The sequence below is a fragment of the Tamandua tetradactyla genome, chromosome 18 (genome assembly GCF_023851605.1).
Source record: "Tamandua tetradactyla isolate mTamTet1 chromosome 18, mTamTet1.pri, whole genome shotgun sequence".
In the NCBI taxonomy this organism is placed as follows: Eukaryota; Metazoa; Chordata; class Mammalia; order Pilosa; family Myrmecophagidae; genus Tamandua; species Tamandua tetradactyla.
The window spans coordinates 27,639,129-27,783,307 of record NC_135344.1 but is presented as its reverse complement, the minus strand read 5'-3'; the positions used below and the strand labels follow the sequence as shown (position 1 = coordinate 27,783,307).

The 144,179-nt window shown below is 37.2% G+C and overlaps 2 long non-coding RNA genes and 1 pseudogene across 5 annotated transcripts; 1 reads left to right on the top strand and 2 right to left on the bottom strand.

Moving 5' to 3' along the window:
- Positions 1 to 45,166: 45,166 nt before the first annotated feature.
- Positions 45,167 to 47,468, top strand: LOC143662576 (putative E3 ubiquitin-protein ligase TRIML2 pseudogene; annotated as a pseudogene).
- Positions 47,469 to 72,175: 24,707 nt separating this feature from the next.
- On the bottom strand, positions 72,176 to 77,533 carry LOC143662575 (uncharacterized). 2 transcript variants are annotated; one of them, XR_013165435.1, is made up of 3 exons: positions 77,442 to 77,533; positions 76,747 to 76,920; positions 72,176 to 72,357 (listed from the first exon to the last, which is right to left on the bottom strand). It is a non-coding gene; the product is annotated as an uncharacterized LOC143662575 (long non-coding RNA). The 2 variants fall into 2 exon arrangements; XR_013165436.1 differs by having other exon boundaries at positions 77,480 to 77,524.
- Positions 77,534 to 83,383: 5,850 nt separating this feature from the next.
- On the bottom strand, positions 83,384 to 138,597 carry LOC143662573 (uncharacterized). 3 transcript variants are annotated; one of them, XR_013165434.1, is made up of 5 exons: positions 138,532 to 138,597; positions 137,878 to 137,952; positions 99,702 to 99,863; positions 85,322 to 85,440; positions 83,384 to 83,543 (listed from the first exon to the last, which is right to left on the bottom strand). It is a non-coding gene; the product is annotated as an uncharacterized LOC143662573 (long non-coding RNA). The 3 variants fall into 3 exon arrangements; XR_013165432.1 differs by having other exon boundaries at positions 138,042 to 138,589; XR_013165433.1 differs by lacking the exons at positions 83,384 to 83,543; positions 85,322 to 85,440; positions 99,702 to 99,863 and adding an exon at positions 137,186 to 137,338 and having other exon boundaries at positions 138,042 to 138,589.
- Positions 138,598 to 144,179: the final 5,582 nt, after the last annotated feature.

Sequence of the window (144,179 nt, the reverse complement as noted above, 5' to 3'; positions counted from 1 at the left end):
TCTTTTTTGCAAATCAGCATCAAAATAATTCTGTTACATAACAATGGAGATGTATACTGTATGAAATCTGCTGGACAGCTAGTGTTTCTTGTCTTTGGTTCTAGCATAAACTTATGCTTGTTCTCATGTGGGAAAGAGAGAGAAAGGAAAGTCACAGGGAGAAATCATGACTCTTTGTGTCAAACATCTGGGTCTGTGATGACTTAAGATTCATGAATCACTTCTGATGTTCCAAGTACATTCTATATTTGAATCAAAAAGTCGATCAAATATACATCTTGGCTTGTGCTATTATTCTCCACAAATTTATTTGAGGTAAAATATTCTCTAGGGAAACCTAAAACATCCAGCCCCCCAAACTTATCCATAAAGTTGAAAATTACCCAACAGCAGTTGAAAAATACCAGAAAAGTAAATATAGCTTTACCTAAACTTAACTTACATGAGGCAGAAAGCCTAGGAGAGCCATCCCTTCCCATCCATTCAGCCCCTCCAGGGCGGAGCCCAAAAGCCTCCAAGACTCACTAATTGGTTTTTCCTCTTAGAAGTGAACCTTAGGTTCTCAGCTCCAATGTGATTCTAAGAAAATGTCTACACATATCTCCAACCCTTAACTACATTCATAATTATTTCACATATACTGATTGATAGGAAAGGATCTATGAAAAGGCTAGAATGATATTACAGATTTTTCTCAGTGGGTCACATTTGTGGACTGTCCTGCCTGTGCCCGCACTCTCCCTGACCTGAGTCTCTCTGCCATCTTGGCTGTCAGATGCTCAATAAAGCATCAGCAGAATGCATGAGCAGGGCATTCCCTCCGGACTGCCAATTAATTGTCCCAGTTATCAGGCAATATATTGATCTGCATAGCTGCATTATACCACGCGTATATGCCGTGCTCGTATGCGATGCTGAATAGTGCCGTTTAGTTATAATTCCTTGTGACATAGAAACTAATCTCTTAAAAGCCTTGCAGACCAGAAGGAAAGGAAAACAACCAGTAGATGTCTCTGTGGTGCTTCAGTTTGGCCAAGTTCTTGCATGATTAGCCACAGATGTCTATGGATTCAGAAATGCAATGATATGAAGATTTGCATCTTTGTTTGGGGAGGGAGGGGCAAAGTGCCTAGAATGTATATGATAGCTCTTCAAAAATAAGTTTTCTATTGTATCTGAAAAATCTAGGCATGAACATCTGCACATCTGATCTCATCTTTAAAAAAAAGTATAATTTACTAATACAAATGTATTAATAAATTTGTATTAATAAAATAAAATATTAATATTTAATGTATACAAAGACGAGTGGCTTGAAAATTTGGAATAAAATTTGTAAAACAGATCACATTAATAATTTCATATTTCCAAGTGAATATTCCACATAAATTTCCTGGTGAAAGAAATTTACCTTGAGTAAAAAAAAAGATACTGCTTCCTAGTAAACAGTTCCAATCCCTGAAAGCAGAGGAAGTGGCACTCTGGCAGGAAATAGGACATCAAGGCAACAGTGCCAGCAATGGTGCAGAATGACAACTCAGAGAAGTTCCAGGGACAGCTCAGCAGGGAAAAGCTCAGGCTCCCTGCTCTATTTTACATCCCCCCTGGGTTGGAGCAAGAGGCATTTCTGCATTTCTGGGTGATTGTCCCTGGGGAAATCACTCGCTGCAGGTTACCACCACTCCAACTCTTTTTAGTACTTCAGGGTTAAGAATTTAGGGATTTCATCAACTAAAGCAAGCCCCTGGAATCCATTTTATAAATAGAGTATTTGAAGAGCAAGCATGACAGAGAGGGACTTGCTTGATCTCTAATAATGAAAGTAAAATGAAAAGTTGAACAGCTCATTTTAAACAATGGGTGTGTTTCTGAAAAATATACAGTCCATATTTTACGCCCTGTAAATTTACCATTGAAGTGTGTGTGTGTGTGTGTGTGTGTGTGTATTTAAAGAATATTTCCAAGTGAATATTCCACATAAATTTCTTGGTGAAAGAAATTTACCTGGAGTAAAAAAAAATATTGCTTCCTAGTAAACAGTTCCAATCCCTGAAAGCAGAGGAAGTGGCACTCTGGCAGGAAACAGGACATCAAGACAAGTGTGCCACCAATGGTGCAGAATGACACCTGCAACTTTTTATTTTACTTTCATTATTAGAGATGTGGCAATCCTCTTGTGAAGTAAAAACTTTTTATTTAGTCAAGCAAATAGTGATTGTGGTGACTTGTTCTATATACCCCAAATTTAGACATATTCTAGGTCTTAATTGGCATTTCTGTGCATGTGTACCCATGGTAAATAAGGTCTCCTCAGGATCTTATTTTTAGTTAAGGTGTGGCCCAAATGAATGAGGTTGGGTCTTAATCCAGATCACTGGAGTCCTATAAAAACAGAATGGAATTCAGACCGAGCTAAAGACATGGGGAAGAGCTGGAAGACACAAGTCAGTGGGAACTTGGAAGAAAAAGACATATCACTGCGTGACATGAAAGCCAAGGAACACAAGGATTGCTGGCCAGCAAGAACACTGCTGTATTAGGGTTCTCCAGAAAATAGAACTGAAAGAATATATATATATATGTAAATATTGAGAGATTTACTATAGAAATTGGTTCACATGTCCATGGGGATTGGCATGTCTGAATTCCATAGGGCTGGCCATGAGTTGGGGACTCCGATGAAGGTTTCAATTAATTCCCTAGGAGAAGCTGGCTGGCTGAAGTAGAGATAGAAGTTCTTCTTTCTTACTTCTGAAGTCATCAGTTTTCCCTTTAAAGCCTTCAACTGATTGGATGAGATTTCTCTCCTTTGCTGAAGGCAATTTCCTTTCTTGATTGTAGATGTAATCAGCCACAGATACAATCAACTGACTAATGATTTAAACCCACAAAATACCCTCACATAAGCGATCAGGCCAGTGTTTGCTTGACCAAACAACTGGACACCATGACATAGCCAAGTTGCCATACAAACTTAATCATCACAGCTACTGATCCCTGAAAGGAAGTAAGCCTTCTAGACTTTGAAACCAAGAGCCATTAAATTCCTATTGCTAAGCCAACCCATTATGTGGTATTTGTCATAGTAGCTGGGAAACTAAGCCAGGGACCTCTAAAATGTCTCACCTGTAAGTGTGAAAATTTTAATTAATTTCTAGTTGAAATATTTATTGAGATCATTGTAGATTCACATGCAGTTGTAAAAAAGAAATAATAGAGAACTCTTGTATATTTTCTCAGTTTCCCTCAATGACATTTTATAGAACTATAGTATAATATCACAGCTAGAACATTAACATTGATTCCAATCAGATTTCTCCAGTTTTATTTGTACTCACTGTGTGTATGTGGGGGCATGCACACATATTAAACTCTATTAAATTTAATCAGGGAAGCAAAATTATCTGCTTTATAGATGCATCCTCATTCCTTTGTCACACCAGAGGTTGCTCACTGGAATCACTAAGGAAGTGGCAATGACAGCAAGGATGGAGGTTATATGCCCCACCCATTCCCACTCCATTGAGAAACACTGACTTATGATATAATCTGAATTTTATAACCAAAAGAAATCCATGTTTGCCAAATTCTGGCCTGGACTACAACTGTCAGACTAGAGGTTCCTAGATTCTCACCCAATTCCAAAGGCTTAGTCAGTTCATAGACGCAGATACCCTTGAACACAGCGGAGGCTCTGTCCTCTTAGGAAAGAAACTTATTTAGTCAGACATTCTGTTTCCATGCCCACGTATTTACTCCAGCACTTTAATTTAGTATTAACAAGTAAGTTAATTTTTAATACTTTTTAGTATGAAAAAAATTCAAATACATTGAAAAGTCAACAAACAGATAATGAATCTCCTTGCACCCATCACCCCAGCTTAATAGCTGTCAACTCATTTCCCCAGATTTTTACAATGAACAATGACATTAGCAAATTCCTGCAATGCCTTTGGAGGGGTACACTTTCGCCTAGATGACACTGCGTTTCCCCATTCATACCATATTCAGTGTGAGCCCTGGGCATGGAAGGAGCAGCAGTGAAAGGTAGGCATGAGGTAGACTGGAGGTTTTCCCTTGCTCTGGAAGTCTGGTAACTTCAGGCAAAGCAAGCGTACCAAGCAACATTTCAGAGGAGTCTGAAGACTCAGCATCTCCAAGTCCTTTAGAAACTTCCAGAATTCTTCATTCCAGCTTCTGGAATTCCAACCTTTCAGCATCATTCACCTAACTTTCATGCAAAGGATCTGTCAAATTTGTTCTTGCAAGTGATACAAGCCTCTGATGAAAGATAAATCTCTAAAACAAAATCTAAATCTGTGTTTTGATGTTTTTGGCCAAATAGCAATAAGCAATAAAGACTTCTTCTTGTCCCAGGGCACGCAACATTCCCGGGTTTTGTTGTAAGCCTTAAAGTAAGAACTTTCATCTTAAAATGTCTTTTCTTGTTTCTCTTCTGCGGTCTTGAGCTTTACAATAAGTTTGAAATTCACTGACCTTCCCAGACCTCCCTCCTCAGCTGATACACGGTCCCAAGTATCTATAGATGATAACTTGATTTATTATTTCTCCACTGTGCTCCTAAGGCTGGTGTTTTCCTTTCTTAAAATATAGCCAGACTCTCTGCCTTTAGCCCCATTTAACCTATCCCAAATATTCCACAATCCCTTGAGCAAGTTTGCTTGAAATGGAACTTATGGTCCCAATTTTTGCATCAATTAAGTGGGTTTTTTTAAGTGAAAGAAGTTGATTTGATTTAATTTACAAAAAATAAAAGGAATATTACCAGTTAGCTTACCAGGAAAATTTTAAAAAGGACTAAGGGCTCAAGTCTTGGGAAAGATAGAAACCAGGGCCCTGGTAGGAATCACAGTAGAAATTCCATGGAACTTCTCTCGAGAACATCACCATCACAAGGCCCGTATGCAGTCATCATTAGTCATCCCTGTGTGCTAGATCTCTTTTCAAATTCAACTATCGGGTGGTGCAAGGGTAGTTCAGTGGTAGAATTCTTGCCTGCCATGTGGGAGACCTGGGTTCAATCCTGGGTCAGGCGTTTCCACCTGCCCCGCGCCCCCATGCCAAAAAAAAAAAAAAAAAATTCAAATATCTATGAGAGAAACTCTAAGAAGTTAGCTTGGAAAATGGCACCCTGTAGGAAGTAGAAGGAGGCGCTAGAAGAATACAATAATTGCCGCCCTCACTGTAGCTCTGTGATGACCAATTTGAATTTAATAATTTGGCTGAATATTATTTGTTATTGCCTTCAAATGGATTTCTGAAAGTGAAGTAGCTGGGTCAAAAGGTGGAAAATAAAATGAAAACATAATTTCAAACTCTTGACATTATACTAGTTGTCTCCAGAAAGGCTGTACAGTTCACCTAATTTCAAACAGCACAAAATAGCCAGTACCCCATGTTCCTGTTAATGGTAGATATTATCTTTGCAAACAAGATTTGGCAATTTGATGGGTTAGAAGTGAAGTTTCTTTGTTGTTTGCCTTAACATTGGCATAGAATAGCCAAAATGTAATTCAATACTTTTTTCTTTAAAATATTTTAGATTTTCATTTATTCAGAAAATTACTTACATTTTTCAATATACTTTTTTTTTTTTTTTTTTTTGCATGGGCAGGCACTGGGAATTGAACTCGGGTCTCTGGCATGGCAGGCAAGAACTCTGCCTGCTAAGCCGCTGTGGCCCACCCTCAATATACTTTTAATACATTTTACTAGGTTTTAATGTTAATTCATTTAGGAGAATAGACATAATTGTTAGCTTTTAATATATATTCATTGTTTAGTGTAGTCTCTCAAGTAGCCATTCTTTTTTTTTACTTTAAATATTTTTTATTGACAAATCTTCCCACACATACAGTATATACATGGTATGCAATCAATGGCTCACAATATCATCACAGTTGTGTATTCCTCACCATGACCCTTTTTAGAACATTTGCATCACTAAAGAAAAGAAATAAAAAGAAAAAAAAAATGCATCCCATACCACTTACCCCTCTCTCTCATTGACCACTAGTATTTCGATCTACCCAATTTATTTTACCTCTTATTCCCCCTATTATTTATTTTTTAATCCATATTTTTTTACTCATCTGTCCATATCCTGGATAAATGGAGCATTAGACACAAGATTTTCACAATCACATGGTCACATTGTAAATGCTATACAGTTATACAATCGTCTTCAAGAATCAAGGCTACTGGTTTCATAAGTCAACAGTTTCGGGTACCTCCCTCTAGCCACTCTGATACACCTAAACTAAAAAGAGATCTCAATATAACGCATAAGAGTAATCTCCAGGATAGCCTCTCAACTCTGTTTGAAATCACTCAGCCACTGAAACTTTATTTTGCCTCATTTCTCTTCCCTCTTTTGGCCAAGAAGGCTTTCTCAATCCCGTGATGCCAGGTCCTGGCTTTTTGCAGGAGTTCTGTCCTATATTGCCAGGGAGATTTATACCCCTGGGAGTCATATTCATGTAGTGAGGAGGGCAGTGAGTTCAACTGCTGAGTTGGCTTGGAAAGGCCACATCTGAGCAACAAAAGAGGTTCTCTGAGGGTGACTCTTGGGCATATTATAAGGATATATAAGCAGGAATGTTTCATAGGGGCAAACCCCAAGAACGAGGGCTCAGCTTATTTATTTGGTTATCCCCACTGCTTATGAGAATATTATGAATTCTCCAAATAGGGAAGAATATTTCCTCCTTTCTCCCCAGCCCCACAAGGGAACTTTGCAAATACTTTCTAATCCATTGCCCAAATTACTCTGGGATATATTGGGGCATCACACTTTTAACCTGGACAAACTGATGAGATCTCACACCTTTTTCAAGATTCCATGTACTTATGGTGTTCAACCAAACCGATCATACAAGTTAAATTAGGTAATGCATTACCCAAAGTATAAATTTTGCACCAAATAAACATCTCTCCCTTTGGTCTCACACAGAAGTTGAAGGTTTAAAATATGGATGATATCATCCTTTACCCTGTGTTCTGATTTATCATGGTCCTATCCAGATTAGCTTCATTCATATCTCCAGTCAAAGTCTGATAATTTTTTCAACTTCTTAAATAATTCCCATATGGGATACTGCTGACTTTCATAGCTTGAGAGCTCTAAATCTGAGTCTTATTTAATCTGGTAATGACCAGGTTAAATAAGTATCTCAGAATTTAGATATAGCAGTCAATGTTATATCTGAATATATCTATTCAATCCTGAATATGTGCGACTCCTAGGAGAGTTTACAATCTAGGACCCTTTACAACAGGTCCCAACCTGATAAGTCATGCTCTCGACTTCAATTCACTGTGTTTTTATGTTATAGTTAGTCCATATGAGTGAGACATGATAATATTTGTCTTTCTGTTTCCGATATTTCCTTCAAAATACTGTCCTTAAGTTTCATTTATCTAGTTATATACCTCACAACTTCACTCCCTCTTGCAGTCACTCAGTAGTCTGTTGTATGTATATACCTCAGTTCTCCCTTACTTCCCTTAGTCATTGTACCCTTAGTCTACCTTCATCCCCTTGTGAATCATGAATACTGCCTCCATAAACACCAGTGTGCAAATGTCCATTCATGTCCCCATACACAGTTCCTCCAGGTATATACTGAACAACAGGGTTGTGGGATCATATGGCACCCGACCCCTAGCCTCCAGTGGAACCACCACACTGCCCTCCAAGGGGCTTTACCTCTCAGTTTCCCTACCACTGTGAATAGGTACATCTTTCTCTGCATTTTATCTAGCACTTGTACTCTGTTCATTTTTAAACGGATTTATTCGCCCATCATACAGTCCAGTTGAAGTAGACATGCCTTTGCCACCATAATCTAATATGAAGACATTTCCTTTTCTTCTACAAAGAATCCATACCACTGTGGACATATCAGTGTCCACCATACATATTACTAAGTTATACTGTCTCAATTTTTATCCTTTATCTTTCCTTCTGGTTTCATATTTGCCCCCAGCCCTTCTCCCTCAATCATACACACATCAGTGTACTAATATTATTATGCTACAATCAGAGAGTATTCTGCTATCCATTTCTGAATGTTTACAATCAGTCCTGTTGCACAAGTTGTATTCCTTCAGCATGAAATGCCCGATCTCTACCCTATTTCTATCTCCTGATACCCTGTGTTCTTAACTTCAACTCTCAAAGTTCATTCATCAATGTTAGTTCATATTAGTGATACCATATAGTATTTGTCCTTTTGTTTCAGGCTAATTTCAGTCAACATAATATCCTCAAAGTTCATCCACATTGTTACATGCTTCATGACTTTATTGTGTCTTACAGCTGCCTAATAGTCCATCGTATGTATATATCACAGCTTCTTTAGCTACTCATCTGTTGATAGACATTTGGGCTGTTTCCATCTCTTGGTAATCATAAATAATGCTGCTATAAACATCGGTGTGTAAATGTCCATTTGTGTCCCTGCCTTCAGTTCCTCTGAATATTTATCTAAAATGAGATTCATGCATCATTTGACAATTCTATACTTAGCTTCCTGAGGAACAGCCAAACTGCCTTCCAGAGTAGTTGTACCATTTTACATTTCCCGCAAGAGTGGATAAGTGTGCCTCTTTTCCCACATCCTCTCCAGCATTTGTTGTATTCTGTTTTGTTTTCTATGTTTTGATAATGCCATTCTAGTGAGTGTCAAATGATACCTCATTGTGATTTTGATTTGCATTTCCCTAATAGCCAGTGAAGTTGAATATCTTTTCACGTGCCTTTTAGCCATTTGTATTTGCTTTTCTGAGAAGTGTCTGTTCATGTCTTTTGCCCATTTTTTTAATTGGATTGTTTGTCTTTTTGTTGTTGAGTAGAAGAATCTCTTTATATATTCTGGATACTAAACCTTTATCTGATAAGTGGTTTCCAAATATTGTCTCCTATTGCATAGTCTGGCTTTTTACTTTCCTGACAAGTTCTTTGATGCACAGAAGTGTTTAATTTTGAGGAGTTCCCATTTATCTATTTCTTTTTTCAGTACTCATGCTTTGGGTATAAGGTGTAGGAAACCACCTCCTATTACAAGATTATAAGATATCTGCATTTTCTTCTAAAATGCTCTTAGCTGTAATGTTTAGGTCTTTGATCCATTTTAAGTAAATTTTTGTATAGGGTGTGAGATATGGCTCTTCTTTCATTCTTTTGCATTTGGATATCCAGTTCTCCAAACACCATTTATTGAAGAGGCTGCTCTGTACCAGGTAGGTTGACTTGACCACCTTATCAAAGATAAATTGTCCATAGATGAGAGGGTCTATTTCTGAACATTCTATTCAATTCCATTCATCAGTATATCTGTCTTTATGCCAGCACAGTGCTATTTTGACCACTGAAGCTTTGTAATATGCAGCTTCATAATATGCCTTAAAGTCAGGTAGTGTGAGACCTCCCACCTCATTTCTCTTTCTCAAGATATCTTTAGCTATTCAGGGCACTCTGCCCTTCCAAATAAAGTTGGTTACTGGTTTTTCTATTTCTGCAAAGTAAGTTGTTGGGATTTTAATTGGTATTGCATTGAACCTATAAATCAATTTGTGTAGAGTTGACATCTTAACTATATTTAGTCTTCTAGTCCATGAATATGGTATGCTCTTCCATTTATTTAGGTCTCCATGATTTCTTTTAGCAATTTCTTTTAGTTTTCTTCTTTTTTATCCTTAGTTACATTTATTCCAAAATATTTTATCCTTTTTCTTGCTATTATAAATGGAATTTTTTTTCTTGATTTCCTCCTCAGATTGCTCACCACTAGTGTATAGAAAGACTATTAACTTTAGGGCATCGACCTTGTACCCTGCCACTTTGCTGTGCTCATTCATTAGCTCTAGTAGCTTTGCTGCAGATTTTTTTTGGATTTTCTATATGTTGTATCATATCCTCTGCAAACAGTGAGAGTTTTACTTTTTCCTTTCCAATTTGGATGTCTTTTATTTCTTTTTCTTACCTAATTGCTCTGGCTAGAACTTTCAGCACAATGCTGAATAACAATGGTGACAGTGGGGATCTTGTCTTGTTTCTGACTTTGAGGATGTTGTTAGCTGTGGGGTTTTCAAATATTCCCTTTATCATGTTGAGGAAGTTCTCTTCTATTCCTATCCTATGAAATGTTTTCATCAAGAAGCGATGTTAAATTTTGTCAGATCCCTTTTCTGCATCAATTGAGATGATCATGTGGTCTTTCTGCTTTGATTTATTTATATAGTATAGTTCCTTAATTGATTTTCTTATCTTGAACCAGCCTTGCATACATGGAATAAATCCCACTTGATCATGGTGTATAATTCTTTTAATGTGTTGCTAGATTCAATTTGCAAGTATTTTGTTGAGGATTTTTACATCTAATTTCATTAAAGAGATTGGTGTGTAATTTTCTTTTCTTGTAATATCTTTGTCTGGCTTTGGTATTAGGATGATGTTGACTTCATAGAATGAGTTAGGTAGCTTTCCCTCCTCTTCAAGGTTTCTGAAGAGTTTGAGCAGGATTGGTAGTACTTCCTTCTTGAATTCTTGGTAGAATTTGTATGTGAAGCCATCTGATGCTGGACTTCTCTTTTTTTAGGAGCTTCTTAATGACTGGTTCAATCTCTTTACTTGTAATTGGTTTGTTGGGGTTGTCTATTTCTTCTACAGTTAATGTTGGTTGTTCATGCCTTTCTAGGAAGTTGTCCATTTCACCTACATTGTCTAGTACATTAGCATATAGTTGCTCATAATATCTGCCCATTACTTCCTTTATTTCTGTGGGGTCAGCAGTTTTGTCTCCTCTTCCATTTTTGATTTTATTTATTTGCATCCTCTCTCTCTTTTTATCAGCCTAGCTAAGGGTTCATCAGTTTTATTGATTTTATCAAAGAACTAACTTCTGGTTTTGCTGATTTGCTTGATTGTTTTCATATTCTCAATTTCATTTATTTCTTCTCTAAGCTTCATTACTTCTTTCCTTTTGTTTGCTTTGGGGCTAGTTTGCTGTTCTTTCTCTAGTTCTTCCAAATAAACAGTTAATTTCTTAATTTTTGCTCTTTCTTCTTCTTTAATATAAGCTTTTAAGGCAATATATTTCTCTTTCAACACTGCCTTTGCTGCATCCCATAAATTTTGATATACTGTGTTTTCATTTGCATTTACCTCAAGATATTTACTGATTTCTTTTGTAATTTCTTGCTTGACCCACTGGTTGTATAAGAGTGTGTTGTTTAGCTTCCATATATTTGTGAATTTTCAGACCCTCTGCCTGTTATTGATTTCAAACTTCATTGTATTATGTCCCAAGAAAGTGTTTTGGATGATTTTAATCTTTTTAAATTTATTGTGACTTTCTTTGTGACCCAACATATTGTCTATCCTTGAGAATGATCCATGAACACTTGAGAAAAATGTCTATCCTGAGGTTTTGGGGTGTAATGGTCTGTAAATGTCTATTAAGTCTAGTTCATTTATCACATTATACAAAATCTCTCTATTTTTTTTATTAAGCCTCTGTCAAGATGTTCTATCCATTGATGAGAGTGGGGAATTGAAGTTTGCAACTATTATGGTAGACGTGTCTACTTCTCCCTTCAGTGTTGTCAGTGTTTGCCTCATGTATTTTAGAACACTCTGGCTTTGTACATAAATATTGATGATCATTATGTCTTCCTGTTGAATTGTTCATTTTATTAATACATAGTGCCCTTCTTTGACTCTTTTAATTGTTTTATATTTAAGTCTGATTTTTTGGATATTAGTATAGCTACTCCTGCTCTTTTCTGATTGTGGCTTGCATGAAATATCTTTTCACTTTTAACCTATTTTTATCAATGGGTCTAAAGTGAGTCTCCTGTAGATAGCATATAGATGTAGCCTCACTTTTAGTCCATTCAGCAGTCAATGTCTTTTGATTGGGGAGTTTAATCCAGTAACAGTTTTATTACTGTAAAAGAAATATTTTCTCTACCATTTTGTCTTTTGAATTTTACATGTCATAAGTAATTTTTTTCTCTTTTTACTTTTACTGATAGTAGTTGTTCTTCAAACCTCTCTTTCTTGCCTCTTCCTACCTGCCCATAGTGCTCCCTTTAGTGTTTCTTTCAGGGCCTGTCACAAATTCTCTCAGTGGTTGTTTGTCTAAAAATATCTCAATCACCCCCTCATTTCTGATGGACAGTTTTGCTGGGTATTGAATTCTTGGATCAGTTTTTTTCTTTTAGAATCTTAAATATATCATACCATTGCCTTCTCACCTCCATGGTCTCTGCTGAGAAATCCACATATAGTCTTATTGAGCTTCCCTTGTATGTAATGGATTACATTTCTCCTGCTGCTTTCAAAATTCTCTCATTGTGTTTGATATTTGACAATCTGATTAGTAAGTGTCTTGAAATATGTCTGTTTGAATCTACTCTGATTAGGGCATGCTGCACTTCTTGGATTTATAATTTTATATCTTTCATAAGAGATGGGAAATTTTCAGTCATTATTTCCTTCATTAGTCTTTATCCTCTCTTTCCCTTCTCTTCTCCTTCTGTGACACCTACAACATGTTCATTTTGTCATTCCATTCCTTGAGACCCTGCTCATATTTTTCCATTCTTTTCCTTATGTTTTCTTTTGTGTGTTGGATTTCAGGTGTCCAATCCTCTAGTTCACTAATCTTTTCTTCTGCCTCTTCAAATCTACCGTTGTAAATTTCCTTTTTTTTCCCTATCTCTTCTATTGTGCCTTTCATTCCCTTTAGCTTTGCAATTTATTTTTTCAAATAAATTTGAAAGAACTTTTGAGTTCCTCTTTATGTTCACCCAATATCTTCTTTATAGCCTTCCTCAACTTGTACAGTTGATTTTTGATGAGATTTTGCATGTCTATTTGAATATTCCAAATAGTTGTCTCAACTCCTGTTTCTCATTTGAAGAGTTGAATTGTTCCTTTGACTGGGCCATATCTTAGATTTTCCTTTGTATGACTCTTCATTTTTTGCTGGTATCTAGGCCTTTGATTTCCTTAATTAGTTTATTGTGGAGGTTGTTTTTACTCATTTGCCTAGAGTTTTCTTGATGGATGACTTTGTTCTCTATCTGTTCTTTTTTTTTTTTTTTTACAAGGGCAGGTACCAGAAAGTGAACCTGGGTCTCTGTCTGCTGAGCCACTGTGGCCCTCTATCTGTTCTTTGACATTGAGTTCAACTTATTCTAGACCTCTAGCATAGGTGGTGTTTAACTGTTCTTGTTTCTGTTTCTTTCCCTGCCTATATGGAGCCTTTTAGTTGTTGTTGAATAGGATCTCCTTAAATATTATAGCTACCATTCACATTTTCAGACCAAACATGTCCACATCTCAGGAAGAAAGAGTAGCCAACAACAGTTTTCCCTGAGGTTGAGACCCAGCAGGCTGTCAGATTTCCTATGAAGCCTCTAGACTCTGTGATTTTCTTAACCTGGACAGTACATGGTGCTTGTCTACCCACAGCTTCTCACCAGCTTAAAGTGATGAGGTGCCTTTAATTTCAGCAGACTCCCTGCCAGGGATGTGGTTGAGACAGAGGTGAGGTAGTAGGATGGCTTTGATTGTGTCTATTTTCTAGCCCCTGAGGCCTGAATTCCTTGAAGGAAGGATTCCACTTCAGTTGGGCCCTGCCTCCCTTTTCTTCGGGAAGATATACCCTTTAGGGAATTAACCCCTTTCACCTGACTAGTTACTTTATCTCTCAGACAAGCTTTAGTTCTGCCTTTGCCTGGGATAGTGCTGGAGCCTGAAAGTACTTCCAAATCTATCTAATGAGCTATTGAGAAGTAAAAAAAAAAAAAAAAAAAGAGGGAAAAAATCCTTTTCAGAGTTGGAACACCACTCCTTGGGTTTCTCAATCAAGAGCTGAGTTGGTATGTGGCTCCATGTATTTCCAGGCTCTATATGCCCCCTTTCCCTGTATTTTGTGCTGTCTAACTCAAAAAGCCTCTTTTTTCTCTGTCAGCTCTTCCCCCTCTCTACTAGGGCAAAACTCCTAACTCCTTTAGTGCTTATTCCAAGTTTATCTGTGCTGGGGCCTGTTTCCAGTAGTCAGAATTTGTGAATTAATTCTGCAATTAGAGCTTAGTTGAGCTAAGCCTTTGCTACTAGTAAAATGTATTCCCTTTCCTCTCAAGGAACTGGCCTGCTGTGCCCATGGGGGAGGGGTACCAGTCTTCATGGCTTGGGGGACTTACAGTTCTTGTGGTATCTCAACTATTCTACCTGGACCAGATTGGTATATTTTATGTGTCTGGTCACTGATATTCCCCCAGCCCTTATTCTGTACCATTCCTGGCTCTTAATTAGCTGCTCTAGCAGACAAACTAAATTCCATATTTCACTATGCTACCATCTTGCTCCCACCTCCTTTCCATTCATGTTTTGTAGCTAATTTTATAAATCTTGAAAGAATGTAATTAACTCATGAATGAAATATTATCATTGACATTTGATCATTAGTCTACAAAAATTCCTGAATATGATCTAAAACCTAAAGGAAAGGTCAATAACTTATGTGTACTCTTTTTTTTTATTATTAATTTTAAAAAAATTAACAAACAAAACATTTAGAAATCATCCATTCTACATATATAATCAGTAATTCTTAATATCATCACATAGTTGCATATTCATCATTTCTTAGTACATTTGCATTGATTTAGAAAAAGAAATAAAATGATAACAGAGAAAAAAAAACTATAAGTACCATACCCCTTACCCCTCACTTTCATTTACCACTATTTCAAACTGAATTTATTTTAACATTTGTTCCCCCTATTATTTATTTTTATTCCATATGTTCTACTCTTCTGTTGATACAGTAGCTAAAAGGAGCATCAGACACAAGGTTTTCACATTCACGGAGTCTCATTGTGAAAGCTATATCATTGTTCAATCATCATCAAGAAACATGGCTACTGGAACACAGCTCTACATTTTCAGGCAATTCCCTCCAGCCTCTCCACTACATCTTGAACAACAAGGTGATATCTACTTAATACATAAGAATAACCTCCAGGATAACCTCTCGACTCTGTTTGGAATCTCTCAGCCATTGACAGTTTGCCTCATTTTACTCTTCCCCCTTTTGGTCGAGAAGGTTCTCTCAGTCTCTTGATGTTAATTCTCAGCTCGTTCTATGGGTTTTCTCAGTCCTTTGATGCTGAGTCTCAGCTCATTCCAGGATCTTTGTCTCACATTGCCAGGAAGGTCCATACCCCTGGGAGTCATGTCCCACGCAGAGAGAGGGAGGGTGGTGAGACTGCTCATCATATTGGCTAGAGAGAGGCCACATCTGAGCAACAAAAGAGGCTCTCTTGCGGGTGACTCTTTGGCCTAAATTTTAAGTAGACTTGACCTATCTTTTGTGGGGTTACGTTTCATGTGAACACACCCCAAGACTGGGGGCTCAGCCTATAGCTTTGGTTGTCCACACTGCTTGTGAGAATATCAAGAATTCAACTTGGGGAAGTTGAATTTCTCCCCACTCTCACCATTCCCCGAAGGGGGCTTGCAAATACTTTTCCAGTCACTGATCAAATCATTCTGGGATTCATCGGGGGATCACTCTGGACAAACCAACAAAATCTCATGTGCTACCTGAGATTCCAAGTACTTATGACATTCAATCAAACTATCTACATGAGTTATATTAGGAACTGCTCTAGTCAAAATCTAAATTTTGTAACAAATAAACATTTTTTGCTTTAGTCTTACACATAATGTGACATTTTGAAGTATTAGTTATCATCTATTTTCAGCACCCTGCAATAATGACAATCCTTTGTTCTTCTTCATGCAAAAACATTTTTAAAATTTGTACATTGTACATTTCACTATTATTATACACTCTAGGCATTCCTAGATTATACCATCTCGATCTTTAACATCTATCTTTCTTTCTGATTTCCTTTATGTCCCCAGCCCTCCTCCCTCTATCATTCTCACATGCAGCTTCATTTAGTGTTTTAACATAATTACATTACAGTTAGGTAGTATTGTGCTGTCCATTTCTGAGTTTTTATATTCAGTCCTGTTGCACAGTCCGTATCCCTTCAGCTCCAATTACCCACTATCTTACCCTATTTCTATCTCCTGATGGTCTCTGTTACAAATGACATATTCCAAGGTTATTCACTAATGTCGGTTCATATCAGTGAGACCATACAGTATTTGTCCTTTAGTTTTTGGCTAGTCTCACTCAGCATAATGTTCTCTAGGTCCATCCATGTTGTTACATACTTCATAAGTTTATTCTGTCTTAGAGCTGCATAATATTCCATCGTATGTATATACCACAGTTTGTTTAGCCACTCGTCTGTTGATGGACATTTTGGCTGTTTCCATCTCCTTGCAATTGTAAATAATGCTGCTATAAATATTGGTGTGCAAATGTCCGTTTGTGTCTTTGCCCTTAAGTCCTTTGAGTAGATACCTAGCAATGCTATTGCTGGGTCATATGAAAATTCTATATTCAGTTTTTTGAGGAACTGCCAAACTGCCTTCCACAGTGGTTGCACTATTTGACATTCCCACCAACAGTGGATAAGTGTGCCTCTTTCTCCACATCCTCTCCAGCACTTGTCATTTTCTGTTTTGTTGATAATGGCCATTCTGGTGGGTGTGAGATGATATCTCATTGTGGTTTTGATTTGCATTTCTCTAATGGCCAGGGACATTCAGCATCTCTTCATGTGCCTTTTGGCCATTTGTATTTCCTCTTCTGAGAGGTGTCTGTTCAAGTCTTTTTCCCATTTTGTAATTGGGTTGACTGTCTTTTTGTTGTTGAGTTGAACAATCTCTTTATAAATTCTGGATACTAGACCTTTATCTGATATGTCGTTTCCAAATATTGCCTCCCATTGTGTAGGCTGTCTTTCTACTTTCTTGATGAAGATCTTTGATGCACAAAAGTGTTTAATTTTGAGGAGCTCCCATTTATTTCTTTCTTCAGTGCTCTTGCTTTAAGTGTAAGGTCCATAAGCCCACCTCCAATTGTAAGATTCATAAGATATCTCCCTACATTTTCCTCTAACTGTTTTATGGTCTTAGACCTAATGTTTAGATCTTTGATCCATTTTGAGTTAACTTCTGTATAGGGTGTGAGATATGGGTCCTCTTTCATTCTTTTGCATATGGATATCTAGTTCTCTAGGCACCATTTATTGAAGAGACTGTTCTGTCCCAGGTGAGTTGGCTTGACTGCTTTATCAAAGATCAAATGTCCATAGATGAGAGGGTCTATATCTGAGCACTCTATTCAATTCCATTGCTCAATATATCTATCTTTATGCCAGTACCATGCTGTTTTGACCACTGTGGCTTCATAATGTGCCTTAAAGTCAGGCAGCGTGAGACCTCCAGCTTTGTTTTTTTCCTCACCATACTTTTAGCAATTCGGGGCACCCTACCCTTCCAGATAAATTTACTTATTGGTTTTTCTATTTCTGAAAAATAAGTTGTTGGGATTTTGATTGGTATTGCGTTGAATCTGTAAATCGATTTAGGTAGAATTGACATCTTAACTATATTTCGTCTTCCAATCCATGAACATGGTATGGTCTTCCATGTTCCATCTATTTAGGTCTTCTGTGATTTCTTTTAACAGTTTCTTGTAGTTTTCTTTGTATAGGTCTTTTGTCTCTTTAGTTAAATTTATTCCTAAGTATTTTATCTTTTAGTTGCAATTGTAAATGGAATTTGTTTCTTGATTTCCCCCTCAGATTGTTCATTGCTAGTGTATAGAAACACTACAGATTTTTGAATTTTGATCTTGTAACCTGCTACTTTGGTTACTCATTTACTAGCTCTAGTAGTTTTGGTGTGGATTTTTCAGAGTTTTCGACGTATAGTATCATATCATCTACAAACAGTGATAGTATTACTTCTTCCTTTCCAATTTTGATGCCTTGTATTTCTTTTTCTTGTCTAATTGCTCTGGCTAGAACTTCCAACACGATGTTGAATAACAGTGGTGATAGTGGACATCCTTGTCTTGTTCCTGATCTTAGGGGGAAAGTTTTCAATTTTTCCCCATTGAGGATGATATTAGCTATGGGTTTTTCATATATTCCCTCTATCATTTTAAGGAAGTTCCCTTGTATTGCTATCCTTTGAAGTGTTTTCAACAGGAAAGGATGTTGAATCTTGTCAAATGCCTTCTCTGCATCAATTGAGATGATCATGTGATTTTTCTGCTTTGATTTGTTGATATGGTGTATTATATTAATTTATTTTCTTATGTTGAACCATCCTTGCATACCTGGGATGAATCCCACTTGGTCATGATGTATAATTCTTTTAATGTGTTGCTGGATTAGATTTGCTAGAATTTTGTTGAGGATTTTTGCATCTATATTCATTAGAGAGATTGGTCTGTAGTTTTCTTTTTTTGTAATATCTTTGCCTGGTTTTGGTATGAGGGTGATGTTGGCTTCATAGAATGAATTAGGTAGTTTCCCTCCACTTCAATGTTTTTGAAGAGTTTGAGCAGGGTTGGTACTAATTCTTTCTGGAATGTTTGGTAGAATTCACATGTGAAGCTGTCTGGTCCTGGACTTTTCTTTTTGGGAAGCTTTTGAATGACTAATTCAATTTCTTTACTTGTGATTGGTTTGTTGAGGTCATCTATTTCTTCTCGAATCAAAGTTGGTTGTTCATGCCTTTCTAGGAACTTGTCCATTTCATCTGCATTGTTGTATTTATTAGCATAAAGTTGTTCATAGTATTCTGTTATTACCTCCTTTATTTCTGTGAGGTCAGTGATTATGTCTCCTCTTCCATTTCTGATCTTATTTATTCGCATCCTCTCTCTTCTTCTTTTTGTCAATCTTGCTAAGGGCCCATCAATCTTATTGATTTTCTCATAGAACCAACTTCTGGTCTTATTGATTTTCTCTATTGTTTTCATGTTCTCAAATTCATTTATTTCTGCTCTAATCTTTGTTATTTCTTTCCTTTTGCTTGCTTTGGGGTTAGTTTGCTGTTCTTTCTCCAGTTCTTCCAAGTTGACAGTTAATTCCCGAATTTTTGCCCTTTCTTCTTTTTTGATATAGGCATTTAGGGCAATAAATTTCTCTCTTTGCACTGCCTTTGCTGCGTCCCATAGGTTTTGATATGTTGTGTTTTCATTTTCATTCGCCTTGAGATATTTACTAATTTCTCTTGCAATTTCTTCCTTGACCCACTGGTTGTTTAAGAGTGTGTTGTTGAGCCTCCACGTATTTGTGAATTTTCTGGCACTCTGCCTATTATTGATTTCCAACTTCATTCCTTTATGATCCGAGAAAGTGTTGTGTATGATTTCAATCTTTTTAAATTTGTTGAGACTTGAACTTATGTGTACTCTTAAATGTCACCTTTTCAGTATTTATAATGCAATCTATGGTTAAATAACAAGGTTGAAAATGGACATACCACAATGAAAAGAAATGAAAAGAGAAGGCTTGACTGGTTGATAGTGAGACTCATGCGAACATTAAGTGAGAAAGGAGGAAAATCAGAAATAAGCATGGGAGATATCCCACCAGATATAAATCAAGAGTAAAAACCTTAGGTCTAGTAAATTATCATAAGTTTATGAAACCCAGAATTCAGATTCACGTTCCAGAATGTGGGACAACTTAGATTAAAATTGTAGTAAATAAAAACACATAAAACAAATCATCTATCTGAGGGAAAGCACATGCACAATAAAACTGCCTCCAGGACTGGTTGCATAGCAACCAAATAGGGATGCAGTAGCAGGAAAAGTCTAAGCCTGGAAGAAAATGGGTCAGTGACAGTGAAGTGGCAAAGGGATTTTCACAGCAACAGAGCAAAACAGCATTTCGGAAGAAAATAACTCAACAGGGAGACTTCTGGAGTTTGACATGATAGATATTGAATAATCAAAAAAGAACTAGCTGCTGACACTTTTCTACCCACTTTTCCAGGGCAGCTTTATAGTTTGCAGTAAAAGTAGGTTATGGAATTATTTGGGCAAACCTAGTCTTGTCATTCCCAGAATACAAATCCTTTTGAGCTGATATAAGGACAAATTGAAACTGGATGATCCAACAGGGGATTTTTGCTTCCAATCCTAAAAGAATGTTTTATTTCTTGTCTAAAGAGCTAAAAGAAAACAAAATGAAATCAAGTAAAGGAAGTATCCAATAACAAAAACAATCCTACGCACACATGCACACAAACACACATGCAGGCTCACTTTTGTATGTTCTACTCAATAAATACTCAATGATTTCCCAGTATACTTAAGTAAGATGGAAATCATCTTAGGAAATATCAGATACTTTCTTCTCTCAAGAAAATTGTAACAAAATGGGGTGAATAGAGTGCAAAAAGGAAGAAAGTTGTGAATAAATAAGAAAGGGGAAAGAGAAGTGAACAGTTATTATGTGCTAATAATTTTTCATTTTCTCATTTGGTCTTGATAACAATTCCTTCAGTAAATACTTCTTAACCTTGTTTTGAGTCATGGGCCCTTTTGAGAATCCAATCAAGGCTATAGACCCTCATCAGAAAAAATAAAAATGTGTGCACATTAAATTTTTGTGCACAATATTCAGAAGACATTAAGTCTTACTGTATTTCATCTATGGACTTGAAGTCAAGAAATCCTGCTATTAGATTTAGGGAGCATTTTTCTCTATTTAATTAAAGATGCAGCAGAGCCTTAGAAGTATGCATGCTTAAGTAATTCTCAAAACCATAGAGCAAATAAGGAAGGAATCTGGGGCTCAAACTCCTTCTTCATTACATGTAGATAATCTCTCTAATTAATATGTCAAACCATAAAAGAAAATATGAGCTACAAAACTTATAAAAATTCCCTTAAACTTTACAAAAGCATACTAGAAATTTTGCAAAAGGACTCCAGAATATCTCTAGGATGCTGTATTAGTCAGGCTTCCCCAGAGAAACAGAACTGATATATATATATATATATATATATATATATATATATATATATATATATAAGATTTTTTTCTAGGAATTGACTCACATGGCCATGAGAATAGCAAGTTCAAATTCAATAGGGCAGGCTGAAAGCTGGAAGTTCTAATTGGTGAAATTGTGCTCCCCAGGAGAAGTTGGCTTGCTGAAGAAAAGTCAGAAATTCCTCTTTCTGACTGCTGAAATCTTCAGTTCTCATTTTAAGGTCTTCATTGTTGGTGGCAATCTCCTTTGTTGATTGTAGATGTAATCAGCAGTAGTTGCATTCAACTAACCAATGATATAAATCCATCTATGAAATGCGCTCACAATCACAATCAGATGACCAAACGACTGGAAACCATAACCTAGCCAAACTGACACATGAAATGAAAAATCCCAGATGCTGTTGCCATCTCTACAACAGATTGTCTTAGTCTTACTAAAGCTTTCCTCTAGTAAGTGTTGACCGTATCATTCTGGAATTTGTTATTAAATATTCCATGGGGCCAGTGTCTGTGGGTGATTTTTTCATTCTAAGAAAAATAAATTCACACTAGAACAAACAAATTACCTTGTCAACGATATTTGAAAATAAAGGAGTATTTCATTGGATGTAAGGGAAGCAAGGTTGAAATACCTGGAACCAAGAATGGGAGAAGTTCTGGGACCATTGGTGCTGGCTCTCACTCTCCTTCTTCTTGTGTTGCCCTGGCTTTCATCTCTGCTTTTAGCTCCAAATGATCTTTTTTCTCATTTTCTATAATAAGCAACAATGCCATGTATCTTTCCTGATCTCTTGAATTTCCAGATTTTACTCCAATTTCCAAGCAGAGAGAAGTTTATTTGTTCAATTTGGGTCATTTTTCAAACCTTCTCTTATCAGCTATCATTGGAGAAGAGCAGTGAACAGCAAGTGAAAATGTGAGGCATCTCATATTGTATCTAAGGGATTGGGACACTAACTCCAAAGGTTTATATAAAGATGCAGAGTAGATATCCTGCCACAACTACCAAACTTTTGTTGTATGAAAGAAATCATACACAACATGCAAACAAATGAGAGTGGCTGTGTTCCAATACAACGTTGGAACATTACAAATTTAAACATATTTCGATGTTCACATTTGCTTAATTTTTCATTGTAAAGTTAAATGAATAGGCCTCAAAAAAAAACTTTCCACCAAATAACATTACTTTGCAAACTAAAGAATAGAGGCATAGTATAGTAATTTAATTAAGGTGTAAGACAATTCAAGTCATTCTCATTTCTTAAATTATTTGGTAATGTGTTCAGTGTTTATTTTTACTGCTTTATAGAAATGTCATCTTATCATGGAAAACCTCCAAATCTGTAACTCATTAAGATGAGTAGAAAGCATCTCCTGTCACTTGTTACTAGATGCCATTTAAAATGCCCATATAAAAATAATATCCACTTTTGCAAGGTCATAACTCATACGGTTTCTATTAGTATAATCTGAACTTTGTCTTCTCATTTGATCAAATGTGAATTCTTTAATCTGCCAGGTAGCTAAACTTCTTCATCAATTGACTTTGTCTCACGTATCCTTCCTGTAGCCTTCAGTTCACATAGCTCGTGTCTTTACCATCTCTGTTCATTCCTGATTTATTTCTGTATTGTTCCACAATGTGAAAATGCTACTTTCTATCACTGCCATCACTTTCTGCCATTTCTTATCTTATTTTTCATTCAAATAAAATTTCATACTTCCCTTCTTTCTTAAGCCTGACTTCATGGAAGCTAATTTTAATCTTGATTCCTCATATCTTTGAGGATCTGAACCACTTACTAATATAGTGACATACATCTTATATAATTTAATTAAATATTTTTTGCTTACTTAGATTTTAATCTTCTCAACGACAGCACTTGTCTGTTGTTTATTCAATACAAAACTTATTATAGAAAATTCTCTTATTTTTTTGATATTAATCAATCAGAATATAAGGGGAAACTAAAAGGCCATAAAACGCTTCAGTACTTAGGATTTTTAAAAATAAAAATATTACCATATGTTATTTACACATATTGCTGAACTTGAGAGGAATTGGTTATTATGAGTCAGCTTCTGGAAAATGCAATCTAGAAGACAGATGGTCAATGTATTGTGGTATATTCTAAAAACATTTATAATGATTTAGTAAAAGCCTTACTCACGAGAATAAATCTGAACATCTCTGCAAAAGGTAACCTGTGCATGCATCTTTCTGTGGAGAACATTTTGTTGCCCTGTGTAGGTATTAAGGAGGTAGCAGTGGTGCAGTTTTGAAAATAAAAAGTTGTAAAAATAATTCAACACTTTTCTCTATCAATTATTTTCATCTTCTTAGCAAGTGAAGTTGTGTTCACAAGCATTTATCTTCATACATGGAAAAGAAAAGCTTCAATGAGGTGTGTAAGGATGATATCTTTTTTGAGAAGAGAAATAAAGGGGAAGTATAGATCACAGTACAAGGAGGATGATTTAGTAGCTAAGCAACGTGCTGCAGAATAAGAGGCTGTAAATTGTAATTATAATCTCTTACATCACTTAGTGCTTTTCCAGATGAGAGCTCAAAGTATACCCAGGCTAACAAGTTGGTCCCAAAACGAGTTATTCAATCTCAGTTTAGTCATATGAAAGATGAAGGTGGAATAATGACGTACTCACAATTATACAGATAACTTCACAATAAAAGAGATATGAAAATAAATTAATTCAGGATGTGAGTAAGCCTGGTGACTCAGTATCAAAATGAAAGAAACAAGAATAAATATAAGGGATGCAAAAAAGTTGCCTCTAATCCTCAGATTTCTAAAAACTTTCTCAAATAGCCTCAGAATCTCATTTCAATGGCCTCTAATGATGTGGGGTTTTTTTTTTTCACTCAGAAACTGTTAGTTTTTAAACATTCTGGTCCACTAGAAACTAGTCTCAAATTCCATACAGTATCATATGGAGAATTCCATTTGATAATTAAATTTTTTTAGATTTATTTGTAATATAACTTGCTAATAGAGAAACATTATATACTGGAAAATACATGAATAATTTTGAATAGAAAAATAAATCCTTCCCATTTTATCACAATTATTATAGCCAAATGAAAAGTACAGAACTAGGCAAATACAAACCAAGAAACTAAATTAAAACTCTAGCATTGATTGGCTTCACACCTTAGTTTCCTTGTTTATTTCCTTAATTAGGAATTGATTTGAACATCTTTGCTGAAGCTAACTCCTTTCTGATATTAAACCGCTTTGAAGCTGGTGGAATACTTCACTCATTCACTCATTATTCATTTATTAATTTATTGGTGTTTTAGTATCTGCAAAAATTGGGGATTTTCTACTCTTTGGAACAAAGAGTAACTTGCTTTTTTTTCATTGCAATGAGAAGGAAATTTCAGAGAATAGATGGAAAATAATCTTCAAAAGGTATCACACTGTTCTGGTTCTCTTTTTGGAGTAACGCCCCAAAACACTTGGGTATTTCCCTCATTCTTATCTGGCCTTTTTCTGAAGGTGGGAAATTTCATGCAATTTGATCATCTGGGCTCCAGGACTGGCATTGATTCCTCTTGAATGGAACATCAGAGGAAGATGAAGAGTTGGCCCATTTGCCCACGACTAAATCCGTACAGGTTCAGATTACCTTTACAGCAATCCCAGAGGATCACTTGATCTATTTTTGCAGTTTATCCCAGGGCCTTGATCTAAGTGAAATTCCACTAGACTTATCTATCACTTCATTTACAGGAAAAGAGACAAGTTTTCACCATACAGATTTTGTAGATACTATATATCAAAGGAGTAATCTTATAGGATTCCTAGTCAATATCATATTCTACTAGAGATTTGTATATGATATAATTCTTCCTCATGGAGATGTGCAGATACCTTTCAGGGCACATCAGAACTACTTTGTTATAGAGATCCTCATTGGAGAAGTCTTCCCTAATCATCATTTATAAAAGAGTACTCATACCTTTACTTATGCCCTGTTTTTGGCTTTATACTTCATACCACTTATTATCATCCAAAAGTTATTTATGTGTGTTATGGTTTGGGTTCATGTGTCAATTAGGCCAGGTGATGGTGCCCAGTCGTCTGGTCAAGCAAGCACTTACCTAATCATTATTGCAAGGACATTTTGTGGCTTGTTAATGAGCCAGAAGGCTGATTTATTAACTCATCAGCATATTGATTGCATCCATGGCTAACTACATCTACAGTTGCCAAGGGGAGTTTCTTCCACAATTAGTGACATTTAATCTAATCAGCTGGGGCTTTTAAAGGAGAAGTCAAAAGAGAGATACACACACTCTTTCTCTCTCTGCTTTAACCAGCCAGTCTCTCCTGTGGGATTCATTAAGGCCTTCATCGGAGCTGTCAGCTTATGGCCTGACCTACAGAATTTGGATTGAGACACCCTTATAAAATCTCATATTCATTGATATCTCCTACTGGTTCTATTTCCCTAGAGAACCCTGACTAATATAATACACATATTTCTTTACTTTCTGTCTCTTCAGAATAGAGAGCAAGAAATTTATTTGTTTACTGCTTTGTTTCAAGTATAGTAGTAGTAGGAGGCTCTTGACATGTATTAATTAAATGAATGAATGGGATGGATGCATGGACCAACAGATGGAGGACAGGTCTCAAATACATGACAAAAGCATTACTTTCTATGAGAATTCTTATCCATGGATAACAACAATTTATAAAATCTCACAGAAGGCAGAGAACTTGAGATTAGCTTTGGAAGATGTTGATTAGCAAGAATATGGGAGAGGAAAGCATCAGAAAGAGATGGAGAGAGAGAATGAGAAAGGGAAGGAATTATTTTAATATAGTTGCAAATTACATGTGATGCTTGAAGATGAACAGTAGTCATCAGGGTTTGTGTAAGAAGAAGATGTGGGTATTTATTGGTAATATATGTTGGGGCCAACTTTTTAAAAACCTCAGATAGTAAACTGAGACATTTTGAATTTTATCACCCCAATAATGGAGAGCCACTGAAGCTTAATGAGCAAATGGAAACAACAGGAAAAAATAATGGGCCAATGAGGAAGATGACATTGAAAATGTAGAGTAGATTGGAGCTGTAGGAGACTAAAGAGATGAAGAGCAGTTAGGAGCCATTTGAATAATAAGCACTCAAGTGGTAAGTTTCTGACATAAGTGATGGCACATTGGAATAAAAAAAGAAGTATGAATGCAAGAAATATATATGGAAAATGAAGTCAATCAATATCATTTCATTCCAAACTCTTAAGAGAATAATGGAAGCCATTTTCCTCATCAAAACACTCAACATATTTAATCTGGTAATCATCATTTAATAACCTGGAGTAGTAAAAGGAATTATAATAATAAACTGATCTGGTCAGAATTAAATTATTTTTCTAGTTGATTTCAGTGATTTTTAAGTACTATTTATAGTCTTCATATTTTATTTAGTCATACTAAAAATAGAACCAAATGATCATGTTCCTCTTAGCTTTGAAAACTTCACAAACTCACAGTTGGGATTCTTGTATTGTTTAGATTTTTTGGAGGATGGGTAGGATAAAATTTTAAAATCTCTGAGCACTATAAATCAGAGAATCTCTAGCAAAACTATTACTAAGAATTAGAAAGAAAAGGAAGAGAGCAAGAAAAGAACTTGATTTCTTTCATTCAAGTTCAACTTTAGTCAGAATCTTTTTGCTAGTCTGAGAAAATGAGAAAGAAGAAAAAAACATTTTTTTTGGTTTCCCTCACTCTTTTTTTTTAATTAATTTATTTTTTTATTTATGATACATAACCACGTACAAGCACCAACATTCTTATCATATGATCATTCTGTTCTTGTTATATAATCAATAACTCACACTATCATCTCATAATTGTATATTCATCATCATGATCATTTCTTAGAACATCTGCATCAATTCAGAAAAAGCAATAAAAAGAAAACAGAAAAAAATTCATGCATGCCATACCCCTTACCCCTCCCCTTCACCGATCACCAGCATTTCAATCTACTAAATTATTTTAACATTTGTTCCCCCTGTTATTTATTTATTTTTAATCCATATGTTTTACTTGTCCATTGATAAGGTAGACAAAAGGAGCATCAGACACAAGGCTCTCACAACCACACAGTCACACTGCGACAGCCACATCATCATACAATTATCTTCAAGAAACATGGCCACTGGAGCACAGCTCCACATTTTCAGGCAGTTCCCTCCAGTCTCTCCATTACACCTTAACTAAACAGGTGATATCTATTTAATGCATAAGAATAACCTCCAGGATAACCTCTCGACTCTGTTTGAAATCTCTCCACCATTGACACTTTATTTTGTCTCATTTCTCTCTTCCCCTTTTGGTTGAGAAGATTTTCTCAATCCCTTGATGCTGAGTCCCAGCTCATCCTAGGATTTCTGTCCCATGTTGCCAGGAAGGTCCACACCCCTGGGAGTCATGTCCCATGTAGAGAGGGGGTGGGCAGTGAGTTTGCTTGTTGTGTTGACTGAGAAAGAGAGGCCACATCTGAGCAACAGAAGAGGTTCTCTTGGGGGTGACTGTTAGGCCTAATTTTAAGTAGGCTTAGCTTATCCTTTGTGGGATTAAGTTTCATATGAACAAACCCCAAGATTGGGGGCTCAGCCTATTGCTTGGCTGTCCCCACTGCCTGTGAGAATATCAAGAATTATCCACTTGGGGAAGTTGAATTTTCCTCCTTTCTCATCATTCCCCCTAGGGGACTCTGCAAAAATACTTCCCTATTCACTGTTCAAATCGCTCTGGGATTTATCTGGGCATCACTCTGGACAAACCTACAAAATCTCATGCCCTATGCAAGGTTCCAAGTAGTATGGTGTTCGATTAAGCTGTCCATATAAGTTATATTAGGAAATACACTAGTCAAAATATGAATTTTGTACCAAAAAACATTTTTTGCTTGTCTCACACATACATTAAAGTTTTAAAATATTAACTACCATCTATTTTCAACACCCTGCTTTATTGACATTTGAAGGAAGAAAATTTTAAGAATATATGAAAACAGAGTGTTTATGAGGGGATAGGAAATGAGTTTTCCAACTAGTGCTGGTTAAATCCAACAGCCATCTTCAAGCTAACCCTGAAGGCATGTTTTATATTTCAAATCTTTTTTTGTACTCTACACAGACATCAGTCTTCAGGTTAAGGAATGTTAATCTGCAGATACTCTAAAGAGTTACTTTTTCATTGAATTCATTTATGTTTTTTACATATGACTATCTTAGTAGTCATTGGTTATAGTCATGTGACAGTGCATTTCATTTACAAATATTGAAGTGGAATAAAACTTTAAGGCACTAATAAGAGTGCTATAATTAGCATGATCATGTCCTAAGAAAGCATTGACTTTCATTATGAAATTCTACTGATGGCTAGTCCTCTAATTTTTTCATGCTTTTACATCTTAGTACATCTGCCAGTTTACTATTCTACTATTCACTATTTTTTTACATTTTTATTGCTTATGAAAAATCAGATAGGTAATATAAAACCATCATAAAGTATCTTTGTTACCTTGGAGTAGGCAAAGATTTTTTAAACTAGGGCACACAAAAACTGTAATTGCAAAAGGAAAAATGATAAATTGGATTATATTAGCATAAAAATTGTTATACTTCAAGTATTATTAAAAATTGAAAAAGCAACACACAATGTGACAGAAGATACTTGTAGTATATATGAATAAATATAAATAAGAAAAAATATACCACCCAATAGAAAATTGGTCAAAAGACTTGAACAGACATTTCATAAACAAGGTGCTTAACCAGACTAGCCAGTAGAAAAATGCAAATTAGACCACAATGAGATTACCCACCAAAATGGGCAAATGAAAATACCCAATGTTGACAAGGATATGGAGTAAACTGAACTCTCATGCACCAAGGAGGTAGTGATAAAACTGCCTTAAAAACTGTTTGGCAGCATCTTCTCAAGATGAACAAATGCAAATCCTTGGAGCAGTTCCTCTCCTCTCAGTGTACCCAGCAGAAATATGTACCTATGTTCACCAAAGGACATGTAGAAGAATATTAAGTGTAACACCATTTGTAATATGCCTAAAACAGAGACTACCCAAATCTCCATCAACAGAAGATTGGACAAATACACTTTGATATGTTCACTCAGAGCACAGCAATGAAAATGAAAAATCTGAAACTTCAATAAGGACAACTCAAGATCACAGTGTTGGAGGACTGTAGGGAGATGGCAGATTAGTAAACTCCAGGAATCAATGCCTCCACCAAAACAGCTATTGAACTGGCAGAAACCATCTGAATCAACTACCTTGAAGCTCTGGAGTATATTGCAACACTGTGCAGCATCCAGGGAGGAGCAGGAGGAAGAGGCTAGTAGATTGTGATAAATACAGGTGATATTCACCTTCCCTGCAGTGGTTTTCATTCCCGTTCCCCCAGCCTCATGATGGACAGCGGAGGGCATGGGAGTTTAGGCTCCTATTGAAGCTTGTTGGTGCCAGGGTGGGTCATAAAGACCTAGTCCTCCAAACTCTGGGTGTATGTGGTCTGATCATGGATTTCTAACATTGATCAGTTATTTCTGATTGCTGGGGGTTGGCTCTGAGGATAACCATTTTTCCAAACCTCCTTCGGCAAAGGTGGCTGAGAAATGTTAAAGACAGTATCCTTCCTCAAAAAGCAAACAGTTAGAGATGAGTGCTAAATTAAGAAAATGTAGCTTCAAAAGCCATAGAAAAGCTCCTTTCTGGCCTTTCCTCCACCCCCTTGGCAAGGCAGCACAGGGCCAATTTGCCCTTCCATTATATTTCCCTGGCTCTGTTCCAGAGAGAGTAGAGTGGCCCTTGTGCTCAAATTAGGGTACATGTATGTCCATGCCAATCTATTGGATGGAAGGCTGAGAGACTGGGCCAGGGAACATGACTCAGATTTGCCCTCACAGAGTTTTTCCTAAGGGTAGAGGAAAAATTTGCAAACAGTTGGGAGTGTTGAAAATAATTACATTGAAGCAGATTGAGGCAAAGGACTACCTGCATTAAGCCTCTCAAGAGAGCACTAGAATGGGGAGGAAGTCTATTTCAAAGGATGTAGAAGGTCATTTGGACTCCTGTAAACTGTAAACATGGGATTCCTAAGGTCTCTGGCAAGCATAAGTCCAGGAAAAGAAGCAGGCTCAGATAAGACAGAGAGAACATTGGACTTTCCATTTACCTCAAGCTGATCTTCTTGATAGGGGGCTAAGCTTGAAGAAGACCATCAGCCAAACAGAGTTATTTTGCAAAGACAGAGAAAGGTGCCCTTTTCTTTGTTTGTTTTGATTAGTTCCTCAAGAAAATAGTCATGTCACTAGCTGGATGCAAACTTAAGGAACAGACAGCTGAGGGTGTAAATCCCAGAGTTAATACTTTAAATTATTAAATATTAAAATATTAAAATGTAAAGTATAGAACAAACAGAGAATGATGACCTTTCCAAAGGAACAAGGTAAAAATCCAGAAACAGTGAACAAAAAGGAACAGACTTTGGACTTACTGGACAGAGACTTTAAAAAACTGATCCCAATATGCTCAAAGAGATAAAGGAAAACATGGAGGAAGAACTAAAGCATATGAGGAAAACAATGAATGAAGAATATGAGAATCTCTGCAGAGAAATACTGGAGTTGAAGAGCACAATAATGGAAATGAAAATTCTCTAGACAGTTTCAACAGCAGATTGGAGATGGCACATATAAAAGCAGTGATCCCAGAGGAAAGACAACTGAAATTATTCAGGCTGAGGAACAGAAAGGAAAAAGAATTTAAAAAAAAAAAAAAAAAAAAAAGAACTGGGCCTAAGAGAACTGTGGAACACCATCAAGTTTACCAATATTTGCAATATGGGAGTCCCAGAAAGAGAAGGAAGAGAGAAAGAGGCAGATGGAATATTCAAAGAAATAATGGCAGAATTTTTTCCAAATGCAATGAAAGACATGAATATGCATATTCAAAAGGACCAACAAATCCCAAACAGGGTAAATTCAAAGAGAACTATGCCGAGATACAAAGAAATTAAATTGTCCAAAGCCAAGGATAAGGAAAGAGTTCTGAAAACTGCAAAAGAAAAGCAGTGAATTATTCACAAGGTAATCCCAGTAAGATCTAGTGCTGATAACTCATCAGAAAAAGACAAAAAAGGTAGTGGTGTGAAATATTTAAAGTGCTGAAAGAAAGCAATTGCTAACCAAGAGTTTTACATTTGGCAAGACATTCCTTCAGAAATGAGGGTGAGATTAAGACATTTCCAATTATTTCAATTTTCCAATACTGCAAGAATGCAATATACCAGAAATGGATTGGCTTTTACAAAGAGGATTTATTAGGTTACAAATTTACAGTTCTACGGTTATGAAAATGTCCAAATTAAGGCATCCAGATAAAGAAACCTTGACTTTGAAGAAAGGCTGCCAGCATCTGAGACACCTCTGTCAGCTGGGGAGGCATGTGGCTATCATCTACTGGTCATTGCTCCCGGTTTTTGCTTTCAGCTTCTGATTCCAGTGGCTTTATCTCTAAGTATCTGCAGGTCCTCATTTAGCTTCTCCAGGTCAAACTCTGGGTTTCATCTCTTAGCTTAGCACTGCCAAACATCTGTGGCTCTTGTTTTCATCTCTCTGCCCTCTATGTTGGCTCTGAGCTCTCCCCATGTTTTCTTTTGTCATTCTCTTCATAGAGGACTTCAGTAAAAGGATTAAGACCCATCATGGAAACAAGCTAATCAAAAGATCCCACCCAATTGTGTCACATCTCCATGGAAACAAAATAATCAGAAGGTCTGCCCCCTCAAGGATTGAATTTGAACAATTCGGCTGTTCTGTGGTACATAGCAGCATATCAGATAAATAAAAGCTAAGGGAAACAATTGCCACTAGGCCTACCCTAAAAGCAGTGCTAAAGGGAGTTCATAGTGAAAGGAAAGGACACTAGACAAGGGATCAATGCAACACAAAGGTACAAAGACCTCCAGAAAAGGATAACCTTATAGGTAATGATAAATGCCAGTACTATTGCATTGTATTTTTTGTTATCTATCTTTACTTCTTACTTCTGTCAAGTGTAAAAATACAAACTCAAAAAAGTAATGATAAATTGATGGTTATGGACATACAAGGAACAAAGATATAATTTGCAACAAGTACGAAAAAAGGTGGTGAATAGTGGGTGTTCTAGTTTGCTAGCTGCTGGAATGCAATACATCAAAAATGGAATGGCCTTTTAAAAGGGGAATTTAATAAGTTACAAGTTACAGTTCTAAGGCTGTGAAATTGTCCAAATTAAAACAAGTCTATAGAAATGTCCAATCTAAGGCATCCAGGAAAAGATACCTTGATTCAAGAGGGCCAATGAAGTCCAGGATTTGTCTCTCAAGTGGGAAGGCACATGAAAAACATGGTCAAGGTTTCTCTCTCATCTGGAAAGGCATGTGGCAGACATGGTGTCATCTGCTAGCTTTCTCTCCTGGCTTCTTGTTTCATGAAGCTTCATGGGAGGCATTTTCCTTCTTCATCTCCAAAGGTTGCTGGCTGGTAGACTCTCTGCTTCTCATGTCATTCTGTCATTCTTCTCCATTTTCTCAGAATCCTGTGGCTTTCTCTTGCTCTCAAGCCTTTTTTCAAAGTGCTTCTTCTTTAAAGGATTCCAGTCAAACCAATCAAGACCCACCTGGAATGGATGGAGATCAAATTTAGTATCCACACTTGATTGAGTCATATCTCAACCTACAGTACAAAATAGGGATTGGAAGAAACCATTGCTCCCACAAGATTGGTTAGGATTAAACATGGCTTTTCTAGGGTACATAAATCCTTTCAAACCAGCACAGAGAGGTATAGGAATAGTGAATGTGTATGTTATCGAAGATAAATTGGTATCAAATAAAATGATTGTCAAAGATTAGGATGTTAAATTTTAACTCCATGGTAACCACAAAGAAAATACATGAAAAATATATTCAGAAAAGAAACAAGAAGGGACACAAAATCATACAAATAAATAAAAAATATGGAAGTAGGCATTAACAGAAGAATTGAAGTCAAAAAAGGTTTAAGACTTCCAAAGACAAAATAGCAAAATGGCAGTAGAAAGCCCTGTATTATCAAGAGAGAATTTAAGTACAAATGGATTAAACAAAAAGCAGCGATTGGCAGAATGAATAAAAAAAGCATAACCCAAATTTATGCTGTTTACAAGAAATCTACTTTAAATTCAAAGACATAAGAAGGTTGAAAGTGAAAGGATGGAAAAATATATACCATGCAAGTAACCAAAAGAGAGCTGGGGTACTGACATAATATCAGATAAAATAGACTTTAAGTCAAAAACTGTTTTGAGAGGTCAGTTCAACAAGAAGATATAACAATTCTAAATACATATCTACTTAATAGCAAAGCCTTAAAATACATTAAACCAATATTGACAGATTTGAAAGGAGAAATAGATGGTTCTACCTTAATAGTAGGAGATTTCAATATACCAAATTCAATAATGGACATATCATCTAAACAGAAGATCATTAAGGAAATAGAAGACTTTAATGGTACTGTAAACTAGCTGGAGCTAAGAGACATATGTGGAACACTTCACTCAACAGCAGCAGAATATATATTCTTCTCAATTGCACATGGATCATTCTCCAGGATAGTTCATATGTTAGGTCACAAAACAAATCTCAATAAGTTAAAAGACTGAAATCATACAATACATTTTCTCTGACCGCATGAAATAAAGCTAGAAATCAATTACAGAGAAATAAAAAACAAATATGTGGAAATTAACGTACTCTTAACCAATGTGTCAAAGAATCAATAACAAGGGAAATTAGGAAATATCTTGAGGTGAATGAAAATGAAAAACACAACATACCAAAATTTATGGGATGCAGCAAAGGCAGTGCTAAGGGGAAAATTCATAGCTCGAAGTGCTTACATTAAAAAAGAAAGATCTCAAATCAGAGACCTAACTTCGAAACTGGAGGATTTAGAACAAGAACAAACAAAATGAAAAGTGAGCAAAAGGAAGGAAATAACAAAGATTAGAGTGGAGATAAATGAAACAATTTTAAAATGATAGAATCGATAAAACCAAAAGTTGATTCTTCAAAAACATCAGTGATGTCAACTACCATTTAGCTAGACTGACAATGAAAAAAAGAGAGTGGAAATAACTGAAATCAAAATGAAAAGGGGATACACTACTACTCCACAGAAATAAAAATAAATATAGGAAAATACTATGTGCAATGTACATCAACAGATTAGATAGCCCAGATGAATGGACAAATTCCTAGAAACATGCAAACTACTTACACTGAGTCAAGAAGAGAACACTTGGGCAGGCCATGGTGACTCAGCAGGCAGAGTTCTCATCTGCCATGCTGGAGACCCAGGTTCTATTCCCAGTGCCTGCCCATATAAAAAAAATAGAGAAGAAGAAGAAGAGAACACTTCAACAAACAAGTAAAGAGATTGAATCAGTAAACAAAAACCTCCCATCAAAGAAAAACCCAGGACAAGATGGCTTTACAGGTGAATTTTACCAAACATTCCAAGAAGAATTAACACCAATCCTGCTCAAACTCATCCAGAAAAGTGAATGGAACATTCCCCAACTCATTCTATGAGCCCAACATCACCCCCATACCAAAGCCAGATAAAGACTGCACAAGAAAACTATGGATCAATTTCCCCTTATGAATATATATGCTAAATCCTCAACAAAATACTAGCAAACAAAATCCAACATCATATCAAAAAATTATATGCCATGGTTAGGTGGGATTTATCCCAAGTATGGAAGTGTGTTTCAACATAAGAAAATAAATATAATAACCACATAAACAGAAGAAAGAAAAAAACACATATAATATCTCAATGTAGAAAAGGCATTTAACAAAATCCAGCACCCCTTCTTGCTAAAAATTCCTAGAAAATCAGGAATAGAAGGAAACTCCCTCAACATGATAAAAAACACACAGCTAACATCCTAATTAATGGTGGAAGACTGAAAGCTTTCTTTCTAAGATCAGGAACAAGAGAAGAATGCCCACTGTCATCACTGCTATTCAGCATTGCACTGCAAGTTCTAGCTAGAGCAATTAGGCAAGAGAAGGCAATAAAAAGCACAAATTTGAAAGCAAGAAATAAAACTTTCCCAATTTGCAGTTGACATGATCCTATATACAGAAAGTCTTGAAAAATCTACAACAGTGCTACTGGAGCTAATACATGAATTCAGGAAAGTGGTAGGGAACAAAGTCAACATGCAAAAATCAGTAGTGTTTCTATACACTAGTAACAAACAAAAAAAAATCAAGAAACAAATTCTATCAATAATAGCATTTAAAAGAATCAAATATCTAGGAATAAATTTAACAAGGACGTTAAGTACTTGTACACAGAAAACCATAAAACACCGAAAAAAATTAAAGGAGACCTAAATAAATAAATGGAAGGCCATTCTGTGTTCATGAATTGGAAGACTCGATATTGTCATGATGTCAATTTTACCCAAAGCAGTTTAGAGATCCAACAATTCCAATAAAAATTCCAACAAATTTTCTTACTCCCAAAACTATTATAGAGTTTATGGGGTGTTTGTGCTTATCAAAGATATAAATCCCAGCCACCAAGCTGTATATACAACCAGGTCCCATCACAAGGTCTGGTTCCCCAGGCCAATCTCCATCTGATATTATGGTATGGTATCTCTCAGCAGCCCTACTTTTCCTCCCTTGACCTGAAATCTTTGCCACAGATCACCCATCTATGTATTTCTGAGGTCCAGCTGTGGACATAATGCATTATTCTCTAGAAGATTCTCCAAGATTCATAAAAATCAGTGGCACACAAAAATGAGACCAAAAGGAGAGATGTTCCTATATGGGACATGATTCCCAGGGGTGTAAATCTCCCTGGCAACATGGGACATAACATAAATCTCCCTGGCAACATGGGGATAAGCCAGGATCTGACATCAAGGGGTTGAGAAAATCTTCTTGATCAAAAGGGGGAAGAGGGAAATGAGACAGAATAAAGTGTCAGTGGCTGAGAGATCTCAAACAGAGTCAAGAGGTTAACCTGGGGGTCATTCTTATGCATTATATAGATGTCCCCTTTTTAGTTTATGGTGTATTAGAGTGGCTGGAGGGAAGTACCTGAAACTGCAGAGCTGTGTTCCAGTAGCCTTGTTTCTTGAAGATGATTGTGTAATGATATTGCTTTTACAATGTGACTGTGTGATTGTGAAAACCTAGTGTCTGATACTTCTTTTATCTAGAATATAGACAGATGAATAAAACACAGATAAAAAATAAACAAGTAATAGGGGGAACAAAGGTTAAAATAAATTGAGTAGATTGAAACGCTAGTGGTCAGTGAGAGGTAGGAGTAAGGGGTAGGTATACATGAGTTTTTTCCCTTTTTCTTTTTTTATTTCTTTTTCTGGAGTGAAGCAAATGTTCAAAAAAATGATCATGGTGATGAATACACAACTATGTATGAAATTGTGAGCCACTGATTGCATACCATGTATGGAATGTTTCTATGTTAAGAATGTTTATGTTTGTATGTTGTTTTATCAATAAAAATATTTAAAAAAATCAGTGATACAAAAAGATGCTTGATGAAGGGGGTATAGCCTCCCTCACATGCCAGTCACAGCCAATCCTGTGTTACGGCCCAGTCTACACACCATGCACTTATCAGCGTCTTTTCGGTGTAATTAACACCAGTCACTAGTCAGCTTTTTTTTGTTTTAAGTGGATTCTTATTTCAGAAGACATGTTGAGAAGTAGAGAGAAATGTAATAGAAATGTAAATCACACTCTGTGGGCTCATAAAAACAATCTTTCATTGAAACATAATTACTCTGGATTCACCTGACTCTCTAATGGCCAGTATGAGTCCCTATCCTTGCAGTTCTTCTGTAACCACAGTTATAGCTACTTGATCTACCCTTGACTCTGAGATCAATCCATCTGATTGATTTCCAGATCCTCCCATCGTACAATAGCATCAGTGACCCTCATTACTGGCTCATTCTGACCCTGTACCTCTTGCATATGTATTTTACCCATGAGAAAACTCTACTTTGAGTTATCCATGATGAGAATCTTACCTGGATCTTGAGACTCCTGAGTCTCAGCCTTATCAGCATTGCTACTAGTATTGCTGTACCTCGCAATGCCATCTGACTTCCTGGTCGCTAGATTGAGAGCGTCTGCCTCTCCCAAAGGCAGTCGCCTGTTGGTGGACATGAGACACCCTCCTGCTGATGACCTGCCAGTGTGAGGCTTTGATCCAGGGCCTGTACCACCTTCCTACCTGTACTCCCTCCATTCACCTGTGCTGTTAGCTGTATTTAATCTGCTAAAAAATCTCACTGAAGTTAACTTTCCAGTTTCTTGTCCATTCTGAACCAGTCTGCCTACTGCCAGCCAAACGTCACTGTACTCTGAAAAAGGAAAAAAGTAAGTGCAGTAGTCCCAAACCCAGTCCCCCTAGCTCAACACCGTACCCTTAGTATCAACAGCAATACATAGAGGTCCCTAGCAAATTAATGCACGCTGACTTATGTTTTTCATTATCTTTTCATAACTATCATATCATACTTACATAACTGACTATACACACATATGAATATCTTTTCTTTCCATTTAAATGTAAGCTCATTAGAGGAAAATGTTTGCTGAGCACATTCCCTTAAATATAGCTGCTCTGAGAGGCACGCTATATCGAATTTAATTTGTTAGGAGATTAAAGTCTGTACTTGTTTTCTATAGTGTCATTTCTCAGTTTACTGTCCAATACATTCTTTCCACTATTTACTGAAGGCCTACCATATAGGGGCTACTATATCAAAGCCAATAGAGTACATTCCCTTAGAGATGTTATATTTCAGTAGGGGGAGTTGGACAATAACTAAATGGGAAATATGAATGTCATGTCACAAAGGTGCTATGAAGAAAAATAAAATGGAGTAAATGGAAAGAGAAAGATGGAGGGTGGTAATTATTTGGTGTGGCAGTGTGCATTTTGCCTTCTTAGAGAACAAACTTCTCAAAGTCTCCGTTTTGTTTGTTTTTGAGGTTATCTTGCTTTAATTTTGTGCTCAGAATATGGTAAATATGGAGCTTTTAGACCTTTAACAAACAATTTTTTGCAAATGGTAAGAAAAGGTATATTAGTTTTTTTAAAAATCCCTTCTTCATTCCTTTGACTTTTGATTTATAATGTGGGAATAAATAAAACAAAATAGATGGATTGCAGTAAATATATGTGTAAATTAGCTTCTAACAGCCCTTTAGCTTTAACTTTTTCATGGGTATCATCTATTTAATAGACAAGATCATCTATCTACCTTTTTTGTTTCACCTGCAGGGTCTGGACCACCTATTTGCCTATCACATTTACCAAACCACAGCCCCACTATCCAGAGGTTTAACAAACTGAGTTCTCTGAAAACCCGGGTTTCAATCACTAGAAGAATCCAAAGGAACAGGAAGGCTCTCAGGAGTTACCTTTTGTGCTAACCTGGTCAGGCACTAGGACCGCCCGGACGCCCAGCGGCAGCCACGCTTCACAGCCCGTCAGTGGGACTGAGCCGCCTTTGCTGTTACACAAGAAGGGAGCCGTCAAGCAGCGGCAGCAGCCACTCAGCATCCTCTCCCCTTCTTGTCATTTGGAAGGTATTTACTTGCTTTTTAACATTCAGGTTTTTGACACGGTCAATGTGCCTTTCTTTGGTGTTTGCTTAATCTGATGCTCTGGGATGCTGTCCAACACTTACTGGGTTACTATAATGTTTTGTGTTCATTTCCACAGCTGATGGAAGCAACAGTGCCCTAAAGAAATGGGCTAGGCATTTCCAGAGGCGGAAATCTGGAGGCATTGGGAGGTGTAAGTATTATCAGTCACAGAGCTCTAATGTGCTCGCTGTGTTAGTTGTGTCTCCTGACCCTCTTCCTCCTCATTGAAAGAGCCAGTGGCATATGCCGTCTGCGTCTTTCATTCATGAAAGCAAAGCAACGAGACGGTGACAGTAACCTCTAAAGACGGGCCTGAAACTCCACTTTGGAGTGCCTGTGGCTCGTCTTCCAGCCTGGGAGTAAGAGGAGAAGCTGGATTCTCAACAGACTTTTGATGGGAAAGAGCTTATGCTAGGTCTCTGCTTTCTTTTTCCTGAGCTCAGAGATTGTTCTTTCTAAGCATTGCTGTGGTGCCGTGTAGGCACCTATGTATGCTGTCTTTATTTCTGCATCCTAAATACTCTTATAATAAATGTAGTTAGTTGGCTGCTAGAAAGCTGTTAAGCCATTCTGTACTTGCCAGTAGAAAGCCAGTGAAGAGAAATCTAGTTTGCTCTCTCTTGTCCGTGCTACAGTCAGTGCCACAATAAGTAGATTTATACAGCAACATTAAGAAAATCAGTAGTCTAACGTTCTCTTTCCGGTGCAATAAGAAAATTGGTTATGTGTGATAAGGAGTAGTTTACTATTAGAAAACTCAAATGTATATTACCTCACAGAAGAAAATTGGAACCTCTCCTTAAGCATTTGTGAATGCAAGTCAATTGATGATTTCTCAGGACCTCAGTGCCAATTTATCTATGAGAAAGTCTTTGAAAACTTTAATGTCTTGTCACCTTGGTAGGTGTGATTATGTCTCAGCAGTTAACAGTTTAAAAATATATACCTGACACCAAAATATAATTTTAACATATTTATAAATGAATAAAATGTTGGGTTATATTAATTGTCAAGTTATGGGAAACTTTTGTGGGCTTTGAGTGTATTTGTGACTTTTAAAATAACAGTGACATTATCATTTATGTCAGGAAAGAAAATACCAAAATCAGACACAAAGCAAGGCATCGTTAATATGATTTTAATGAAAATTATCTGTTCAGTAATTTTAAAAAGATTTTTAGTCTTTCAAAATTTATATTGTTAAAATACTCTTTGACGTGTTGAAATATTCTAAATGAGATTTTTAAGTGTTTAAATATCAAACTTTTGAAAATGTATTAAAAACTCTTCTAAAATTTTATTTGGTTGGAGAAAGATTGACAGAAGGCCATAAGGAAAGGAGAGTTAAGCCTTGTTCTATACTTGTTATATTTCAAGTTTTCTCAACTAATATTTACTATATAATAAGTTAACTATATTTGGAATATGTATGTAATGTTGCAAATGGTTGTAATCATTTATTTGAAGTATCCTTAAAGTGCAGATGAATATAAATATGGAAAAAGGGACGTGACATTATTGCTATATATAATATTTCTTAAGCAGGAAAATCTTTTGTGAAAATAATACCTTGCTTCTAGAGGCAGCTAGGGAAATATGTTGGTGTAGTAATAGAATTTCAGTGTTTTCTAAAAGCAACAGTAATTTCTAAAATTTATTTTTGAGTTGGTATAGCACTATCCTACACCACAAATTTTATATTCCATAAACTTTGTGTTAATGGAGTTTCCCCAGCCTATTCCGTAAGGAAAAAAGTTTTCTTCTTCCAAGGCTGGAAAGTTGACACAGTTCTTCAAATTAAAACTTAGTTTTTGGGCAGTGCAACAGTGGCTCAGTGGCAGAATTCTCGCCTGCCGTGCTGGAGGCCTGGGTTTGATTCCCAGTGCCTGCCCACGCCAAAACAAACTTGGTTTTAAAAAATTCTTGCCCAACATATAATTGTTTGCAGACTTAAATTTCAGTTAAATGTCATAGTCATACATATATTATCACAAATAATTTTTAAATAACCTCATTACATGTTGAGTCTAAAGAGTCATTGGCTTCAAGGATGATGGGAAAATGAGAACATAGATTTTATTCATAATTTGATACTCTTCAGGAACATGAACTTTCTTCCTAAATTAAAAACCTTGTGAAACATTGGCTAAGCTCCATTGACAGAGGAAAATGAAAACAATAAACAGCAGTATACCAGCACCGGGGTCAAACAAGTAGGGCTTAAGCCAAAGGATAAAATGCAGAGGCTAAGACTAATTTGCTAAAGTGTTAAAAGTAGTAATTATCTGGTGATTTTGAGCCCTGGGGATAATCCACTGAGGCCGTGGGAAGTCTCCCTGCCCAAGAGATCTAGGAAAATTTCAATATTATCTGAGATCACTGAATAACGGTAAACAAGCCATTTCTACCTTAATTTTTACCTATGTATTTTTAATTAAAAGAGGTTCAGCAAGTAGCAAATCTGGTTACACTAATTTCATTCTCAGCAGTGCTTTTCTTCTAGAAGGCATAACATACTCCATAGTAAAGATTCTCATATGAATAGAATACTTAACCATGATATTTAAGAAAGAGAAGGTAAAAGATAACATTGACATTATTATTGCTGCTACTGGATAAAATGAGGTTGATGTTAAGTGTGAATTTCCGAGCCACGTTGAAGGAGTTAATATAAAGGGAGATGAGAGGCATCAGCAAAACTTGTTCTAGCATTGCAGTCTAGTTTTGTTTTCTGAACATCTATGCTTTGTCTAAGAAAAATGCCTCCTAATAGAAGCTGCCGTGACTTCCCTTGCAAGCTCTAAGGAGGTACTTCATGTTTGTAGATTGGATAAATCTCAATAAATAAGAATTATTTGTAATTTGAAGTTTTCTTTTTAAACCTAATTATGATTCTCCCTTACTGAATAAAAGACTTATAGAAAAGGATTGAGAGCATGCTATTGGTGATTCATATCTAGGAAGGATAAGTATTTTGTTGTTTGGTATAAGGGAAAAGTTATTTTCCATATACTTACAGAAAAAAAACTTTTCTTGAAAGCAAAGGTCTTCTTTTCAGATTGGATATTACTTATAAAGAAATAAGTTTGTGGGTACAGAAGAAAGCTTTGTAATATATGAGGTTTAATGTTTGAGTACAAAAGGCAAATTAACAATATGAAATGTAATACATTTGTTGACAAGCACGTTTATCCAGGCTTTTTTTAAAACTTATTCCTCCTGATTCACACAACTGATACTGCTGTGAACATGAAATTTTCTTCTCTTTAAATCTTTTATTTAGTGAAGATGAAGAAAAAATCTTGAGGAAACTTAGTTATACATATTAATCATGATCCCATAGATGTTTAAGTTGCATATGAGCATTGTTATTCCAAAAATTGTAATGAAATTGTAGTTTTCACTTTGAAATAAGTATAAAACTTCTTTGGACACAACCGTTAATATATTGTAATTATCTTTCTTTAATAGATATTTATTGATCCCCTATTTAATGCCAGGTATGGGAATTAGAGCAGTAAATAAGATCTGTCATATTTCATAGTCTTCATCCTTTGTGGTAGGAAATGAATAATGAAGAACGAATGTTACCAACCAAATGCATGATTATTAGAATTACTTTATTGTTATAATTTATTAAGTTAAATAAGCCACAACAGGCCTAATAATTATTAACTTGAAATTTAAAAGAGAATGCTATGATTAAGAATGACTTGGTGGCTTTTCTATATTAGGTTATCTGGAAGACTCCTTGAAAAAGTGATTTGTCAAAACTTTGGCCAGCCAGCTAATGAGAGTCAGAGTGTCACAGTAGAAAGAGTGAATACTTAGAAACCCAACAGGCTGCAATTTAAATCTATTCCATGTCATCTGTAAACCTGGAATTCTTGAGCAGCTTACCCTTTAGGCCCTAGTAGTAAAACTTTACAGAGTTTTGAGAAGAGGAAAGTGAGATTATGTTGGGTTTTCATGACAATATCTGGAGCAAATTTAATTTCCATCATGACTTACAGAGTGCTGTAATGTATAGATTCACTTATTTGCACACCTGTTCAAATAAATAAGTATCTTACTATTTTATGCCCTTTTTCTTTATGCTCTTTTGGTGATTTCATATACCACAGTTGAGGGGAAAAAGACAGGTACTCCATGGGCTCCATGAAAAGTGAGGGTATTCTTTCCAAATCTGGGAGCTTTGTTAGACATAATTGATTTTTCTTGTCTCCTCAGAAACCACCAACACAGTGGTTGAGGAGGAAAAACTATGGTGCTGTTCCTCTCGAGAAATTCTGGATTGAGAGGACTACATCCAAGGAGGTTGGACATATGTCCTGGCAGGACTACGCTGACTGGGCTCAGTCCTGTTTAAAAAAAAAAAAAAAAAGGAACATCCTGACAAGTTCATCCAGGTGAACATACACCACCTAGAGCACCCCACAGGTGCAGGGTCAGGTTGAAAAAGCAACCTAGAGAGCAGTTTGTTGGTATCTGGATCAACTCACATCCAAACACGTGTATTCCCGCAGTTAATTGCCGTATTTTATTTTTGTTAAACTGAGAATTTGCCATGGTGTAAATTTTAAGTCCTTTCCCCCTGTGGTTCTTGACAAGACAATTAGGTGTAGCAGCAAAAATGTCTAATTTGTTTTCTCTCTTTTTTTTTTTTTTTAAGCAAGCTTATGTAGTAGGCATGTGGGCTCTCTTGCAAGAAGAGACAGGTGAGAGGTGGGAGGCCCCAACACTGTGGAGTGATCTGCTTTTATAGATTTTTGTTCTTTTGTAATTTTTATGGACTATTTTACTGCCCCTCTTTTTTCCTCCTTTGTTGATGCTGGGGATCGTAGATGGCTCATTCAGGCGGGTGTGTTGGCCCCAGGTGCCGTTTATTGCCGTTCTTCTCAGAGATGTCTTTCTCCTTGCAGACTGACCACTTCTTGGAATTTGCCCTTTGCTCATCAGCTGGCTGCCACCCTAATTCTAACCCTGCTTCAATTTCACCCTCAGAGAATTCTGGCTCCCTTTAATTTTAAGGGAATTTGGGCTGATGGTCTATTTTCTGTAGCTGCTTCAAGCTGTCAGTGGGTTGCAGAACCTACTTGTGGGTGTGTAGTAGTCTCTGGCTATGCTGTTGAGGGTGGCCGGTTGAGCATGGGGACAGGAGCAAAGTTTCTGGTGAAGAGGAGTCTGTTGTGAAGGTTTCTGACCTGGAAGAAACAAACTGGGTAAAAAAATTGCAGTATATGTGGTATGAGCAGAAACAGGAACGAGATGGAGCTCAGGGTATTTCTTAGAATTTTCAGGAATAGTATTGGTTGGGGCTTGGCATATGGTAGCAATTTGCAAAATCTGACTGAAATTTACGTAAGAGTAACTTTTAAAATGACTTCTCAACTTATTTGAAATTTCTTAATCACTGGAATTTATTTCCCTTTTTTGGTCAACTAATCCTATAATGCAATGGCCAGGCTCATCTTTGAGAGTCATGTCTCATGTTGCCAGAGAGACCTATACCCCAGGAAATCATGTCCCATGTAGGGAGAAGGTAGTGAGTTTATTTGTACAGTTTGACTTAGAGAGAGACTATATCTGAGCAACAAAAGAGCTTAAATCAGAAGAAGTAGGCTTAGATTTTCTTTTACAGAAATAAGTTTCTTAAGGGTAAGCCTCAAGATGGAGGACTTAGCTTATTAAATCAGGAGTTCCTATTGCTTAACAGAATAGTAGAAATTCTCCAGGTGGTGAAGTTTAATAGTTTCACATTTTTTCTCTAGTCCTTTAAAGGACTTTGCAAATCTTAAAATACTCTGGCTCTTTTTCGATCTCACACAGATGTCAAAGTTTAGAATACAGACAATATTATCCTTTATCCTGTATTCTGATTTACCTTAGCCCTAACTAGATCAGCACCATTCACATGTTGCTGTATGGACTAATGCTGACTTTCAGAGTTGGAGAACTTTAATTCTGAGTCTTAGGTGTCACAAAGATACTTAAAGTTCTAGGGAGCCACTAGGTTATACAAAAAGGAAAGCATCTCAGGATTTAGAAATAACAGTTAAAGCTCAGGAATATATGTTACTGCTGTAAGAGCTTACAAATTGAGTTTTAATTTTCTTATATGCATTTTTAAATGAAGCTACTTTCACAAATAAAAACATTTGACAGTTGTTTTGTATTGGGGTCATTAACTACAAACCATAGCAGAAGTTTTATCCTGTTTTATCTTCATACATTTAGTAGAGTTACATTAATTAAGCAGTGGAACATAATTTATATACTTGCCTTCTCTTTTAACTAAAACCATGACTAACAACATTAAACTGTTGTCTAACATCATACAGATTGGTATTAGGAAAAACATGGACAGTGAGGACATTGTCAAGTTTTAGGAATTATGTACAATCTCTAAATATATGAATAACATTTTACTTATAAAATTTAGCTTCCCAGAGGATGTAAAATCTCTTTAAATTATTGTTAATACTTCCCAAGCACTACCTATGTAATGTTAAGCTAATTAAGCACTTCACTTTTGTGAAGGTGAGAGAAAAGTTTTATAACAGTTTTCCTTTAAGAGTGAGAAGACTTGTCTTTTGAAGTAAAGGATGGTAAGGTTAATTTAGCATAAACATTTAGACAGAGTATTCAGATAGTTAAGAAAAACCTTTTGTAACCTTTCATTAAGAACAGACCAACAGACTGTCCAAGACTAACTATATGGATAGGATTTAAAATGCTTCACAGTTGCCTACCAGATGAGGGAAGAGAGAGAGAGAGAGGCTGAGGAAGCAACTGAACACATAAAAGCCCTCCAGTCTCTTTGTTCCAGCTGTTTTCCCTAAAGGAAATACTCAGGATTACGAAGAAAGAAGGGCTCTCAAAGGTTTGTTTGATTTGGGGAGTCTAGAATGAGCCAAACCATTGTGCTTGTATGATAAACCATTTGCTTGGGCATTGCAGCTTGACTGTCGATCTAGCAGTTGTCAAGTGTATCTGTTCACAGAAGAAAACTGCCAATCTTTTTCCTGTCCACATCAGAAACAAACAGTCCTATCTTTAACAAGCAACACATGCCAGGATATCCAAAAAGCTCAGCCCCCATTTACAGCAAAAAAATTTCCCAGAAGATTACTACTGTGTGAAACACCTGGAACCGCCACAGCTATTCTGTGATGAGGACCAAATCCCACATTGTGTCAAGTGTTTCCTGTCCCAAGAACACAAGAATCACATGGTGCACAGAGTAGAAGAGGCTGTGATGGCAAAATATAGGAAGTTAGTCCAGGAGATATTGAACACAATTGAAAGAGAAACTAGAACTAGCTAATTGGATTTTGGATAATGAGCAAGAACGAATGGTGATTATTCAGGGAAAGGAGCAGAATTTCAAAGAGGTGATTGAGACTGAATATAGTTTAAGGTTCTGGTTGCTGAATGCAAATAATGAGATGAACCTCTTGAGACTGCAATAATGTTTATTCAACCTGAGTATGAGAGAAGCCAGTTTGAATCACCTGATTGGGTTTGTCAGAGAGCTAGAGAAGTTCCAGAAGATGCTTAGGAGACTAAACAGTGTGGGAAAAGAGAACACGAACAAACTGAAGGAGAGTAGAGTCAGGGTCTCTGAACAGATCAAAGGATCACCACAGAACTAGAGAAGAAGTGTGGGAAACCTGCCTTAGCATTGCTCCAGAGTGTAAGATATTCTTTGTAAAGGAGTAAATCCCTGCTGCTTCAGTGTCTAGAACCTGCCCATATCACACACCTGAGTTGTGGCTAAATAACTGGAATGAGTGAAATGCTGAGAGTATTCCAAAGACATATAGCTTTGGATCCTGAAGCAACTCATCCCTCTCTAGTTTTATCTGAGGATCTAAGAAGTGTGAGTTTCAGAAATGCCCCCAGGATGTACCTGATAGCCCAAAGAGATGTGACTTCAGTACCACTGTGCTGGATGTGGAGAGCTTCCCCTCAGGGAGGCATTACTGGGAGGTAGAAGTAGAAAAGGCTACAAAGTGGCAATAGCACATTTACAAGGACTCTGCAAGCTAAAAGGGTGACAGACCCAAAGTTTCTGAAGATAAATTCTTATTCACAGGATCTGTTATAGGGAGTGATTTTACCTTCTAGGTCTTTCCTCCTTTAAAAGGGGTTTCCCTGAGAAGCAAGTGCATGAAGTTGGAGTTTTCCTGGTCTATGAATATGGAAAATTGTCTTTCTATAATGTGACAGCGAGATCTCTCATTTACAATTTCTCTCATCCTACCTTTCAAGGAAGCCTCAGGCCTATGTTTTCTCTTTGTATCCCAAATGAAAGCATGAATTCAGATTGTCTCACCATCTGTACCACTCATGCTCTTTCTTGTGGTCTTATTGTTAAACCCACAATTTTCCTTAGTGTGAACTACAAAGCAGAGAGACCCAGAAAGCATGACTTTGTGAAGGCATTTCTGTAAAAGACATTTTGCCTTTGAGTTGGAACCTGGTTCATTATCCCAGAGACTTTGCATTCCTGTGGCTTTCGATCCTCATTTAGTGGAAGAGGTTTCAATTAAACTGAGTTGTGAATAACAAATGCATATGCAACACAGGATTGTGAATTTAGAATGGAAATGTAATCTATGTCCAGATTAACTGGAGTCCTTAGGTCTAGATTCAGTATTGTAGACATAGTCCTTAAAACATTGGCAGATTCATTTATTAGCTCAAGGAGCTTTATTATGGATTTTCCATGACTTTCCTTTTTATAGAAATATGTCATCTACAAATAGGGAAAGTTTTTTTAAATCTTCCTTTCCAACCTGGATGCCTTTTATTTATCTTGTCTAATTGTTCTGGCAACAACTTCCAGTACAATATCGAATAACAGTGGTAATGGTAGACATCCTTGTCTTGTCCCATATCTTAGAAATTTTCAGTCTTTCGCCATTAAGTAGGATGTTAACTGTGGATTTTTCATATATGCCCTTTATCATGCTGAGGAAGTTTCCTTCTAATACTAGTGTTCTAAGTGTTTTTATCAAGAAGGAGGGCTGGATTTTGTCAAATGCCTTTTGTCCATCAATTAAGAATATCATGTGGTTTTTGTCTTTCATTCTGTTAATGTGGTATAGTACATTAACTGATTTCTTATATTGAACCATCCTTGCCTACCAGGGATAATCCCACTTGATCGTGGTGTATAATTCTTTTAATATGCTGTTGGATTCTGTTTGCTAGTATTTTGTTGAGGATTTTTGCACCTATATTCATAAGAGATGATGGTCTGTAGTTTTCTTTTCTTGTGGTGTCTCTATATGGCCTTGATATGAGGGTGATGGCAGCACAACATTGTGAGTATAATTAATAGCACTGAAATATGAATTTAAATATGATTAAAAGGGGAAATGTTCAATTCTGTATATGGTAACATAATGAAAATAAATTTTTTTAAAAAATTCATGGAGCTACAGAACACAAACAGTGAACCCTAAGTTAAACCCTGGACTATAGTTGATAGCATATTTTATAGTTATAGTACTACCTGTTGTGACAAATGTTCCACACCTATGCAAGGCAGCAGTGGTGGTGATATATGGGAATCCTGTATTTTATGAATGATTTCTTTAATCTCACAACTTCTCTGATAAAGAAAACAAAATTTTAAATCAAATTAGAGAGAAAAATAACAGTGGCAGAAATGGGTATAATCAGGAATGAAAGCAGGACTTTAGATTTGAGGGTTTCATCCTACTGCCCTGTGGAATACAGAATTCTATTGCTAATCCTGTTACTGATGCTGAGTATAAAGGCTTATGAACATTTATCATCCCAAATTGAAAATAATTTAATTTCCCTGGTGTTTTGTCTGAGTGGAGAGGAGGTACTGGGGGGGAAAGTGAATATTTTTAAAATACATGTTTTGAGTATCCTTTTCTACTTCTCTGTGAGACAAAGTAAATTAGATTTTTTAAAATAAACCTGATTGTCCAATATTTCAAAACATAAAAAAAAGAACAGACCAACGGTCTATATTATTTTAACAGAGAGAAAACATGTTCATTCAAGTCTTGTCATACATATTTAAGCTAGCCATTTTATTTTAGGACAAAACTATATATTCTTAGACAAGCTTATTTAATTTTAGTCCACATTTATTATTATAAACAAAATTCACTTTCAAAAACTCCTTATAACTTTCGAATACTATTCAAGGCTGGTAGTCAGTAATGACTACAACAAATAAAATTCATACTAGCAATATGTAGTTCAAAGAATTAAGATATTGCAAGACTGTACTCTGAGGCAGTTGGAGGACAGTAAGGCCTGCTGCTAAGGCATTCTTAAAGATATGGGGACTATTTCAAAACCCTTGGGGCAGGACTGTCTAAGTGAGCTGGGTGAGACTCCTATCCTTAAGTCCCTGCCATTCAAAAGCAAATAAGGAGATGCTGCCATGTGTCTTGTCTTGTAACAGAGGAGTCAGTATCATTGGATTCCCTGTCAATACCTTGATTTGGACATTTTCAGAGCCTCAGAACTATACGCTTGTAAACTAAAAAATCCTCATTGTTAAAAGCCTACAGTTGAAAGCAAGGTCCTTGAGGCTTGGAGCCATGATTTGGGTGACCTCAAAGGACAGGGCACTTTTAATAGCAATTGCAATAAACTGAGGGGGTTCTCTGGTATTTTTCTTACCTCTCATTGCCTTCTTCTCCTCAGCCTTGTCCGAGCTGTTAAAACCACAAAAGGCAGTGTCATTAATGGGAGTTTGCAAGTCCATGGAGAGCTTTTGTAGCTTTTTCCAAATGTCATGGTCAGACTGGCTGATGAAATGGGTGCTCAGAAAAATCTGATCTTCCTGGAAATCTGGGCTTACTTTAGTATAATTTCTTAGGGTTTCTAATAACCTCCCCTGGAATAGGGCCAGGTTTTCCTCTTTCTCTTGAGTGATCTCCTTCAGCTTATTACAATTAACTGGCTTGGTGGTACATTTTCTCATGCCTTTTAGAAAACAAGTTTTAAAAGGGGATCATTAAGAAGATCTTCTCCTCTAATAGAAATTAAGACCTGGGTAAAACACAAGCAATAAATCCTTCTCATGTACTTGTCTTGAGAGAGAGCTATAAACATTGGGGCATAGGAACTTTCTGACTAATTTCCCTATCTTTTACTGACTGGAGGATGGTTTTGTTATTGAGAGTCCCATTGAGGACTATGCTTTCCCATATTTTAGCTTATATTGACTGTAGGCATTTTCCATTTTCTCTGTAAAAGGTAAGAGAGAAGCCTCACCAGCACCAGTGTGACCACATGGCATCCCAACACATGTCAGAGCTCTCCACTGGCCCAATGTCTTGAGAACATAGGAAGTAAAGTTGCCAGGTGTCTCTGGACACTTTCCTGAGAGATATCTGGACCTACACTTCTGGGGTTTTCCCAGGCCTTGCCCTGGAGAATTCCTGGACAACACTCTTAAAAAGTCCTTCCTCTCCACCAGCTCAATGCTTTGGGAACACAGGGAGTAAGGTCACTGGGCAGCCTCAGGACGTTTTTCCCCAGGAGATGTCTATACCTACACTCCTGAGGTGGGTGGGCCCATCCCACCTGATAGAAGTCCAGGAAAAATACTCCTTGGGATCTCTTTGTTCTCTAGTTTCCTGAGGGCTAAAAACAGAATAATAGAGAAAAAAAGGAAGCTTTATATTTGGCCACAGTAGGTCTCAATAGAGACTAAAAATTCAAGGTCTAGAGAGGAGACATTCCCTTTGGAAAATACCCAGTTCTCATGGGCATAAACCAGAGGTGACTCCCTAGAATGTCAAAGACAACACCTTGTTTGGTTCAAGAATCCTTTGCCCAGGATCCTATGTTGCAGAAGTTGGAATGTCTCAGAAGGTGTGCCAGTTTGAAATTGTCGTGTACCCCAGAAAATCCATGTCCTTTAATTCTCATTCAATATTGCTGGGTGGGATCTTTTTTTTATTGTTCCATGGAGATGTGACCCACCCAACTGTGGGTAGAAACTTTTGATTAGATGGTTTCCATGGTGATAGGTCTCTACCCAGTCAAGGTGGGGTTGCTTACTGGAGTCCTTTAAGAGGGAACGATTTTGGAAAAAGCTTCAGTGCTGACAGAGCCCACACGGCCAGAGATTTTTGGAGATGCAGAAGGAAAACACCCCTGGGGAAGGGTTATTAAATGAGGAGGAAAAGCTAGCAGATGTTACCATGTGCTTTCTCAGCTGAGAGAGGCAACCAGAAACTGGTAACCCCAGCAGAAGCTACCCATGGGCCTTCCCAGCTGACAGAAGTGTTCCAGATGGTATCAGCCTTTCTTGAATGAAGGTAACCTCTTGTTTGTGCCTTAATGTGGACATTTTTGTGGCCTTAGAACTGTAAACTTGCAACTTAATTCTGTTTTAAAAGCTGTCCCATTACTGGCATTTTGCATTCTGGCAGCTTTAACAAGCTAAAACAGATTTTGGTACCAGAGAAGTGGGGTGCTGCTGCAATCTGCAAATACCAAACATGTTGGAATGACTTTTTAAATGGATGAAGGGAAGATTCTGGAGGAGTTGTGAGGAGCTTGCTAGAGAAGACCTAGAATGGTTTGAAGAGACTGTTGGTAGAAATGTGGACTCTAAGGATACTTCTAATAAGGCCTTAAGCAGAAATGATGCACATGTTATTGTAAACTGGAAGGAATGTGATCCTTGTTTTAAGGTGGCAGAACATTTGTCAAAATTGACTACTGGTTTTGGCTGGAAGGCAGATTTTAAAGGCCATGAACTTGGATATTTTAGCAGAGGAGATTTCCAAATTAAATGTGGAAAGTGAAGCCTGGTTTCTCCTTGCAGCTTATAGTGAAATGCAACAGGAAAGAGATAAGTTGAGAACTGAACTCTTGGGAACAAAGAAGCCAGAAACTGATGGTTTGGAAAATTCTGGTCTTCCAGTAAGGGAGACCCCAGAGAATAGTGCCTGATGTGAGGATTTAACCAAAGCTGGAGCCAGTCAGCCATTTCAGAAAAAGCCAGGATTGGAGATGGAGTTATCCAGGAAGGATTTGTGGAAGGTCCTATTGTCTGATGATTATGATCCCTGCATACTATGTAGAAAACCAACAAGAGTGTTATAGGATCTGTATAAACAGAACCACTGCCAGTCTGAACTAAAAGGGACAGAAAAGAGACAAATGGAAGGAAAAATAAGTTTAGAGGCAGAATGATGGAAGCTAAGATCTGAAGCCAAGAAACCTCAGGCCAGAAGCATGGACCCACCCAAGCACTTGGAGAGGATGAGTTTTCCCTGAAAGCAGAGAGTAGGCCTTCCACCTGGATGTTCTGGAAGAATGGTGCCTCAAGCCTTGGAGAGGATGGAGCACATTCCTTGGGGACTGGGGAGAGCCTGGCTGCCACCCATTCTTATGGAGGGGTTGAGCATGTACCCTAGAGAGGGCAGAAAACCTAGATTCAGCCCTGTTATTTGGAGAGGGCATAGCTGAGATAAAGGCTATCTCCCCAATCTCTGCCAAGGTTGCATTTGGAGACAGCCGGGCCACTGCATAGGCCCTTGGAAAGGGTAGAACTGCTGCTTTCTAAAATCCCAAAGATAAATGGCTCTGAGACTTTGAAATTAATGGAATTTTCCCTGCAAAGTTTTCAGAACTGCTTGAGTCTGGTAACCCCTGTGTTCCTTCCAATTCCTCCCAGTGGAAATGGGAATATGTAATATTCCTATGCCATTATCCTATGACTATCCCTCCTTTGTATACTAACAGCTTAACAAGTTAAAACAGAAGGCAACTAAAGCCAGACAGAGGAGAAAGAAGGAAATTCTCATGGATGGGAGAGGATCTCTGTTGAAGAGGTTGAAAGAATAATAGATCTAGCAAGAGGAAGGGTCTATAAAGGGAAGGAAATGCAATTAGATGAGCAGGGATAAGAACTGGTCCTAGAGGGGTGGAAAGGAGAGGATGTGGGGAAGTCTCAGAGACCCAAGAAAGAAATTATGTCCTGGGGGAGCTGGATCAGAGTCCCCAGATTCTTAGGGACACAGAGTTGCATGAGGACATAGGGAAGGATAACAATGAGTCAAGTGAGAAGAAAAAAGTGAAAACACACAGCAAGCCTCCAGTCAATAGCCATAACTTACCAATCGAGATGGTAAGTTTCTCCTGGCTAGCTCGCCAACATATGTTGCCAGCATTGAGTTTCTAGGGTCATGGCTCTGCCATTAGAAAGAATTCAAGGGCACAGTACAGATTAAGCAAGCAGGTAGAAAGTTTATTTAGTATGCAGATGAAAAGATATATGGGCACTCTGTCAAGAAAAGAGAGGTAAGAGGTGAGAGGTGAGAGACCTAACTATGTTTTTCCCAACTCATTTTAAAGCAGAAATTAATCTTAAGTTGTATCAATTTGGTTTAGTTGAGGCTACTTTATCAGACAAAATCCAAAATAGAAAACTAAACTAAACTAAAAGCATAAAAGAGGCTGGCCATAGAAAAGAAGTATGGTTGGGGGAAAGAAACCCTTAATGGGTCTGGGGTTTAATTTTCCCATTTTATAGAAGAGGATAGAATCCTCCAGAATGACAGCCATAGGAAAATTGGCAAATTCAGGATAAAATCTTTGCCATAACAAGAAAGGACCAATGGTCCTTCACAAGGGTGGAAAGGGTGTGGAAAATGTTCAGACAGGACATAAAATTCAAACTTGTTTAACCTTGGACTGCCACCATTGAAGTCTGCCTGCCTGCAGCTCTGTCATTCTCCATCTGTGTCCTTGGAAATATAATTTAATTTATTTGGGTCTTAGTTCTTCATTTGGATGTTAATATTAGGAAATTATTTTGTCATTTTCTAAAGCAATTGTTCTATTATTTAATTATGATTTGAAAAACTCTGGTTTGTATACTTGCTTTAAATACAACACAAAACAGCTAAAAGAAATACTAAGTTAAAGAAGTCTGCTGCTTTGAAAGATAATACAATCATGAAAATAATACTAATGTTGAATGCAAAAAAGTTTTTTTAAAAGTTAAAAGTTAAATAAAAATTAAAAGTTAAAAATCATAATATTATATTAAGAGAGTACAGTTCCCAGAAAAGTAAAAAAATGTATATAATCCCTAACTGCGCCTCAATTTTTGGGACAATCTTCAAGGAAATATACATCCAGCAGCTTGTATAATTGTTTTCTTTTTTCTTTTACAATTTAATTCTTAGTGAACTAGGTGTCCATTTGAAATACCAAGTAATGTACAACTTTGCTTTAATTATATTAAGTTTATGACAACTATGTTTCTTTTCAGTTATATCTGCACTTTTATTTTTTTCATTTACCATTAAATGTTATGAGGTAAAAATATAATAACATATTTATATAATTGTTCATACAAACATTTCTGTACCAAATGATTAGGATGCATAATGTGTAAAAATTTGGGCAGTTTTTTAAAAGTCAAAAGTCAGATGCCAGAATCAGAATCAAAGTAATAATAATTGGCTGATCCTCACAATATATTACTGATCAAAGAGAAAATTAAAATGTTTTCCATAAGCATGCAAAAATTCAACTAACTCAAGGAAACCATGACCTAATAACAACATATGTGGAAGCAGAAGTTTGAATCCTCGGTAAACTCAATGAGTGACAAGGTGATGGAAAACTAATGCATGCCTAGGATACATTAAAAGGACAAAATTTCTAGAATATGTATGGTGCTAATATTCTACCATTCTGTGGGGGTTGCCCTATGATTCTCTGTGCTGCTATGGGCTCTGGCCATTATGAGGATTCTAAATCCACAGACATCGTATCGAAGAGAGCAAATAGTAGGGGGGAAAGTCTTAGAACCTTTCAGGGGAAGAGTAGAGGATGTTTTACTTGGAGAAGAGAAGAGTTAAATGTCGTTGACTATTTCTTATGACTCTATTCAACAGTTTGAATGATTGTGACATGAAAGAAGGGTGAGACTTGCACTTCAAGGCAGAAAAAAAGAGGTTCTGTCTAGATTAATAGTAGAAGCCCAAGGGAGATGGAGCTCAGTAGGTTTGATTAGGGGTGGTGATGCTTGTACTGGGGCAAAACAGTATGTGCAAGAATATTGGCTGGGGAATCAAACTTCATAAGTTTTCTTAAGTCTGTCACTTATAACAGAGGTATTCAGTTAATCTTTGTTCCTCTTTTTCTACCCTCTCTCTCTATCTGGCAGTGATAAAACCTTTAAGTGAGCATCTACCTTTTAGGAAGGGTAAATTAAGGACTCATGTTTGGAAAAGGCAGTTGAATTTAAATGACCTTTAAGGTACCTTCTGACACTGAAATTCCATGATTTTTATTAAATGATATTCTAAATCCAAAACACTGGATTTCTTTGTAAGCTTCATATATTATTAAAATATTTATAATGTAAGCCATGTGTTCGTAAAACTCTAACGAATTATTTTGAATCTAACTTGTCATGGAAACAATTGGTTAACTCACTGCATAGTAAAGTGATAAAAAATGTTCTGATACGTTAATATTTCTTGTCATCTGGGAGGCTGTAGGTATCCTGAAAAAATACAGTAGAAATAGTTTGGGAATATTTCACTTTACACGATATAGCCTTTATTTTCAGAAAAGGTAAGTGAGGTTTTATATAATAGAAGTTTATTGTTTATGTTAAGCTGAATAATTCAAGTAAGAAAACCTTTGGCCTACTCTTTGCCGTGGTGTCTCAATAACCTATAATCTTTTATATAAAGCATTGAATATAATGAATCTTGGTGGTTCATTGTATATTTGGTATGACTGTCTAAATTACATAGGTGCCACTGTAATTAAGCAAATGACCACAACATTAGGAGAAGGTGGCTCAGCAAAGCACACTTTTAATACATCTCAGATTTAAGTATGACATCCTCGCTGCCTACTTTCAAATTTCCAAAAAGTTATGATGGTCATCAATAAGACTTTTCACACTGCCTGCAATTTACATATAGCCTGTAATTAATGAAAGTACATCACACTGCTATTGCCTCCTTATACCTTGCTTACCAAACTGTTAAAAAAAATGCCTTCATTAAGAAAGCTGTCTTATTTCATAGATGAAGAAAAGGCACAAAAAGATCATTTTCCCATATTTTGAATGGCATATAGATTCAATTCTCTAATATTTGAGAAGATGTTATTTTGAGTACTTGCAGAATACATTACAATTTATACAGTTTTTCTCTTACAAACTCTTCTAACTTCAAATTGTGAATCAATTTCATTAATTTTACAGAAATTATATGTGTTCACTAAAGGAATTTTTACATTTTCAACCATTTCCTTTCCGGTTTTAAAATGCATATGTTTTCTATGGAATTTCCAGACTGCTAATGGGGTTTCTCCTACTGGCAACCATACAACACAATCAATAATGGCTGTAAATCAGTGGTGATTTCTGTTGTCTTCATAGTTACATCAAGAAATATTTTATTTAAAAAAAGTTTATTTCCAAAAAATGCTTAAATTTGTTAAATACTAATTGACACAGAACAGTAGTGGGTGAATAAATCTCAGTTGATTCCATTTAGAAACATCATTGGTTTTAAAATTTCATATCATCCACCTTTATCTGTGCATCTCGTTGGACATGGATTACTGAGTAAAAGTTTAGATAAGACAACCAGATTCCTAAACTGAACATCCTTAAAATTACCCAATTCCATCTACTTGACAAAAAAAAAACCAATTTAGAGTAGCTGTGGCTCAAATCGTCTAGCTAATAATAAATCCATAATTCTGATTGTGATAGCAAATTTCTTTTGGGCACACTCTGATAACTATTATGCACTATGACTTGTGTAAATGTTATTTTCAAGTTTAATATAAACTCATAACTGTATTTAAGGTGGGCTATATTACAATATCCTATATTTTCTGAATATAGCTTATCTTTGTCTCTATATAAAATAAATAAGTACCTACAAAGTCGATTATTGATAGTATCCCAAAATGATTAATCTGGCATTATCAATATTTGTGGTGTTATGCTTTTATCTATGTCCTTTTTATTATTATTATACTTTTCACTTCTATTTTAAAATAATCTTAGAATATAGAACCTTTTATGACCCTTAATGAACCATTCCCATGTCTTGTTTGGAAGTTTTAGTTATTTAGAATTTTCCATTTGTCTAAAATACAAACTAGAACAAAGTTGCCTTACAGATCCATAACAACACTTCTCAGTCTAAAAATGGCAAAGACACTATCTGAGCATCACATAGGCTCTCTGAAAAGAGTGACTCCATTTTATTCCTTGACAAGAATAAAACTCTAGGAAAGACATAAATCTTGTGTCATTCTGTGGGCATGTCAAAAGTTACCCATCTGAAGAACAAATGGCTCAATTAAAGAGCAGTTGCTTGGCAAAGTAATCATTAAATGGTGTTTTTCCATTTCAAATAGATCTCTCTTTAATTGTTATTGCAATAAAATGACTTAGTACATTCCAAGTCTGTTCTAGTCCTTTTCAGAATGCTCACGTTTCTTTGTTTCAATACTGTTCTGCCTCCATCTATGGATTCAAATTTTCCAGCTTTAGAATATTGAAAGTGAGGTTTAGAAGAGACTTTGAAATCTTGGTCCAACACCCTTGGTTTAGAGACGACAAGCCTGAGGTCCCAAGTGGTCAGATGCAGAGCTGACAATCACCATGTGTCAGATCTGGAAGGAGAAGCCCAGTCTTCTGGCTCTCAGCCTGCTGCTAGTGTTCCAGCACAAAGTTTTGTTACAGTATAATTTCAAAAGGTATAATCATAACTCTCAGGCAAAGGCAAAAGGGACATGTGTAAAATATTTTCTTTGACTCATTAATTAGCAAAGGATACCAGTGATGTAATGGCAGAATTCAGAGAGCTGTGAAGAAATCAGGCATACCTTGGCACTTTTAAAAAGAAATGTTAAAATAGAATGAACTGGTTAATTTTTGAGGTTATCTGTTCCACCAAACAAAAATTTCTATGGAGTAAAAGTCTACAGGTTAACAAGTAACTTCACTAAATCTGGGACTTTTAATCAATAATACAGAATGAGATGAACTAAATCCCCTGCCCTAGAAAACCCTTGGGTGACCTTTGTTCCCATATGATATTGAAAGTACTTTCTGCCCACTTCTTTTGCCCTTATTTCCATGGTTTAGACCAGGGTCAACCAACTAAGGCTTGTGTTCCAAATCTAGCCCACTACCTGCTTTTTAAATAAGGTTTTGTGCAATGGGTTCACCTATGGTCTATGTTTGCTGTCCTGCTACAAAGGCAAAGTATACTGGTTGAAACCATCTGACCCACAAAGCCTAACATGTTTATTATCTTTACCTTTACAGAAAAAAGGTTTTCTTTTACTAATTTAATTTATTTTTGTTATTACTATTTTTTAGTTTTACTATCTTTATCCTTTGTAGAAAAATAGGCTTTTATTTTACTATTTTTTTACTATCTTCACCCTTTACAGAAAAACATTTGTGAACCCCTGGTTTTGATTTTTTCTGATGGTATCCACTCTACCTTCCCTTACCCCACCAGCCCCTAGTAATCATAAATAATCTCCAAAGTATATTCTTGCTAATAAAAAGAAAAGGTTCACCTTATTAGGTGTTTTAGTTTGTAAAAGCTACCAGAATGCAATATACCAGAAACAGAACAGCTTTTAAAAAGGGACTTTATTAAGTTTCAAGCTTATGGTTCTAAGCCTATGAAAATGTCCAAATTAAGGCAAGGTTATAAAAAATATCCAAACTAAGGCATCCAGGGAAAGATACCTTGGCTCAGAAAGGCTAGTGGCATTCGAAGTTTCTCTCTCAGCCAGAAAGGCACATGGCAGTGTCTGCCAGCTTTCTCTCCAGACTTCTTCAATGACTTCCCTGGGGGCGACTTCTTTGTGCATCTCCAAAGTGTCTGGCTGTTGTGGGCTCTGTTGGTTCTGAGCTTTTTTTCAAAATGGTTCCTTCTTAAAGGGCTCCAGTAAGCAACCCCACCTTGAATGGGTGAAGACACATCTCCACGGAAACCAGCTAATCAAAAGTTGCCACCCAGAATTGGGTGTGTCACATCTCCATGGAAACAATAAAAAAGATCCCACCCAGCAATATTGAATGAGGATTAAATAACTTAGTTTTTTCTAGGATATACAACTGATTCGAACTGTCACATTAGGTTTTACCTGATTTTTTCCATAGGTACCACAAGAGTGTTAATTAACCATATAGGCTCCTAGAGTTTGCACTGCAAATGTAGAGCCTTATAGTATTGAGCAACTACTCAGGCCATAAAATTAAATGTGGTCTGGAAGTGTCATAGGATATCTTGAGTTGCTCTTTTTAAATTGTCTTAGTAACTCTTTCATCCTAAGGCTAAAAAACCAACCCCAAAACACTCTCTCCACTGGATTTCATTTACAAATTTCAATGAAATCTTCTCTTCTTGAGGTCCCCCAAATTTGCTAAGGTCCCTGTCCTGTCAGGAAGTAACTTTCTTTACTACCTGTGACCTGTGAGGCCAGGACTTTGAGACAGGTATCAGACCTGTTTCCCAGAAGGGTTTTGCAGGCATCGGCTCCATATATGTTCCTTAATGATGAGTTTGTCATGCTTGATTAAGATTCACTTTAAAATATGGCAAGGCAAGTATAGCCTTGGTTGAAGTATTGATTTGTCCAATTATATCCTGGTATATGGGGACAGATTTTTTTGATCCTATGCAAATAATTATATTACCATGACAAGTGAGGAAACAGTAAAAAAAAAATTTCCAAATTAGTGGGTCAGGGAGACTCAGATATCATTTAAAACATTTAATTTCAATTTGCAAAAGTATAATCTAAATTAAGGGTTAGCAATAGCTCAAGAGGAAAGAAAAGGAGTTTCCTATATATTTCTTAAAAAATAGTAAGAGATAATGCCAGCAATTTTCCAAACAAATAACTACAATGAAATTCCCCTTCTGAGCTCTTTTTGTTCTGGTGATTAATTCTTGTGCCACTGGATCTAAGGTCAGCAGTCTGCTTCCGTGAAATATTTCTTCTCCTAGACTGAAAAGAGTCCAGAAAATGTTGGCGCAGTCTACCGGCACAGTCTGAAGGTTGACTAAGTCATGTGAGTTTGGAAGCCTGTCCCTGAGAGTCTATTCCTTGAAGTTTACCTGGTACACTCCTTTCTATGACATTTTGAGACTGTCCTTTGTTCAAGACACGAGTTGCAGCCTCTAGGTTAAAGCAGAGCCTTCAGGCAAGCATCATGAAGCAGAGACCTGATTGAGAGTGAGACCAAGAGGCTGTGGTTAGTTTATCACAGTAACCAATAACCTCAGAGCAAAAGTAAAATCCTTTTGGATTTCATCAGGGTTTGATCTATGTTTTCCCTGAAGGCATGAACATATTATGAAAAACTCTGGGGTATCTCCAGGACCATTCCATAAGCATATAATTTCCGAAATCTGTTTACTAATAACATTTTACCTATACGAACTTAGCCTAAGGAAGTCTGAGCATCTCTTAGGATTTTACAATTCTTCTCATGCAACTCTAATGGCATATTGAGCTTATAAATAAATATAAAGCTACAAAAAAGCTAATATTTCTGCATCTTTTATAAGGTGAAACGAGTCTGTGATTTTTCAGAGGCTGTCTGGGAAATCTCATAGATAATTTTAGGGCTGAAAGCTATTGTTAAAAACCTCCATAACTGCCAAAGTATTATTTTCAAATCATGACTCTCAGGCAAATTAAAATAACCATATATAAACAATTTCATGTAACCTAGTAATGAGGGAATGGGATTTATGATTGGTTGAGAGAAAATATGAGAAATTATACATACAGAAACAATTAAACAATTATATGCTAGCATAAAATTGCTGAGATAGATTTAAAAACTGATTAATAACCATAAATCTTTGGGTTTATTTGTTCCAAGGACAAAAATTATTTGAGTCTCCAATGCACAAAATTCTACAAACTAACAAATAATTTTACTAAATCTTGAAGCTTTAGTAGTAAAAAATGATTCAAAGTAAATAATTTCCTCCATATCTGTACTTTCTAATAAGCAGCCACTAGCTATTTAAATATGTCTATTTAACTTTAAACTAATTAAAGTTAAATAAAATAAAAAAGTTAGTTCCCCAATTCTACCATTCCACATTTCATGTGCCCAGTGATGGCTAGTTCTACTGCACTGGGCAGCACAAGAGAGAACATTGCATCCATGCAGCAAGTTCTTTTGGAAAGCACTAAGCCCACTCAGACAGTCATTGGATGGACATTGCCCCTGTATGTCGTCAAAAGGATATGCTGCCCACCTTTTGCCTTATTTAGTTTTAGATAATTTTTTTCTGTCAGTTTCAATTATGTTAAAATTCATCTATATATAACAGTAAAATTCAATACCAAATGCCGGTTATCCAAATAGCCTTTACAGGTAACTTGATCATACCCAACTGGATATTTTTTTTAGTGAGCCAATTAATTCATAATGTATTTCTGTATTATTACATTTTATTCATAATATATTTCTGTAATATCATATTGTAAAGTTGTATATTGCTCTAAACTCACTTTTTAAGACAACGTAACAGAAATATATTATGTATCATTCGGTTTCCTCAAGGCAATTTAATCAACTCTCACAAATCCCATAGAAATTGAGATATTGTGAATGGTTCTGGTAGCTAAGGCAAAGTCAAAATAGAAGATGGGAGGCAGGACAACCACAGTATCTAAGAAAATTCATACTGCTTTTTACAGTATTTTAACTCTCAGTGATCAATTATGATAAAATATAATTGTACATATTGCCACAAAAGGAGCTTCCAGTTAAATAGAAAGTAGGCTTTATGATAACACTCAGTGGAATAAGGAAATACATTATTTAACAGGATGTTATTCAAAAATTGAGAGAAATTCTTTTATAACAGAACTACTTCATTTTGGATTTCTTATTAGCACCCTGAAAGCATTATTTCCTGAATTTATTATTGCTGAGAAATCTCATTTATTAAACAAATATCTGAGTGCCTATGATTCAACAGGATAAAAACAGTGTCTGCCCGTATGGAGGATGCAGACTGGTTAGGAGAACAGACATTAAACAAATCAGTAATAAATTATAACTGCTGTAAGCCTTAGGAAGAAGTACTGAGAGGGCATGAGGGGAGCCCTTTCCTAGTCTGCTGGGGTGGGGGCTGGATGTGTAGATGGGTGTACAGAGTGAAAAAGGCTTTTCCAAGACAGTGGCTTTTCAATTAGGACCTGGAGGATGGTTAGGGATTTTCTAGGTGAATTGGGGAGATGGAAGGAATGGAACAGCAGATTTCAGATAGGAAAAATCATGTAGAAAGACCCTGACATGGGAGAAAGCATGAGCATTAGATTTTTTTCAACTGGATGGGACGCTGTAAAGGATTGCATGTAATGGCGACATGTAAAGAAATGGTGACATGTAAAGAAATAAACTTTATTTTGCCAAAGAGAAGTGAACACTCACCCATAGAAACTGAATCACCAGATATTGAAAGCTTTAATGTCTTGAAAGAGCTGTTTTTTATCTTTTCCACAAAAGAAAGAGCAAACTTGCACCGATCCCTTGCCTACTCAGATTACAATGAAGGAAATACATAAAGTATACAAATCCTAGTCACTAAGTTCTCATTCTTTTGCCAGAAATTTGCCCCTCTGTGGAAGAAAGCTTCCTTGATCTTCCACTAAGGTCTAATTTGGAAGATGCCAGCTTCTAACCACATCATAATTTACTGGTTCACTGTTGACTCTCCCATTGTCTTATGCAAACAAGACTTCTTTCCTGTAAATAAGAGTCAGGTTTTGATGGATTTATTTCTGGACACAATTTTGTCCTTCTGAGTTTATAAACATCCTACTTTGCTTTTTAAAAACCTAAAAATACATGTATATAATTAACTAAATTCATAAGAATGAAAAGCAGGAACAAGTTGGGGCTAGTGATACAAGTATTAAAAAGTATAAAGTCACTTAAATCATTTCTGACTTATTTAGTAAAAATTCATTTTGTGGTTTCTACAATAGATTTACCTTCATTTCTGTATTTTGTTTCCTTCTCCTAATAATCAAGTTTATTTTTATGATCTCAACACAAAGTAAGTAATTATTAGAACAGGTGTCTGGAGGCAGCTGAGTGGTAGATGTAAAGCATTCTGGCTTCCACATTTTCTGTTTCTAGATTGTGAGAGAGAAGACAACAAATCCCTTGAGTCAAGTGTTTTAGTCTGCCAAAGCTGCCAGAATGCAGCACACCAGAGATGGATTGGCTTTTAATAAAAGGGGATTTATTTAGTTAAAAACATATAGTTCTTCAGAGGAAAGGCAGCTAACTTTCAACTGAGGTTCTTTCTTATGTGGAAGGGCACAGGGCAACCTCGGCTGGCCTTCTCTCCAGGCCTTTTGGTTCCAACAACTTTCCCTGGGGTGATTCCTTTCTGTATCTCCAAAGGTCTGGGTTGAGCTGTGAGTGCTGAGATGAGATATGCTGAGCTGCTTGGGCTGTGCTACATTGAGCTCTCTCATTTAAGCATCTGGCCAATTAAATCAAACATCATTCATTGCAGCAGGCACACCCCCTAGCCAACTGCAGATGTAATCAGCAACAGATGAGCTTCACATGGCATTGGCTGATGTCCACAGCGATAGAACTAGGCACCTTCAACTGGCTTCAACTGAACTGAACCTAACTACCACAGCAAACCACAGGGAGGAGGCTCCCAACTTGAATTTCAAGACAAGCCTTTTGGTTGCAGTGCATTCTAGTTTCCTCTGTAGACACTGGCCACATCCCAGGACATTAACAATAGGTCTCATCTCAAGAGTGTTTTGGACAACCTGGTCAATTTCACATCTGTGTCAACTTATACTGTGAAAGAGCTTCTTCCGACAGGATGCTCACACCCTGTAGTACCTGTGGCAGCTTGCAGGAATTGGCTATCCTCAAAAGTATGTCTTCCAACTGGAGATGGTAGTGGTAGTAGTCCAGATTATACCAGTGAAAATAACTTTTCTCCCCGGTCCTGTGTAATATGTTAAACATGCAAGTACACCAAACTTATTGTCTATGCCAAATATTGCCCATCTGGCCCTTAATTCTGTATTAGCATGCTGTTCTTAATCCTTTATTAAAAGGTATCATACTATTTCACTCTTACATATTGCAGTTTTCAACATTTTATGTCATTTTATCAATATAACCAGATTATAAACTCTTTCAGCACAGGTATCTATTATTTATTAAGCATATACTTATTAAGTTCCTACTACTATCATTAGATTCCTTCTAGGGGCTGGAGATAGATTCCTGTTATGATAGAGGTCTGGGCGGTGCACTTAACCACATTAGTGCATTTATTATTTGACAGAGAACGATGATTAAAGAAGAGCCAGGGTTGACAGAGTGTTCTGACTGAGATTGAATGGTGAGGGAAGGAAATTCTAATCTTTTGGTACTTAGGCAAAGACCCAAATTAGTGAGTGAGGGAACCACACTGATAGTGAATGAGTGAATGAACGAAAGAACATCTAGAGCAGAGGGAATGGAAAATGGTAAAAGCCCAGGTCCTTGCATAGGAGCATACTTGCCATATTCAAGGGAAAAAAAAGTTGCAAGGAAGCAAATATGGCTGGAAAAGAGTGGGAGAGGAGAGTAACAGGAAATGAGATCAGATACATAACAGGAAGGAAAGTAAGAGTGGATAATCTTTGGACCACTTTTAGAATACTGTCCTTTATGTTAAGTGAGATGGGAAACCATTGGGAGATGTGTAGCAAAGGGCTACCATAATTTTAGGGTTTACTCCAAGGGTTCTTCAGAGAACTGGCTACAAGGGCGCAAGGGTTAGAAGCAGGGAGATGGGTTTCAAGACTGTTACAGTAGACCAAGCAAGAAATGATAGTAGCTAAACTTTGTGCCTAAAGGATAGTGTCTGATGTAACTGATATCCAGTAATTATCTGAAAGAATTTGTGCCCTAGCAGGCTGGCAGAGTCTGTGCTCTTAACCATGATTCTGCCTGTCTTGAAATGAAACCATGAATAATGTTATGTTAAGAAAATAGATTGCTTTCATTCATTTGAATATGCCCTGGCTAAATGTATATCTTTTAGACAGTTCATTCTGGACCCAGACAGGAAGATTAGCAGATACAGATCTTTAATATTATTTTTACTTTCCCAACCTCACATTCCACCAAGGTTTTAATTAATTTATTTTTATTTCAAGATGGGATAAAGAAATCTTCCAAGAGAAGGTAAAAACCACTTTTGACCCTCAAGATTTAGGGTTATGTTGATAACCTACTAGGAATGTGATAGGTCATCCTGCATCTCACTGCCCCCCACCCTGATCTAGATCCAATAGTATATTCTCTCATAGGAGGATATAAAGATGGTCAGGACCACTTTTTTCATTTGGTCAATTTACCAGTGTTTATTGAGATACAGCAGTGGACTAGCCACTGTGCTGGCCAAGACAGATATTAAAAGATGAGTCAAATGCAATCTTTGTTTTCATGCATATTGCAGCTCATTTGGTGAGATGGCTCATCATCCACAGCTACACAGAAGCATGATGCAAACCACAGCAGACATATGTGTACGATGCTATAGAATCAGAGGGAAGATATCTTACTTGATGTGGGGGAGAAAGAATGTCAGAAAGAAGAAAGTGGTGTGCGAAATGAAACTTGAAGGAAATTTCTAGGCAAACAAGGAAGTTTGCTGAATAAAAGTCCTTGTCTGGGAAAAATGAAATTCTTAGCTGCTCATCCTAAACAAGGAGGAAGTCCCAGCTGCAGAGAAACATGAAGGAAGATTCCACCACTGTTATTAGGTGGCAAGAATATCCTCTGATTATGACTCAGATATGAGGTCAGATTCCTAGTTGCCAATGGAATGTGATAAAAACCAGGCAGTTGAGTTGGATTTCTGGGTGTTATTAGGATCACTACCAGGAGGAGCGGTCTTAGAGCCTGAGCTCTCAGTGGTGTCAATAGTGTTTAATAACCTGTTTTGAAATATTTCCAGTCACCAAAGAGAGTGATGTGGAAAGTAACTCAAAAGATCTTCAACTAGCTCTTAGTCCTTGATAAAGCACTGTTAAGTAGTGCAACCATTTAGTCTGTCTATGTGTGTTATTGGCTTCCTATTCTTGAGGGGTTCATAGGAATCACAGATTCTCATTGGGGTAAGATTGATGAAAGAGGCTTTTTGACTCTGTTCACTGGAGAGTGAGATAGGCCAGTTGGGGATAAGGAGCCCTCAGCCAAACGATTCCATGGAGAGTAACCCAGGCACCAGCCAACTGGTTTTTTACACTCATGATGAGAAAGAGGAATTGGGAATTCTCAAATGTAATAGACTGCCTGTACAAAGCCTGCCTTACTGATGAACTGATCCATTTTCTTTAGGCTGATTGGAACCTAAGCAATAATCTTCTAATAAGCCTGCCTTAGCTTTACGAAGAAATTCAAGACCACCAGGATTTTAACTAGAATTTGAATTAAAGTGAGGTTATATTGCAAACACCTCTGGTGTGTTACTTTTTACCAGTTTCTTTCTGTAAGCCCCTAATGGGCTGGTGGGAAAGTTTGAAGGAAGACAAGAGGTTTTATTCATTGAATGAGCAATTGTCTTTGTGTACAACTAGGTAATTCTTGGTATGAGGAAGCTGCACACTCCCAGTTCTCTTAATTTATATTTGGGAGTTAGTAGGTGCACTTCTCATTGTAAATAACTCATTATCAAGATTTATTTTTCATTTAAGTTCTGGGTCATAGATACAGCTAATATTTACAAGTATGCCCTGAAAGTGTACTGGATAGTAGCTATTTTTTTTGTTCAGTGTCTGTATTTTACTAATTGTTAGGATTTTGAATTGTTTTAGACTTCACTAGGAAAGAAATTGGTTTGGAACAGCTGTTAGTTCTATATGGGGATCTAGAAAGTTTTTTGGAAAATAACCATATTTGTGTTGGGGGAACCCAATTAGTGGTGTCACTTCCTATTTTCTACTTAACAGAGAAAAATAATTTTTAAAAATGTTTAGATATCCTAAACAAATTAACAGATATAAACTGAGGATCAAACAAGATCCAGAATCTAAGTTAAATAAACTTCAAGTCTGTAGGAGGAGTTGCTGCTGCATGACTTGGAAGAGTTCTTGAGAAAAGGGACTTCAGAAAAGAGGGTAACAGTCACTCCAGGTTGCAGCCATGAGTACAGACTCACACACATGAATAAATCAGAAAGACTTATCTTAAAAATAGCATTTTTTTCCTAAAGTGAATTAGGTTAGTAAGCTGAAAAATACAGAAAACTACACAAAAGTCTAAAACCATCCCAAATGCCACCATCCAGAGATAACCAGTTTATATATATATTTTCAGTTTCTTATACATGCACATTCACATACACACACATACACACCTGAGCATACTGCTTTGTAACATGCTTTTTTTACTTAAAATTTTATCATAAAAGTTTTTCCATGTCACTAAATACTTTGTTGAACGAACAAACATTGCACAATTTTTAATTATTATGTAGTATTTTATTGTACCATAATTTAAAAATTCACCATCCTTTGAAGTTAAATTATTTTCAATATGATAAATATCTGTGGTGGATTGAGTTACATACCCCAATTTATACCTGTGCCATGTCTTGATCCACATTCCTTTGGGAGTGAGCTGATTATAAATGAGCTCTCTTGAAGATGATATTTTGGTGTAAGTATGGCCCAATTGAATTATATTGGGCCTTAATCTGGATTATTGGAGTTCTTTATAAGTAGAAGAAATTCAGACATAGTAGGAGAGAAAGCCATGGAGGGGCTGGAAGCCAGAAGTTAGTGAGACCCTAGAATAGAAAGGAAAGGACATCACCCTGTGATGGTGTATTAGCTAGGTTCCCTAGAAAAACAGAACCAACAGGAGAGATCTGTAAATATGAGATTTATAAAGGTGTCTCATGCAACTGTGGTGATGTAAGAGTACAAAATCTGTATGGCAGGTTGAAAGCTGGCAGCTCTGATGATGTCCTCAATGAACTCTCAGGAGAGGCTGGCTGGCTGAAGCAGAAAGAGGGATTGTCTCTTCTGAACCCTCCTTAAAAGTCTTCCAGTGATTAAATAAAGTGTCACTCATTGCAAAAGACATCCCCTTAGCTGTTTGCAAATTTAATCACCCATGGATGCAGCCAACATGCTCAGGATTTAAGTCCATGAAATGTCCTCACAGCAGCCAATAGGCAGTGCTTGCTTGACCAAACAACTGGACACTAACTATCACTTGGACAAGATGACACATGAAAGTGACCATCACAGTCCACCCCTTTGTCAACTTGGCAGCTATTCACATCACCTTATACCATACTTAAACTCTAAATAGAAAATGACAGACACATTTTTTCATTTCCTAACAGTACTCAACTGTCCTACGTACAAACCTTTACCCTCAGCATGCACCTCAGCTGGCCATGGTTCCTTGCTTAGTGGGGTGACCCAAATTTTTATTCCTGAAGTTTCTGGGCCGTTGGTAGTCCTGCCTGGATTGGGTTTTTGCAGTTTTCCATTGATTTTAATCATAGGGCATGGTAATATTAAGAGACACCTAGGGGGTTCTCCTATATTCCAGGAAAACTCTTCTTTACCTGCATAGTGTAGCTGCAGTCTCATTTTCCCCTGATAGTCAGGGTCAATCACCCCAACCAGTAAAGTAATCCCCTTCTTCACTTGTTGATCCAGGGGGCATGAGTATCCCAACGTGACCAGATGGCAGTCTTTGATTCCAGTCCAGTGGAATCGTTGTTGTATCTCCTGGTAGAAGCACTCCCCTTTCTGGAACTAAAAACTGTAGACCAGCAGAGCTCAAGTGTGCAGGAACAGGAAGCAAAAATTTTCATAGTGGATCACTAGGGGTAATAGTGAGTGGTGCCACTCCCATTTCCACACTTTGATTTCTGGACCCATGAATCCTGGCTATGGGAGAAGCAGCACCATAGATTGGATGCTGATTCAGAGCATACACAGCCTCCTGGAGAACATCACCCAAGCCCTGCAAGGAATTGCCACCTAGTTGGCATAAATAATTGAATTTTCAAAAAGCCATTCCACTGTTCTATTAACCCCCTTGCCTCTCAGTAATGGGGAACATGGTAAGACCAATGAATTCCATGAACATGTGCCCATTCCTGCACTTCATGTGCTGGAAAGTGGGTTTCTTGATCAGAAGCAATGCTGTGTGAAATATTGTGATGGTGGACAAGGCATTCTGTAAGTCCACAGGTGGTAGTTTTGGTAGAAGCATTGAAGGCAGAGGAACCAAATCAATATTCAGAGTATGTGTCTATTCCAGTTAGAACAAATTGCTTCCATGATGGGATTGGCCCAATGTAATTAACCTGCTACAGTATAACTGACTGATCATCTCAGGAAATGGTGCCATATCAGGGGCTAAGTGTGGGTCTCTGTTGCTGGCAGATTGGGCACTCAGCAATGGCTGTAGCCAGATCAGCCTTGGTGAGTGGAAGTCCCTGTTGCTGAGTCCGTGCATAACCTCCATCCCTACCACCATGAGCACTTTGTTCATGAGCCCATTGGGCAATGACAGGAGTTGCTGGGGAAAGAGGCTGACTGGTATCCACAGATAGGTCATCTTATTCATTTGATTATTAAAACCTTTCTTTGCTGAAGTCACCCTCTGGTGCACATTCACATGGGACACAAATATTTTCATGTTTTTTGCCCACTCAGAAAGGGCTATCCATATACCTCATCCCCAAACCTCTTTGTCACCAATTTTCCAGTCATGCTGCTTCTAAGTCCCTCCCCATCCAGCCAAACCATTGACAACAGTCCATGAGTCAGTATACAAATGTGCCTCTGGCCAGTTCTCCTACCAAGCAAAATAAACAACCAGGTGCACTGCTGGAAGTTCCACGCACTGGGAGGATTTCCCCTCACCACTCTCAGGGACATCCCAGAAAGGGGTTGCAGTGCTACAGCTGTCCACTTTTGGGTGGTACCTGCATATTGTGCAGAACCATCTGTAAACCAGGCCTGAGTGTTCTCTTGCTCAGTCAACTGACTATAAGAACTCCCCAAGAAGCCATAGCTCTGAGCTGGGAAAGTGAAGATAATGTGACAGGAGTGCAGACCATGAGCATTTGGGCCAGTTCTTCACATAACTTACTTGTGCCTTTAGGACATGCTCTGGCCCTATCTCATATATACCATTTCCATTTTATAATGGAGTGCTGCTGTGGATGCCCAACATTATGGCTTGGTTGGTCAGACAACACCCAGCTAATGGTAGGCAACTCAGGTCCCATGGAAACTTGGTGGCCCATGATTAAGCTTTCAGTCTCTACTAAGGCCCAGTAGCAGGCCAAAATAACTGCTTTCTCAAAAGGAGAGTAGTTATCTCCAGCAGACAGTAAGGCTTTGCTCCAAAATCCTAAGGGTCTATGTTATGATTCTCCTATAGGGGCTCCAGACAGGATCTCTATTTGTCACTGACACTTCCAGCACCAATGGATCAGCTGGATCATATGGCCCAAGTGGCAGAGCAGCTTGTACAGCAGCCAAGGAACCCAAGGATTGCCAGCCTCCATAAGGAAGCTAGCTAGCACATTGGTTTGCATTTTTGACCTCTGAAATCGTGAGCCATAAACTCCAATTATTTAAGCAAACAATTGTGTAGGATTGTCACAGCAGCTGAAAACTAAGACAATATGCCTATAAGTGCCTATTCTGAAAAACTGGTGATTGTTTCCTTAGAAAAAATTTGTAGAAGTTGAATTGCTACTCAGTCAAATGGTACCAGATGTTTAACGTTTTAACTACATATATTTAAAACTTCCACTGCAAAAAAGTTTATTTCATTTACATATTAATAGTGCTTAAAAATCAAGATGAGACATTACCATTTATTTATTTAATTATTTTGTCAGTTTGGTATTTGGCAGTGGACCTTGTATGAACTTGTGTGTAAAATAAAGTTTCTCTTAGTGCTGAGCTGAAGAGGTGAGTGGATTGGGACAGTCTTCCACAATTGAAGAGGCTTCAATCACAATGCAAGTTGTTTGTGCCTGTAAAATTAAGATCCTAAAACCTTTGCCCATTCCTTTGCTTATACCAAACCCTCCTCTTAGAATGTTCTTTCCTTTTCCATAGCACCATTTGCCAAACAGTGACAGCCATGTTTTCCATCCAGCCCGACTCCACTCATGCCCTCTCTGTGAAAAATTCTCTATCTCCTTCTCCAACCTTCTCTGGGGATTTCTTTCATGCTTATGGGAATTTTTATATATTGCCTTATGATATAATTTGTTCCTTTACACATCATGGGGAATTTTTATCCCCAATTCTGCTTTGCAATTATTAGTTGTGCTTTAGTTGCTAGGGCTGCTGAAAGGCAATATGCCATAAATGGATTAGCTTCTATAAAGGGGATTTATTTAGTTACAAATTTATAGTTTCTTGGAGAAAATGTAGCTTGCTTCATCTGGGTTTCTCTGTCACATGGGAAGACACGTGGTGACATCTGCTGGCCCTCTCGCCTGGCTTCTGGGTTCAAATGGCTTTCCCCAGGACAGTTACTTTCTGCATCTCCAAAGTCTGGGTCTAAGCTGCCAAGCTCTCCTCTAACCTCTCTCTTTTGAGCCTGAGATAATTAAATTATACATTACTCACTGTGGAAGGCACTTCCCTTAGCCGACTGCAGTAGGCAGCCATAGTTGAATTTCACATGCTGATGATTTAAGATCACAGCAACAGAACTACAAGGCACCATCACCCGGCCAAGTTCATACCTGAATCTAACTATTACAAGGTGCTGTTCTTAAAGCATCAGGTAATGAAATTCTAAACTCTTTGGTGCAGTAGCTGGGTCTTTAGACCTGTAAAATACCACTTGCTTGTGAGCCAGCTCACCTCTCTACCTTGTTCATTTCTGGAATGTCTATCTCAGATCTGAATCCTTAATAGTTCTACACCTAGCAGGAGCCCTCATGTCTGAATGCCATCTAACAGCTGAGCCCTTGCTCCAAGCACTGTGTGTCCTCTGCCCAAATCTTACCAAAGGTGCCCCTCAGTATTGGGAAACTATATATATATATATGTATATATATAATAGGGAGCTAACTCATATTCTATGACAATTTGTTGATTATTTTAAAAGTATGACGGTGTTGCATATAGGATTTCTATTAAAAAGAAAAAATTAATCAACTATCATTGAGAATTTAGATGAAGGAAAATTTTTTCTTTTAAATAACTAGGGACAAATATAATTCTTAAAATTAAATGATAAGAAAGAATTGGATCAATATTATTTTATTGTGGTAAAAATTGTACTGAAATACAAAAAGATGTATTGAGAAAGCCTCTAGGTGAAAGCCCGAGATTACATATTTTTTAAGTTCCCTAGAGGACTCTGAAGAAGCTCATCCTCGGAATAAACCAATACCATATACCAACCTTACTTCTGGCAAATATATGGTGATCTGTTGCCAAATACACTGAAATAATGAGAAGGAGAGGATAAGAGAGATTGATTAGTTTATGTTCCCAAAATAGGATTCTTTGCAAATCTAATTCAAACAATTTCATCTGGAAATGCAAAATCAGGATGTGTGCAGAATATATGTAGAATTACTTTTTTAATGTCTTCTTTCAATAAGAACTCATTCCATGCCTTGTTTTATTACTTTAAATGTACTTCCATATGTAATGACCCTTTTAATCCTTAGGAAATGGAAGGTCTTACAGAGAAAACATGTAGACTAAGAAAGAGTACCTAAATTTCTTTGCTACAAAAATCAAAGGACTTCTACCTCTGTGTCCAGTTTTCCCTCTCATACATGGTGAACTATAGCTAAGGAAGAAATGAAACACACAATTAACAGAAAAAAAAAAGAAAGATTAGAGCTCATGCCAGATGTAGCTGAAATCTAGTGTTTACATATGTGGAAGAAAGAAAACATCAAAAGATATGAAGATAATATTGAATTCTTTCATCTTCAAAATTATAGTGCTAAATTATTATTGTGTGATTGCTGAACACAAAGGATAAATGCAAAACTATTATTGCTAGTCAGTATAAATCTACTCTTCCTAGGCAATGCATGTAATTTGGACAATATTTCAAGTACTGAAGTGTTTCTCTTATCATTATCTGGCACATAGTAAACTCGGGATTTTATCTTATATAAAGGAGCAGTGAATTGTATATTTGAGATGGGTGATGGTCTTAGAAGCCGATTTTGTGTTTATGGAATAGATTTATTTTTCCTCTGTCTGAAACAAGTGTTTTATGTGGATTCTGAATTAATGATCCGTAAGTTCATTGATACTCACCTATCTTTAATCACCTGAACCCAGAAACCTAAGATAACAGTCTTTTGGTGTGCCAAATTAATATAGCTTACAGAAGAAATAATTCAACTAGTCAGAAGAAATTTAAGTTCTGAGAGATTCTTACTCAATTGGCTCAAAAAACATGAGCCGTACTCTATAAAAATGTCCTTGAAATATTGCAAGGATTTTTAAAAACTAAATTTGACCTTATACAGACTAGAGAAGCTTGTAAATGTAGGGATCTTTTGATATTAGTGTTTTTTATATAGTCAAAACCCTTTTAGTTTTTTGTAGGCATTCAGTTTTGTGATTAAGAAAGAAGGCATGAGAAGGAAAGATAGACAATGAAGACTGAGATGGTATAATCTAGGAATGCCTAGAGTGTATAGTGATAGTGACTAAATGTACAAATTAAAAAATGTTTTTGCATGAGGAAGAACAAAGGAATGTCAATATTGCAGGGTATTGAAAAGAGATGGTCATTCATATTTTAAAACTTCAATTTCTGTGTGAGACTAAAGCAAGAAATGTTTATTTGGTACAAAATTTATATTTTGCCTAGGGCATTTCCTAATTTGAATTATATGGACAGTTTAATTGAACACCATAAGTACATGGAACCTTGAATAGGGCATGAGATTTCGTAGGTTTGTTCAGTTTATTGTGATGCCCCAGTAAATCCCAGAGTGGTTTGAATAGTGAATAAAGAACTATTTGCAAAGTCCTCTTAGGGGAATGGGAAGAAAGGGGGGAAAATTCAGCTTCCCCCATTTGGCGAATTCCTGATATTTTCGCAAGCAGTGGGGACAACCAAATCAATAGGCTGGGCCCTCAATCTTGGGGTTTGTCCCTATGAAACTTATCCCCACAAAGTATAAGCTAAGCCTACTTAAATTAAGCCTAAGAATCACCCCCCAGTAAACCTCTTTTGTTGTTCAGATGTGGCCTCTCTCTCTCAGCCAACATGGCAAGCAAACTCACAGCCCTCCCCTTCTCTACTGAGACATGACTCCCAGGGGTGTAAACCTCCCTGGCAACATGGGACAGAAATCCTGTACTGAGCTGGGACTCAGCATCAAGGGATTGAGAAAACCTTCCTTACTGAAAGGGGGAAGAAAGAAATGAGACAAAATAAAGTATCAGTGGCAGAGATTTCAAACAGAGTCAGGAGTTTATTCTGGAGGTCATTGTTAGTCATTATAAAGATATCCCCTTTTTAGTTTATGTTGTATTAGAGTGGCTAGAGGGAAGTGCCTGAAACTGTAGAGCTGTGTTCCAGTAGCCTTGTTTCTTGAAGATGATTGCATAATGTATAGCTTTCACAATGTGATTGTATGATTGTGAAAACCTTGTGTCTGATGCTCCTTTTATCTATGGTATGGACAGATGAATAAAAAATATGGATACGAAAGAAACAAATAATAGGGGGAACAAAGGTTAGAATAAATTGAGTAGATCGAAATACTAGTGACCAATGAAAGGAAGTGGTAAGGGGTATGGCATGTATGAGTTTTTTCATTTTTCTTTCTTTTTCTGGAGTGATGCAAATTTTGAAAAAAATGATCATGGTGATGAATACACAACTATGTGATGATATTGTGAGCCATTGATTGTAACCATGTCAACAATATTTGTATGTCAAGAATGTTTGTATATCAAGAATGTTTGTTTGTGCATTGTTTATAATAAAATATTAATTAAAAAAAGGATGAGGGGTGGTAGTACATCAAACTTGGGGGCATGTCCCAGCTCTGTCACCTGCCTGTAGTTCTAGCTCTAGTTTACTTTAATTAGACTTTTTTTTGTCATCTGAAAACCTAGGAAAATAATAGTATGGAGGATTATGGTGAAAATTGAGCTAGTGCATGTAAAGTCCTTCAAAAATGGTTGGCATATATTAAGGGCATAATGCATAATTGTTATTATTAAACTCAATCCTCAGTTCATTTTTTGTACATAAACATTTCTGTAATGGTTTTGCTTCAAGTAAGTTATACTGAATTTTGTAACATAAACCAACCTTTATCTACGCATCTTGATTTAGAGAATTTGAGGAGATCTTACATCCTAACAGCAAAGAGCAACAGTACCGAGATTTAATATTTAACTGGAAGTAAAATAAAATTAGTTTCATCTTGAGATGCCTCACTCTCAGATCTCCATGTAGCTGAGAAATGTGTGTCTGCTTCATATTCACCTGCCAGGCTAGATGGAGATAGGGTGTTTATGTTTGGATTTGGTATCCCCGAGCCACTTAACATCTAGTGGCCCCTTGGCACAATATCAAATCCTCTGCTGCCTCATGCTCCTTATGAATTGCCTCCATTTTTACTTATAAAGGGAACTCTATCGTGTGGATCAGTCTCTCTCCCCTCCTGATGATCAAAATTTGCCTGCTCGATGTGTCACTTTCTCTTCATATTTCCTTATAAACTAATTCAAATTAATTAATATATTAGTGATTGTTAATATTTGGGGGTTGTTCCTTCCACGTGACATGGTTAAAACTAACAATGGCCTTTAAAAGGCATAGATTTTTTATTTTAATCTTTGATATAGATTTGAAAATAAAAACCGGGTAAAACCAAAACCATTTTGCCTTGGATGTGAATTTAGATTTGAGAATGGCAGTTTGTAGTGTTTAACAAATGACCACCGTGGGTGATTCAGTTTGAGCAATGTGGGAGGGCTGTTAAGCAAAATCTGAGAGTTCTTGACAGTTCCCTGTGTATCTGTGCATGCATGTATGACTTTATTCCAATTCTTTTCATTTCCCACACCTTGCCTACTGAATAATTATGGTATTCTAACATATGCGTGGATATTCGAGCCAATGTTGGTTATTAAATTGTGAAATTAGAGTTCCCAGCTCTAGTATTTTATATTCTCTGTATTAAGATTTTCTCAGTGCTTGATCGTGTTCTATTTAGAGTTACAGTATTGAATTTCATTCAGAAGATCATCTGAGTTCTCCTAAGGATTAATGCATTTATCGTGAGGATCATGTCATAAAAATGTGAGCTCTGAAGGGTCAAGCCTTTGGAGTGCTCTGGGGAAAACTCAGAGTGATCATTAGAAAAATTCAATGAGCCGAGACTCCCAGAACCTCATGGCAGTTCTCACGTCTGTGTACTAACACGCTTTGGAATTCACTGTGCAGGATATCAAAAGTAATTGCTTGTTAATCGCATACAAAAGCTTCCAAATGAATTGCCTTTTAAAATTAGGTAGATTTAGGGCTCTGTCTAAAATAATATGGTTCCCTAAAATGGGAGGGGAAAAGGAGGGGTCACTAGAGACAAATTGTATATGGTTTAAAACAGTTTTTCTCAAACTGTGCATGCCTATGCATCCCCTGGGGAGACTGGTAAATGCAGAGTCCTATACACCTGCAGGGAATCTGATTTTGTTGGTGGGTTGGAAACAAATCTGTATGTTTAATAAGCTGCCCAGGAGAACACAGATGGACAGAGGTCACATTTTCACCTTCACCAAAGAAGCTAACCAGTCTCAGACAAGCTCATGCCCTTCTCCCAGCCTGAATGCCTTACCCGGCTCCCAGGCTAAGCCTTGCTAGGGATGGGCTCAGCCACAGGAGTTCGGTTCATGGACCTGGCTCTTTACAGCTGGTACTGGTGGCTGCTGGATCCTGACATGTCAACCTCCTCCTCAACTGCACTCTCAGAGATTGTAGAGGACATCTCTAAATTACATCGCACCTCCACCTATAAATATCAGTAAAGAAAATGGAAAAACAATTTTTTTTATTTCTAAAAAGGTTATATAATTTTATATGGAAAAACAAATCTACTAAATGATTGGGATTGGAATTCAAAGAAAGCTACAATTATTAATGACATATCTGGATGTGAGGAGAGATTATATGGATGGAAGGAAGGAACAAAATTTTTCTAAATATTCATGGCACTCCACAGCAACATTACAAAATATTATTAGAAAATTTGCTTCAAGCTGTAATAATATTAACTCTATTTTTGCCACCAATTAATACCTCTTATTAGTTAGACTCTTTGCTTTGAGCTTTTAATAATTATTGTTTTAGAATGCCCCTGCTGATAAGATTTTTAAAAAATATTTATTGTTTTTGAATCTCTAATCATTGATCTTTAAGATTTTGCCCCAATGAGTATCATGCATTTAACGATATCGAGCTTGAATTAAAAAGATAAATGACATAAAAAGATAAATGACACTTATATACAACTGCGGTTTCATGTTTCCTCACTATCCATTTTTTCTAGTGCTGTCTTTGTCCATTCGTACATGCAAGGGGAACTATTTCCTACAATTTTCTATCACTGAAGTTGATGATTCCTTTCAGAACCTTATTATGATTCAACTCCAGAATGTTATATGACTAACATTCCATTTGTAGTCAGATATGTGATGATAACTATCCCTTAAAGCTCTAAGATCTCTAATTGTTTCATTTGTTTAAATACTGAAGGGAAGGATAACATACATTGTATTTTATTTGAATTTTTTTTTTTTTTTTTTTTTTTTTTTTTTTTTTTTAAAGGAAAGACAGAGAGAAGGAAGGAAGGATAGAAGGAAGGAAGGAAGGAAGAAAGGGAAACATCTTTAAACATTTTCTTGTTTTATTGTATTCTGTTTCTCCGTTTTTGTTACATGGGCTGGGGCCGGGAATCGAACCGGGGTCCTCCGGCATAGCAGGCAAGCACTTTGCCCGCTGAGCCACCGCGGCCCACCCTTATTTGAATTTTTAATGTTCAAAGCTTGCAGATTGCACTGAACCATCATACCTAAATTGGATCTTCCTTTCTTTCCTCCTTTAGTTTAGTTATCACTGCTAAGCAGCTATTCATGGTCAGGCAGCCTGGTTAACACTGAAAAAACAAAGATGAATAAAGCACAATCCTTGATAACTCTAATGAGTTATCAGTCTAGGTGGAGAGAGAGGGGAAGGGCACAGTGATTACAATAGAAGGGAATAAGGATTGTAGGAGAAGCACATACTGAGGACCATGGAAATAATCTTTCATAATTCAACAGTGTTTCATTGAGCACCGGGCTCTGTTTAGAGGCTGAGAATACAGAGTACAGCCACCAAATTTGAGAAACTCACACCATAGAGAAGGATGGTGATTAATATTAATACAGTGCTGTGAATACATACCAAGGAGAACCTTGGAACCAGTGGTGATGAGGTACAGTTTCCTGGAGGAGAATATAGCAGAAATGCATCCTAAATGATGTGAAGGAGTTTGCCAAACAAAAGGTAGAAGACCCCAAAGCACAGGTTACCATGGCAGGTTGGAGGGGGAGAGCTAACAGTTTACTTATGGAGAGTTGAGTCTTAGAGGCCAAGGGGGTTGTGGAGAGGTAGACATTTCCCAGCCCACAGAGGAAACCGGGGTCCCGTAAATAGCTAGGAACCTATCCTGTCCCAGGGAGACACTGAACAATAAGAAGACAGTGCCATAACCAGCCTTACATTTTATACTATGGATATGGTATGGTATGGCAGGAGGGTTTGAGAAAGATAATACTGGAAGCTTGGGGAGTTGAAACTGGTTAGAGTCTTAGCTAGAGTAGAGACAGTGACGTTATAGAGGATGGCAGCAGAAAAATAGGGAGGATGTGAAATAAGCAACACCAATTTCATGTTGATTAATATGGAGAGAGAGGAAGAAGGAAAAATTAAGAACAATATCCAGATTTCTAACTTGGATGACCAGATGAATGATGATGCCCCTGATAGAGAATTTTAGGTAAAAGGGTAGACAAAAAAGAAAATGATGATGAATTTTGTGTGGGATGCATTGAGTTTGAGATGTCTGTCACCCTTGAGGGAACTGTCATGGGTAATTACATGTTATACATGAAAGGGAGTCTGGCAGGGGATATAGATTTAGGGGATCATAGGTGTTTAGGGGTAGCTGAAAAATCCTTGACTCATTTTCAGATGCAATGAATTTGAGGAACCATTGGATTGTGACAGTATTAGTTTAAGGCCCAGAAGTGAGTTTGGATAAAATATATATGTTGAAATTGGCCCCATATATGGAGACTGTGTCTCTCTCGTATTGCACAAAATAAGATTATCTCAGGGTGAAAGATATCCAGGTGCTGGAGGGATGCTGTGAAAGATGAAGGGGATAACAATGTACAAAATGAAGAAGATCCATAAAAATGGAGCATTGGTGTCTATTCGGTTATGAGAATTATGTTGGGGGAGTGATTTATTTTACAGTAAATCAGGAGAAAATGCTGCACTGGTTAAACATGAGTTGGGGGTTCTTAGTCCCCAGTGGCCCCACCTGGCTCACAGCCTGGGCCCCAAATTGTAGGTGAGGATAAGAGCATCATTCTTCCAGTCATAGAATTTACATTTGCTTGCAACCATTCAATTTGGCACTTAAAGTTGCACCATCTTGAATTTTTCCCTAGTGGCTTGTAATCGCTCTAACTGAGGCAGGGGTACACAATGGTTTCTCAACAAACCAGTAACACTAACTCTGACGGCAAGCGTCAGTTCATTCAAGCTTAACAGTGACTCTCGAGCCCCTGGAGTCCTCTGGAGAGTTTTCATAAAATAAGATGCTTTGACCCAACCCTGGTGATTACAATTTAATTGCTGTGAGGTGGGACTCACTTTTCAGATGTTTTGAAAGCCCCCTAGGTGATTCTAACATGAAGACAAGTTTTAGAATCACTACAGTAAAGTGAGGGAGACAATGCCAGCTTTGACAAGTAAGGGTGGCTATGAAGAAATCAAACAAGTTAAATGATCTGTGCAAAAATGTAATCACGGGTGGGCCACGGTGGCTCAGCAGGCAGGAATGCTTGCCTGCAATGCCAGAGGACCCGGGTTTGATTCCCGGTGCCTGCCCATGTAAAAAAAAAAATGTAATCACATCATAAGAGGGCTTTAAGAAAGCGGTTTTGGTTTACTACTTTTAACCATAAAAGATACCTGTGTCAGGCAGATAATTGACCCAGAGAGTAGAAAGTCTAGAATTTTCTATGTTCCCTCCAGCACTTAAGAAATCTATAAAAGCCTTCTGTCAAAGCAGAGCAGAGAGACGTATAAGAGAAGACATTTTACATGCTCTCCATGCCCACTGGAATATCCATGCCAGCTATATGTTTGTAGTTGATTACCTGGGGGTTTCTGTCCCCTTTTCCTCTTTCCTAAATTAGCTGCTTGGCTCTTCACTTTCAGTACATATTTTCTTGGGCATAGCTTCAAGCAGTACATTCCAAAACTTCTATTCTACCTTGTAGCCTTCATAACTGTTTGGCCTTGGGCAAATTATTTGAACTCCCCTTTTCTTCATTTGTACACAAGGCTGTTGTATGGGTTAATTCACATAATACATCTAAAGTGCTTACCTGAATGCTAGATAGATTGTGAGATTTAAGTCCCTGAAGAAATGGTAATTTTAAACAAATGGCAGCCACAACAAGGAGCCATCCTTTGGGTAAACTATACTGCACTATAAACTATACTGCGATTTTATACATTATCTGTAATTTTTTTTATTCAACCTATCTTTCACCCAGAAATGTCCCTAAAACTAAAAGAAAACTGAAAAACAAGAAAGATATTATATCCATATAAGATAATTGCATGGTAATTTGAACATAATTTGTGTCATTGCATAGTTTATTGCACTTATTCACATCCACAGATAGTTTTCCTATTTCATAAAGTACTAAATTAATCTCCAAACTCCCATTAACTTACAAACTCTCACACTTGGTGTTTAGAAGAAATTTGTGCACCACCAGCCCCAACCAGATTCTCCACTGCCACTTAAAGAGGTTAGACCCTGGAAATGGTACCCTGCTTGCAGAATGATGACTGATGGCATAACTGGTGCCCAGCTGGCAATGGTGCCAACTTGCAGGTGTTCTATTTTTTCCTGCTTTAATCCCCCACCCCGAAAGAGCTAAATCCATTTAATCTTAAAGGGAAGTTGAAGGACGAATTTTTTGGTACATGTAGGAATGTGTATAATTGCTGACAATGTTGGAAAGGTTGGGGGATATTGGAAAATTCAAAAACATAGAGTTATGTTACAATGCATCCCCTCCCACCACTCTCACAATCCTTCCACCTCCTCTTCTGCATAAGTCCCTGAGCATGGGAACGGGAGGTTATAGGTTTACATCTTGTAATGTGGAGAAATGAGAATACAATAGAAATTGGGGGAGGCAGGTATGTTCTGGCTTGCTTAGGGCTGCTCTGTCCCCTGTTTATTTATTTTGTCAATGTGGACAGCCATCCTATGAGCCTGTATGCAGTTAAATCAGAGGAGCTCTGGTACCCAGGATGCCACCTTCAGTCATTATCCAGATTATGCTGTCCCAAACAGATGTCACAGATGGGCAGGTCCTGTTTAGATGTACTCTGACAATAAAGATAACATATAGGAAAGAGAGGGAATAGTTTTAGAGAGTATTAGAACTAGGTAGTTGCCTAGTTGGGGGGCCTGGGTGAGTAACAGTTACTTAATTACTCCAGTTAACTGAAGGCAGTGGAAGAATATTCCACGGGGAGCTAGAGTTACTTGAAGCTGGAACATATCTGCACAAACAACAGTTAGCCTGGCTGTGGAAGGCCTTTATAGCTGCAACTTAATCAAGGAAAACAGATAAACTTAGTTGAAGTAAAAAAGAAATCTAGGGATTTAAACATAAATGTTTAATGGCTTCTCAGATGGCAAGGTTTTTCTTTTGTGAGTAAAAGTATTATAGCATTTTTTCCCATTGGCTTTAGTAAATACCTAAATACTTTAGTTAAAACAGAGGCTTAGTTTCTTTTTCTAACATAACTAGGATTATGTTAGTTAGCAAATCAGCATAGTTTATATACTTGCCTTGTTTTTTTCTAAAATCTCTTTTTGTTGAAGATGAAAGTTTGATTTGTAATTTACTGCAAATACTTTTAGAGAAGCATTATATTGAACATGCAATAGATGAAAATTTGATTATAACACTGAACATTTCTTATGCAACTTATAATATATTAAATGAATTTTACTATTTTTAGAACTTAATTTTTATAAGATGAAAGAACAAATCTTTTTGCAACTGTTTGGAATAAAAAGATATCTTTTAGGGTTTGACCTTGAGAAAGAAACATGTTAAAGTTTGTCAAGTTTGAAACAATATTTGGTTTCTTATTTAATTAAAGTTGAGGAAAAAACTTAGCTTTTTCAAAAGTGAGTTTTGTTTCTGAACAACTAAGGATATGCTATTGTTAACACAAACACAAAGTTATTTTGATAAAATATAGACGTTTTGCTCTTTACATTGACTACTTAAGGAAAACTTTTTACTAAAGATAGAATAATAATCCAAGAAACCTTTGTCACTTTTAACAGAAAACTAAGTTTTAATTTTGCATTAGTATATTATGAACCCATCAAACTTTTCTTAATCTTGACCATAATTTCTCTTTCCGTGAGCCTTCTACAGCTTTTAGGTTTTGCCCAAAATTTTCTCATTTGTAATAACCATTCATTTTATTTTAGGACAAAACTACACGCTTTTTAATTTTTAATAAAAACTATTTTTATATCCTTCATACTTAAATTACCAAGATAAATTTGGAAATCGTATTGAAGCAAACATCTCACAATATACAATTACTATTAAAATCAGATTTGGGGTGTTACAATGGTGGCTCAGTGGCAGAATTCTCACCTGCCACGCTGGAGACCTGGGTTCAATTCCTGGTGCCTGCCCATGCAAAAAAAAGAAAAAAATCAAACTTATCAGAATATACTTACTGCATTTTTCCATTTTTCTTTTTATTTGTTTTTCTGGAGTGATGCAGATGTTCTAAAAATGAGCATGGTGATGAATATACCACTATGTGATGATATTGTGAGCCACTGATTGTGTACTATGTATAGACTATATGTGTGTGAAGATTTGTCAATAAAAAAAGCTTTTTTTAAAATCACTTAAAGCTCTCACCTAAAGGAGAGCTTTTGGCTTCTCTCTCATCACATTATGGCTGGTTTATGATAGAGTCTCTAGGATTCTTCCCCTATTTGACGATGTTATCTCTGCAACTGCAGATGATATGAAATAACAAGTGGGTGGCTTCCTCTTCTAGACACTTTGGCATTTCACTTTTTTCTGAGCTAAGGAGAGCCCAAATGAAACAAGCAAGCAGTATTTATTGCATGGAATCATCATTCATCAGTAGTTTTATTGTGCAAATAAAGCTTGTTCTGCCCTCAGATCACCATCTCGATTAATGTTCAGTTTGAGCTCCTGAGAGGAAAGTCAATAATAGCCAAAGCACCTGTTCCAGCACAGCCGTCAGAGTACCATCAGCCAGATGAATCTGTAAGAAAGCAATCTAAATGTCAGCGGGTAATGATCATTTTAAAATATTGCACAAAGGAATACTGAATATTATGTGAAGAGCATATAACAGCATCACCTCAATCTATTCTTTGTCCAGACCCCTGCATAAAATTGAAAACAATTAATCGTTGAAAAGCTTGGTCCATTAATAGTGGCTACTTTGATTGACCATTTCAAGAGGGAGCTGGGCAGTACTGAATACCTGCAGTTTATTTGTATCTCTGTACAGAAAGGAAAACTCTATTAGTGAGTAATGAAGAATGGTAACTGAGTAGTTTTATCAATCTATTGAAATAGTATGAGATGATAATTAATCTATCATCTAGGTAAATCTATTAAATATGGCCACCAATATATACAGGTCAGCAGGAAAGATCAAGGAAATTTGCCTGTACTCTCCCAGTGATATTTTCCTTAAGGCATGGAAGTATGGTACGAAAGCACCACTTTACATTTCCTTGGAATCATTGTCACCATTTCTGCCTTTTCTTTTTTTTTTAATTTTTTAATTAATTTTAAAATTTTTTTTAAAAATATGACAAGAAAGAAACACATTCTTAACATATGATCACTCCATTCTACATATATAATCTGTAATTCACAGTATCATCACACAGTTGCATATTCATTATCATGATCATTTTTTAGAATATTTGCATCAATTCAGAAAAAGAAATAAAAAGATAGAAAAAAATTCATACATACCATACCCCTTACCCCTCCCTTTCATTGATTGCTAGCATTTCAATCTAAGTTTATTTTAACATTTGTTTCCCCTATTATTTATTTTTATTCCATATGTTTTACTCATCTGTTGATAAGGTAGATGGAAGGAGCATCAGACACAAAGTTTTCACAATCACACAGTCATATTGTGAAAGCTTTATCATCATACAATCATCTTCAATAAATATGGTTACTGGAGCACAGCTCTACATTTTCAGGCACTTCCCTCCAGCCTCTCCATTACACCTTAACTAAAAAGGTGATATCTATTCAATGTGTAAGAATAACCCCCAGGATAACTTCTCAACTCTGTTTGGGATCTCTCAGCCATTGACACTTTATTTTGTCTCATTTTGCTCTTCCCCCTTTTGGTCGAGAAGGTTTTCTCAATCCCCTGATGCTGAGTCCCAGCTCGTTCTAGGATTTCTGTCCCACGTTGCCAGGAAGGTCCACAGCCCTGGGAGTCCTATCCCACGTAGACCAGGGGAGTCTGCCTTTTCTTGATGTCCATGATCTGCTCCTCTTCTTGTTGGAAGCCCTTCCTTTGGATTGCACAGTATTAAGCAAGTCCCCCAGGCTGTTTTAAGTGACCCATAGTGATATATTCATTCAGAACCCTGAATTGTGGTTCCACTTTTCCAGACCCTAAAATACTAGTTTTCTAGTATTTTTTTTTGTCCCAGCTTCCCCCTCTAGCATCAGGAGACCCAAACACTGTTTTACAGAACTACTGGTTCACTTGGGCGAATAGGGAAATACCATGATTGTTGATTTGAGAAGTGGGTTGATAAGCAGAGACTTACCCTGCCCCATGCTGGGCTGGATGTATTTATGAGCATGGAGAAGACTAGCCCCAGTGAAACTGTTATGTAAATGTGCCTGGTTTACCTCACTACTTTGCAAGCTCCTCATGATAAATGAATGGATAACCCAAAGAGATGATTTAGGCTATAGCCACCCTCCCAGGTTCGGGTTCTCCCCTTTTCAAAACACCTGTCCCTCCATAGCCCCTCCTAGCTACAGCCATACCTGGGGCTTATGTTCTTTCCCTGAGGCTTCTGCAGTCCCTCCCGTGCTGCTGTGGAAGGGGTGCTCCCAGATCTGCGTTCCTCGCTTGGTGCCGCCAAATGTACTGACAGGCAGAATGGCTGAGGAGGGAAAAGAGGTTGATTTATGCCAGCGGGAGGACAGGGGGGAATTTCCTTCCCAAATCAGCCTCTCTATAGTGATGTTTCAAATGACTTTAATACCCCATGGAGACAAAGAGGGATGATCGTCTTAGTTAACATGTAACAGAGATCTGGAGAATTTTGCTAGTTTATCTCCGTTATTGCCTACTTCCTTCAGAATTTACATCCTCTGTGACACCTGGGAAAGGTACCTGAGATGAAAAGCTTTATTCATATCTGGGAGGCCTAGGGAAATAGATGAAAGTTTATTCAAATCTGAGTGCAGACTTTATATTTGCAGGTTGATCCTTTGTGAGACAAAGAGCTGTCATCCACACTGGCTTCTAGCTTTAAAGTTACATTTAAAGCCTGTTTTAAAGGTTATGTTTTAAGGCTACTATTATGATTTCTAGCTTGCTTACAGTTTTAAGATTACATTTAAAAAGTTACTGTTATACTAGTCCTTCAGGGATGTCAGTGAATTCAGTCATATATCAGACACTGTTCTGTATACTTTTGCTTAAGTTCTTTTCTGCCTGTTACTCTGGTTTGTCAGCCTGGTTATATAATCCTGGACTATATCTTATGCTTGACAGTACCCAGTAAAGTATCACATCTGAGATTCTCAATTAATAGTTTTGTCTCTTAGGGATAAACCTCTTCCAACAATAGGCTGCTTTATTTCTGTTAGAACTTTCCAAATTTGGGTTAGCATTTAGAAATCTCATCACACTCATGTTCATATTAAGCTCGAAGTTCATTTCAATCACTTGAACTTGGTCTACCTGGTTTTTTCCCTCACAGTTTAGATTTACCTGGTTGAATCCTTGCTTTTGAATCCAAGTTCTCACGTTTTTCCCTTCATGGAACTAGGGCTTTGGGGTTTGTAGAATGGGCTTTTGTTTTATATAAATTTATAACAGAGAAGCTAGGATTTAAGGGATGATTATGCTTACTGAATATAGCTATTCATTTTTACTTCCTGGTATATTAGAGTAGACAGGAAAATACCTGAAATTTTTTTATTATAATCCAGCTGCCTTGACCTCTGATGACTGCAGAAGCCCTTATCTGTCCCTTTGTGGTGGTAAAGGTGTTATTTCCTTTACCTGGTCTTTTCTTCCAATAACTTGGAGTTGCAATGGCCCTAATGCTAGCAGAAGAATTTGAGTCGGCCATTAACTGGTTCCAGCCCCAAGTTCACTCCTTTACATTTGTAAATTGCTCTTGTTGACACTCAGTATTGTAATGGCTATTCTAGCCTAGTCCCAACCCTGTGTATACATGCTCTTGAAATGATACCTCTGCCTCCTTTCCTTCTGGCTTGCACTTTTGAATTGATAACTGTCTCCCTTTCTGCTTAGACTTGATTATTTGAAACTGTAATGACTTCATCTCTCCTTACTAGAATACATAAAAACCTTGTACCCCTCAACTCGGGAGACACATATTGGGCTACTAGGCCATCTGATCTCCTGCTTCATGCCTAGCAATAAATTTTTTCTGTCTTTGAAATCCCTATGTCTCAGGAATTGGTCATTCAAATGCATCGGGCAAGAATCCACTGCCTTTGCCCGGTAACAAATATATATATGCACACACACCCAGAAAATTTGTTACTTTGTTAGCAACAATATTTTTCAAGGTATGGGTTAATTCAATATTTTTCATGTTAAATTAAAATTTTTTAGATAAGTATTTACATGAAAATAAGTACAGCATATGCCAATTTATTCTGATTCCAGTCAATCTGATATATTGTATAACTGTATATGTCAAATAACTGAGGAATTATTTTAAGCCTTCAAAAGTGAGTAACCAATTATATATCATCAGAACATCCTTAATACTCTTAATCAAAATTATTTTCCATATTTAAAGCGATAAAACGAGGCATAAAAACCATTTCCCTTTTCCTTAATAACAATTAGTAAGTGTGGTGTTTTACACAAACAGTATTGCATGCAAGTTGCAAATCATCCCTGTAGCTATTAGCACATTTTATAAATGAAGAAAATAAACCATAATGAAGTTAATTAACTTACCCAAGGCGTGATTTTTAAGCAGGGAACCAAGAGTCTACTCTAGTGGCTGACCATAAAATTCTCAATCAGTTGGTTCTCAAACATTCCTATACTTAGTAATCATTTAGGAAACATGTTAAAATGAAGACTCCTAGCCCCTACCTCACTGACTCTGATTTGTTAGCACTGGGAGAAATGGGCCTCTCCATTTTTTTAAAAAATTTTTTTATTAATTTTTTAAAAAAATTACAGGAAACACAAACATTCTTAATATGTGATCATTCCATTCTACATATATAATCAGTAATTCACTATATCATCACATAGTTGCATATTCATCATCATCATTTCTTAGAACATTTGCGTTAATTCAGAAAAAGAAATAAAAAGACAACAGAAAAATAAAACGAAAACAGAAAAAAAACCATACACACCATACCCCTTCCTCCTCCCTTTAATTGATCACTAGCATTTCAAACTAAATTTATTTTAACATGTGTTCCCCCTATTATTTATTTTTATTCCATGTGTTCTACTCATCTGTTGACAAGGTAGATAAAAGGAGCATAAGACACAAGGTTTTCACAATCACACAGTCACACTGTGAAAGCTACACCATTATACAATCATCATCAAGAAACTGGAGAAGGCTGATTCCCAGTAGGACTTATTTTGCATGACATCCTTAACCTGTATACGTGCTGCCCCTTTCTATGAGCCAATTTTCTAACTGAAAGTATTTAAAAGATTATTCTGAATTAAGAATTAAACTAGAGAATTCACAGCTCCTATAATCATTTATAGGACACTGAAGTCATTTTTTAGCTTGTATTTGGCAAGTGACACCTAAAGCAAAAATGAGATTTTTCAACTGACCTTAATAATTCATTCTTGTACCTATCACCTTAATTTCCAGAAAGTTCTTCTTTTATATCTAACTAAAGTTTCATAGTTCATCCTAATGGGAAATATCTTGGGGAAACTTCACTGAGAAAAGGCAAAAGATCTAGTCCCTATGACACCCCAGGCACACAGCCTCCAGATAGGGTGGCACCTACAGCGGTCACTAGAGGTCAGCATGGAGCCAGGAACCGGATGGGCAGGGGGCCATTGAGCTCGAAGCAGCGGGGGGGGGGGGGGGGGGGGATGACGACTTGCAGAGAAGAGGCTCCAGCAGTTAGTTTCTAAGCAGGAATGGGTGAAAGCTCAGCTGTACACGAGAACCAAAACACAAAGCATGAACAGAACAGGAAGCAGACAAGTCACAACCACTAAAAGGAAAACAGAGTCAGTACAGGACAGGGGATACTGGGAACCTGTGGTTACCCAAGCACATATCAGGGAGGGTTGGAACCAAGATTCAGAGGCAAAATTAGAGTGTATGGGGGGATAGGAGACACCTTACTGCTCTAACAACACATGAATGGGCGTAAATACTGCTGAATGTCTGTTGAATATTAATTGAAAGACCATTTTCTTGTAATGTTTATAGTTAGTCATATCTTTTGACTATGAGAGCTTTCATTTTGATTTGAGAAACAATGAAATCTTAGTATTAAAAAGATAGTTTGAAGTTGGATTGACTCTTTTCTGAGAAAACTTTTGATTATCTGATTTTATCATTTATGGTATATTTTTGTTGTATATAGTTGAATCATTATATGTGCCCACTGAAAACTGAATATGAACAAAATCAGCATAAATTATTAGCAGGGACAATTTAATTTATCTCTAAGGAAGAGTGTTTTGACAGAATAGAGACTGAACATGGATACTTATTTTTTTCTCTGTAAACAGTGCTGGAATCATCCTAGTAAAAAAAATACTAAGTATTATGGGGCCTACAACTTCTATAATTTGAGGAGGGGAGCTTTTAAATTATTTCTAAGTAGAAGTTAATTAAATATAAAATTAGGTATGAAACAAGAATCACAAGAAATAACACTTAAAAGAAAAGAAAAATGTGAGCCATCACAAAATCCAGAAATAATGTTATCAATGAACTTCCTGAGACCCCCATAATACTTTGCTTTTCTATATTTTTGGCTTCATATTCTTCATACAATAAATATTTGTAAGATCACTTTTAATAGAAAGGGCAGAAGGCGAATTCAGTATTTCTGCTAGCATGGCTGATCAGAATCTATGTGTATGAGTGTTTGCATTTCACTTACTGATTTAGAAAATATTTTTAGGGTTACACTTTTTTATTTGTAGTGCCATATAAAATTACAGAATTGTAGACAGATCTGAGAAAATCTCTATCAAATTTCTTTCACAAATGAGCTGTGTTTATGACATTTCAGGTTTTCTTAGGCAGTATCTAGTCTTAAGTACTGTGTAAATTGATGACACCCTTTTGTCAGCTTATCACCAATGCCCATGTTGTAGTGACATGTTTTGAGTTATCCTAGTTGACATTAGTATTTTGTGTGAAATCAGCTAGAATTTTAACTCTTTTTCCAGTGTTCATAGATTCATTCCTTTTTGTTAATTAAGTTATCAAACCCTGCAAGAGTCCACTCAGTACTTCTATTCCAAATTGTTTCCTTCTTTTAAAGAGTTATTGCTTTTGGTAGAATTGGAAATTTTTTATTACAGTTCTCTTCTTGATTGATTTCATTATTGATCATTATCACTTTAAATTTTCAGCTAATTGTTTTCCCTGAATTTTCTGTTAGATCTTTAGTAAGTGCTGTTAAAAAGATAAAAAGAAGCTAGTTTGCATATATATCAATTCAGGAGTTTGTAATTTCTCAGAATTTCTGAATTACAGTTAAAATGACCTATTTTCATCTTAACTTTCTCTTAGCCAAATGCCCAGAATGCTCCTGGCCACTCTAGATGTCTGATATGAGAGAAAATGTGATAGGAAATGTCAGCTGGGGTCAGACAGTGGTCTTGACTAATATATTGACTAAAATATTTTATTTTGGTACATTTGACAAAATCATATGACCTTTTAACAACTGCATCCTAGTAAGAGGCCCTGAAACTTATGCTTCATTAACTTCATGGTAAATCTACCTATGGGTGATACTAAACTTACACATATATAATATCTACATATGAAAGTATGAAATGTAGCTTAATTATTTATAATATAGTCTGTATGGTATTAGTTAATATACAAAATATTGTGATTTCCAGTTAAGAAAGACATGCTCCTCTAAAATTCTTTTGCAAGCAATTAAATTTGCATTTGTCTTTGTAAATAAGGAGTATAGGGAAAACAGTAAGACAATATTGGAAATAAAAGTGAAATAAAAGCCATACACAGCAAACGCACACATTTCACACACGCATACACATGCACACGGAGATGGCACAGGACGGGTTTGGAATATTAAAAGTATGACCTGCTTTGAGCTCTGATGAGAGAAATGCCAACCAACCATAGTTTGACCAGCCTAAATCCCAAATTAGTCATTTCCCTAAACCATGTCAGCCATGCTCACTACATTATACCAAGGAGGGTCTGTTCTGATTTGAACAATGACTCAGGAAGAATCTGTGTTCCTTCTGTAGGTTATAGCCTTGGTAAATGGACGTCTGTATCATATCTTAGCTTAGAACATCAATATATATTTCTGAGCTGGTGCATTATTCAGGTGCTGACTACTTTTCCTATTTTCTGAACACTATTATTTAAGTTCAGCCAGATGTCACTTGTTAGGAATCTCACTCTTAGAATCTCAGTCTGCACAAAGCTGTGTCTCTGTGCCTTCCCTTGACTCCACTGCCAGGCCCCCAGGTACTTCGGCCTTGCTCTTTCTCCACATCGTCCAACAGAGTGGCATTATTTTAAGTTGCATGAATCAATAGAGGTGGTTATTAATATCGGTATAAAACACAGAGCACGTTTGAGCCAGGATTGATTCTTTCTCCTAATATTCAGCAGATTAAAAGCTGTTGGAGATTTGAATCAACTTATTATTATACCTGTTAGAAATAAAGAGATTTGTGCTGACTAAAATTATTACCCCAGTAAATACAAAGGCTCTGAATTTCTACATGTAACCCACAATTTTGGATGCTTTTTTACCAGAAAAAAAATTAGTTTATAAAAGCTCCAGATGTAGTCAAACGATGGATGAGTCTTTTAAAAATCTTTCCTTAACTCACCAAGTAGGCTTCACTGGATTTTCTTCTCAAAGTGTTTATTTGTATTTTTTCCTGGATTACCCCACCTCTTTTCCTTCACAACTCTATCTTCTTCAGAAATGGGAAGCATGCTGTGGTGTGACACAGGAAACAATGTGCAAATGAAGAATTGCTCTTCTCTGTCACTTACCTTGCCATTCCTTTGGCACAAGGAGAAATCCTTTTGTGAAACCAATTGTGAATCATGAAGTTCGATGTCTTTCTCTGGGGATTGAGAAACTTTCTTGATTAGAAATAAAGAACTATTTCTGAAGGATATGATGAATGCCAGGTATAAGATCAATTCTATAACTTACAGACCAAGCCTTTTGTCCTGTGTTTTCCAGACAATTCTTTTGTCTTCTCTTAGATAATAGCCAAGTGTTCTTAAATCCAGCCTCTAATTGGAGGCTTCACAATTCAGGTTGCTGCCAACAACTTGGTCTTTAGATTCAGAAACTGCCTGGACTATAATTTATGAAACAGGTAAAAATATGCAATGATTTCTTATTAATTCCATTAAATTTATCAAATCCTTAATATAACCATTATGCACACAGTATTGTGTTGCTAACTGTGGATGATATGAAGATAGATGAAGCAAAGGCTTTGCTTCCAAGGAGCTGACCACTCAATTAAGGAGACTAAACAAGCATCCAAATAAATATACTACAAAACTTAATATTAGAAATATATGAAATGTGGCATAAAAAAAGTGTTAAAGGGTACAGAAAAGGAAAATATGTCATGTTTAGGGGGGAATCAAGAAAGGCTTCATGAATGAAGGATCATCTGAGATGGGTCTCAAATGTTAGGGGATCAATAGACAGAGATGCCTCTCTCCAGCTTCAAGTGACCCAAAACAAACAACATAAACAAAACACAGGAATGAGGAAGGAGCCAAGTGTCCCTGCTGGATTCTCATCCTAAATTTTGTCATGAGTTCACTCTATATATCATTCAGAACAAACAAGTTACTCTCATTTATCTCCTCTCTAAAAGGAAGGTGTGGGGCTGATGATTCTATAGTGTTCTCTGGCATGCAAAGTGAGAAAAATGCAAAGCAGAAACAAGAGAGCAGGTGTCTTGTCCCCTGTGTCTCTTAACCTGCTTAAGCCTTGGTTCCTCTCTAAAATGAAAGCAGAAGACTTCAAGTCTCTTTATAGCTCTGAAATAGTTTAAGCACAAATACAACATCAATTTCTATTATCATATACTTACCAAAGGTAAAGAAATGTTTCCTTTTTAAAATTTTTGTATTCTATCAATGCATAGCACCCATTTATCTGCATTTTAGGTGGTCCATAGCACAAGCTGAATCATTACTGATGTCAAGAAGTATATCCCACAAAGGGATGTCCCATGTCATTAATAGGTACAGAGGTGTTAAGAAGGTTAGACATGATTCTTTGCAAGATGCTGTGAATCGAGGGATATAAATAAAAAGATAACTAGAGATGCTGGTATAATACATAACTTCAAAGGGATAGAGAAAATAAGTGTCATTAGACACTATTCTGTGCAAAGTGGTTTCCTAGATTCTCGGAGACAATTCTCTTAAATCAGATGTAATCCCTTATATTCATAGAATTGACAGTCTTGTGGGGGAGACAAAGAAATTATATAATCACTCAAGTACTTATTTCACATGTGGTTAATGGTATGGAAATGCATATAATATAATAGTAATATAATAAATGTATAATAATGTTCTATGAGCACAAAGAAGCCGGGTATCTGATCTAGTCTGATGATTTGTAGATACACTTCTGGAGGCATGTTTAGCTGCGATCTAAAGGATGAAGAGAGTGAAACCTGAAAGACAGTTATGATTTTAGGTCAAACGAGATAGGTAGGAGAATATACACAGAGGAATGAGCCAAGAATGAATGACCTAAGTCAGAGATGGAGATGGAGCTAGAACTTATAGAGAGAATGTAGAAATTTACTCTGAGTGAGATGGAAAGCCATTGAAGCATTTTGAGAAAGGAATAACATAATTTAACTTATATTTTGGAAAAAAAACCATGTTGGCTCTATGTGAAAAATACACTATAAGACTCAAGAATGAAAGCAGGAAAACCAATTAAGAGGCTACTTCATAAAGACTTGAGCTTGGGCATGGCAGGACTATAATAATTTTAGTAAAAGGGAAATCTTTGCTGTATGAATTGATGTCACAGAGTAAGTTTTCACAGGAAAGATGAGGCTTAAACCAGATCGTGAAAACCAGAAGAACTTTGAATGAGAAAGATAATGATCCTCTTTAGGCAAGGAAGGTAGAGCCTTAGAGGCCATAATGAAGATGCCACACGTGGAGTGATGCTGCGTGACTGTTTAGCTGAAGCCTAGGGATCTCTTTTGGAAGGAAGAGAAAGCATGTGGGGTTAGATGAGAGACTTTCTTGGTAAATGGAAAAGAGCCTTGGAAAAGCAATTGTTGCTCTTTATTTTATATTGAGTACCAAGAAAGCCACTTGAAAATTCAACATCACAATGAAGATAATTTATAGTATTTCATTTCCTTCATTCTCTACATGTGCCCTGTCTCTCTGAGGTTATAACTTAGGAAGTAAATCAAGATTTCAGTTGAGAGTTTGCCAAGCACTTAGAAGCTCATTTTGAACTTCATTATTATTTTTTGCAGCTAAGCTCAATGCTCAAGTCTCTTTAAGATGCAAGTCTTAGCTTTCCTCTTTGATAGATGAGATCAGCTTCCTTCCCCAAAGAGAAATATTTCCATTCAAATAGATTAATTGTATCAGACTATTGAGTTGTTTGGGTCCTAAGATGTGCATGAAAAATTCAACACATTTATCCTTCCTTGCCATGTAAAGGTATTTCCCATCCTCAGAAGAATTTATCTTCTAAAATTTCGCTAGCTTTGAGTTACAACAAAATATATTAACCCATTAAAAATTCTTATCTAATAAGAAATGCTGAATACTCAAACTGCAAAAGGCCCCACACTGTTCCTGCCAATGTGCAGTGGTTGTTTGTAAACCACTGTAAGAACTTGTCCCCTATTCACAGACTGGGTTTCCACATAGCCCGTTCTCTTCCAAAAACCAGTGCTTCTCCTATTTCTCAAGTAGTGAAGAAGAAAAACCCAGTAAGTGAAAAATGTGTCAATGATTCCCTTGGCTCTATTTCAAAATATATCCAGAATAAGACCACTTCTCAATAACTCCCCTGTTACCTCCAACACAAGTCATGTGATTCTGCAGCTGGATTATTGCTGCCTCCTAACTGCTCTTGCTATTTCACCCTTGCTCCATGGGGTTGAATAGTGTCCCTCCAAAATTCATATCCACTCAGAACCTCAGAATGTGACTTTATCTGGAATACATTCTTGATATAATTGAGGAGGATTTCAGATGTGTCAATACTGGAAGTCCAAGAACAAAGTGTCCTTCTAAGAGAGAGGAAAGAAGGCACAGAGAACAATTCCATGTGAAGATGGAGGCAAATGCGTCTACATGACAAGGAGAGCCAAGGCTGGACCAGTAACTGCCAGTACCAGGAGAGAGGCATGGAGCAGTTTCTCCCTGAGAGCCTCCAAAAGGAACCATCCCTGCAATCAGCTGAATTTTAGACTTCTGCCTCCAGAACTAACTGTAAGAGGATAAATTTCTGCTGATTTAAGTCACCCAGTTGTCTGTGATAATTCATTAGCAGCATCCCTAGAAATCTAATACAGTCCATTAGAGTCTAACCTTATTTCTTCTCCATCCCCTTTCTGTTTCTTTTCCATTGACCTCTTTGTTATTCCTTGAACAGTCAAAACACCCTCCTCTCTTGAGCCTTTCCACTTGCTGTTCCCTTTCTGGGGAATATTCTTCCCTCAGATGTCCACATGGCTTGCTCAGGCACTTCCTTAATGCATTGCTCAAAGATTACTGTGTCCTTGAGGTCTTTCCTGATGACCTTATTTAAAACTTCACACCCTTCCCCTCACCCTCGCCCCCACTTGCTATCCTTCTTCTCTGTTTTATTTTCTTTCCTAGCGCTCACCACTCTGATAAATATTTTGCTTCATTATTTGCATATTTGGTATATCTCCTTTCTCCAGGATGTCAGCTGTGTGGGGTCAGATTTTTATTGTTCTGCTCACAGCTGTAACCACAACACCTAAAACATGATAGTCCAGAGTATACGGGCATGAATTAATGAATGCTTAAATTAAGGAAGCTTATTTTACTTAAAATTGATTTTTCTAATGAATTTATCAAATATTTACTGACTCTTTAAGCTTGATACTTTGATAAATAATACAATGTATAAAATTTGGTCTATGACTTCAGGAACTTCAAACTGAGAAGGGAAAATAAATACAAAACAGAGTGAGGGTAATAGAAAAGCTCTGGAATGAGAGTACTGCTGTTCACATACGGGATGTGCCATTATTTGTGGGGTTTAAGCATTTTTAATGTTTTTTAATAAATTAATGTATTTTTAAAATTTTTCTATATTTTGAAAAGTCACAAGACAGGCCATGTGAGTGACAGGTCCCTTCCAGCGCTTTTAGAAAGTGCTCTAGAACAAGAAATGGAAAGGTCACTTCAGATTAAGGTCATTTCAAGGAAGGCTTGAGAGAAGATGGTGTATGAGCAAAGCTTTGAAGAGTGTGCGTGATTTTGATGGGTAGAGATTATCAGAACGTGCTCCAAGAATGGCAAATCATACCACTGCTCTAGCAGGTTTGCAGTGAGTCAAGCCTCAGTGGAAGAGAAGCCCAGAAGGAAGATGGTAGTTAGACTGTGAAATATCCTGTTATAAAATGACTTTCAGCCAGTTCCTCTAGGCATTTTTGAGACATAGAAGCAAGGATAGGAGGAATCTCTGTCATCCAAACGTTTTTAAAACTTTTTGACTTGGGCTTTTTCCCTTAACCTTAACTCCCTCTGCATCATTTTGTTTCTTCTCTCTGGGGCACATCTATTTTACGTACTAGGACACCACACTCAATCCAGGACTTTGGCAAGGGTCTGTTCTTCATACAAATTCACAGATTGGTTGCAAGAGAGGTCGTAATTGAGCCTGTTTTCGATCTTGGTTTGAGTAAAGAGGGAAAATATTGTGAAGGGAAAACCTTCCAGGTTCTCATCCCCTGGTTCTCTGTGGCATTTGTCATCTCTAATCAGGATTCCCTCTTTCCTGGCCCTAACAGCTAAAGCTCTGTACCTTCTCACTTGTATCTCCTTTTTTGGTCAACCATTCCCTGCTTGCACATAGTAGGTGCTCATGAAATGGTAGTTAATTTTACTTTATTCAAATCTGCTAGTTTATTGATTACTTTTTGCATGTGTGAACATATTTCTTTGTTTTAAAATTATTTAAACATGAAAGATAAGGCTAAAATCCAATCCCCACCACCACCACCACTGTTATAAATTTAGTTCCAAGTTCAGTACAAATATTTATAAACGTATCACATTATAGTAACAGTTGACATCTGTGACATGTTTGTGCTATGCCAGACATTGTTCTAAGCATTTTACCTATATCAATCTTTTTAAAACATTTTTTATTGTGAAATACAACATATATAAAGAAAAGTGATAAATTTCAAAGTAGCTTAACAAGTAGTTATAGAGCAAATTTCAAAGTATAGTCTGGGTTACAGTTCTACAATTTCAGGTCTTTCCTACTGTCTGTTTTAATATACTAGAAACTAAAAAGAAATATCTATGGAATGATTTAGTAGTTATAGTCATTTGTTAAATCCTAACTTCTCTGTACCACTCCTCCCTCTCATTTGATCATTCTCTCAATCTTCAGGGATATTTGGGCAATGACCATTTTAACTTTCTCATGTTTAAAGGGGGTGTCGACATTATGGGGTAGGGAAATGAATCTGGTTGATGTTCTGGGCAAGTCTGGTACCTCTACACATCAGGGCTTATCTGACATAGGAACAATCTGGAGGTTTTAGTTTTCTGAAAAATAAAATTAATAAGTAAAGAGACTTGTATAGACTTAGATAGAGCCATGGGTTTTCTTTAGGGTTTTCAGGAAACTGTTGGTTGGGGCTTGCAATACCATGGCAATTTATAACATCTGGCTGAAGCTTGCATAAGAGTAACCTCCAGAAGTAAGTCTTAACTGTCTTTGAAATCTCTTAGCTGCTAAAACCTTGTTTTGTTTCATTTCACTTCCCCCTTTTGGTCAAGAATGCTTTCTCAATCCTGCAACCCCAGGGCCAGGCTCATCCCTGGGAGTCATGTCCCACATTGCCAGGGAAACTTACATCTTTGAAAATCGTGAAAGGAGAGATTAATAAGTTTATTTGCAGAGTTGGCTTAGAGAGAAAGAGAGAGGCCACATCTGAACCACAAAAGAGGTTCTCTGGGGATGGCTCTCAGGCATGTTTATAAGTAGGCTTAGCTTCACCATTACAGAAGTTAAGTTTCATAAGGGTCAGCCTTAAGATCAAGGGCTTGGTTTATTAAATTGGGGGTTCCCAGTGCTTGAGAGAATATTACTGATTTCTTTTTCTTCCTCTTACCTCTCCCAAGAAGTCTTAGTTATGCTCCCTGCTGAGTGTCTGTATTTACAACAGACATCTGACATTTCTGCTTCTCACTTTTCTCATCTGCAAAATCATATCTCTATCACACAGGCTTTGTTTAATGATCTAAGATGGGTGAGTATGCTTTGTGAGCAGCCAGACCTTTCCAATGTCACTATTATGGTGATGGACATTTTCCCTTTGGATACTTGCCATCATGCCCCACACTATATCCCTCTACAAATCCTATTTCTTCTTGGGTTTTTTTCTTTTTCTACGAGTGGCTCTACCACTTTCTTAGGTTTACATGAGGTTTCTATTTTCTACTGTACCATCCACTGTGTTTTCTTTATTTAGTCATTTTTGGGCTTACTGATTTTTCTTTCAAAATGCATTTCAAATTTGTCCATTTCAGGATAGGGATTTGACCTGACCTCCTACTTTTGCCTATGTCTGATATCTTTAGTCTGTGACATCTCACAAACTCAACCTACCTGAAGCATCACCACCATATTTATTTTCAAAAAAGACTGCATACCTGATATTACTTTCCAAACAGAAATCCTCAGGTTATTCTCATTGCACTTCTTTTATTCATGCTCATTCACTTGCACTTCAGTTTTTTCAATTATCTAATTTTTTAAAATAGCAATTTAAATGCCTAGGCCGTGCGCAAGATTGGGAGATGGTAAAAGATGAATAAGGAAAGACCCATAACTTCAAGAAGACCTTGAAAATCTTGTTATAATAAAGGCTTTTAAACTCTACATATATCCTGCTCTCTGATTTTAATTTTGTTTCCTCTGTAGTATAATGCCCACTTCCAACCCCACTCCTGGCATACTAGATTCATCAATCCTTCCATGAAAAACACATTACGTTCATTTGACTTCAAGGTATTTTTCATGCTGTTCCTCAGCTCCGACATCCTTCATTTATTTGTTAAGCAAACATGTAGTGTTTACGTGTATTGCTGACCTTTCTACATATACTCTGAGGTCTGGTTTAAAACATATTTTGTCTCAACTGATCTTACGTCTAAAATCCTAAAGCCATTATCATTTGTCATCATCTGTCTCTTGTGGGGATACTGGAAACTGAATTATCTCTGCCTTATGGTTTTGCTTTTTTGTTGTGTGTCTTTGTCTAAACCATGAGATTATAAACGCAAAGAGTCTAGTATCATCGTTAACTTCTTGTATCTCTTTCTTCTTCCCCTCTGCCTATACCCACTCTTACCACACAATGAGGTGCCTGCAGGAAACATCATTTTTAATCAATTGCAGCATTGAGGGAAGAGATACTGGCCCCATACTCCCTGCTCCCTGAGATAAGGCAACTCACTAATGTAGTTCTGTCAGAAACTGGTATTGCATATACAAAAAAAGCTTTTATATTCAAAGACATTTTGGAACCAATGAGTATAATAGAGTTAAATGTATTTATTTACAGCATGACTCCTCATGCCCTTTAATAAGCTAATAAACATTATGATTCTTATTTGACTATAAAACACTAAGTTTTGCTGTGGCACATTTTAGAATTAGTGCTCAAAGATCACACCTTCAGAATTGCTGGTTGTAGAACCCCAATAAACCTGAGAATTCCTGAAGTTCACTTCTGGGTTTGTAACAGCTGTATGGAGTAATGCCTGGCTTCATTCCATCTCATTACTTTATTATCTTCATGGTAGACTCTCCAGGAATTATCGAAAGCAGCAAATAACTGTAAAAAATAGCAAAGCAAAGTAACCATGGAACATTATAAAAGGAGTCATTATTAATGAGTACAAGGACATGTGATGACCCTCTTACCTTCAGCCTGTGGAGGTTGCTTAGCAGGTTGGATAGAAGCAGGCAGGCATATGCAAAGAGCACCAGCCTGGGCGTTAAGAGACCTGGGTTCCATGACCTGCTTTGCCCTCGATGACCATATGGTTTGAGCTTGTAATCTCACATCCCCAGCCCCCCCCCCTTTGTTTTATTTATGAAATGAAGAGGTCAGATTAAATAAGAGATTAAATAAGAGCCACAATACCTCCCAGGTCCAAGTCTCTATATTTTTGTAATGTAGATTCTTTACATTTTAGGTTGTGTCTTACCTTTGCATATGAGTCCATGAACTATGCCTAAAGACAAATGCATAAAAGATTAGAAATCTATGACAAGGTATGTGCAGGCCACTGGCTTATGTTTCATATCCCCTCCAATAGCTTGTGTGCTGGTTCCCTAGAGATAATAAACTCAGCTCGTTAGTTTTGAAATGTCTTTTCAGTTATGCATTCTGCATTGAAGAAGCAATGACTGCCTAGGGAATTTTTAAAGTGAAGCGCATGGGGTTAAATCATCACTAATACCCTGTAATGTGACTTTCCTAATGGCTTCTTTAGAAGGTTGTTGCCGGTTCGTTTTTGGCTCTTCCTTTAATTGTGCCAAATGGCAAGAATGTAGGCATTTAGCCACAGCTGCCGGGGAGCATTTGAAGACTATCCAATTCACTTAATTTATGAATAAATACAAATTTGAACTCTAGTCACAACCAGAGGCAGGTGCAAAAAAAACCTCAGTGGATTATGCAGGCTCTTTCCACCCTGGAAGCAAAAGATTTTCTTTTCTTTTTTTCTTATAATTTTGACATATTGATTCAGGGAATGAAACACTGAACTACTTTCTCCATTTCCTCTCTGAAATGTTTGCTTTAATACTCCCCAAGCAGGTTCTCGCTTGGGTAAATAACTTGGAAGGGTAAATAACTTTACATACAACCAAGGTTTCCACAGTGGCACACCCTGATACGTGGGGGGCAGCACTGGTTTTCAGGAAGTGCCCAGCTGTCCTAATTAAAATGTCTAGAGGTCGTAGATAGTTCTCTGGTAAATGACTATGAGGGCATTTGATTGCTATAGTTATTTAGTGCTGTATTTTTGAGAGAATAGCCAGTAGAAGTGACTGATTCATGGCCCTTTTAAAAATGAGATACAATTAAAAATAATACAGGGAAGAAATGCTTGGCTCAAGGTGTTCACAAACACAATTAGGCAATCACTTTTACTTTTCCATTTTTCATGATGACCCTGAAATCAGTGAAGTCAATGAACTTATTTTTCTTCAAATGTTATTTTATTTAATGTACGCTCATTTTATTCCATCTGATCTGTCCTCAGCCAGCTGGAATTGGACCTCATTGCCCACAATTTAACCAAGAACACACACAATAACCACGAATGCCCTCTCTGTGCTTGGAAAGTTGGTATTATTGTATGACTGAACTTTGCCTATTTGGTGGATCTAATGAGATTAGCCTTATCTGCATTAACGTAATTAGATTGTAAAGGAATATTTTGCTTCATAAAAGTAAGCTCAGATCCTTCCAAGGAATACCTATGTTGGGAGAGCTGATGGGAAGATTAAATGGTCTTCAGGGACATACGGATAAATAAGATATTGTTCCTCCTTCCAAGAATTCCTGTTTCATAGAGCACTGGAGAAGAAAGACACACAAACCAATCATTGCAGTCCTGCCTGCTGGGGCTATACCAGAGGAGGGACAAGGAGGGTGCAGTGGAATGGATGGCGCGGTGGAATGCAGGGATGGATTTTTTGAAAGAGGCAAAACTCGAGCTCATACTTGAGGCATGAGCAGCAGTTCATCATCTGGGTAAAGAGGAAGTACTTGCAGATATAATAGCAAATCCAAAGAAAAGATACAGTTAGAGAATGATACAGTTAAAGTCTTTGGGGAATAGAAGACTATTCCCTGTGGTAAAGTCTAAAAGTGTTTGTTAAAAAAAAAAGTGGAGAGGTAAAGCTTGAATGAGAAGCAATGGCTGCATTGTAGAGGGTCTTGAATGGCAAATGACTTTTAATATTTTTCCCTGAAAGCAATAAAGAGCCATTGATGACTTTTAGATTTTTCCCTCTCATACTCATAATATATAGAATTTTCACTTTTGCTAAAAGTGATCATATATAGGCTTTCCATATTTAGTTCTATCTTTCCCTGCTGTCTACTTTAATCTTATCACCCAACTAACCCCTTGAGTACCCCAAATTAACACCCTAATCTAACCTTCATGCTTTTCTCAGGGTTCATGTAATCACATACCAATACGTAAGTACACATAGATATACATATACAGAGTTGTCACCTTCATAAAAATTTGCTCATATTATATGCACTTTTCTGCATCTTGCTTTTCTCACACAGTGCCTCTTTGAAATTCCTCTAAATCAAATTGTGTTTTACTTTTTAAAAAATGTGACTGTACCATATTTTCCATATTTCATTTAACAATTTATCTAGTCATCTATTGAAATGGTTTCTCTTTGTTTCCAGAATATATATGCATGATGTTACAGATATATAACATCCTTACCAACTGTTTTCATTTCTTGGATAAATAATTATTTTAAATAAATTGCCAGCTTACTTTCCCAAAGGGCTGTAAAAAGTCACATTTCTGTCAGTAGCATATGAGAGAACCCTTTAATCACAACTTCTCCAGCACATGTTGCTATGGTTCTTTCTTATTTTGGAGAGTTCATCGTGTATCAGTCACTATCCCATTGTAACATCAGAGCAGTTTTTAAAAATGTTTTTCACTGCTTGAATTTACTTTTCTGGGAATAGCCTTTTTATGTTTTTTGCCCAATGTTATTGTTTTAATTTTTTCTTGTCAATTTTGGGAGCTCTTTTCCTGTCTTCTGCAATAGAAGCAGTTACTCAAAATCTATTCTTTGTCTATTGACTTTGTTTATAGTGTATTTTGTGGTACAGAAGATTTAACTAGTATCTTTGCTTTTGTAGCATTGGGGTTTCTGTTTGTAGTTAAGAAATACAGCTCTTACATTGCAACTAAGATTGCTTAGGATTTTTTTGCAGGATTTTGTTGTTATGTATATTACAATTAAGTCTCTGATCTATGTGGTATATATTTTTAAATATAATGTAAGTCAGGGATCCAGTTTCATTTCCTTCTATTTGAATAGGCCATTTGGCCAGCACTATTATTAAACAAGCTCCTTTTATCCTCACCACATTGAAATACAACCTTTATCATACACTAAGCGAGCCTCTATCCTGGGGTCTCAATTTCTGGAGTCTCAATTCTGTTCCACTGAACTGGTTTTCTATTGCATTACAAATACCATGTTGTTTTACAATAGCCTTAGAATATTTTCTGCTATCTGGTAAGACATATTCTTCCCTTAACACTCTTACAAAATTCTCTTGGCTCTTCCCCTACACTTATTATTCCATAAAAAACTTTAACATCATTGATCTGATTCAAAAAATCTTATGTGGGTTCTAATTAGAATTACATTAAATTTATATATTAATTTTGAAGCAAAGATCATCAAGTTTTTCTCATTTAGGTTCTTCCCTTTCTTATTACATTGAAGAACCTAAGCAGTGGCTAGATGCAAGCAGATGTGTGTTTTGAAGGTTTAGCATAGCATCAGAATGGAAGATGGATTAACCTGAAGTAAGACTGGATGAGAAAAGGCCATCGAATGGCTATTGCCACAATCCAGATAATTTTGAATCCATGCTAAGGTGATAACAATCAGGATGGTGAAGAGGATACTGAAAAGAAAGTTGTTTTGCAGGTAAAACCAACATTACTTAATAATGGAATGGATTTGGAAGTTGAAGGAGACAGGAGTATCTAATGAGTCTCACATCTTTGCTAGATCATAACTGGATTCATGCATGTGCCATCCACAAAGAGAAGTCAGAGGAAGGTAAAAAGTTCTCGGAGTAGAGAGACAATGATCTCACATTGAACATGTTTGATTTTGAGATGCCTAATGATAGATACGAGTTTGGAGCACAGGTGAGAAATCTGGGTTAGAATTTTACAGGAAATGACATCACTTCTTGGACTTTTGGCTAAGATCAAGTATAAAGGAGATGTCCGAGTGGTAGAGCTGATAGTTGAGGGTTTTATGTGGGTGTGGGACTGAGATTGCCCAAAAAGACCTTGTGAAGTGAGAAGATAAAAGTTAATCAAAGGAACTCTTTCACTCTCTCTTTAAAATATCACATTTGATTTCATTCTTGGCAAAGCAACAAAGGATATTTTTACTTGTAAAGAAGTCAGGCTGAGGAGAAATCTTTGCTGTTTTTTTTTTCCCCAAAATAGAAGAAAGGACAGAATACAAGCATTCTTGCATACTGTGATCTGAAGACTGATGGCAAGAATAAATATTTGCTTTATTTATGGTGTTGGGGAAGCCTAGTCACTAAAGTAGGCAGTTAAGAGAAAAAAGAAATCTATGTTACTTGATGGCATAAAGGCTGTATCCCCTTTCTCATATGCACAGATTCACTCACACACTTGCAAAACCACACAGACACAATGACTTATTTAAAAGATCCTCTGCAATTTCTTCATGTTGTTTTCACTTTTTGATGAGCTGCCATGTTTATTTCTAATGATAAGTTTCTTCTGGGAATGTGTCTCTTCACTGCCAGTGATAATATTATCAGTATAGTCAAATAGAGGTCCTGGATGGGGACTGCTTTGCTAAATGACATTTGGCAACAGGCTGATGAGGTTTAGCCAATTGCCTTGCCAGATATTCAGAAACATAATGTATTGTGGGTTAGATGCCAATGGTTCTTGGACCATTTCCTCTCTCTGCTTATGTGCTATGGACCCAGTGGGTGGCTAACAAAGTGGCACACTTTATTCATCTGTGAATAACAGCATGTGCAAATGAAGACTGGGAATTAGACCTCTCTTTCCTTTGCAAGGGGAAAGAAATGTTTTGGTGGCTCATCCTTAATTCTGCATTGGTCTCCAGGCTTATCCATATTGATTGTTCCCATATTTCCATACTGCAATTTGAATAAAAATGTGAGATCTTTCATTTTAATTGCTACTCACATGCAAACTTCAAATACACATCCAGTGTGAGAATGAGAGATATTTTGCATTGAACTGATTTCATTGAAGAAAGGCAGTTAAAAACCTAAGCCCAAACTGAGCGTCCTTTATAAATGATTACAAAATAATGCTTAAAATATTGTATTTTAAACTCAATCTGTCACATATTCAATTCCTTGAGATGTGCTTCTTATTCATTCAGGTATTTAATGTGTTTTTATTTAGGATGGACCATGTACAATCCCCGAACTAGGTGTTGGCCCGCCCTATTTGCTTTATTACATTTCCTCCTTACTGTTTCATTTGTTTACTCCTTTCTTCATATAACTTTCCCTTTCTGGAAAAGTGATACCATTTTCCTTCAGAACTTAATTCAATGTTCTTTTCATGTATTTAGTACTTTCTGAGTTTATTTATTTGCAATTTTACCAAAGTATTTTCAGAATTTACAAAAATACTGAACCCACACAGACCATTTGTCATGCTTGAATTTCCTTCTTTATCTTCACCAATCATTTTATGGTTCATTTGGCAAGGGCCATCTCATATTTTTGTCCTGAATTTAATTGAGTGGACATTATCTTTGAAATTTCATTTTCTAAAACACTGAAGAAATTGAATCTTTTTACCACCCAAGTGAACAGTTATAGGCATCAATATGTTCCTATTACTAAGGTCATAGTTCAATAGAACAGTGTCCATCCTCTTCAAGACACTCTTGGCTCTCCCTTCTTAATCAAAACTCAGCCATCATGGTGTCCTGGATTGGTGGAGGGGCTGGAGAGCAGAGGAGGTGACTGTCCCAAGGGTGAGATGACTTTGGCCTGATCCTCCCACAAGAGAACAACCCATGGATGCTCTCACAAAGGAAAGAGTAGGGGGCATTGCCAGGGTGGTGAGACCCTGCTTCATTCTATACAAGTGTAGTTTATGACGATGGCGCCACTCTGTAGGTGACTGTCATTGCATGTGTTCATTTCCATCAAGACTTCTCAGGCCAATTTAATCCTGTCTTCTGAGTTCTTAACTCTGCCAGGCACTCTCCTAGGTCTTGCAAGTACACAGAGTGATGATTAGGTTCTGGTGTCAACTTGGCCCAAGTAATTATGCCCACTTGTCTGGTCAGGCAAACACTGGCCTGTCCTTTGTTGCAAGGATATCTCGCAGCTGGTTGATAAACTGGAAGGCTGGTATATTAAATCATCAGTTGATTGCATCGTGACTGATCACATCTGCAATCAACTAAGGTGTCTCCCACTAATGTGATAATCCAATCAGTTGACTTTTTAAGGACAAAGAGAGACTTTTGGCTGCTTCTTCAGTCAGTGAGCCTCTCTTGTGAAATTCGTCCAGACCCTTCATTGGAGCTGCCAGCTTCACAGCCTGCCCTGCAAATTTTGGACTCTTCCATTCCCACAGTTGTGCAAGACACCTTTATAAATCTCATATTTATGGATATCTCCTGTTGGTTCTGTTTCTCTAGAGAACACTGACTAATATACACATGGATAAGAAAGATGCTGTGTCATGAGAACTCATACTCTAGCAGAGAATCCTGACTCATACAGCAAGATCCATGCTACTTTTTTCTATGGAAAGTTCTTTCCCTGAAGCCAGACATTTTTCATTAATTTAATGTTTAAATAGTGGGAAAATAGATTTTCTATTTTTTTAACTTATCCTTGTGTTCAAATAGTAACCAGAAGTGTCTTTAGATGTACCTGAATAGCTAAAATGCATACATGGTGTGCCTGCTAATTTGCACTGTAAACCAACACTTCACACATTAATCTCTCCCCTTAAAATAAAACAACATGAGTGTCACCAAAAAAAAAAATCATATATTGCTATCCAGAAACAATTATAATCCTGGAAGGATGATGTTCATGCTGGAAAAAACATACCTGCAAAAGGTTAACAGTAATAAATAACAGCTATGAAGCGTCTATCCCGTGTGCCAAGCACTGAGCTAAGCACTTTACTTGTATTACCTCATTTATCCTCCCAACAACTTAACAAGGGAGGTACAATTATTACTTCCATTTTACATGTAAGAAAACAGATGCCCAGGCAGATGAAGTAACTGACTAAGGTTGCATGGGTTTTAAGGAATGGAAGTAGAATTTGAATACATGGACCATGACAGACTTCAAAGCTAGTTTTCTTAACTACTGCTGAGAGAACTTAACTACTATAATGGACTCACTCTTATTAAAAACCTGTCAGCAATAACCTATGCTACCGATTATTGACTGTACTTTGTATTCTAGGGAGATGGATAACCTCATTGCATTTAATTCGTTAAAACCTGGAGTGGTCAGGACTATTTATTTCTATTTTACAATGAACAAACACTGTTCAGTAATTGCTTATGGCCATAAGAAAGCATCCTCCTTATCCTATCATTTTCTCTTTATCCTGCTTTATTTTACTCCTTAGAACTTACCTCCATTCAAAATATTTTATATATTTTTATAATATTGCCAATCTCCTCACATTTGATCAGAGGCTCCTTGCTTTTTGTTCACTGCTGTATCCCCAGAGCCTAGCATTGTGCCTTGGAAATACTAGGCATGTGATGAATATCTGTTCTGTGGTTGAATGAGTAAACACAGAAAAGGCCTGTGTGCTTTCATGGATTGCCAATCAGCTGATCTTGCATACTGGGAGGAACTTGATCTCCAGGCCTTTGCTGAGCTCTTTTGAGTGCCTGACCTTGCAGCAGGTGGTTTAGATTGTCATCCAGGCATATCTTAGGAGTGTGTGTGCCATTACATAGCCCCGAGTGCCGTACTACATGCCATTACATGTAGAGGGGGCAAGGAGCACAGTGTTAAAATAAAACCCCTCAGAAATTGTATAAGGCCCAGAAACAATGTTTGGCAAATCCTCAAGTTTCCATTAGCTTAATTCTATAACATACACTTGCACCTTAGACCTTTTCCTTGAATCTGGAATTGATGCCAAAGTAACATCATTCCTTCAGTTACTCCTCCAGAGAGCAGAACTTCTCCACCTAATTTTTGTGCTCTTGGTATCATGTTGCCAATGGAAAAGCATTCAGGGATTTGTCTCCAAAAATAATACTTGGTGCTCCAGGCAGTAATTTGGATCTTACCACTTCCAGAAACTCTTCCCCATTTCTTTCAATTGCCAATTTTGTACCCTGGCCTTCAGGATGCCTCTAATGCAGTGTGTGCCACACAGAGTCCAACCCCAAAATAAATATTTGTTTTTATTTTGAATAAAATAAAAACAGTGAATTGAATCTGACATACAACCTCTTCAGGAAACTTCATTTACCACTATCCCCCTAATTGAACCTCTGATAACTTCCCCCATGCCAACCATGCTGCCTTTGCTCACAGTTTTGCTCGCATACTGCCTCCTCTTCATGGATTGGTTATGCCCCTCTTTCTCACCCAGTCAGTTACTAGTCTTCCCCATGGACAAGTCCCGCAACCACCCACATGAGTGTGTGATCTGCTCCAGTAGAAACAATTCACTATCAGATGCTTATTGAGCATCTACTTTCTGCCCTGAAGCGTGCCAGAAACGAAGGAGTATCGTGAGGCCATATGTGGACCATGAGAAAACTCTAAGAATCTTTGGCATCTCCACAAATGATTTACCATAGGAAAAAGCACTGGTGTTACGATTTGAAAGCAGGACTTGAATAGATATTTGCACAGTGTTCATAGAGCCATTATACGCAATTGCCAAAAGGTGGAAGTAACACAAGTGTCCATCAACCAATGAATGGATAAGTCAATGTGGTATATACATATAATGGGATATTATTCAGCCATACAAAGGAAGGAAGCTCTGATACATGTGGCAACATGGATGAGCTTTGAAAGCATCATGTGGAGTGAAATAAGCCAGACACAAAAGGGCAAACATTGTATGATCTCATGGATGTGAAATAATTAGAATAAGTAAACTCACAGAGTCAGAAACTAGAATACAGATTAACAGGGTTTGGGTAGTGGGTAGGGAATGGGGAATTAATGCTTAAATTGTACAGAGTCTCTGTATGGGTTGAGTATAAAGTTTTGGTTATGGTTGGAGGTGATGGTTGCTTGACATTATGAATGTAACTAGCAGCACTGAAATATATAAAGAAATGTGGTCAAAATGAGAAATTTTAGGTTGTACATATGTTACTAGAGTAAAACCTTTAAAAATACATAGGACTGTAACGACACAAACATGAACTCTATTGTAAACAATGGATTATAGTTAATAGTATAATTTTAAAAATATCCTCTCATGAATTGTAACAAATGTATCACACTAATGCAAGGTGTTATCAATAGGGTGGTATAAGGGGACTCTGTACTTATGGATGATTTTTCTGTAAACCTATAATTTCTATAGCAAAAAAAAAAATTTCTGTAAACCTAAAACTTCTATAGTGAAAAAAATTGCAGAGTATGTAGCATTTGCAACTTCCTTGGTTTGAATCTCATTTGTTTGGAAATTAGACCTGCTTGTCTGCAGTCTGGACACAGTAAAACTAGCCTTTCAATGTCTCCAAAGAAAAGAATTGCCCATCCTTCCCACTATAAGCAAAGACAGGAGTCAGAGCTCCTCCCTCCTTGATAAGGTCTCCAGGTCAGACAGGCAAGATCTGGCTGCAGGCAGCAGCCCTCTACTCACCAACCCCCACTTTTATATTTTACCCCGAAGACCATGTGAACTGACCCTGCTCTTAGGCTTCCAAGCAGCTCTAAAACCAAGTCCTTCAGGGTGGGTCAGGCCTGATTTTCGTGATTGTTGCTGGGTCCTATATTTTGTAGCCATCAGGGATCAGTAAAGTGCAAATGGCCGACCTCTTATCTGTTGGTTTCCTGAAACCTCCGTCTCTTGTAGTTAAATGAATCATAGTAAGAGCAACTCAAAAGGAGTTGGCCCTCTTTTGGGCAGGTTACAGAGTCAACAGTGAACAAGACAGCTCAGGGTCTTACCCTCAGCGAGGATCAATCCTAGTGAGACTTGCCCTGATACCCTGTGCCTATCTGACATGTGCCACTTCAACATTGTCTGTAACTGTCAGATTCCGTGTCCCTCTTGAACCGTGATCACCTTTGGAGTATTATTTATTCTGAGTCTACCGTACCCAGAGGAACTCTAGGTATACATCTGTCACAACATGAATGCTTGGAGAATGAATGAATCTGATCACAATATGGTAAAGTATCCTTTATTCATAACTAAAGGGTTATGTATCCTTTAAAAAAACACATGAGAGAAATGATCAGATTCACAATGAGTGTTAAAAGGTGAATTAAATATTACAGCACCCAAGAGTTTGAACTTTGTCCTGTACAAGTGAAGGAGTCAAGAACAGAAAATGGTAAGCAGTGAGAAAGGAGAAAAGAAAGCATGTTCAAAACACAGAAACTGCAATTCTCAGGGATCAGTTGGACGTGGGAATGGGGACAGGTGGTAAATGAATAAAACTATTCCAGTAGAAATGCACTGAAATGAAAACTGAGTCCTACTGAGTTGAAAGGAGGACAGAGCTTCTGTGGCCAGCATTCCTGCATATTCTGATTGTGCTACAGCTGCATTTAAACTCAGTGGGAAGTTTTCATAATAAAACATTGGAAGGAGCAGCATGGTGATAATTCAACTTTTGTTTTAACTAATTTGAGAAAAGAAATGCAAATATAGTTTGGTATCAAAATACATATTATCCACAGGGAGTGGGAGGGTAGTTCAGTGGTAGAATTCTCCCATGTCGTGCGGGAGACCTGGAGCTTGAGTCCCGGTCCATGCACTTCCCGAAAAAACAAATAAACAAGCAAAACAAACAAACGAAAAACAAACAAAAAGATTTCAACAAATGATGCTGTGACAATGGGCAACTCACATGGAAAAATAATGAAATGTGACCCTGCCATACAACATACAAAAAAAAAAAGATATATATTATCCCCACTCTTGGCTGTGATTCTTTAGGGTGGCTGTATTTAACATTTATTAAGAATTACTGATTGTATATGTATTCTTAATATGCAATTCTTAATGATATTGAGAATTACTGATTGTATATGTAGAATGGAATGATGTGTAATGTTTTGTTTGTTAATTTTTTTAATTAATAAAAAAATTTTTTTAATTAATAAAAAAACATTAAGTATTAACTTTGTTTGTATTTGTCTGAATTTTTTCTTTTATCTCCTTAAACATAGATTTAAATTGTGAACTTTATTTTCTTACTTCCTTCATGATATAATCACATACAATGTTCTGTACAAATTTAATTAAGAGTGGACTATTTGGTTTTTAATTGGATATAATAGGTAGCATTCCCTCCCTCTCTCCCTCTCCCTCCCCTGCCTCTCTCTTACTGTCGCTTCTTTTACTCTCAGTCTGCTCTAACTTTCATTCTGACAAAAATATAAAATAGCAAGGCTGTCAGTAGGGAAAACTGTTTAAAAGTCAACTTACTGCAGAACTCAATGCACAGGTGAGGAACTTCCCCTACTCCTGGATTTGCTATGACAGTATAAAACTTTTGAGAATTAAATATTAATGTAGTTTTTCTCTCAAGAATCTTCAGCCAAATGTTGACAGTCCTGGCAGTTTCCTTCTGGCCAATGAATCACATGCTCTTTCTGTACATACTACATAAACCCTGTCAGTGCCAGAGCTGACCTTCCTTTCTCTAAGCTTTGTATTTGGGCATCCTGCCATCACTTCCAGCTTGACATCCTTAAAGCCACACTCATCATCTCCTCTCCAAACAGCTACTTTGCTTGACCACCCTCCTCACCCCGTGATTTCTCCTGTTCATTCTTCTACTGTTTCGCCATTTTCTACAGCATAAAGATCTAGTTTCTAGCTTGAAGAACATGGCATGGATGAAGGCAACTGAATTTAGTGTCGCAATTTGAGTTGCACAGTTGGATTCAAGTCTGCTTCTGATGCTTGGGCAAGTTAATTAACTTTGTGAACCTATGAAAGGAGATAAGAGTACTTATGTACATGTGATAATTGATATAAACCTACTAATTCACATAGGGGTTTGTATTCCTTCATTTGTTCTAGTTTTTTTGAAACTGCTTTGTAGCAGATCCAAGCATCCTAGGGATAAAAGACCCTATCCTCCTGGAATTTATAATATAACATTTAGTAAGTGATCATAAATAGAAGGCTATTAGCCATAAATGGTTCTTACCATATTCAAGGTTATCTCAGTCTGTTTAAACTAGATTTATGTTCCTTCTGCCTATTTTCCCCATAATAAAGCTTTAAAGCATATGGATCCTAGATGCAGCTTGGGCTTTCTTGCATCCATGCTTTCTTCACCCTGGCATCTACAACTAACATAGAAGATCTTTCTCATTACTTTTCATCCATGTAAATCTTTTTCACCCTTTAAGGACAAGCTGACCCCCTTGAAGTCATTCTAGATTCTTTTAGATAGAAATTCGTTCTTCCTCCTCTGAAATTTTGTAGCAGATATCTGCGCCAGTTAAATAGGTAAAAACTGCCTTTGGATCTACTTGACGTTTTGCAATCCCTAGGCCTCATTCCCAAACATGAAGTCATGGTGTTGAGATCAAAAGTATAGGTTTTGGAAACATTTACAGTAACATCTATAAAAGAACATTATTTCTATTCTCCCATTGAGAATTATTGGGCCAGGAATTTGAAGGGATATTGGTCGCATCCACCTGGGCTCTTCAGTGGGGCACAATGGACAGGATCCTATGACTCAGGCCTCATGTTATAAGGGTAAACTCATTACTAAATGCAGCCCAGCTAAGGGGGAATCTATCCAGTGACATTCAATCGTCCAAAACTGAGAAACCATTCTATCATTGGGAAGGTCTAGATTAGTGGCCCCTAAAGTTTAATTCCTCAGACTAGCAGCATCAACATCACTGGGAATTTGTTAGAAATTCATATTATCTTATTATTAGTCCCATCTCAGCCTACTGAATCAGAAACTCTAGGGGTGAAGTCCAGCAATCTGTGCTCTAGGAAGCACTCTTGGTGATTCTCAGGCACACTAAAGTTAGAAAACCACTAGACAATCCATATGAGAGATTGGATAATGCTGAGTTGTGCGCTGAAAGTAGTATACAGGTCAGCAGCTTGTCAACAGTATTCTATGTAGTCCGACATTCATATCCGTGGTCATATTTTACTATGACCTGCTGAACTGGAAGAAAATTCCCAAGGGCCGTATTGGGCACCCATGGTGTAGATTCCGTCCATGCACAGGTGAGACTAGCATAGCCTCACACCAACTATTTATCATTATCTCTGAACTCCAAAGCCCAGTAAGAGCCCAAGTGGCCAGGTGTCTGTGGCTCCCTCCCTACTTACAAGCAGGAAGTAATAAAAGTCAGTGACTACGCATTTGATGCCTGAGTGATAGAATCAAAATGCAGACTTTGTAGTTGACACTGACATGTCAGACCAAACTACAGCCTTTCTGCTTTGGTTCTCAGTGTCAGTTTTCTAGGAGAGGATAAAGGTCAATGGAACGGGAGAATAGAGCCCATTCCTAACCTTCACACTGGGTTCAAAACAGCCTTCATTCTTGATTGGACCCTGATTTTGGCCATCCTTTATTATCTTCAGTCCCCCGTGATTCAAGGTCCAGATATCTTGCCTAATACTAGGAACTCTTCCTTCCTAGGAGTCTTCACATGGTACCCAGATACCCCTTCATTTAGGCCCCTCTTTGGATGGTAACTCAGTCTGGACTATAATATGCTTCTTCTACCTTGAATTTGTGATACTAAATTTGGATAATAGCCCTTTTGCAATTCCCATCCATTTAGGTTCTAAAAAAATCCTGCTTACATTTCCCTGCAGGAGTTCTCAGTATGCTGTCCGTAGGCACCACACCATTTACGACATTGTAATTTATCAGCATGTGATAGCTGATAAGTTTCCCTAGTTTTTAAGCAATAGATATATAACCAATGGAAAAACATTAATATCGGGTCACAGGGATATATATTTTAGTTATTTAGGAATAAAAAGAGGCTACTGATAGGATTACTCTGAGATAATACATCTTCCCCAAGGAATTTTTTTTTTAATTATAGAAGCTGTAGGTTTACAGAGAAATCATGCAGAAAATACAGAGTTCCCATAAAACCTCTCATTATACAAGGATTTTCATATTATTAACACTGCGTAAATGTGGCACCTTGTTACAAGTGATGAGAAATATCATCATAAACTATAGTCCATAGTTTACATTAGGTTTCACTATTTGTGTTCTAGAGACCTATTTTTTTTGAAGTTTTATTCTAGTAAAATATATGCAACCCAAGATTTCCCCTTTTAATGACATCCTAATATATTATTCAGTGGTGTTGGTTGAATCCCCAATTTTATTTTACCATCACCAGCATCCGTTACTAAAATTTTTCCATTATCCCAAATGGAAACTCTTTATCAATTAAGCATTAACTCCACATTCCCTACTCCTACCCCAGGAACTTTCATTCCACCTATATTCTTGTTTCTGTCTCTGTGAATTTGCTTATTCTGATTTCAGAATACGAAGTAATTAAGTGAGATTATATAAGATTTATCCTTTTGTATCTATCTTATTTCACTCAATATGATGTCTTCAAGGTTCAGCCATATGTATCAGAATTTCATTTCTTTTTACAACTGAGTAATATTCCATTGTATATATTTACCCCATTTTCTTTATCCTTTCATCTGTTTATTGATACTTGACAATTGTGAATAATGTCTACTATGAACATTGGTGTACAAATATCAGTTTAATATTTCAATATTCCTACTTTTAATCCTTTGGGTGGATACCTAGAAGTGAGATTGCCAGGTCATTTGGTAATTCTATACTTAACTCTTTGAAGAACTACCAAACTTTGCCACCAACAATCAGTGAGTTTTCCTATTTCTCTACAACCTCTCCAAAACTGGTTTTTGAAAGAGTGGAAATTTTATTGGGTGTGAAATGGTATGTCAATGAATGGGTTTTGATTGGCATTTCAGTAATGACTAATTGTATTAAGCATCTTTTCATGCACTTATTGTCCATTTGTATATCTTCTCTATAGAAATGTATAGTCAAGTCTTTTGCCTGTTCCATAACTGGATTGTCTTTTTGTTAGTCAGTTGTAGGATTTCTCTATATATTATAGATAATAAACCTTTATCTTACACATGGTTTCCAAATACTTTCCCTCATTCTTTTATTTTCAAGATGAAGCCCTTTAATATTTTCATTTTTATGAAGTTTCGTTTATCTATTCTTTCTTTTGTTGCTTGTGCTTTTCATGTAGAATCAAAGAAACCATTGTCTAACACAAGATTGTGACCAAGATTGCTTCCCTATGTTCTCTTCTAGGAGTTTTATGGTTTTGATTCATACATCACTCAAAATGCATCATATATATATGTAAAGAGACTATTCTTTCCTCATTAAGTTGATTTTGGCACTCTTCTATTGCCCATAGTTGTGAGCATTTATTTCTGAACTCTTAATTCAGTTCCATTGGTCTATATGTCTATCTTTGTGCCAGTAGCACACAGTTTTGATTACTTTAGCATTGTAATGAAATTAGGAAGTGTAAGTCATCAATATTTTTCTTATTTTTCAAGATGGTTTTGGCTATTTATAACCCATTATCTTTCCATATCAATTTGATGTTTTGTTTTGTTTTGTTTTTGGATTTTCTATTTCTGCAAAATAGGCTGCAGGAATTTTTATTGGGATTGCATTGAATCTGTAAATTGCTTTGGGTAGAATTGTCATCTTGACAGCATTTTGTCTTCCAATATTTGAATACAAAATGTACTTCCATTTATTTAGGTCTTCTTTGATTGCTTTCAGTGATGTGTTCTAGCTTTGCATTTATCAGTCCTTTACATCCTCCATTAAGTTTATTCCTAGACATTTGATTCTTTTTACTGCTGTTGTAAATGGATTTTTTTTTCTTTATTTCCCTTCAGATTGTTCATTACTAGTGTATAGAAACTTCTGATTTTTGCATGTTGACCTTCTATCCTGCCCCTTTGCTCAATTTGTTTATTAGCTCTTGTAGTTTTTAATTGTACATTTTTCAGTTCTTTCTATATATATAGAATAATGCCGTCTGCAAATACAGAAAATTTATTTCTTCCTTTTCAATTTGGATGCCTTTTATTTCTTTCTCTTGCCTAATTGCTCTAGCAAGGAATTTCAATACAATGTTGAACAACAGTGGTGACAGTAAGCATCCTGTATTGTTCCCAATCATAGAAGGAAAGCTTTCAGTCTTTTATCATTAAGTAAGATGTTAGCTTTAGGTTTTTCATATATGTTTTTTATCATGTTGAATATTTTCCTTCTACTTCTGGCTTTCTTAGTGTTTTTTATCAGGAAGTGTTGTTGGATTTTGTCAAATGCATTTTTTATATCAATTAAGGTGATCATGTGTTTCTTTCCTTACGTCTATTAATATAGTAGGTAATATTAATTAATATTCTAATGTTGAACCATCTTGACATGCCCGAATTAAGATTTGTTGAATATGTTTTCTGGGGTCTTTTTGTATGTACATGCTTACTGACCACTGGGTTCCCTCCCTAGGTATATGTGGCCTGGGTGCCCTTGCCTGGAGGTGTATGGGGCTCTAAGTTGGTGTCATGAATGGCTCTGTGGTCCATGAACATGGCAAGAGGTGCCCAAGCTGGAGTCTGCTACCATGTGACTCTTAAGTCTCATGTGACCAAGTGTGGGGGAGGGAACTGGAATGGCAGGTCTGAGTGGCAGATCTCCTATGTTTGTTTTTGGTTCACTTTTTTTTTTTTCTATTCAGTATTTGTAGAGACTTTCTTCCATCTCTGCCATCCTCCAGAGTCCAATCAAGTGGGATTTACCCTTTTGTTTAGTTTATCTCAGAGAGGAAGCTTCCCTGGGGATATCTTATATCACTATCTTAACGACTTTCCTACCATTTTTAAACGTACTTTTTCTTGATTCAGCAATCACTGTTTTTAACTATTACTGTAGTCTTTAAGTATTTTCCAGAGTTTTGAGGAAGATGGCTCTGCCAGTTTTTGCAAGCTGTTCAAAGATTCTTGCAAAACGGCACCCTTGAGTGTCTTATACCACCATTATGTTTGACCAGAGGTCTTAGGAATTTATTTTTACCCACAAAAAATTAAAGTCAGAACTGATTATACTCATGAAAATAAATCAGATGCCAATAATTTAGAATAGTATGGCCACTAAAGTTTAAATAAAGAAGTTTAAAAAAGATATTTAAAAACTTTAAATAAAATTTTAATGATTTCAAAAGTTAATGGGTTTGGAATTTAATGATATTTTATTCTTAAAGTATTAGAAATGCAGTAAGAAAAGTTATTTACTCCTGACCATTATAGCCAACAATAGTTTACATTCCATTATGCTCAGAATAAAGATATAAATTACTTATTACTGGAATTCATTATTCTATGAAATGTCATGCATAGTTGGTAGCTGTTATTCTGATATTCATAACATTTATAAGAATATAATAATTATGAAGCCAAATTGACAGATATTGTCATGTTTTGTCTAACAAAGTGTATTGAAATTTGATGTCAACAAGTTATGAATGTAGTTTAATACATGCAAACAATCCATACTCTGGCAGTTTAATAGTGAATCCAAATAGTAGGGCTATAAAGCATCACGCAGAGGAATTAATTAGTCTCTAACAGAAACATGCAGATAAATTTTGCTGCATAAGAAAAAACAACTCTAGTGAGTGGGATATTATGGAATAGAAGATGATCAAACAACTTGTGTTTAAACACCTTTAGAACATTCTCTTTATTTCCGTGTCCATTCTTGTTACTCTGCTTCCATAAAACAACACTAAGGAAAAATCTTGCCTCTATTCTGATAAATTTTGTCATTGAGTGTCCTATAAATATAACAGAAATTTCAGGAAAGCTTCTATAGTGATTTTCAAAATTGTTATATTCAAACTGGTTATTCTTCATGTTTGACTGTAAGGCATAGACTGTTCATACATGTTCCATTTTCTGAATAGCAGTGATTTTGACTCTTGTGCAACTTCAGAAAGTCATTATAGCAAAGCAATAAATGATAGCCAAGGCAACATATTTTTAAACAAGAATGTATCTTACCCAAGTCCATTAATGAGGTAAATAGATCAGAATCCTATGCAGAAGCGTTGTGGGAAGATGGCGAGTAGAAAGCTCCAGGACTCATTCTTTCTTCTAAAACAATTATTAAACAGGTTGGAACTGTCTGAAACAACTATTTGGAAAATATGGAGGCCAGAAGAATACTGTGTACCATCCCGGGAAGAGCAGGAGGGAGAATCTGATAAACTATAGTAAAGAACAGAAAATTATACTCTTCTCATGTGGCAGCTACCAGTGCCCATTCCCCCAGTCTCATGGCAGGCCACAGTGGAGTCCAGTCCCTAGCTAGCTGCTAGGATCAGAAAGGGGCATAAAAAGTACAGTGGTGGGCATGGCTGATCACTCCTCATGACTTTTGATTAGAGAATTTGGATTGTGGAGCTCAACTCTTGAGGGCAGCAGCCATTGTTTCAACCTGTCCCAGACAAGGGCAATGGGGTGGAGGCTTAAAGATGCTGTGCTTCCTCAGGGCTGCATGGGGAGGGGAGGGGGCATTTAACATGATGGCTGCATTTGTGGAACAGTCCAGCTGTGGGAAACTGCTTTTGGAAATTTATCCTTCTCTTCGGCATTTGATAGTTTAATTAGTATATGCCTTGGACGGGGTCTATTAGGATCTGTTCTGTTTGGAGTACATTAGATCTCTTGGATTTGCATATTTATGCCATTTATAAGAGTTTAGAAAATTTCAGCCATTATTTCTTTGAATATTTTCAGCCAATATTTCTTTGATATTTTCCCTTCTCTTCTCCTTCTGGGACACCCATGAAGTGTATGTCTGTGTGCTTTGTCTTGTATATTAGTCAGAGTTCTTCAAAGAAACAGAACCACCAGGAGGTATCCATAAATATGAGATTTTATAATAGTGTCTCATGCAACTGTGGGGATGCACAAGTCCAAATTCCATAATGCAGGCTAGAAGTTGGTAGCTCTGATGAAGGGTCTGGAAGTACTCCACAGGAGAGGCTCAGTGGCTGAAGAAGCAGTGAAAGAGTCTCTCTTCTTCCTTAAAAGCTTCAACTGATTGGATTAAATCCAAGCAGATTGGACTTTCTCATTGCAGAAGACACTCACTTAGTTGATCATAGATGTAATCAGCCACAAATGCAATCACCAGCTGGTCATTTAATAAACTAGCCTTCTGGTTTATTAACCAGTCTCAGAATATCCTTGCAGTAGCAGTTAGGCCAGTGCGTGCTTGACCAGATAACTGGGTACTATCACCTGGTCAATTTGACAATGAATCTAACCATCACAGTCCACCCCTTGTCATCATGGCAGCTATACACATAACCATAAAGTATACTTAATCTCTAAATAGAGCATGATAACAGATATATGCTTCACCTAACAAAACTCAACTATCCTATGTACAGCTGGAAACACACTGAATTTCTCCACAATAGGGTAAAAGTTCTTGAGTAGCATTTACTATTGAATTTGATATCCTATAACTTAAATACTATAACATTAACACCATGACTTAAGTCATATGATAATAAGAAGAAAGCAAGATATTTGCTTTATGTACATATAAAAACACACTCATAACAAAACAAGGAGGAAATATTCATACCGTCACACTCCTTATTTCATAATTGGTCACATAGTCATAGTCCATATTTATCATTACCTTCTTCCACTACCCATTCCATGTTCCTTTTACCTCAGGAAGCACTTCAGCTGGCCATAGTTCTTTGCTGGTGGAATGACTCAAACTTCATTCCTGAAGTTTCTGGACCATTGGTAGTCCTGCCATGGGAAGTAAAAATTTTCCTAATGGATCACTATGGGTGATAGTGAGTGGTGCTCCTCCCATTTCCACCCCTTGATTCCTGGACCCAGGAGGGCTGGCTATGGGAGAAACAGCATCATAGAGTGAATGCTGATTCAGAGTATACATAGCCTCCTGGAGAACATTGCCCCAGCCCTGCAAGTTATTACCACCTAGTTGGCACCATAATTGGGTCTTCAAAAGGCTATTCCACCATTCTATCAACCCAGCTGCCTCTGGATGATGGGGAACATGGTAAAACCAGAGAGTTCCATGAGCATGTGCCCATTCCCACACTTCATTCGCTATGAAATAGGTTTCTTGAGCAGAAGCAAAGTTGTGTGGAATAACATGGTGATGAATAAGGCATTCCATAAGTCCAAGAATGAAGCATTGTGAGCATGGAAGGCTAACCCATATCCAGAGTATTTGACTGTTCCAGTTAGAACAAATCATGGCCCCTTCCATGATGGAAGTGGCCTACTGTAATCAACTTGCCACCAGATAGCAGGCGGATCACCTTGGGAAATGGTGTCATATAGGGGACTGAGCATGTATCTGTGCTGCTGGTAGATTGGGGCACTCAGCAGTGGCCACAGCCAAGTCAGCCTTTGTGAGTGGAAGTCTATGTTGCTGAGCCCATACATAACCTCCATCCCTACCACCATGACCACTTTGTTCATGAGCTCATTGATTGGTGACAGCAGTGACTGGGGAAGAGGATAATGGGTATCCACAGAATGGGTCATCTTATCTACTTGATTATTAAAACCATCCTTCGCTAAAGTCACCTTCTAGCATGCACTCACATGAGACACAGATATCTTCTTGTTTTTTGTCCACTCAGAAAGGTCTGTCCACATACCTCTTTGTCACCAATTTTCTAATCATGTTCCTTCCAAGTCCCTGACCATCCAGCCAAACTATTAGCAACAACCCATGAGTCAGTATACAAACACACCTCTGGCCAGTTCTCCTACCAAGCAAAATGAACAGCCAGATGCACTGCTCAAAGTGTGACCCACTGGAAAGCTATCTCTTACCACTATCCTTCAGGGACATACCAGATAAGGGATGCAGTGCTACAGTTGTCCACTTTTAGGTGGTACCTACATATCATGTAGAACCATCTACAAACCAGGCCTGAGTTTTCTCTTCCTCAGTGAACTGATTGTGAGGCATTCCTCAAGAGGCCATAGCTCTGCACTAAGAAAGAGATGATAATATGGCGAAAGTGGGGGCAATGGACATTTGGGCCACTGGCTCATATAATTAACTTATGCCTTCAGGTGCTGCTCAAGCCCTATCCCATATAAACCATTTCCATTTTATGATAGAGTGCTGCTGAACATGGCCAACTTTATGGCTTGGTGGGTTAGACAACACCCAGTTCATGATAGGCAACTCAGTTCTCATGGTAACTTGGTGGCCCTTGCCTAAGCACTCAGTCTCTATTAATGCCCAGTAGCAGACCAAAAGCTGTTTCTCAAAAGAAGAGTAGTTATCTGCAGAGGATGGTGAGGCTTTACTCCAAAATCCTAAGGGCCTGTACTGTGATTCTCCTCTAGGGGACTGTCAAAGGCTCCAGACAGCATCTCTGTTTGCCACTAATACTTCCACACCATTTAGTCTGCTGGATCATATGGCCCAAGAGGAAGATCAGCTTGCACAGCAGCCTGGATCTGCCACAGAGCCTCCTCTTGTTCTGGTCCCCACTCAAAACTAGCAGCATTACTTGTCACTCAGTAAATGGGCCAAAGTAGCATATGCAAATGAGGAATATATTTCTCCAAAATCCAAAGGGGCAAATTAGGTATTGTCCCTCCTTTTTGGTCATAGAAGGCATCAGATACAACAGCTTATCCTTCACCTTAGAAGGGGTATATCAGTATGCCCCCCCAAAAACCACTGGACACCTAGAAATTTCACTGATTGGAAAGCCCTTGTAATTTTGTTAGATTTATCTCCTATCCTCTGCCATGCAAATTCCTTACCAAGAAGTCAAAAATAGCACTACTTCTTGCTCACTAGGTCTGATCAACATGATACCATCAATATAAAGGAAGGGTGTGATGTCTTGTGGGAGGAAAAAATGACCAAGTTCCCTGCTGACAAGATTATGACATAGGGCTGAGGATTTGGTATACCCTTGAGGGAGGACAGTGAAGGTATAATGCTGGCCTTGCCAGCTGAAAGCAAACTGTTTCTTGTGGTCCTTATTGACAGCAATTGAGAAAAAAAGCATTTGCCAGATCATTAGCTGTGTATCAGTTCCTTTTCTCTTATAACTGTATCTAGCATATCTAAGAATAGCCCGCCAACATCATCATACCTCTTAACAACACAAACTCTGTTAAGGTGTCAAAAACACCGTCACCCAGAGCCTTGCCTCATAGAAGAGTATGATTAGGAGAGTCAAATGGTGATATTTTGTGTATCTGTATTGTCAGTTCATGCTATGGACTGTCAGTACCATCTTGATTGTTGGAAATAGAGCCATTAGTGCCTGTGAATATCATCAGAGTAGAAAAACACATTCTTAAGATTCTGTTTCTCAAGAATTACTCCTGGTACCAAGCTGTATTAGTCAGGGTTCTCTAGAGAAACAGAACTAGCAGGAGATATCCGTAAATATGAGATTTTATAATAGTGTCTCACACAACTGTAGGAATGTGCAATCCTAGGGCAGGCTGTGGGCTGCAACTCCAGTGAACTCTCCAGGAGAGGCTGACTGAAGAAAAAGTGAAAAATCTCTCTTCTCTGAGCCAAAAAAAAGTCCAACTGATTGGATTAAACCCAGCTGATTGGATTCCTCTCATTGCAGAAGACACTCCCTTAGTTGATTGTAGATGTAATCAGCCACAGACTAATGACATCTTTGATTAGTTCTTCCAGATTCTGTGTCTCCTTTGACTTTTTAAATTTTTTTCCTTGACTGAGCCATTCTTTCTTCTTCTTTTTTTCTGTTTAGTTATTATGAATCTACAGATTTCGTTGAGATAATTCACACAGCATATATTCTATCCAAAATAAACAGTGTCTCACAGTATCCTCACTTAGTTGTACGATCATCATCACTCTCAATTTTAGATGATTTTAAGTGCTCCAAAGATGGCCATTTCTTCTAGAGTTTTAGTATACCTTGTGGTTTTTTGCTGATATCTGATTATCTTGGTGGATCTATTATGAAGATCAGCTTTACTCTCTTGTCTAGGGTTTAGCTTTTGCCTGGGTTTGTATTAGGACACTTCTTTGCCAGTTGGATCATCAAAATTTTGCAGCCAGAACAGGCCAGGTACCTGTGCAGGGGGTGTAAACCAGCTCTGATGTACCTGGGATAGGGTCTGGAGAGGCCCTGAAAAGCCTTGCACTTTTCTCCTGCACTTTCAAGCCTGCCCAGTAGATGGTGCTGTTCAAGGACTTAATTGTCCTCAGAAGCTATTGACCTTCTGGGACCTCACAGCATCTGACGGGGCAGGGCTGAAACTGAGGTGTTCCTTCACTGGGCAAAGACTGGCTCAGGGTGGGGCTGTGCCCCCCTCCCCCCACTTCACTTGTGGTGGAGGATTCCTCCAGCTGCCCTAGTCTGCAGCTGCCCCCAGGCAAAGGCCTGGCTTTCCACTGCTGTTTCTCTCAAGGGTGGGGGCTGGGCACCAGGACCCATGGCTGGAAATAACAGTCTATGCTCCTGTGTTCTCAGATTCTTTGTCCCTCGCTTTGAGCATTCATATATCCTCCCCTGTCCCCCAGGTCCCCAAACCATTGATTCAAATAACCTCTGGCGGGCTACTTGCTGCTTTGGGGAAAAATTCTGGTGTTTCCTAACCCTTCATTTTGGAGACTCCTCCTTGGTGCCATTTTATATTTCACCCTCCCTAGTGGCTTCAGTCCTGCTGTGGGTCCCTGAGGGCTTGGTTCTCTGGGTGTAGGTGTGGTCTGTCTCATTGCTGTGAGAGATGTTGTAGTCTGCGTCCACGGTGGAACCGAGTTGGCTGCTGCCTCTGGGACTGAGCTGTGGGACCAAGTATAGGGGAGGGGAGAGAACTGGCCGGTCTAGGACAGAAGTTTCCTCCCTGATATTTTCCTCTTTCTTTGATTTAGCATTTGTAGGATCCTTCTCTAGTCTTTATCTTCCTCCAGAGTTCTGAACAAGTGAGAATTGTCTTTTTTTTTTTTTCCAGAATCTCTGGGGAGAGATTTTCAGTAGCTGTTTGCATAACCATGTTGAGATGTCACTCCTGTCTCATACTCTTTTGTTGCATATTGTGCATTTTAAAATTTTAAAATGTTAACTCTGGATTTATTCCCTGAGATGCCTGTTTCTTGGTTTTATAACTAGCTGATGATAAGACAGAGATTTTCTTGAGTTTTAGCACTCCTTTCAGGAAGGTCTGCCAACGGTAAATGCAGTATGTAGATTTGCCCTGTCTTTCTCGTCCTCTGTCTTGTACTGGGCTATTGTTTGTTGGTTATTTCGGAATTACCCTGTTTACAGGAGTTTGGTTGCCCCCTCCATTTCCTAGGAGACAGACCTCCCTCTCTTTAGTGTCTGAAGTTAGCAGTGCTTTGTCCCAGACTATCTGCATCTATAGTTTTTTATACTCCTTTTGTTGTCTCAAGCTGCTTTTTCCTGGAAGGCAAATTTGGGGGAGGGCACAAAGGAGTGGACTTTCTGAAGTCAGTCTTTCATAGCAAAAACATGACTAAAAATTCACAAAGGGGGAAAGGCCAGCTCCAAAGTGCCCTGAGCAGGGAATCAGGAAGGGTGCTAAAACCTTAGCTATGGCTTATGATTGTTATAAATTTAGGATATTAAATTTTAAACCCATGATAATCACAAAGAAAATAGATGGAAAATATATCCAGAGAGAAATGAGAAAGTATTCAATATGGTATAACACAAAAAATAAAATAAATACAAAATTAGGCTTTAATGGAAGTTAGGGGGGAAAAAGGTATAAGACTTGTGAAAACTAAACTGCAAAATAGCAAAACTGAGGAACAAAAATGTATGACTTGTTAAGACTAAGAAGCAAAATGGCACTACTATCAGTAGTGACCGTAAATATAAATGGATTAAACTCTCCAGTTCAAAGACAGAGATTGGAAGGATGGATAAAAAACCATGACCCAACTATATGCTGTCTGCAAGAACTCACCTTAGTTCAAATATACAATTAGGTTGATGGTGAAATTATGGGAAAAAATATATACAATGCAAGTTATAACCAAAAGAGAGCTGGGATGGCTATACTAAATATCAGATAAAATAGACTTTAAGTCAAAACAGTTATGAGGGACAAAGATGACTATTACACACTGATAGATATGTCAGTTCAACAGGAAGATGTAACAATTATAAATATATATATGCACCTAACAGCATAGCCCCAAAATATATGAAGCAAATATAACAGATTTGGAGGGAGAAATTGATGGTTCTGCCCTGATAGTAAAAGACTGTAATATACCACTTTCTATAATGGATAGAATAGTCAGGAAATCAGTAAGGAAGTTTAAGGTTTGAATGATACTCTAAACCAAATAGATCTAACAGACTTATATAGAACACTTCATCCCAAAAAACAGAATGCACATTTTTCTCAAGTACACATGAATCATTCACCATGATAGACCAGATGTTGGGTCATAAAACCATTCTCAATAAGTTTTAAAAATTATTGAAATCATGAAATGCATCTTCTCCAACCACAGCATAATGAAGCTAAAAATCAATAACAGATGGAGAAATGGAAAATTCACAAATATGTGCAAATTAAATGACATAGTCTTAAACAACCAATGGGTTAAAAAGGAAATCAGAAACAAAACTAGGAAATATCTTGAGGCAAATGAATAAGGACATACAACATACTAAAACTTATGGGATGCACCATAGACAATGCCAAGAGGGAAATTTATAGCTCTAAACGCTTATAGTAAAAAGGAAGAAAGACTTCAAATAAGAGACCTAACCTCAAAACTGGAAGAACTAGAAAAAGAAGAGCAAACTAAACTGAAAGCAAGCAGCAGGAAGGAAATAACAAAGATTAGAGTGGAGAAGAATGAAATAGAAAACAACATCAACAAAAAACAATAGACTCAACAAAACCAAAAGTTGATTCTTTGAAAAGATCATTAAAATTGGCAAACTTTAGCTAGACTGACAAAGAAAAACTGAGAAGAAACAAATAACTAAAATCAGAAATGAAAAGGGGAACATTACTACCAATCCACTGAAATAAAATGGACTATAAGAGGTTACTGTGGAACAACACAACACAGACAGGGAATCCTAAGTTAAACCATGTACTTTAATTAATAGTACAATTATAAAAATGTGCTATCATCAATTGTTATAAATGTTCTATACCAATGCAAGGTGTTTGTTGTGCGGTGGTATATGGGAATCCTGTATTTTGTGTAAGATTGTTCTATAAACCCACGATTTCTCTAATAAAAAAAAACAAATAACCCAAACAGAATTCTGTATGAAAAGCAGAACTAATTTGCCATGGACACAATGACAGATTCTTTATGGATTTTTGTGGTAATGTTGTAACATTGACAAGATTCCCATGATAATTCTTTAAATCCATTGGAAACATACCATGCTGATGATTATCATTATTTCAATCCTTTCAGAGTTGGAAAATGTGTATTATTACCTTCTATATATTGTGATTTTTCAACTTTGGCATCCATTTCTAAAAAGCGTTTTGAATATGGTGGCTGAAATAGTAAATATTTTGCTTTCAGTTTTAAAATGTTAATCATGGAACCTGTAGAGAGAGATGTGTGTGTGTATGTGTGTGTGTGTGTGTGTGTGTGTGCATGCAATCATACTCAGCAATTATACTACTTTTAGATCTCTAGTTGCCATTCCAGTTTCTTGTATTAAGATTTTGCTTATATATCACCGTGATGAACTCTAGCTCACATAAGCAAAAGGGCAATTTATTGTGAGGATACAAGGCCAGCTAAGGGAAATCAAGGAAACTGGACTGCAGAAATATCCTGAAAGCTAGGACATCTGCTTTCTCCCTTTCATCTTTGCTTCCCTCTAGACATCAGCTTCATTCTTCCTTTTCTCTCGAACAATATTCTTCCAATTCAGTCTCCATGGTGGAAAACTAATGCCAATAACAGTTCCCAATATTATATCTCCTCTCCTCAAGAAAGCAACCAGACTTTGGAGTCTCTCAATTACAGTTTCCATGGAGAAGAGCCCACTGGGCCAGCTTGGGTCCCATGTCTTTCCCTGACCCTATCACTGTGATCAGCAGGCAGGGTAACATTATCTAAAGCTGCTTGTTCCCACTCGAAAATATGGGAAAGAAAGGAGAGAAGGGACAGTTCCCAGAGAAAAGGATACTGAGATAATAATCCATAAAGAGTTCACTACAGTATTCTACTTTGATCATATTCCAGAAAATAATTCCATATGAGTAATTGCGTCAACTGAGGCAGAAGTTGGAGTTCTGAGGCTTGAGGGAGCAATTGCCTCCTCTTGTGCAGTTATAAAGGTTGAGTAAAGGAATAAAATTTTTCAGATGTCAAATTTCCATCATAACTGACCCTTAACTTTCTGTGGTCTATTTCCAATTCAGGAGCCAGAGCGTTGCTCTTAAAGTGTATGTCAGATCATGGCATTCTTCTACTTAAAACCCTCATGTGGCCTCTCCTCTCACTCAGAGTTAAAGTCTGTCAATATCTTGTCTACTACTACCTCCACAGCCACATCCCTTACTGCTTTCTCCCTTGTTCATCCCTCCCGCACAATGAACTCCCCAATCTATCATCCGGATACATTCCTGCCTCAGGGCCTTTGCCCCTGCTCTTCCATCTGGCTGGAGCGTCTCTCGCCCTCACCTTTATCGTTTCTCAAAATGCCACTTTATCATCAAGGCCTTGCCTAACCACCTTTTTTAAATTTTGAAACCTCTCTACTGACTCTTCTCCTTTACTTCCCTATGTAACACCATGTTAAATACAAACTTACCTATATTCCATTTATTTATGACTATATTCTCCCATCAGAATGTAAGCCCCAAGAGGGCTTTGGATTTTATGTGTTTTACTGCCTTCAATATGCCCAGTGACTAGAAGAGTGCCTGGCACATAGGAAGTGTTCAATACATCTTTGTTTAATTTATGTACAAAGGTATAATATATAGACATTGCCTAAAGATAGTAAAAAATAGAATGCATGCTTATGAAAGCTGTGGGTCAACTACTATAGTAGGTACTTCAAATGCTTAATTTACCAGAAATCTAGGATCAAACCAATGAATTAAGGGTTTTCCCCATTTTGTGGCTGTGACTCTGGAGGCTCAAAAAGTGAAATAGCTTGCCCAAGATGACAAATGTTGGAAATGGTGTGCAAATCTATGTTGGTTTGACTGACCCTTTCAAAAACACTACTCTTTCCAAGCTTTTGTGTGGCTAATCCTTCTCTTCCTTTTCCATCTCCTCTTCTACTTTGAATTTTTCTTCCTTTTTTGCTTCCAATTATTTCTTTTCCTCCTTTTTTGATGCTTTTGGTCTTTTGAAAAATATTCCTTCCTTTCAGAATTTTTTAACCATTTCAGTTATTGAAGTAAAGTAACATCAATAGCAACATGTCTTTGACCACATTGCCCCTCCCTTTCCAAGCCTGTTCTCAATTTTCTCTTTCTATGTAATTTTCAGTCTAATTGGAATGTAGGTCCATTAAAGAGCAACAGGACTTAAATTTTATTTCTTTCTCATTTATTGATGACACTCTAACATGTCACTTTATCTAAAACACAAACTTTAACAGTAAGCTAATATTTTCTGCTGTTTGAAGAGAGTACCATCTGAAATACCATGTTAGATTAGATAATATCTTTCAGTAAATTGGTTAAAAAATATGTAGCTCTAGACACACATTTTGTATCTATAAAACATGCAGTGGAAGTGCTCAGGGATACTCTTTAAACTATTCTACATATTGATGCTATTTGAAAAGTTAATATAATAAAAGTTTGAGAGGTTTAAGATCTCTATGAAACATAATTTTTCAAACAGCTAATTTTTTAAATTCCTGAAAGAAATATATTTATCTAGAAATGAATTATTTGAGGTTTGTCAACTGCAGCTGGAGGAAGGGTGTTCATAAGTAAATTTAAAAAGTTAACCAGGGGGTGCACAGGCAGTTCAGTGGTGGGGTTCTCAACTGCCATGTGGGAGACCCAGGTTTGATTCCCAGCCCATGAACTCCCAGAAAAAAAAAAAATTCAACAAATGGTGCTGCGGATATTCACATGGAAAAGAATGAAACGTGACCCCCATCACACAGCATATTAAAAAAGCAGAAAAAAAAAAAGAAAGGAAAGAAAGTTCACCAGCTATGATAAGGTGATCTTACAGTTTATTTTACAGTGGTTTTTTATCCTGAATAATACTATTTAAGCACATCTTCCTGCATCAACATAGATTAATAATATTGTGCTCATATGCAACAATTCATAAGAAATTTCTTCAAATTTAACTGGTTTTCTTAATTCATCATGACCAAGGCAAGATAAAATGGACATGCTGAATAGCAAAGCCTAAGAATTTTATTGCACATATTGAAGGTGGAGTAGGAGAGATATAAAATAAATATTTCAAACAAAAGAGAGTGAGCACAGTTGAGTTCAAAGCTTTTTTCTAATCCCCTGTGTTACAATAGCTCAGAAAAATCTTCCCGTTAATTTTATATTTTGAAGAAGAAAACAAGAGATGTTTTCTTGTTCAAAACATCAGAATGTTGCTTGGAATGTTTGGTCTTTCTCACAAAAGCAGGAGACCCAAATGGTTTAGGCACAAAGCTAATCAAAAGTAGAGCTAGGTTCACCCTCTGAACCGGTTATCAGGGCTCAGTCTCCTTCCATACTTTGGCTCAGCTGTCCTTGGATGTCTCCAGTGGCAGGCAGCTTCTTGCCTTATAGGGCAGCATGGCTTACCTCCTGCTAACTCAGAAATGCTCTGCAGTTGTGTCTCATTGCCTCTGAGCCTTTTACATTAGGTCACGTACTGACTCCTGATTCAGGGAGAGATTATGTTTCCACAAGAATCAGTGGTCTGCGAGTGCACAAGGGGTGTTTCCCAAATAAAACTGGAGTGATGTTATTTCAAAGGGGAAAGGGGCACTAAGAAATGAAACAAGAGACAACCATCTTACTGCCCTTGGGTGCTTCTAAATAACTATTTGAGAAGAAAAGATGGAGAGGAGGAGGATGCTTTCTGCTCATAGAGAAGGCCTCATCTCTTCCCTAGCAGCCAGAAGTTTTGACTTCTCAGAATCGTGTACTCATACATGCATGCACAAAGGCAGAAATAGAGACATAAAAGGTAAAATTTAAGCAAAATCCATTAACGACACCAAACATCAGGTAATATAATAAAATGAGAGAAAGTCTGTAAAGATCGATGTAAGATATATACATGGTAAAATATTTATTACCAATGCCTAGTGAGATGGTTAAAATGAAGTTCATACCTGTTCTAGTTAGCTAGCTGCCAGAATGCAATATACCAGAAATGGAATGGCTTTTAAAAAGGGAAACTTAATAAGTTACTAGTTTACAGTTCTAAGGCCAAGAAAATGTCCCGATTAAAATAAGTCTATAGAAATGTCCTATCAAAGGCATCCATCCAGGGAAAGATACCTTGGTTCAAGAAGACCGATGAAGTTCAGGGTTTCTCTCTCAAGTAAGAAGGCACATGGCGAACACAATCAGGGTTCCTCTCTCATCTGGAAGGGCACATGGCAAACACAGCATCTTCTGCTAGCTTTCTCTCCTGGCTTCCTGTTTCATGAAGCTCTCCAGGAGGTGTTTTCCTTCTTCATCTCCAAAGGTCACTGGCTCATGGACTCTCTGTTTTGTGGTGCTGCAGCATTCTCTGCTCTCTCCAAATCTCCTTCATTCTCCAAAATGTTTCCTCTTTTATAGGACTCCAGAAACTTATCAAGATCCCCGCAAATGGGTGGAGACATGTCATCACCTAATCCAGTTTAACAACCACTCTTGACTAAATCACATCATCCAGGGGGATGATCTGATTACAGTTTCAAACATACAGTATTGAATAGGGATTATTCTACCTTTATGAAATGGGATTTTGATTAAAACATGGCTTTTCTAGGGTCCCTGCATCCTTTTAAACCAGCACAATACCTTTATACCTAAATTACAGCTTTTGCTCTGTGTATATGCCTAAATTAAGTGTTCCATAATTCTCACCACATCATATATTGATTCTTTTAAAAATCAATTTCATTAGTCTAAAGTTCCAGTAAAATGTGCCAATCTAGTAATGTCATACCAGAAATATCTGAAAGTACATATGCCCTAATTGTCACCCAGAAGTTGCTATTTCGGAATCCATGAAGAGACAAACTTTGAGTGTATTGATAGCACCAATCGGGTGTACTTATATTTTCTGTATTTCTGTTCTTCCTTGTTTATTTTCTCAGTGAGGCAAGAAAAATAATAGGGTGGCAAGAATTAGCCAAAACAAAATTTAAATGGTTAAACTGAAGAAGCTAGAAGTAGGGAGATTTTCTTGGAAAAGGCATGATATTGTAGCATTTGTGTATATAATTGCTGGTAGCATGTGTTGTTGAAGTATGGTGATTCAGTTGATTTTTAAGAGCACTGAGACTATAACCATGACACTAGGAAAGCTGCTAATTTTACCTTTGTCATTCTTGCTCAACCTTAAAATAAAATTAGAAAAGAGAGAAAAGTAAAGAAAGAGCCGCAATTCATTTTTTATAGAGCAAGTAGGTAGGAAATTTATTAGATACACATGTAAGAGAACATGTGGGCACTCTAGCAAAATGATAAGAGACAGGAGGCCCCCAACACTGGAGCCATCTGCTGTTATTGCTTTGCTTTACTTACCTCCTTCTCCCTTCCCTGTTCAAGGTCCTTTCACCAAAGCTCTCTTCTCTCTAGGGCAGTGCCTGTTGGTAGGCAGTACATTTGGGTGGGTCAGGAGAAGTCATCCTCTCCATAGATGACTCACTCAGGTGGGGTGGTTTGGCTCCTGATGGGTCAGCTGCGACCAGGTATTTCCCATAAGTGGTATAGGCAGGGTGTCTGTGTCAGACATGGGCCCTACTGACCTCACCTATTTTTGTTTTTGTTTTTTCCCTCTCTCTCCCCTCTTTCCCTGTTCTAGCATACTTCAAATTCTCCCTCAGAGAGTTCTTGCCCATTAATCTTAAGGGTTGCTGAGGAACAAGGTGATATCTTCTGTAGCTGCTTCCTGCTTCTCAGGAAGTGTAGGCCCTGCCTGTTGGGCCATAGAACTTTCTGGCTATCTCATTTAAGTTGAGAGGAGAGGAGTCTGGAGGGATGGTTTGAACAGCTGAAAATTTTTGCATCAGCATTGGTTTGGTGTGAGAGGCTTTTAGTCTGGAAGAAATAAACTTGATGAGAAGTTTAAAAATGCAGGGGCCAATTAATAGCAAAAGTAGATAGACGTAAGTGGGTCTAGGAGAGGCAATAGCCAAGGAAACTGAGTAAGAGGGAAGGGAATAACTATCCTTCAGGTCTAAGAGTGAATTCTAGCTGCGTGGTTCATTCCTGCTTAACTGGGAATAAAAGTGCCAAGTCAAGACGTGTGAGAACAATGGCCAGGGAAATGAATTACTGCTATTTTTTCAATAACTCATTTTTAATTCTGACCTTCTACCCTGACTCTTAGATGTTTCTTGCTATAGTGGCTCTCTCCAAGTTTCCTGTTTCTCCAGTTCTGACCTTCAACTTCCTTTCCAGTCAAAGCAAAATCCTTTTCCCAACTAGTTTCAGATTTCCTTAGAATCCACATTAAATGAAACTAGGCAAAAAGAGTAACCTTCACAAGGGAATTTGCATTTAAGAGATCAGTAACTCAAAGACATTTCGCAATGGTATAATCTGAGAAAGGGCAATTTTTGTATAAGGGACCCTTACAGCCCTTTCCTAACCAGAATCTCACCCCTTTGCTCAGACTTGCATCCCAGGGAACTCAGTTACACAGGAATGGGCCACTGGATAAAGAGTGTACATTGATGTTTCTCAGTAAATAAGAGTAGTCACTAAAATGGCAAATTGCAAAATACACGAATTCTGTTTAATTTGTGGTCCTAAAACTGAAACATTTTTCCTAACAATATTCCAGCTATTGGGCCAGATTATTTTAGCAATGAAGGAGCTTTCAGCGACTTGAATGAAGAGGTTAATTTTTATTCTCACATTGCATTTGAAGAACTGTAGACCATATGGGCCAAGCCTATAAGCACATTTTCCGATTCTCATTTTATGATGATATCCATAGCATTAAAATTCTGTTCTGAACTGAAGGGGCATGTCGACATTGATTGGTTTTATTTCTATATTCATTAAAATGGTTTAATTCATGTTGTGTTAACTTATAAGTATCCAAACAAGCGTAGGCATACTACAGTATGCTTTCCATCAAACTGATCAATATTTTTCTGAATAGATGTCATGTGAAATATTGTTTAAATAGCCATTATTTTCTTTTAAAAATATACTTATCAAAATATTGGATATATTTTTAGCCAAAATTTATAAATGATAGTATTTGAAAACTATTAAAAATTCCAGTGTGCTACATAAATATGAAATATATTTGAATATTTTACTGCCTAGATACAGAGTTTTCAGATATCCTATCTTCAAATTCTTTTTCCTACTTTCCACCATACAATAATATTTTACATTTGAAATTGTTCAGATGTTGCAAATGATTACTGTTAGGGAAAAAAATACCGCAAAGGGCCTTTAGTGTCTTTTGCATGAATTTTTAGATCAAACAGTTTCTGTAATGTAATTAGAATATCAGAAAGACTGGTCATGTTCAAATTCAAATTACCTTCCGCTTGCTTCCCATTTCATTAGCGGGATTGGAATTAAATACAGTGAAACAATCTGTTACTAGAACTTTCTCGTGTTAGCATTCCAATCCCACCTCTTACTAAGGTTCTGCTTTTCCTATGAGCAGTGGACTATTTTGATTAAATTTGATGGATGAGTTACTGTAAATCATTTTTGACAGAATTGGCCAGTGTGTTTGTTGATCCGTCAGGTTCATTCAAAGTGCTAGATTTCATAGCTCTTTTTAGACACAGCTTAACATGAGGTAAAGCTCTTATTGAAGGGAACCTAATGAAGCATAGCGATGAATCATTGATGCGTTATCACTCTGTATTTGTCAGGAAAGGAAAAATAGAATTTAAAGATGTCTTACCCTTGTTATAAGACCCCCCCACACACATACAATTTGTTGACATTACAAAATATTCTCTAAACCTTCACCTCTATAAATGTATCATTAGGTATGGAGTACAACATTTTTAAAGAGGTAAAAAGACAGATAGGTATATAAACCAGATGGTTGTAATAGTGAAATTTAGCTACGTGTTTAAAGCCAGTATCCAGGCAACATTTGAAACATTTTTCAAAAGAATGAGTACATTTGTCAAAAATTATTCCTTCCCAATTACTCTGAAATATTCTTTCTGTTCCCCACCATAACCATACCTTGATTTATTTTGAATGTTAACTACCTAAAGACCATCAGTAATTTAATTTTGCATGGTACTAGAAGACAAGCACATTAAGATTGCTTCTGCATATTAAAATTCAGAGCAAATATGAAGAATTCAGGGAACAACCAGGTATTTTCCAATAGTTAGGCATTAAGCATATTTTATTAACAGACTCACTTTTCAACAAAAAGCAACTTTCAACTTTTCTTAGGAAGGTTTTTGCACCAGCTGACCGTATTCTTAAAATACCGTCTAAAAATGGCTCCATCTATTACCGCAAAATTGCCATGAGTACTATTTTTAAGGAAACATGCAAAATTTAGAAATCCAAATGAGTGCTATCACTAAAAAGTCATCCTAGAAAGTTATGCTTCTTTCCAATGATGCCATAACTGCTGTGGGCACATTTTAGCATTATCTTCAACATTTACAATTATCTTCAAGGCCTATTTATGAACCACCTAGAGAATGGCATGACCCAGCTTCAATTCCTATAGTTACCACCCTTGACTCAGAATGATTTTTGGCTCTTTCTAATTACCAAATTCAGCATCAAAGTAACAAGTTTTTCTATTGCTAAGAATATCCCAGATAGGCTAGGAATATTCCAAAGATGCTTATGGCAATTTCAGAAGTGAAATTTAAAAAAGCACCTCAAGGAAGAACATTGTAAGTGGCTTGGTTGGGACTAATGTAACAAGGTGCCCCTGTTAGGGAAATCACAGAACCTGTTAAGCAGCCATCACCCAACCCGCCCCGTTCTGTCTCTAGGGAAGTCACAAACACATGCCAAGGCTAAGCGGCTTCCCAGGACCCTCACTTCCTTTTCTACAGGATGCCTTCCACAACCTGGGGGAGATATGAAGTCTAACAAAAAGGTCCTGCCTGACTTAAACCCTGAAATCAGGAATAAGCAACCCCAAATGCTTATTAAAATGGGATTTCTCAGTGGCAGCCCACCCCCACCCCCAGGTAGATAAAAACCACACTCAAACCGAATAGATTTCTCTCTCTTCTCTGGCAAAAGGTGGAGTAAAGTGGGGTGAGCAGAGCTGCCATCTACCAATACTGACCAGAGAAGTTTTAGGCTACCCTGGAATACCAGCTGTGTTGGGGTGTCTTCCCCTGTTCTTTTGTACTCTCTGTGCTGCGTTAGTGACAAGAAGATTATCTGCCCTTTCTGGATTCTTTATACTGTGCAAGGAATGAAGGGATTGTTTGGTTAAAAGTTTCTATTGTGCCCTGAGCCGGTGTTCCCACAAAGCACCATTGTTGCAACTTGTTTCACAGCCACAGTCATTTGGCGTTTAGAATTCTATACAGTTTTTACATCCTTCTCATTACTTTATAACCTTATCTCATAATATAAGGTGATCTAAAACAAAAAATGACCCCCAACTCTGTATGGACAAAGAACATCAGACTCACGAGCTAGCTTTGCTTTCACATCCCATAAATTGATCTCTCTACATGGTTCTTTACAAGGTCACACATGCAAAAATGAAGCCAAATTAAAAAAACAAAACAAAGAACTGTTCAACTCCCTTATCCAATGATACAAACCGGGTAAAGGTAAGCAACAGGATATTTGACAAAAACCTGTGTTGATACAGGTAAGACAGTGGATAGATTATTACTGAGAACTGATTAGACCCAGTCAACATCATATGTCAAGGAACTACAAATTAAAGCAACAATGAGATACCACTACATATCCATTACAGAGCCCCAAACTACAAAACCTTACAAACGCTGACAAGGATGTGGAGTAATAGAACTCTCACTGATTGCTGGAGGGAATGCAGAACAGTACAACTAGTTTGGAAGACAATTTGGCAGTTTCTTACAAAGCTAAACATAGACCTACCATATGATCCAGCAATAGTGCTTCTAAGTATTTACTCAAATGAGTTGCAAATTGATGTCCACACAAAAATCTGCACATGAATGTTTATTGTAGCTTTATTCATAATTGTCCAAAACTGGAAGCCACAATGATGTCCTTCAAAAGCGAATGAGTAAACTGTGATATATCCATACAATGCGATATTATTCAGTAATAAAAAGAAATAAGTAATCAAGTCATGAAAATACATGGAAGAACCTTGAATGTATATTGCTAAGTGAAATAAACCAGTCTGAAAAGTCTACATACTGAATGATTCCAAATATATGACATTGTTGGAGAGGCAACACCATAGAGAAAGTAACAAGATCAGCGGTTGCCAGAGATTCGGGTTTTGCCAGGGTTTCAGGGGGGCAGGGTGAAGGAGGAATAAATAGGTGGAACACGGGAGATTTCTAGGGCAGTGAAACTGTTCCATATGCTACCTTAACACGGGGTGCTTGACATTATGCATTTGTCAAAACCCATAGAACTGTACAACACAAAAAGAGAACCCTAATGTAAACGATAGACTTTAGTTAATAACAATGCACCAATATGGTTCATCAATTGTAATTAAAGGTACTAGATTAATACAATATGTTAATAATAGGGAAGAGTGTGAGTAGGAAAGAGGAGTGTATAAGAACTTGCTGTACTATCTGCTTAATTTTCTGTAAACATAAAATTGCTCTAGAATATGGTCGATTAGTTATAGAAAGTGAATAAACAATGAATTTTATTACTTCTGGTTATAGCTCACCTTCAGGAGTGATAAACATCATTGATCTATTATATAGGCTTCATTTTTATTCAAAACAAGAAATACTTTTTGTTCAGTGCTCCAGTACGTGATATACTCTCCGGTATCAGGGAAATCATAAAGCTCTTCTCTGGATTACTTCCAGAAGAACATTTTGCTCTATAAATTTCCACCAAAAAGTACATATTTTAAAGTTCTGAGAGTGGTCACAGAAGGGAAAATATTTCAACATGGTGGCTCCCAAAACCGCCACCAGTGTCAGTGGCATAGTGTCTTTGTGTGTGTGTGTATGCTGTATGGTGGGGTCACATTTCATTATTTTTCCATCCCATTATTGCAGCACTATTTGTTGATTTTTAAATTTTGTTTGCTTATTTGTTTGTTTGTTTTGGGGGGAAATGCATGGGCCAGGAATCGAACCCCGGTCTTCCCCGTGGCAGGTGAGAATTCTACCATTGAACTACACCCCCATAGTGTGTTTTTATTGATAGCAACATAAAGGCTAACTTCTGATATTATTATGTGAAAATTGAGGTTATCTTAGTTCCCAGTGTAAATGTACATTAATAGAATATGAAATATCCCCAGGGCTTTGAATAAAATCTTCTCCTCAGAGAGAAAAATAGAAGCAGAATTCTTCAACTTAAAATATTTCAACTCTACAACTAGCAAGCTGACTTTAAAAAAAGCCATTTGACCTGATTCCTCCTTTTTCTCTTCTCAGAATTCTCCTCTTTCAGGAGAGGCGATTTCTTTTTCATGTGGTATACAGCCTAAAGAGAGAGGAACATAAATGAGTGATAAAAGAAAGGGATTCCTACTTCTAGAGACCCAATCTTGGTGGCCAATGCAGATGTCATACCTTCCTAATTCTCACTTGGTTTTCCCAACTTTTCAACTAAGGGAAGTTTGGACCAAATGATCTTAGGCTTCTGTGAAATATTTGAAATGTCAACAGCAAAGTGAGAAAATCAAGTATAGCCATGAAGAAACAAAATCTTCCTTGCATCACACACTGGACTGAAAATTCCACCTGCAGTTGTAATGGATTCAAGAGATGGTACATATGATGGTACAGTCAAATTAAAAAATAGAGATTGGTCCTATATTCCATATCAAAGGAATGCGTAGTCTAAGATTTCTCTATAGTTTCCATGGTTCACATGATGATGCACAATCACCGGGAGGCTGGCAGCGGGATTGAGAGTAGACTCCAGGGCCAAGATGCTGGGGCCCAAAACCTGGATTTCTCTCTATATATATGGAGGTGGTATATATAGAAATAGTACCTCCTTCTGAAGGTTGTTATGAGAATTAAATCAATCCATATATATGAAATACTGGTACAGTACCTGCCCCCCAGGAAATACTATATAGATGTTAGGCATCAATGTACACCCTGGCTGTTTGCGTTCTTGGAACTTAGAATGTAGATGAATACATTTGAATATTCTTCTGAATGTTCTTATCTATGACATTTAAGTAGGATTGAATTTTCATTAAATAAAAAGTTGAGGATAATCAAAAAGAGCTCCAGTTGCTGTACTAAAAGGCGTGCAGATTGTTCTTAGTTAAGCAAAAATAGTGGAATTGCTCCAAACCTTGACATGAGCTCTTAAAGAGTAAAAAAGTCTTTTTCTTTTTGGAAAAGACATTTCCAAGAAATGAGATTTGAGTCTTATGCAGGATAATTGTCAGTCTGAAGATATCAACATGGGTTTATGGCAAAAGTCACATATGATGTAGTTTTTGATTCATACAATGTTGTAAAAATTGTTGGAATAGCTCTTACTATCTTTAAAATAGGAGTGCCTGTTCAAGATATCCAACTTCTTTTGAAAAAAGGGGATACCTGGCCTATATGTCCCATGTCAGCAATCAGCTAGAGGTGAGTGGAGGTGATCCCCTCTAGAGTGGAGGTGGAGAACAATCTCCAAAAGTCTACTGCTCCAACCCAGCTCTCGGACGGCTTGGCTCAGGGCAGCCCGAAGATTTAACAAATTAGGCAGAGTTAGATGTGAATTTCAATTAGGACTTGTGAAAAGGAGAGGATCTCCCACAGTGGCCGTGGAAAATGAAGGCTAGGGCTCCACAAAGGAGGTGGAGGGGAGGGGGCGCTTGCAAGGGCTTATAAGGGTTTAGGACAAGGGTGTGAGAACAGGTTTGTTTTCAACAGTGATCATGGGAGGGGAGTGTCAATGCCTTGCTTGCGATCCCATCTGTACGTTCTCCCCCCCTCACCCCCAGGAGGCTGATGACCTTTAATGTCTGTCCCAGTCACGTAGGCAGCTACGTGCAGTGACCTGTTCTCAATACAGAGGGGAATCCCGGGAATATGGGTCCCCAAAGCCACATTCTCCACTCTTCCCTGTTGTCTTAGAGTCAGTCTGTTTCGTCCCATGTTTCTGGACTGCTCCCCAGATGTGTTTCTGTCCACAGTTACTTTTAGTATGAAATAACAGAAAATGTAAATAGAGACAAATGACCAGCAATACAGTCACATAATACACAGATGATGGTTTCTTCTGAATTACATTGGAGGCTACTATATATGTTTGTTGTAGGGTTTTCTTTTTGGGGGTTTTTGGCTGTTATTCTTTATGGCATAAACTACATGCATTATCTTTCAAAATGAGGTTTTCCATTCCTGACTGCAGCCTGACAGTCTGGTCCGTCTCCTGACACCAGCTTCCCAAATTTCTCCTCCTTTAATCAGGTGGGAATTGAGCTGTAGAGTGATTTTGTCACTGTCCACTTTTTTTTTTAAATGTATGCTGTATGGTGGGGTCACATTTCATTCTTTTTCCATGTGAGTATCCTGTTGTTTCAGCACCATTTGTTGATTTTTTTTTTTTTCTTGGTCTGGTTGTTTGTTTTGAGGGGTGGTGCATGGGCTGGGAATCGAACCTGGGTGTCTTGCATGGCAGACGAGAATTCTACCACTGACCTACCCTCTCATGCTCTGTTCACTTTGTTTTAAAGCTACAGTCTTGGATACTACTATGATGCCACTCTTTGTGACTTGTCTGAGCCAACAGAAGGGTAACTTTGGTGACCCCTCGTGCTGGGACATAGCTGTACCATTTCCGATGCTGATGAGAATGTTTCCTACTTCTTATAACTCCATCCCATAGCTAACAGATCCAGCACTGTTGGAGATGTCCTGAAGAAGGGGGCCATGGGGTAAATCTAAAATTCCACGTTGGAATCAGGTGTGAAAGTGAGCTATTGCAGAAAAGCTGTATTTGTTATCATTAACACATTTAAACAGCTTTATTGAGGTATAATTGATAAACATCAGACTGCACATATAAAGTGAACAATTCTATGACTTTGGAAATATGAATACACCCAGGAAATCAAGATAATTAACATATTCAGCACCCCCCAAATTTCCTCATCCCTAGGCAAGCACTGATCTGCTTTCTATTACTATAGATTAGTTTGCATTTTCTGGAGAATCATAAAAATGGAATCCTACAGTATGTGCTCTTTTTTTTTTTTTTTGTCTTGGCTTCTTTCAGTCAGCATATTTATTTTGAGATTCATCTATTTTGTATTAATTCCTTCTTATTATTGACCATATCCATTGTATGGATATATCCTAATTTGTTTATCCATTTGCCTGTCGATGGACATTTGAGTTGTTTCCATGTTTTGGCGTTATGAATAATGTGCTATGAATAGTCCTGTACATATGTAATTATAGATAAGCCTGCGCTTATAGTAACACCTCCAAGCCCATTCCAATGCACAGGTTTGCCTGTTCCACATTTCTGAATCTCTTTTCAATGGTGAGAAATCCTAGGTGACTACTGGCTCAAAATCTGGTGCTAAGTTCAAAACTATTAAATAAGTTGTTGCTTTTATTATTAATATGCTACTAATATACTGTTATACTATCATTAATATTATTAATATTATAAATATCATTGATAGTATCATTATCCAAATCTAGCCACATCAACTTCGAATGGGAAATGTGAATATTAAGTGATCAAACGATTGATGAAATGTAATAACTTTGAGGCCTAATCATCTTCCTTTCCCCCTACCCCTGGATATTTTAAATAATTAAAGACTAGTTCTCTGTGAAAACATGTTTTTTCCACATACCCTCCCATTTCTTACCATGTTTGGAAAGGCTGTATTCAAGAACTACGTAGACCTTCTAATGGATCTGAAAGTAAGACAGAGCAGGCATGTGATAGTTGTAATTACAGCTGGGCCACAAGTTAGTTGGTTCTGACCAAGGTGGAGAGACAATTAGATAATTTTCTAAGTGATCAGAGTACAGGAGGAATCATTACAGCCTTCACTCTATTTCAGAAATGAGGAAGGTGGGTTTTACCTACATTGTTCATTCTTAATGAGACTGAGGCCTCTAATTCTGTAGACATCAAGAGTATATACATGCAAATCTCTAAAAGTGTATGCAGATGAAGAATATATTCACAAATGAATATGACTGCTGAATCATTAAATTGATATTTCTTTTAGTCTCCAGTATCTTAGAGCAGCTAGAAGTAAAAACCTAAGATTGCAGAATTGTAACCCATACCAAACTCTGAAATCTGTTCTCCAACTAATTGTTGTTCTGTGCTTTGAAATTTATTGCTTTTTTGTATATATGTTATTTTTCACGTAAAAGAAAAAAAGTCGATTGTGATGATAAATATTTATTTCTTCTAGCCTCCTATATTCTGGAGCAGCTAGAAGGAAAAATTCTGAGAGGAAGGTATGGTAGCCCATGACAAACTCTGGGATCTGTCCTATAACTACTTGTTGAAGAGTGCTTTGAAAAGTATTGCTTTTTTCTTACTTTGCTTTGTATATGCATTATATTATACAATAAAAAAAAAGTTAAAAAAGAATATATTCACAAAGGCAAGCAGTGTGCAAGCCTTTGTATGTACAGGTCTTGAAGGATTTGGAATTGTTTACAGTGAGCCACGGCTTTTTAAAAATGCAGAAACATTTTATTCATTCTTTCTTTTTCCAGAATAGCTGACTCTAAGTTACAGCCTTTTCTCATTTATGATAACAGACTTGTGGTGGTTAGGTTCTGGTATCACCTTGGCCAAGTAATATGCCCAGCTGTCTGGTCAGGCGAGCACTGGCCTGACCATTGCTGCAAGGATATTTTGTGGTTGGTTGATAAGCCGAAGGCTGGGGTATTAAATCATCAGTCAGTTGATTGCATCTGTAGCTGATTACATCTGCAATCAACTAAGGCATGCCTCCCACAACAAGGTAATCCAATCAGTTGAAGGCTTTAAGAAAGAAGAGAGATACTTTCACTTCTTCTTCAGCCAGCAAGCCTGTCCTGTGGAGGTCATCCAGACCCTTCATCTGAACTGCCAGCTTCACAGCCTGCCCTATGGATTTTGGACTCTTCCATTCCCACTGTTTGTTATGTGAGACACATTTATAAATCTCCTATTTACAGATCTCTCCTGTTGGTTCTGTTTCTCTAGAAAAACCTGACTAACATAGACTAAATAAACAAATAGCGGTCTTTTTCACCAATGATTTAATCTCATAAGGAGTAAATATATTAAAATACTGCGCTGTGCCTGACATGTATTCCAGTGGTTCTCAACTCTGGATTCACTGGGATTCTTAGTTGCATAGGGAATTGTTTTTGATTTCTTTGTAAACCAGAAACACTTAACATTCCAAAGCTAGTAAATTAAAAAGTAAAAATCTCCATTGGTATGAGGATATTTCCGAACTGAGTTCTTTCCTCATCTTTTTTTAAAAAGCCTCACCTTGTGCTGTGGTTTTCAAACAGGCTGTGCAATAGAAACCCTTGGCAGTCTACTATTTGTATTCTCTATTAAATATCATTAGCAGTCCTACATTATAGATTCTGATTTAATCTGATCTGATTATTGGGATGAAGCCTATCCGTTGATATTTTTTTTCAGAACTTCCTAAGTGATTCTAATGTGAGAACCAATGATCTGCACCGTAATGTAGCAGCTGCCCTCCCTTTTCTCTTGTCTTTGTTCCTTCTGCTTCACTTTCCCATTCGTGTTACATATTGAGTGCTCATTCGCCCTCCCCCTTGGTTAGCAATTCATGTTCTAGTTTCTGAGACTATTAGGAGTCTGGCATTCGAATTATCCACCACAGAGCAAGTGGCACATCTGGGAAAACCCCCTAGAAGACTGAGAGAGCCTGAGAGAACATCCTGAGGAATCCAGACTTGAAGTGTCATCCTGGATCTGCTCATAGAATCATAGATAGCCAGGGTTTAAAGAAAGCTCAGCAACTGTGTTCAAACATTTCATTTTGCAGATGATAAAACAGAAGCATCAAGATGTTCAGTGCTTGCCAGGGGCCAAAGAACTAGTGAGAGCAGGGCCCGGATGAGGATCAAGATCTCGAGGTACCCAGGCGACCGACCTCACTGCACCCCAGTGTTTCTGTGATGGGAGAATGGGAATTCGCCCCCGGTCAGTGTCACGGTGCAGAAAAGACATTTTACTCCCTCTGAGTCCTTCACTGCACTTGTGCAGTTCCTCTAGATGTTAGGCCTTCAGAGAAAATAAGGAAAATATTGTTAGCAGTGACATCATTTCAAAGTACTACTAGTATGAAGGGCTACGCTTTGGAGTTTTGAAACTTCTGATACCTCTGAATGCTAAGATTCAGTTATATTATACTCAACTCTGTTCTTATAATCAAGTTAATATTTGTTTGACTATTAAACAATATTATTTATTTTCATTCTATTGTTCCCACTCATGGTATTAGTCATTAATGGAATGTACCTGCAAGTTTTGTATATCCCCCTCCCAAAATTAAATATTCATTTCTTGAGTGTATTCTTAACATTTAAGAGATTACAAAACATTGAAGTTATCAAGAGAGGTGGTGATGAAGGCAAATATTAAGTCACACATTTATTTCCAGGTTCCTTTTAGTCACATTAAATTATTTGTGTAAAAAACATCTTTTATTCAATTACTTTGTCAATTTTCATTTAAGTAAA